Raw genomic sequence first — 142,143 nt, 5'->3', positions numbered from 1 at the left:
CTGATCCAGAAGATTAAGATTCATGGAATCCTCAGTTACTAGGTAGATTGGATTCAGAATTGGCTTGCCCATAGAAGACAGAGGGTAGTGGTGGGAGGGTGTTATTCTGACTGGAGGTCTGTGACCAGTGGTGTTCCGCAAGGATCGGTATTGGGACCTCTGTTTGAGATCTTTATGAATGACTTGAATGAAAATGTAGATAGGCTGATTAGTAAGTTTGCAATCAACACAAAAAGTGGTGGAGTTGTGGATAGTGAAGAAGGTTGTCAAAGGATACAGCAAGATATAGATCAGTTGCAGAAATGGCAGATGGCATTTAATCTGGGCAAGCGTGAGGTGTACTTTGGGAGGTCAGACCTAAGGGGAATGTACACAGTAAATGGCAGGACTCTTAAGAGCATTGATATACAGAGGGATCTTGGGAACCAAGACCATAGCTCCCTGAAAGGTGCAACATAAGTGGATAAGGTGGTAAAGAAGGCATATGGCATGCTTGCCTTCATTGGTCGGGACACTGAGTATAAGACTCAGGAAGTCATGTTGCAGCTATATAAACTGGTTAGGCCACACTTGGAGTATTGTGTTCAGTTCTGGTTGTCCCGTTACAGGAAGGATGTGGAAGCTTTGGAGAGGGAGCAGAGGAGATTCACCAGGATGCTGCCTGGATCAGAGAGTATTGTGTAATTATGTGTTATTATGTAGTTATAACAAAGAACTCCAGTTCCCAGTAGGTAATGCAAGGGGTCACATGGGGGAACAAGAAGTGGTTGTCAAAAGAGAGGGAAAGCAAGCCAGCCTGTTGTTGGTTAATAAAGAACGTTCAGATGTGAAACCCATGCGAAGTTCGTATCCTGATGAAAAACAAACATAACATGGTGTCAGAAGTTGGAGTGAGGTCTGAACAGGGAGTGTAGATGAATACTGTGTGCAATTGAGAAAGACACTCAGTGAGTACAAAAGAAAAGCTGTAATAAGACAGAGAAAAAGCTGGCCGACGTGGCGAGGGAGCACATTGTTCCTGAAGTTCAGCAGTCACCAGATTTGCCAAGAGAGATTCAGGTGAGAGGCCGAGAGTTCTCATTATGGATAAGCTAAGTCCTCCCAAGCCTATACAGTTTACAGGCAATCTAACCAATAATTGGAAATGCTTCAAACAGCGATTCAACATATCTTTAGATGCTTGTGGAGCAGGAAGGAACAATGAAAAATTGAAAGCCTCTATTTTTCTGCACGTGATTGGTGAAGATGCTTTGGACATCTATAATAGCTTTCAAATTGATAAGACAGCTTTTGAGTTGGGCACTTTGATGAAAAAAATTGAGGAGTATTTTATCCCAAGTAAAAACATCACATTTGAGAGAGATAAATTTTTTTCCTGTGACCAGAAACAAGGTGTTGGCTTTGACCAATACTTAGCTAAGCTTCACACACTAAGTAAGTCTTGTGAATTTGGAGATTTGAGAAACTCACTAGTTAAAGACAGAATAGTTTGTGGAATTCCAGATAATGGACTCAGAGAAAGACTGTTGCGTGAAAAAGATGTGATCCTGGAAAAGGCGGTGAATATGTGTAGGTCAGCAGAAACCACACGAGCACAAGCTGAGGAGCTGCACAGGGCAGACACAACAGTACATGCTGTGAAAACAGAGGAACAGCACACAAGGCATTTCCAGAATTAGCAAAGCAAAGAGGAAGGCTCAAACAGCAAATGCAGCAGATGTAGAGGTAGACACATTCCAAAGATGTGTTCTGCTTATGGGAAGTCCTGCAATAGCAGTGGGAAGAAGAATCACTTTGCAAGGTGCTGCAAATCTGGGGCTAACAAGAGAAAGGTGCACACAATTGATGAGGAAATGGAGGAATTTTTTGCGGATTCTGTACAAACTGTGGCTGCTGGTAAAACAGAATGGATTGTTCCAGTAACTGTGAATGAGACAATAATTCCATTTAAACTTGACACCGGAGCTCAGGTGAATCTGTTATCAATGGATGATTATAAGACTCTCACAGTAAAGAGTAAGATTTACCCTGTAAAGTTAAAAGTGACAGGCTAGACTGGAGAGAAAGTTCCAGTAAAAGGGTGCTGTATGGTGACCTTTAAGCACAAGGGGCAGCACTTAAAATTACAGCTACTGATTGTAGAAAAGAGAATACAGCCAATATTAGGCCTGAGTGCATGTGAAAAGCTCAACCTAGTGCAAAGAGTTTTCATAGTAGCTTCACATACCAAAGATGACCACACAACACTCATGGAAGAGTATGCAGATATCTTTGAGGGGCTCGGATGCTTACCTGGTGTACACAAAATTCACATAGATGAGGCAGTGGCTCCTGTTGTCCATGCATGCAGGAAAGTTCCGTTTCAACTTAGAGATAAAATTAAACAAGAACTAGCACGCATGGAATGGATGAATGTCGTTCAGAAAATTGAAGAACCAACATTTTGGGTGAGTTCTCTGGTCATTGTGCAAAAGAAAAATGGAACATTGCGGATATGTCTAGACCCAAGAGATCTCAATAAAGCCATCAAGAGAGAGCATTTTAAATTGCCAACACAGGAGGAGATGATGTCCCGGTTTTCAGGTGCCAAATGGTTTAGCAAGCTCGACGCATCATCTGGGTTTTGGCAGATGAAGCTTGATTAGGCAAGTTCGAGACTGTGTACTTTTAACACACCAGAGGGAAGATATTGCTATCTTCGGCTGCCACATGGGATCCTGTCCGCACCAGGAGTCTACCATAAAACCATCCACATGATTTTTGAGGGCATACCTGGTGTTGAGACCGTGATGGATGACATCATCATCTGGGGGTCCACCAAGGAGGAACATGATACTCGACTGAGACAAGTGCTTGATGTGACAAGGAATGTCAATTTGAAATTAAATGAAGAGAAATGTGAGTTTGGCGTTAAGACACTGATCTTCATAGGAGACATCATATCTGAAGAGGGAGTGAAGCCTGACCCAAGAAAGACATCAGCCATTGAAAACATGGAGAGGCCCCAAAACAAAGAGGAGGTGAGACGTTTCTTAGGGATGGTGACTTATCTGGCTAAGTTCATCCCTCAACTGTCAACAGAGTCAGCACCACTTAGGTCACTCCTTGAGCAACAAAATGAATGGATTTGGTCTCATGAGCAAGAAGACTGGTTCCAGACATTGAAAAAATTCCTAACTGAAGAGCCCGTGCTGAAGTTTTATGATCCGAAAAGGTGTATCAGGATATCAGCTGATGCGTCCCTGCACGGCCTTGGATCAGTACTACTGCAGCAGCATGATTGCACATGGCAACCTATGGCCTATGCATCAAAGGCTTTAACAAGTGCGGAAGACAACTATGCACAGATAGAGAAAGAGCTTCTCGCCAGTACATATGCATGTGAAAGGTTCCATCAGTACATCTATGGGCAAGCTATTGAAGTGGAGACAGACCATAAACCATTGGTCTCAATTATGTCCAAACCACTGAATGACTGTCCCATGAGGACACAGCGCATGTTGATAAGGCTGCAGAAATATGATGTGAAGATGATCTACACACCGGGAAAATATATGTTTGCTGCTGATGCGCTGTCTCGAGCAGTCGACAAGACAGAAAAGAGTGACCAACAGGTTAATGCAGATATACAGGCCTATGTTGACATGATTGTCACCTCTCTTTCAGTATCTCCGGATAGAACAGAGAAGATCAGGAAAGCAGCGGAGGCAGATGAAACAATGAAAGTACTCAATGATACAATACAGAAAGGATGGCCAGCAGCAAAGGATGACTGTCCAATGTGTATTCAGTATTATTGGGCATGCAGGGCTGAACTGTCAGTAGTGAAAGATATGGTCTTCAAAGGGAACAGGTTTGTGATTCCAGTGTCACTATGCAAGGAGATGCTCCAGAAGATACACAAAGGGCATCTTGGGCAGGAAAAATGTAAACGTTGAGCACATGAAGTGATGTACTGGCCAAGAATGAACCAAGACTTCATTCAGACCATTGCTTCATCAGCCACTGTATGTAAGGAGTTTGTACGTTCTCCTCGTGTCTGTGTGGGTTTCCTCCGGGTGCTCCGGTTTCCTCCCACATTCTAAAGACGTACAGGTTAGGAAGTTGTGGGCATGCTATGTTGGCGCCGGAAGCATGGCGACACTTGTGGGCTGCCCCCCAAAATCACTATGCAAAAGATGTATTTCACTGTGTATTTCAATGTACATGTGACTAATAAAGATCTTATCTTATCTTAAATATGCCTTACCTACAGACCAAAGCAGCAAGCAGAACCACTTACACCACACCTTGTACCAGACAGGCCATATTTCAAAGTTGGAGTGGATTTATTTGACTGTAATGGGAAGAGCCATATTGTTGTAACAGACTACTTTTCCAATTATCCAGAGGTTGCGACCCTGCAATCAATGTCCAGCAAAGCAGTTATCACGTTCCTGAAAGCTGTGTTTGTGAGGCATGGAGTTCCATGTGAAGTAGTATCAGACAATGGTCCACAATTTTTGAGCTGTGAATTTGAATCCTTTGCCAATGTTTGGGGGTTTTGACTATAACCTCAAGACCACATCACCCAAAATCTAATGGCCTAGCAGAGATTCCAGTTAAGGTGGTGAAGGGCCTCATGAAAAAAGCGCAAGATGGACGAGAGGATTTCCACAGAAGTCTAATGATTTACAGAAGTGCACCACTGCAGAACGGCCTTTCACCAGCCCAAATGCTGATGGGTCGACACATATGCACTAACCCTCCAATACATGAAAACCTGTTGACACCTGAAGGAGCACACGAGGTCAAACAGGCTAAAGAGGAAGGGGAAAAAAAACAGAAACAGAATCACGACAAGACAGCGAAAAGCCTACCAGTCCTGAAGCCTGGGGATCAAGTGCGAATCCGAGATCATGATTCTGGCACATGGTCCATGCAAGGAGTTGTGCAAGAGGAAGTAAATCCACATTCATACCAGATCCAGACGGAGCAAGGGACACCTCTGAGGAGGAACCGCGTGGATCTACGCAACCTATGGCTGTGACCCATCCCCTGTCAGTACACCAAAGGTGCCAGCATATGGAGAAAATGAACATGTGGACCAGAGTTCCCAGGAAAACACCAATAGTAATGCAGCAAATGAAAGCAACACACCTGCAAAAACAAGTACCAGACCAAAAAGGACCATTAAACCACCTCAGAGACTGATTGAAAGCTGCTGAGTGGACAAGGGTTCTTGGCAGCTTTATAAGGACAAAGTATTGTGTTTGTTTTTCTATAAAGGGGGAAGATGTGTTATTATGTGTTATTGTTATAATAAAGAACTACAGTTCCCAGTAGGCAATGCAAAGGGTCACATGGAAGAACAGGAAGTGCCTGTAAAAAGAGAAGGAAAGCAAGCCAGCCTGTTGTTGGTTAAAAAATGTTCAGATGTTAAACCCATGCAAAGTTTGTCTCTTGATGAAGAACAAACATATCAAGTATTAGCTAGAAGGAGAGGTTGGAGCATCAGAGGCTGAGGATATAGAATATATAGAAAATAGCGGCTGTACACTTTTTTTATTCATAGTCTGCTCTGTGTTTAAGATGGCCGCTGGGTCTCCTTCTTCTCCAGCCTGAGCGCCGGAAACTCTTAGTGCAGGAAACATATAGCTCATTAAACAAATAGTTAGCCCATTCCTAGGGAGACACTTTTGATTTATTGTAGCTCATTAAACAGATGGTTAGCCCATTCCTAGGAAGACACTGTTGATCTATTGTGTAGCTAATAGTTGTTATGGCTAGTGCGACTAATGATCTTGTAGCAGTTCTGTAGCTAATAGTTTTCATAAATGATAAGCCTGGTGCCAGCGAGTCTTGGGACTCATAAGTAATAGGGGCACATTGTGATGTTTTATAACTGTTAGTCTTGTAGCTAATAAACCTAGTACCAGTACTCCCAGTGCCCATGAATAATTGGGGCACTCTGTGATTGAGTCAGGAAATGACTGTGGCGAAAGACAAATGGTTGTGAGTCAGGAAACAACTGTGAAAGGAGGCAAATGGTTGAAGGATGAAACTGTGAAGATAAGAGAGAACATGATGGATTGTGATAATGTAATTGAGCTATGAAAAAGGTATAAAAAAAGGCCCGCGAGCTTTGCTCGGAGGCAGTCAGAGAGAGCAGTGATCAGAGGGTGATTGGTAACTGGCTGTCTGACTGTCACAGCTTTTGTTTGCAAATAAAAGTTTAACTTCTTGGAGGATCTTCTGTGTCTCCTGGTTATTCTCAAATCTCGGTAAACCACAACAAATCTGGCGCTGCGAGCAGGGTCGGAAAGAGACCCATAAGAAAAGAACGACAAATCAAGGACACTTCACAGTCCCTTGGGGACCCCCACGAGACCAGCAGAGTAAAGGGTGATGACCCAGAAAAAATATGTGTTTTTGCTGTTAATTCGGACCAAAACTCTATTGGGTGTGGGAGGTCTCCGGACGCAGAAGTATTAAACGATTGTCAAAGTGTCTCTCTGATCCAAAGAATCTCGCATAAATTGTGATTAAAGAAGACTCAGGGGATTGATCAAGAAAACTGCGCATTGGGGGGAGTAGAAATAGGACGATAGAAATTGATTAAAGTAAAAATTCCACGTGGTGTTGTTAAGTCCCTGTGGATACCACCTTGCAGGAGACGAGGGTCTGAATGGGCAGGGCGGAAAAAGTCCCTGTGGATACCGCCTCGCAGGAGACGAGGGTCTGAGCGGGCAGGGCAGAAAAAGTTCCTGTGGATACCGCCTCGCAGGAGACAAGGGTCTGAACGGGCAGGGCAGAAAAAGTCCTCGTGGATACCGCCTTAGGAAATGTAAGGGTCTGAACGGACGAGGTTTAAAGGAAAGTTCTGGGGATACCGCCCTAGGAAGGGGTCTGCACGGGCAGAACAAAAGAGGTAAGAATATTTTGATAAATTGAATAAGATTAAATAATACAAAAGCCAGCAAATTGGGCAGTAAAATTATAGAGTTAGGTGTAGAAGTAGTATAAGAAACAATAGCGCTAACAAGTGAGTTGTGAGATTCTGAGAAATACCCTGTAAAACAACATGACGGGAAAAGGAACTGCAGTTGAAATATTAAGCAAAAAGTTTCCAGTATCTAAAAGTGATATCACAAAAATTTCAGAAAAATGGGAAAAGAGAACCGAGAATCTATTAACAAAATGGCCAAAAGAGGGAACTCTTGACATAAGTCTGTGTGAGGAAATGAAGGGGTTAATCAAAAACTACAAACCAAAAGACAAATCTGAAAAAAGAAACCAGAAGAGGGAGCAGGAGACAGAGATACTAAAACTCTTTAGGACGAAAGGAAAAAGTGTAAGGAAAACATATCAGGCACCAGTAGTAACTAGACAGGGTGCCAAAGAGTTAGAAAAACAACTCCCTATAGAAGAAGAGGAGGAGGATTCGACTCTATATCCAGATTTAAGAGGAGCAGAAAAACCCCCTCCCTATCCAGATGAAGGGGACCTGAAACAATGCCCGGTAGTGAGAGGACTGCTGGAGATAGAAGGGGGAAGAAAAAAATCTAAGGAGAGAACAAAAAGAGAAGCGAGGGAGAAAAGCAACCCTGGAAAGGCTAACATGGCAGAAAATACAAATAGAAACAGAATCAGAGAGCGGCGAAGAATCAGAGGATGAAATAGAAAGCCAGGGATTGGGAAGAGACAGAGTAGGATCACACCCCCTACTGGTAAAAGGAGGAGGACAGCCACAGTACATAACCTTGGGGGTCCCAGGACCTGGAAGGGTTAAAAAATGCACTACCCAGCATACATGAAGGAGCGGGAAAATGGATTAGAGCCTTTGAGGACGAGACCACAGGATGTTTATTGGCAATGGGTGACTTGAAGGCACTACTGGTGAAGGTAGTGGGAACCTCAAAACTTGAAGGCACTACTGGTGAAGGTAGTGGGATTTCAGCTGGCTTAACGAATGTGGTGGATGACCCAAAGGTTGATGGAAGTGGTTTTGACCGAGTGAGGCAGAGCGTATGGAGGGCCCTCAGAGACTGCTATCCACCTAAAGTGGATCCCAAAGCTTTAAAAGGGGATCCACTGGGAGAGACTGAAAACCCAGCAGTGTACCTAGAAAACCAGTTGAAAAAGTGGAGACTGGAAACAGAGCAAGAGGTGGAAGGCAATCAGTTGATGACCATGATGTTTTAGGCTGCTATTGTGGATGCAATGCCCCCCCAAGTCAAGTCCAGACTTGAGGAGGTGGTAGGGCTGACATCAATGTCCCACCAAGAATTTAGGGACCACGTAGTCCACGCAGTCGAGAAATACCGAAAAGACAGACAAAAGCTGATTGAGCAGCAGGAGGAAGTGCAAAGAAAGCTGCCACAGATGCAGCTTGAGGACCTCAAAAAGAAAGAAAAAGAAAAAGGCAAAAAGATGTTGCCAGCAACAACTGATCTGATTGTGCCTACCGAAATGAACGAAGCGCCAGCTTTTGGAGGAACCTGTTATACTGCCAGACAAGGGCCAGAAAGCCCCATGCCAGTAATAAATGTCTTTGGGGGAACATTTCCGCAAATGCCATATCAGGGACAAAATAAATTTAGGCAACAGCCCAGACAGGAATGGAACTTCCAAGGAAAGGGGCAGAGAGATAATGGGCACAAAGGGTCAGTGAAAAAGCAGGTAGAAAGGGGGACAGGAGGATTGTGTTGGGGATGTAATCAGCCAGGGCACATCAGGAGAGACTGCCCGTACAAACCCTGGCCTGCCACGTTTCAGCAGGAATTGATAAATAGGGAGTAACAGTTTAATCAAGGATCAGCCCTAGCAGGTCCAACCGGACCTGTGAACCCCTATGGAAGGTACTAGGTGTGCCCAGAGAACCCAGGTGGGAAGGGACAGTACCCAATGATAACACGGGAGGTGGAAGAAGAACCCATTGTTCAAATCATTCTAGAAGGGCAAATAAAACCAATGATGATAGATACTGGAGCCACGTACACTTGTGTACAGCCAAAATACGCCTCCCACCTTCCCATGTCAGGAAAATTTGTTAAAACTGTAAGGTTCTCGGGAAAAGCACAGTTAACACGATTTACAGCTCCAGTGAGTTTAAAAATGGGAAATAATGAAATAGTCCTACCGGTTCTTGTGTTCAAAGGAACCCCGATCAATTTGCTACGCAGAGACACAATGTTAAAACTGGGATTGAAATTAGAATGCACCCCGAAGGGGATAAGCGTGGAAAAAGTAAGCAATCAGCTAGTGGTGCAGGCAACTGAAAGAGCGAATGTATATTGGATAGGGGACATAGAAGATAAAGTCTGGAAAACTTGGAGAAAATGGAAAGAGGGCACTCTGGCAATATTACCTAAGGCCAAGCCGCCTAAGACTGAGTTACATTGTACAGTGATTTTTGATGAGACTCAGTGTAAAGAAATAGAGAGACAATGGCACAATGAAGTAAATACTCAGCAGCACTTAAAAGGTGAGGCAATAATAATAGGGAAACAGGGAGCTGCCTTGCAAATAAAACAAAATGCATTTCTGGAGAAATGGTACAGGGTGCCAGGAGCTGCACCCCATGTAACATTGTCAGTAAATGAGGGATACCAGTCCAAAGATTTGGGGCCCATGATGAAGCAAGCAGGAACAATTATTGATTGGCAGATAGTGACACCAAGGGTTTGGAAGTCTGGGGATGATAATTATGTCAGAGTACTAGTAGGTATAGAGATGGTAGGAAACCCTAAGGAGGTCGAAGTAACCCCTCAATGACATATGACATTGCTAGTAGAAGAAGAGGGCCAGAAGAAAGATAAAAGGCTGGAGGCACTGCCAGCCATTTTATGGTCACAACATGATACAGATGTAGGAACAGCAAAATCAGCAAGCCCAGTAGAAATAAAACTAAAGCAGGGAGTGATTCCACCTAAAAGGCCACAATATCCCTTGAAACCAGAAGCAGAAGAAGGAATAGCGCTAACAATACAGGAATTGCTTGAGATAGGAGTGCTTGAGAGCACGAGTAGCCCCTGTAATACTCCACTGTTACCTGTCTTGAAAGCAGATAAGTCCAAATGGAGACTGGTACATGATCTGCGAGCAGTGAATGAGGTAGTGGAAGATTGGCCAGCTGTAGTCCCAAACCCGCATATGCTGTTGACTAATGTTCCACCGGAGGCAGTTTGTTTTTCGGTGATTGATTTGTGTTCGGCTTTTTTCAGCATTCCTTTGGCGAAGCAATACCGGTATTTGTTTGCTTTCACTTACAGAGGTAACCAGTATACTTACACTAGGATGCCGCAGGGATTTAAGCATTCACCACATATTTTTAACCAGATATTGAAGGCAGACCTAGAGGGTATAACATTGGAAAGTACACTGATACAGTATGTAGATGATTTGTTGGTTTGCTCCGAAAGCGGGGAACAGTGCGAGCGGGACATTCTGGCCTTGTTAGAAAGATTGGCATGTGGAGGTCATAAAGTATCCAGAAAGAAGTTGCAGTTTTGTAAATGGTAGGTAGAATATTTGGGTAGATTAATATCTAAGGGGGCAAAGTCGATAGCGCCGGATCAAACTGTGGCAATAACTAAAGCTCCTAAACCTCAGACAGTAGGACAGATAATGACATTTTTGGGAATGGCAGGATACAGTTCAGACTGGATTGGAGAATATGCTGAAATTGTGATGCCATTGAGGAAAATGATGAGGGAAGCTGAACATACAGACTTGAAGGGTGTTCTGCAGTGGAATGAGGAGGCAGAAATAGCCTTTAACACTCTTAAGCAGGAATTGCAGTCAGCCCCAGCGCTAGCCTTGCCTGATTATGAAAAGGTCTTTCACCTTTATGTGTCGAACAGACAGGAAGGTTATGTTGCAGCAGTACTGACACAGGAGACGGGAATAGGGAGAACAAAACAGCCAATAGCATATTATAGTGTGAGACTGGATGAGGTGGCACAGGGATATCTGCCTTGTTATCAGGGACTGGCAGCATTGCACTATGCTTATGAGAAAGCATCATCTGTGACCACGGGTTATCCTGTAATACTGTATACACATCATAAGGTAGCAGAATTATTGGAAGAGGGAAAGTTTGTACTGACACCAGCCAGGATAGTTGCGTTTCAGATGTTATTGACATTTCCAGACATAACTATACAAAGGTGTACCACAAGTAACATAGCCGATTATGTTCCATTGGGTTATGAAGGAGAGCCCCATGAGTGTGTGAGGGGAACGGTGATACCTGCCAAATTAAGAGCGGACTTACAGTCAGAACCGTTGGATGATATAGATAAAAAGATTTTGTTTGTAGATGGCTCCTGTTATAGGGACCAGAATGGGAATCATGCAGGGTTTTTGGTGGTGCAACAGGATCAGTCTCAATTTAAAACAATTAGGTTGGAAGCTTGTCCGCAACCCTGTTCAGCCCAGTTAGCAGAGGTTAAGGCTCTGACAGCAGCATGTGAGATGATGGAGGGTGAGGAAGTTGATATTTATACGGATTCAGCATATGCTCATGGAGTATGTCATTTGTTTGGAGCAGTATGGAAACAAAGAGGTTTCAAGCAAAGCAATGGAGACCCTATACAGCATTGTCAGCAAATTTTAGATTTAATAACAGCGATGATGAAACCTAGAGTGTTGGCTATTATAAAGTGCCAGGCACATAAAAAGGGAAATGACATGGTGACAAAGGGAAATCAGGCCGCGGATGAAGCAGCCAGGAAGGCCTCTGGATGTCGTTTGAGTCTGAGTCCAGAACCCGTAATGGAGGACATAATTGAAATGCAAGGTAAGGCAACTCTAGAAGAACAAACAATGTGGAGACAAAGAGGAGCCAAGCAGAACCAGGAAGGCTTATGGAGCACAGATGACGGTTTGTTGGTAGTACCCACTGCTTTGTTGACTACCCTCATTTCAGAGGCACATGGGTTAGACCATTGTGCAAGGGGAAAGTGATGAGAAAGATAAAAAAGGATGGTTTCTGGTCACCCTACTTACAGGCTTCAGTAGATCACATAATGTCGCAATGTGAGGTGTGTGCACAAAGCAACGTTAAGAAAGGAATTACGACTCCTATAGGTCATATACCCGTACCCAAAGGACCATTTAAACTTTTAGTGATTGACTATGTGGATATGATAAGGGCAGTAAGAGGAAAGAGATATATGCTGGTGATGACTGATAGATTTAGTAGATGGGTAGAGGCAGTGCCCTCTAAGGACTTAGGAGCAGGAACTGTAGTAAAATTTTTGACAAATGAAGTAATTCCAAGATTTGGAATACCCTCAGAGATCAGTTCTGACAATGGGTCAGCCTTTATCCAAAAAGTGATTAAATTGGTATTGCAAGCTCTAAGGATAAAACAGAGATTTGGATGTGTATATCACCCCGAGTCACAGGGTATGGTAGAAAGAATTAATGGGACTTTGAAAACTAAACTGAATAAGATCTGTGCAAACACTAAGCTCAATTGGGTTGATGCCCTGCCTTTAGCGCTGATGAGCTATCGCATGCAGACTAATCGTATAACATGCCTGACACCACATGAGATGCTCACAGGCAGACTCATGCCAGTGCCCAAATGGAGAGGCCCATATAAAGGACCTAGTTTGGAACAGTTAGAACTGGAACTAAAACAGTACATGCAACAACTTACTATGATACACAAGTCTATCTATACACAGGAAAAACAAAAGGAGACAAAGACAGATCTGGAGGAAGAACCTGTTAAACCCAGAGACCAGGTTTATGTGCGGGTATTCCGAAGAAAGTGGAACGAGCCAAGAAGGGAAGGGCCCTTTACAGTAACCAAAGCATCACCCACCACAGTTCAAGTGGAAGGACGATCCACCTGGTATCATCTCAACCACTGCACCAAGGCTGGTCCACAGCTACAGCCTGGTGTTGAACCCGCGTCCCTTCTAGTGCGTGCCACAGTGAAACAGTTTCCGATGCTTCTGGCAAAGGTTGAGTCGAACCCCCCGGAGAAGGAAGTTGTAACAACATACTTCTATGATCTGACTTAGGGAGATGTGCCGAATGATGATGATGACACTGCGGACGACAATTATGTTTATGTTGGGAATAGTCTGTGAGGGCCTCAGGGTCTTTTTCCCCATCTCCGTTTCGGAGGGATGGGTTTTTGTCCCTCTGGCTCAGGAAATAGAGAGTGAATTCATGGGGCTTGTGCATGAAAAGTACATTTTACCCGTCTTTGGGATGATTGCCTTTAGTCTTTGGGTGTCATGCCCTTGAATTCCCTCTCTATGTGAGACTGTTAGGTCTCAAAGGGGGAATGTAGATATATAGAAAATAGCGGTTGTACTCTTTTTTTTATTCATAGTCTGCTTTGTGTTTAAGATGGCCGCTGGGTCTCCTTCTTCTCCAGCCCAAGCGCCGGAACCTCTTAGTGCAGGAAACATATAGCTCATTAAACAAATAGTAAGCCCATCCCTAGGAAGACACTTTTGATTTACTGTAGTTCATTAAACAGATGGTTAGCCCATTCCTAGGAAGACACTTGATCTATTGTGTAGCTAATGGTTGTTATGGCTAGTGTGACTAATGATTTTGTAGCAGTTCTGCAGCTGATAGCTTTCATAAATGATAAGCCTGGTGCCAGCGAGTCTTAGGACTCATAAGTAATAGGGGCACATTGTGATGTTTTATAACTGTTAGTCTTGTAGCTAATAAACCTAGTACCAGTACTCCAAGTGCCCATGAATAATTGGGGCACTCTGTGATTGAGTCAGGAAATGACTGTGGCGAAAGACAAATGGTTGTGAGTCAGGAAACAACTGTGAAAGGAGGCAAATGGTTGAAGGATGAAACTGTGAAGATAAGAGAGAACATGATGGATTGTGATAATGTAATTGAGCTATGAAAAAGGAATAAAGAAAGGCCCGTGAGCTTTGCTCGGAGGCAGTCAGAGAGAGCAGTGATCAGAGGGTGATTGGTAACTGGCTGTCTGACTGTCACAGCTTTTGTTTGCAAATAGAAGTTTAACTTCTTGGAGGATCTTCTGTGTCTCCTGGTTATTCTCAAATCTCGGTAAACCACAACAAATCGAGACCTGAAAGATGTTTATAAAATTATGAGAGGCATAGATAGAGCAGATAGAGTCTCTTTCCCACAGCAGAAGTGTCAAATACTGGACAGTATAGCTTTAAGGTGAGAGGGGGAAAGTTTAAGGAAGATGTGAATTTTAGATACAGTTTACCAACTAGTTCTGGATCCTATGGGCCCTCACCTTTTGGACTAATCTCCCATGTGAGACCTTGTCAAAGGCTTTAGATTCACAGCACGGAAACAGGCCCTTAGGCCCAACTCGACCATGCTGACGAAGGTGCCTTCCTGAGTTAGTCCCATTTGCCTGCATTTGGCCTATATCCCTCTAAACCTTTCCTATCCAAGAACCTGTCCAAACATCTTTTAAACATTGTAATTGTACTCACCTCTACCACTTCCTCTGGCAGCTTGTACCATATACCCACCGCCACCTTTGTGAAAAACTTGCCTCTCAGGTCCCCTTTAAATTTTTCCCCTCTCACTTTTTTTATGCCCCTCATGATTTTATAAACCCCTACAAGGTCACCCCTCAGCCTCCTTCGCTCCAGGAAAAACAGTCACAGCCTATCCAGTCTCTCCTTATAACTCAAGCCCTCCAATTCTGGGAACATCATTGTGAATCTTTTCTGCACCCTCGCTAGCTTCATCCTATCCTTCCAATTGTATGGTGATTAGAATTGTACCCAATATTCCAGGTACAGTCTCACCAATGTTCTATACAGCTGTAACATGTCATCCCAACTCTTGTACTGAATGCCCTGTCTAATGAAGGAAAATGTGGCATACACCTTCTTCACCACCTTGTCTATCTGCATGGCCACTTTCAGGGAACTGTTAACTTGTACCCCTAGGTCTCTCTGTTCTACAACACTTCTCAGAGCCCTGTACATTTGCTGTGTAAATCCTGACCTGGTTTAACTTCCCAAATACATCACTTTGTACTTGTCTGACTTAAATTCGATCTGCCATTCCTTTGCTTAATTTTCCAGTCGATCTAGGTTCTGTTGTAACCTTAGATAACCAACTTCACTTTCCACCATACCACCAGTTTTGGTATCATCTGCAAACTTACTAATCACGCCACTTACATTCTCATCTAAGTCGTTAATTATGTCCCAACTCAATGCCATATGACTTCATCACCACTTTGACTACCTGTCTTCTATGGTAGACCTAGATTACAATCTTGTCCAGCAACTCTGCCTTTCCACTTTATTTTACTGTTTTCCTCATTTTAGTCTCTGCCTCTTGATCATTGCCAGATGCCTCAAATCAATCATATTTGAATAGTCTGTTTTCTCTGTGGCCCAGCATGTCAGGCAGAATCTGTAGAGAGAGAAAAACTGAACTAATATCACAAATGGATAACATTTCAGCAGAACTGACCAGTTCTGACACAGACAGAAAGAGCAAGTTATCTGAAATTGTTGAATTTGATATTGAAACCCAAAACTCCAACTAATCCAGATGGAAGATGAGTTGCCATTCCTCAAGCTTACACTGGGTGTTGTTGGAGCTGTGCAAGAGGGCACAGATTGCTCGGTCAGAGTAGGAGTGAGCAGCTGGAATCTTGGGGTTGCCCCTCTGGATTGGATGGAGAAGCTCTGCAATGAGATCACCCTACCTGTGTTTAGTTTCTCCAGTGTGGAAGAAACCACATCATGAACACTGAATGCAAAACACTAGATTGGAAAAAGTGCAAGTGAATCATTTGGTAGGATTGTTTGGGTTTCTGATTCCACCATGATCCCCATCTTCCCCACCAGCATTCTAAAAGACCATTCAGATCCCTGGTCCACTTTTCCATCTCCACCAACTATCCCCTTCTCACTTTCCATTCATCTGCAGGAGATGCAACACCACTTCCCACCATCCAGCAATAGTGTAAGAACAGCAAGACCTCTCCCTCAGCAAACAATGTAAAATTTCCAGAGTGAGACATTATTGCAAAAAGAAACTCTTGAAGTCTGTTGTTGCTGAATTTCTAGGGCCATGGATTAAGAGATCCTTGTCTGTATTGTGTCTATTTGACTCAAATTCCCTTTTTACTTACTCAAATGCAAATTTTAGTTGTCAGGTCAGACCTATTTTTCCAATTTTGTCTTTTCTCTTTTGACCCTCTTGGTCTGCTCTCCATTGTTTCTTGTTAAACGACCACAATTTGTTTTAATTTGCCACTCTCTGCAATCTTTCCCCCCTCCTTATCATTAACCTCTGTACTTCCTCTCTTCTACTACTGTCAGTGCTTTGAATCTCCTTTAATGAACCCACAGTTACTTTTCTTGACATTTTCTACAAGGCTCATCAAGTCACATTGTTGACTCTTCATAAGGCCATACCATCCAGTTTTCTCATCAAGCTTCCTGTTGAGAGAATAATCTACAGACCAACTTTACTGAGCTCACTTCATGTCTCTGCCAGAACTAGAGCGGCAACCGTACCTTCCGTATTGAACTTCTATCAACTTGTAACCAAGCACATTGTCATCCATAATCTTGTTATGGACAACTATATTAACATTTTGTTTTTGGCTGAAACTAAACTCATAAGGTGCACATTAGCAAACCATCCCGATTAGCAAACATTTGTACTTGTCTTCTTTGTCTAAATCACTTTGTTGATTATGTGGTTGTCATTACTGAGTCATACTAATTATATTCCTCAGGCACCTTCTCCTCTAATTAGCATCTCTTTCTTTCTTTCTTTCTTTTTCAATATTTTTATTAATTTTCAAATTAATACAGATTAATACATATAACATCGGTAATTATACATGTAATACAAAGAGATCGGGAGGACAATCATGACATATATAGTCATAAAGAATAAAAAATATATTCTAGGCCCCACGGTTTCTTGGTAAACGAATATATTACAAAAAAAACTCAAAAAGAGAAAGAAAAAGATTTACTATGTAAAAAAACCACAAATTGAAAGAAAATTATAAGTAATAAAATGAAACAAACTAAAAAAAAATTTCAAAAAAAATACTGGACTGATATTTCTTGATGAACAAAGAACATTATCATGTCGTCAACTCCGCTCCTCTAAGTTCAAATAATTAGCATCTTAAATTGCTACAACCTTCAATCACTCTTTGTGGTTAGCTCCAAGCCACATATTAATTTTCCCCTGAGGTAACCTATCTCATTTCTTTCATCAGCCTTTGTACTGAGTGACTTCTCACCTTGATTTGAAAATCCATCTCAGTTCCTTTTCCTTTTTCTTTGAATCCCTTTCTTCTGGTAACCTATAAAAACTCTCCTGCCTAAATTTAGACATCTCCCACTTCTTGACACTTTCACATGGCCTTCCTTTGTGGTCTCAGTCTTCAATAAAGCCATTTCCACAATTCCATGTCCTTGATTCCCACGTACTTGGCTTTGCACAGTAAGCCATACAGCTTTTGGTTTGATTAGCCATTCCCTAATGCCTATCTTTTACATCCTTACCTCCAAAAAGGTTATCATTCAGTACTGTACTGAAGTGTGAGTCTGGATTTTGTGCTGAAGTTTCTAGCGTAAGATTTGAACCATAATCTACTAAAACAGAAGAACGAATGCTTCCAAGTGAGCCCTAGTTGGCACTGTGATGGGTGGAGTGCAATGCCAATAGACTATCATTAGGAGTTTCTAGACATTGCCTAACAATGTTTCAGTGAAGCAGAGTAGTTGCTAAGAATGTCATATCAATAATATCATAATTTATATGAGGGTGTTATATGCTTTCCATGAAGATAGCAATTAATTATCCCATGCATCTGGGCATGTATGCCTGTGGGCAAGGAAGGAATCCATCTATTTCTTGGAGATGGATGATGCCAACCTAATGCTGGCCATGAGATTTTTTTAAATATTTCAATCACTTTGAAGCAGAATCTTCATGACCACATTTGAAATCTGGGAAATGAAGAACCAATGTTCTATGTTCTATAAACTGCCTTTATACCACATTATCCAGGAACCTTTTTGCAGTTTACTGTGTAGTTTCCCCAGATAGGTAATTGCAGCATTTACTAGAACGTAGCAGCATTGCATCTCACCTTTGCAAGAAGGCTGAAGTTGTCTGGAGTCATGTTGGATAGTTGATCATCTACCAGCATATTTTTTTTACCCTAGTTGGAAACAGAATTATCTAGAAGCTACAAGGAACAGCTTCAAAGCACAACAATGGCTTTTAACTTGACAGCCTTCTTGTTTTAACAAAAGCATTAAGGGACTGTATGGACCATCCACATTCACACACCTCCAAAATGGCACTCACACCAGCCTATGGAATCTCTGAGCTGATACACTGCTGGAGTGGCCAACCTCTCTTGTGAATTGCAATGAATTTGTTTCCCCAGGGCCCATTTGAATGCATATATTTATGGGAACTCCAGATTTTTGCCAGTACTGGTCACTTTGGGAGATATGAAGCCACTTTATTGGTAAGGCAGACTTTAGTTTTTGAGGGTACTATGCCATTAGTCACCTGCTGGCATCCTATTCTAAACTCCTTTTTGTTTACCCTCATCGTCCCTGTTCCTTATCATCACCTTCAGCCTCTGGAAGCAGCATGGCTTTCTTCAGTGTGACGTGGCATTTTATTAGCATAGTTGAGAGACATTTGTGTGTGTTGCAGATCTTCACCTGATTTGTCCAGGCACCTAAACAAATTCCTGTGGTCTGCTCAATGACATTTTATGTACCACTGGGGTCCTCATAACTTTTAACATTACTGTCATCTGTGGAAATCTTCACGTAACCATAGCAATGACTATATGGAATAGCCCTCATCACTGGTCATCCATTCTGATCACTAGCTCCAATTCACAAAGGCTGGTGGTGAACCACTGCATGTTTCTGGTATTAGCACACAGGATAAAATGATTGGAATGGTAAACTAGTTTCACATTAATAGGATGAAATACTTCTCTGTTTGTAAAATTCAGTAGGTTCTCTTTTGATGCTTGGTGTGAGCCTGATTTCCTTCAGTTGTAACTCTTTCTCTCTCTCTCTGTTTGTCATTTGCAAATATATGAATTGTGCAGTATTCCTAAATAAACATTGACGTTTTGAGTTTCCACCCGAGCTCTGTTTGATCTTTCTCCACAGGCCTTATAGGGACAAAGAAAACAGCAACAGGAGTAAGCCATTTGGCCCCGAAGCCTGCCCCACCATTCAATATGATCATGGCTGATCTGCCCCATTCCTCACCTCCTCTTCTATGCCAGTTCCCCATCGCCTTCAATTCCCTGATCTTATAAAAATTTGTCTACTTTCCCTTTAAATAACCCCAGCGATCTCGCCTTCACAATCCTCTGGGGTAGCGAATTCCAGAGACCCACCAATCTCTATGAGAAGAGGGACAGGCAGAAGAGTGCGATTTTCAACTCTACAATTAGACCAAACTGGCACCTTCCTCAGCAACTGACGTCAAAATACAACACACAGCAATGCCACTGGAAAGTGAAATCCAACTTGGTATGAACTTTTGTTGCAGAAATATAGCTTTAAAGATCTATTCAATATGGCATAGTTAAGATTGAAGTGGAGCAAATCCAATGTTGTGGAATTTTTGTTATAAACTGCCAGGAAGCTGGCACTGTCCTGCTTTTACCTGATATTTGCGGCCCATTACTTGTTCAGCACTTCAAAATAGATTTCCATTGTTACCATGTCATCACAAAACTAGAGTTTCTATTTAAGTTCAGGGTACCAGTACCATGAAAATTAAAATAATTTTCTATCCACATATTTCCAAGAGAAATATTTAATGATTTCACATTAATTCAAATTAGCCGTCTACGATTATACTGCAATGTTGCCTGAGAAATATCTTGCATAAATTCTTTCAGCCTCCAGGTGGCAGTGCTTGCAACCTAAAATGCTTAATGGGAATGTTTTCAAATAAAATTTAACAGTGGAGAGAAACTCTTTGCTGAAGACCAAAGTTTTACATGAGGAGAGAGATTTGGAAAGATGGAGGGATTGAAGGAGGGGATCACAGAGCTTCAGGCTTCGACAGCTAAAGGCACAGCCTCAAGCAGCCTCAATGAACAGGTTAGAATTGGGGTTGTGCTCTGATCTTGGAGGAACCAAGATTTGAAGAACGTTAAAGTCATTGGAAGAGGCAAGATTCATGGATAGATTCACAAATAAGGATGAAAATTTTAAAACTGAGGCCTAGCTTTTAGAGGAACCACATTAGGCCAGAAAATGCAGGTATGTAGGTGACTGGAACAGTTCAATTTCTGTTCATCTGGCACTGAATGTTGAACAAACAAATGAGAAGCATCAAGGGTCACGTGAGGTGGTGAGGTCTTAGCCGCTTCTACCAACACATGAATAGAAGCTGACAACGCTGAGGATGTGAAATGGGTGGGGCCAAGGTCAGAACTTTGGGGGACTTCAGAGATAATTATGCACAAAGGAAAGCCATTGCAGGAGCTTCTTTGAATATGGCTGGAGAGATATCCTTGGAAATAGGTAAAATTAATCCTATCAGATTGTTAATGTAAAGATTGTTATGAAGTACAAACAAAACCAATGAAATACTTAAATATTTGTTGTGGACAACACTGATATTAAATACATGATGTGTTTGCAACACTTCTCAGACTTGGCAACACTTGCCAGTGTGTTGGGTTTATATTTCCAATTGGGTTCCACCCAATCTCCCACCTTGGCTTTGTTGAAAATCCATGAGAAATGGTCCAAGTCATAGTTTGTAGTGCTGTCTCAAGGTTTCTGCTGGAATTATGGTGTGAGAGTGGATGAAATCTGCTGAAATGATTACTCCAATGTCAGTTGTGCGTTTTGAATGTGAAACTTCACAATGGGCCAATGTCAAAGTTATTATCAGTGTAATGATTCCTATTATGTCACTTTCCAAGAGGTACTGTTTCTATGCAGTACTTTGATTTTAATGATTTAGTTCTCACCACATCAAACCAAACCAAACCAAACCAAACCAAACATCTTAAAAAATATTGAAGGGATTCTTAATCTGAAAAGTAAGAGAAAGAGGTCTATTTATGGTTGCAGTCTTCCTGTATTGCCCAAGTTTTAAAATATAGCCTACAAACAACCTGGGATGAAATGTTTTATGTAGCATATCCCCTGCAGTGACAAAGTTATGTTCCCCGACATTAATGGGGGTATTGGCTTGGGGCAGTATCCAGTTATACTGCTAAAAGTTACTCTCAGTTATCCATTCTAAAGCTTAATTAGGTTACTCAGGGTGACTTGCAGACACTGATGCTCAAGATGTACCATTTCAGATGTTAGGTTGAGTGAACGTTTTCATAGACTGTGTCCTTGATTTTTTTACAGGGGTGACAGAAAGAATGTGGACCCAGTAAAGTTTGGAATGCATTGCCCTTATGAATGTAATGCTGGGACTTCACATGAATAAATATTTCCAAAGTTCAATCTGACACACAGCCAAGTTTTATACCAGGCCACTTGTGGGAATAGGAATCTGGAAATGGGAGTCTCCATTTGGGAATTTGTTAGAACTAGCCTTCAAGGTGACTGCATAGAGGGAATTCCCCTTTGGAAATGCCAGAATAGAAGGCTGGTATTCCTTCTGAATAAGCAGATGCCAGGGCTGGGGATTTCCTTAAGATTGTGGGCATGATAGGCCTAAGGCTCAAAGGCTCATTAAGGATATGAAATGTTAACTGTTTTACCCTGCACGTATGCTGCCTGACCTGTTGAGTAGGCTTTATTTTTGACTCATTTAATGAATGTGGGGCTAGCATTCCTCCTCATTTTTTTTCTGGATATATGTCTCTTCCTGTATTTTTACTGCCTTTTTATAGCAGAAATCATGTAACTGGCCCTGCCTACCCTTCAAATTGTGGTGTGATGTTGACATCATCAGACCATAACTTCAAATATTATGTAGGCCCCTTCTTGCCTTTCATGTGATCATGATCCAATGCCTGCATTACCACCATAAATATTAACATCTGAGAAAGTGCCTTGAAGTGGAATCCCATTTTTTTATTTCCTGGCCTTGCCCAACTCTTTCCCATGTTTTGGTTGGAATGGAGAAAGGTGATGAAGGTTATAAATGGTTCTAAAATCATAGGAAATCCAAGATCTTTTTAAATTCAAATATACAACACAACCTAAGCAAATACTTTGGGCTATTATAAAACCTCAGTCCATTGTCTCTGCTCATTTTAGCCATTGTAGTGGCATAGTCTTGGTATTCCTGGGTGTCAGAGGTGACTAGTTAACTTGGGTTGGTGCTCCATATTGTCTCTGCTGAAAGAGTACATGCATAGATGTTTTCAACACTGAGCCAGGTTAAGGTGTGACTTGCTCTGTGGCATGGGTGAAAGTAAGTTAAACTTCTTACTGGTAGGGTCATATTGCTAACATTGTCAATTTAACCCATGTGTACAGATTTTATTGGCTACCTTCTTACTATAGTGCTGGCCCACACTGGGTTACTTCACCGCTACCCTGTGAGCAACTAAGCTGCTGATGCTCAAGTGAAACTTGAATAGTGGACATTTGGCAAAGTATTAGATGTGCTGAATACTATTAGAATTCTCCTGCAGCAAGGATTCAAGGCCTTTATAAAACGAAACAGTTCAACCATGAAAAGAGACAGTTTGTTTGATGTTATTGCCAACATTCCTCTGATCTTAGAAACTGTGTAACTTTGTCCACTGCTCTCAGAACTCCAAACAATTAAGTATTTAAGTATTTTGAGTAAAGGCCTGCAGAAGGCCGAGGAAACTGGTGATTTTAGCCTCACGTGAATATGGAAAAAACAAGTCTTGTCCAAGATTTTTAGTTTAGAAACATGCATTGTTTTTGTTTGATTTCCCCTCCAGTGAAGAACCATGGCACTATTATAATGGTGATAAAAAAAAACACAAGTTGTGGGTGAATATAGAAACTGTAAAGTAAAACGATAGGAAAATTCAAATGGATGGAAGATAAAAGGTACATTCAAATAGAAGGAATTTTAAAAAAGATATTTAAGCAAATAGTAAGGTGAAGTGGTAGAAAGAAAAAAAATCAGGAACAGACACTGAAGGCAGTGTGGAACATTAATAGTGCATTGCTGTAAGATCAAAAATGCACATGGTGTCACAGAGATGAAAACATAATGATGAACATTTCAAATGATGCATATTTTGAGTTCCAACAAAGAAGATTGTTGTGTTGACAATGAACACAAAGTCTTCTGTTCTAGAAATGCTTTCTATTTGTCCAGAGTTGTGAACCACTCAAGTTAACCATTTGTCTTGACATTGTACACTGCCACTTTAAAATATGTTTTATTGCACTGAGGACCCTACTTTTCCCACACCTTCTGGTTAATTTACATTAAACACTGCAGTGAGATTATTAATTAATTCAAGTAATTTGTGAGATCAGATAAGTACTCATGATAACAGACTATTATTACTGGGTATTTAACAAGAGACAAATTTAGATTTCCATGTGAGTAAGGTGGCAACATCAGAATCAGTTACTCCTCTGTCTATTTGGAAGATCAAGACTTTGGGGGGGCGGGGGGGGGGGGTGATTCTCTTTTAAAAAGTTGTAACATGAACTAGAGTCATGAAACAAGTTACTTCAGAACATTTTCATGCTTTATTTCACAATTATTAAAACATCTCACTTGTCACATATACAAAATAGGAACATTTTTAGTTGTCATTGTTTTGAGTTTAGGATTGTCGCCTCCTTTTTCCATTCAGTTGGAGTGAAAGTGCATGGCTAAAAGCATGAACACCTGAAGTAATGAGATGGAAATGGCAAGGAAGGTATCCACATGTTTAATTTGGGAATAGACAAGAGGATTCCATGGTAATATTCAATGGAATTTACTAAGAAATAAAAACCACTTTACAACTTAATACAGCACTGGAAGTGTGGTCTCACATAGTGACAGACTCAGTGATGGCACGGGACATTCAGTTAGCACCACAGTCAGTACTTCAAGTACGGTATCTGCACAAATCAATACCACTTAGCACCTTTACAAAATAATGTGAACCCCAAGTACCACAGTTAATTTTGAGAAAGTAATTATGTGTTTAATACTTTAAAATAAGTATATGAGGTAGTTTAAACCGTGGGAAGCTATGGTTTTAAACTTCCTCTTTGAAAAATATTCAAAGACTACAAATAACACTCTTTTTCACTTTCTTTTATTTACTTTCCATTGTTTTGATTTAACCTTTAGGGCAGGGTTTCACCTGCAATAATCTCTTCAAATTTCCAAGTTGTTGGGAACTGCATTAAAATTGCATGGAGAAAACAATTTTCCGTTTTTTGGATTTCCTACTTCTCTTTAAGCCCAGAACTTAAGCAAGTGGATGAGCAGAAGACATGGAATGAGTCAGCAATGTAAAAAATAAAAGAAAAAATGCAGAGAGTATTCTAATTTAGCTCAAGTTCATTTATTTGAAACAGACTGGGCCAATGTCCAAACCAAATTCCTGTTCTGGGCCACCAATATCCATAGGTGCAATGTCCATAATTGGCAAGCGAGATGTTTTCTGTGTTCTGTATTCAATGACTGTCTTACTCCATTCACCGGTATGTCTCTGTTAAAAGCAAGACAAAATAACGTTATTTTGAGGGACTGCATACATTTGGTAAAAATCTTAACATGAAATCTAAACATGATTGGGGAAAAAAAGATTTTTATTCTAAAGAGGACACAAACAAATCATTTTTAAGATTCATTCAAGACCCTGTATTTGTTCGTCAGCCAGATGCTGCTTCCTGGCCAAGTAAGTGACCAAGGGCATGTAGACAAGGTCTGGGCGCTAACATTGGATTTACAGTCTCCTTGCTCACTGCTTATCCAATTTTAATCCGGTGTTAATAACTTTAGATATTCACTCAAAGCAAGTTTTTTTTCCCCCCAGAGAGAATACCACTTAAGAACAAGTTGGTTTAAATGATATGGTTGCCAATTCAATATTTGTCAGGAAATAGAAGATTTGCTACTTAAAATCTCTTCCAGAAATTACTGAGGATTACTTGCATGTTACAGATCTAGGAAATATTTGAACATGTCTGTGGAACTTTTTCTTTCATGTCTGACTCTTGGAGGTAGCAATACCTAGTTACAAGTTTTATTAATATGTTTTAATTTTTTTATTTTAAGGACATATTCTTCCATTTGTTTTAAGGACATATTCCTCCATAGGACGCAACCACCAAAAATACAGAATATAGCATGTCCCTTCTCATTTAACTTTACCAGTGAAGCACTGAGAACAGTTACTGTGCTTATAAGATAAATGGCTAGAAGCAATGAGATAGTGGGAAAGGGGAAGCAAAATTTATTGCATGGCTTTTAATGGAAGTAAACAATTTAATTTAAGAATGAAAATTAGGAACATAAGAAAGAGATAGATAGAATATATAATGTTGAATATGGTAGAGATTAATAAAGAAATTATTGTGGCATTTTGGGCTAAAGTTCAAAAGTTTAAAACATTGAAAAGGAAAAAAATAAATGAAAAATAAAACACAAAAGGTACACTATGGCAGAATCAGAAAAGCAGTATATTTTGAGAATATTTTACAAGGATTAAGGTAGGAGTACTGAAGAAATACCAACAGTAAACAAAGTATTTAAAATTTGTTCCAGTGGCCTTTGAAGCTTCACTATTTTGCCTACAGCTTAAAAAATGTGCTAGGAGATAATCCATTTGATAACTGCTGGGCTGTCACATAATGCACAATTATTACATTTGGGCATGGTTAGCTTTAAAAGAAATACTATAACTTACCGTGCATCCATCTTCCAGAACGCTGTAAGTGAATCTGCTGTTACCTTCAGCTCGGAGTTCAACATCATTGGAACCGAGAAGGATAACTGACTTTTTCAGGCTTCCAGTCTCCTCATCCATGTATGCTACACTGTTCTTACAATGGTAGGTGATATTCTGGGAGGCTTCATTGGAGAGAAGGTACAGGAAGGTCAGCTGGGTCCCCATGACAAATGGAGTGATGTGTTCATCATTGTAAGCGAACTGCAATAAAGAGACTCAAGTTAAGATACTTGTCTTGAACATCTTAAGTAAACTTTATTCTGCATTGACTTTATGGCAAAATTGCAAAATAATCTGCAACATGCTATATCTGTGTTAGAGTTACCTGCACACCATCTTTAATAGTTTCTCCAAACCAGATGTGTTTCTGTTCTTGGTTATTCTTGTTCTTCCACCAGTTCCTACGTTCAATGATGTCTGGGTTGGCATGTACACAAGTCTCTCTAGATGCAAAGTCGCAGTAAACTCTGATGGCATCCATGATACATCCTTGGTTGGGATCGATCCAGTAGTAACCTAAGGCAATAAATTTATAGCTTTAAGTCAAACATTCTCATTGCTGCAGCCACTCAAGATTCAAGATTTGCATTATTGCCAGTTCTCTGAGTATTTACATACACAAAAAAACGAAATACTGTTTCTCACCAGCTCATATCAGTGCAACAAAAAGAACAGTGATAAATATCTAAAATAGTCTATAAAAACATCTCTAAAACAAAACTAAAAACATATCAACACCACATATTCTTATCTGTTAAAGTGAGCTTATGTATTAATAAGTGCTTATTCAGCTCGAGATGAAGTTCAACGTATCAGGTAACTAACTATCAAACTGTTTTCTGTATGGATGTGAGTATGTACGTGTCGTGGGAGGGAGAGCTGTCAGTGGAAGTGGAAGGGGACACAGTCCATTTATGATCCTGGACTGATGAGATAAGAGCAATCTCTACACAAACAAAAAATGAACATAAATCAGTTAAAAAAATCAGAGTTATAGCTTGAACATTAAATTTGGTTAGGTAATCCAAACATATCATTTAATAAAATTGCAATTTATGCAATTTATCCTTGTTCATACAAAGTGTGAAATTTCTCTTTGCATTAACTAGGAATAATGCATAAATCCTTGACCTAGAAGCTGGATCACACAGCATCCATTTCTTGAGTGCCACATGATCAACCTTCAACCTTACCCAGAATAGATCATGCTGCAGGTGAGGTGAGTTTCCCTCGGAGTGATTTTAGAAGCTGTCTTCCACTCCTCTGTAATCTCCAAGGGAGCCAAAGGGTGTGTTGCTACTGCATAGGGAGTGTGGCTTTAGGGCCACACACCCCTCTCTGAATGCTGCAGTGTTGGGAGCTGCACAGGGAATGGTGCAGATCCTGACAGTGCTTGTTTCTAGATGTAAACCAACCTAACACCAATTCATATTGGACTTTGCCTAATTTTCTCATTTTTGTGGGCTTTAGCACCAAACATAGACCTGTACTGGTGCACCAAAAATGGGTGTGATTCAGTTCCTGCACAGTTATTTCCAATTCCCTAATGAAGCTAGCAGTGGTGTATAAATAATTGTTATCTATTCTTATTTCCTTATTTCGAATTGTAGGTGTTGGCAGTCCCTTGACCCCTTGCTTCACTGACTAACTTTCATAAGTGATCTACATAATGATTGCTATCAGAGCTAGAGAACAGCAGAGCAATCAATAATTGCCCCTCATGAGAGGTCTCTAACTGTTCACCAGGGATCACCAAACCGAGTCAGGAACTGCAATATTGACCAATATTGACTGCAATATTCCTTCTTCCGGGGATCCACTCAGAGAGATTGGCAATTGAGTTTATGACCTTCATGCCTGGCATATGCCATCCTACATGGTATCTCCAGTGACTTTTATCCTTGAGAGAAACTGGTAACGACAATCATTTACTGCATGGATATACCTGACATCCATTCAGGATGGCTGAGGCTCAGGTCACGGCATGAGCGAGCAGGGTTTTTCTTTGAGCCTTCAGGGCTGCGGATGTTCTCAATTTGCCTGGTCAAAACTTTCAGTTTGGCATCAACTTCAAGATCCTTCTCTCTTGCAGCAGGTTGATCAGCTCTGTAATATTCATGATCGTAGCTCACTTCGTAGTGACCACCAGCAGCACCTGGGAATCCAGGAAGGCCAGGAGGACCTGGAGGACCCTGAGAAAGGGCAAGGTTCAGAGATTATTTGTCTATTTTCAGCTACTTCCTATTATGTGTCAACCAATTGCATACTGTTCCTCCTCAGAGGTTTTACATAATTTTCACCGTATAGGGAAATGTTGCTTCATGGACCATGTGGTCATTCTTCAAGTGCGAGCCTGGATAACAGTTTGATATTGACTATTATAAAGGCATCCCCTCAGTATGCCATAGGTGATGCAGGAGTTGGTGTAGGTTCATTGCCTCAGGAGCATTGGGCTAATGCAGCACTATGGTGGTGTCAGCTGTGGCTTAGTGGGTAGTGATCTCATCCCCTGGAAAAGTGCGCATCCCATTCCAGAGACTTGAGCACAATCATCTCCTGTGTAGTACTGAGGGATTGTTGCACTGTTGTGGGCGCTGATGTTTGGATCCATCTCTACTCTCAGTTGGGCATAAAAGATCCCATGATATTATTTTGAATAAGAGCAAGAGAATTAACCTGGTGTTCCATCAACAGTTATCGCTCAAACAATATCACTGAAGTTGGATCACATGGCAACTATTGCATTGATATCTGTAGAAGCTCACTGGATGCAAACAGGCTGGCCCCTCTACATTACAGCAGTGACTACATGTTATAAGTAATTCTTTAGCTGTAAATCAATTTGGTACATCATGAATTTGTGAAAGGCTACATTAGAATGCAAATATTCTCCTGTGTAGTAGAATAAGTTGTCCAGGTTCTAAACGTCAACTTACTTGGGGACCGGTATCACCAGCACGACCACGATGACCAACAGGACCCATTGGACCAACGTGTCCAGGGGCGCCGTCTTTGCCGGGAGGACCGGAAGGACCAGCTGGACCCTGGAAGCAATGAGTGAGCAGATTATTTTCTGCTGGTGTACTTATTTGAACAACTGATCAGCGAATTAAGAAAGAATGGTTCTTTACTTACCCTTGGGCCAGAAGGTCCAGTAGGGCCATGACCACCAGGTTCACCAGAAATACCCTATTAAGACAAGGAAATTAATGAGGAACTCTTTTTATCAAGAACAATGGAAGAAAGAGTGGAGGGGGGTGGGTGGAGAAAGGATTGAAGATAATTATGGATTACTTACAGCAACACCAGGAGACCTTGCAGGCCACCAGGTCCTCTTAATCCTTTCAGGCCTCTAGAACCGGCGTAACCAGTTTCATCCCTTTTCTCCACGTGGACCTTGTGGACCCTACAAAGTAAACAATACACATTTTTAATTGATAATATCATGTGACAAAGGGACTAATGAAATTACAACGAAAAACTAATTTGCCAGCAAAACTGATAGGCCTGCAACCTTTGGTCTGGAAGCCTTCTGAATGCCACTGGAGAAGAGCAGGAAGAAAGGGTTGGAGGTACAGGCCAGTGTGCCCTCAATTGAAAGGACATTTCCCTCTTGGCACTTCTTCCCTGGACGTTCTCTATCTTAGAACCTTGGTCTAAGGGAGATCCAGGGAGTGAGAAGCCAGTTGGCAGGGTGTTTTGGCTGTAGTTATAGGTGGAACTAGAAAGAATTGAGGGGAGAGAGCTGGAAATGCTTTTACTCACACCAAAGCTATGTTAGACCTATGCCTTAATCTAGATACAAACCCTGTTCTGTACCTTTGGGAAGGCCCAGAGATCCCCAAGCACTATAATGGGTTCCGTCTCCCTTCCTGATGAAGTGACTGCTCCCCGGGCATATGAAGAGAGATGCTGAAGCGTAAGTCAGCCTAAAAATGGGTAAATATGAATGTTATTTGGGCTTCTTAAAGATATACTCACAGCAAGACCTCTGGGACCCATTAGGCCAACAGCACCAACTGCACCACCAGGGCCCTGAGGTAAAGGGAAACAAAGAATTACTTTCCTGTGCATGTTGTAAAATGAAAGATTTAAAAATTAATTTACAAACAACTCCTTGATTTAAGAACTAAAACTGCAAACGTACAGCCTCACCGCGGTTGCCAGCCTTGCCGATTGGACCTACATGACCGTGAGCACCAGGTGGACCAACTGAACCAGGAGGGCCAGCCCTGCCAGCTTCACCACGCTCACCCTGAATATTGGAAAAAGAAAAAACGATCCAGTTAAAACGTTGAGGAAACAATGCGATATTAGGTCAAAGCTTTCTGAGAGCAGCCATTAGGACTGCACTTACCTTGGGCCCAGGCAATCCAGCACGGCCAGGAGCACCATCGCTACCAGGATTTCCCTGAAAAGCAAAACATGAAGAAAGAAAAAAAAGATGATATGATGTGCAGGGTATTGTCTACCGTTTGGGATACAAGGTATGGAACGCCAGCATTGGCAATCATGAGTTAGTCATATACTTACATCACGGCCAGATTCACCAGGCTGACCAACTAGACCAGCAGGACCAACAGCACCAGCTGCACCACGAGTACCAGCAGCACCTGCAGGACCAGTAGGGCCAGGCAAACCCTAGAAATAAATAACAAAGAAAGAAGGTTAAATCTCAAAGGAATGTCAGGGTAAGGAATTTTCTCACAGCAAGCTAACCATATCAAAAATATAAGAAACATTCCAGCACCAATCCTAGAAGAAGGGTTCTACAGGAATTCTGCCGAGGTTATGGCATACCTTCAATGAGTAACTGGAAAGCCCAGTGAAATGCCACATGCAGCTGTAAACAAATGTTCATGGCATTTCTCTGTGTTCTCTGCCAGTATGTAAGCGGAGTTATGGTGGGTCACCAGCAGGTCTTCTCTGAAATTTCAGTGCCATTATTTCTGGAAGGGGTGTTTTATTTTTTTTCTCATTCATGGGATGTGCACATCGCTAGCAACACGGGCATTTGTTGTCCATCTCTAACTGCACCTAAACATTGGCTGGGTTGGCATTACATATAGGCCTAGAATGTTTAAGGATAACAGATTTCCTTCCCTGAAGGACATTAATGAACCAGATGAGTTTTTAATGATCTTCTGGTAGTTTATTGCTCAGTGTTACTAAAATTAGCCTCTTAATTCAGATTAATTTTACTAGTTGAATTTATATTCCCAGCTGGCTTTCTGGGATCAAAACATTTGTCTCTGGATCAACAGTCTAAGGCTCTGGAATTTAGGCCAATAACTTAACCAGTATAACCACCATTCTCCTTATGGTATATAAATAGCTGAAAAATATCATTATCTCCTGTTAAATATACTCTTGCACTAAAATCTCCTTTATTTACTAAATTATGGAATATAATTACAACTTCAAATATTACCAGATATGGGAAGTCCCTAACAATCAGCTACTGACCTTATTCCATTCACTAATAAGATCATGGCTCAGGTCTATATTCCTAGGTAATCCATATATCCCCTGAGACTCTAGGTGTCTAACAACCTATCAGTCTCAGCCTTCAATAACACTCAACAAGTGAGTATCCACCACCCCTGCGCTGGGAATTCCAATGAGTTACAATCTCAGAGGAAAGAAAGATATCCTCAGCTCAGTTCTAAATGCTTGGCTAAATCATGAGATAATGTTCCAAGTTTTAGACTCTCTAACTACAGGAAGGAACCCTGCATTTTTCCCTTTAATCCCACTAAGAATACTATGTTTCAACAAGATCTCTTTTAGACCTTTGGATGTGAATGAGCATTGATCTTTACACTCATTTCTCATCATAGGGTTCCTCATCCTGGAATCAATCTAATGATTCTGTGGTGCAGCGACTGATTGATACAGAGACTAAATTTGCACACAGTAGTTCAGATACGTTATCACCAACACTTTGTAGAGTTGCAACAAGATTTCCTTCCTCTTCTAATTTAATCCCTCCATAATAAAGACCTGCATGCTATTTGCCTTCCTAATTGTTCTCCTATGTCTGAATGTTAATTAGGTCCTCACCATCTAAAAAAAATTTTGCTGTTCCTCCTACCAAAACGAATAATTCCTTATTTCCCCACATGCCCACTTACATAACCTATTCCCTGCAGTCTCTGCTTTCTCCTCATTGTTCACTTTCTCATTTGGCTTTGTATTACCAGCAAATTTAGATACATGAAGCTTGGTCCTTTCCTCTGAATTGTAAATAGCTGAAAGCTCAGCACTGATTCCTGTGCTACCCCGTGAGTGACAGTTTATCAACCAAAAAGTGATTCATTGAGGGTCCATGTAATCTCGTTCTGCTTACTGTGTTTTAGCCAGGGTTAGTTACCCTTTCTCTGGCCTTGGATTACATAATAATCTCTTTCCTGTCACCTTATTAAGTGCATATTAAAAATCAATTGGTTCCTCTCAGCCACTGGACAGCAGTTCCCTATTTTTTTAACATCCTTCCTTTCCTGAGCTACCTTCTACTCCACAGGGACCGTACTGAATCTATGGAATGTAAGAAGATCACTACTAACCACTGCCTTTTTTAGAATGCTAGGTTATGGGTCACTCCACATTGTGTTCCACGTTACATCTATAATACTTGTCTTTACAGTGATGATTCGGAATTTCTGATACTCATTGCCCACTGGTTCCCCCACTATTTCTGATGTATGCTTTATGACTTCTACTGTGAAAATAAATGCAAAATTATGAGTTTAGTAACTCATTCACTTCATTTTCCTCTGGAAATTTGGCCCTGACTTTGGCTCTAAGAACCTTTGTTTACTTTCATTCCATTTCTTTCTACATAACTGTCCAAATTCTAACATTTTTAAATTTTATGTTTATTTAATAAGTTACTCACATATTCCATTTCTTCCTTTTATCAATTTTAGTTTCTATACTTTTCCAATCCTTAGGCTTTTTTTTAAGTAACATTATAAACTCCTTATCTTAACCTAATACAAATGTAATTTCTTGTTCTTTATTTCAAAATAATTTGTATCGTCTTGAGCATTGTCATAATTCTTCTCCAAACATTTCCTCTCTAACACAATCTACAGGCATTTAAACCCCAAATTTTAGCTCCTAATTGTAGTTTCTTCATTTTATTTAATCTCGTATGCTTTTCAACTTTCACCCAGCTTTCTGAATAACATAAAGGATTAATCAACATTCATATTGAACATAATGTCATCTCATGCAATATTTTTGAATGTTTAGTTTAAGCTTATATTTTATATGATATTTATTCAAACTGATCCATGGAAGATATGAACATATTATGGTTACTAAGTGTATTTGTTAACTGGTTGATAAAAAGTATTATACTTACAGTTGGACCTGAGATACCTGGGAGACCTGCCTCACCTCTTGTTCCTGGAAGACCAAGTAAACCTACTGGGCCAAGTAAACCTTGAGGACCAGGGGAGCCTGGAAGTCCCTGTAAGGAAAGATCAACATGAGTGGATAAATTAAATGTTATGTTCCTAATAAAAATCATTTTGAAACAATTTTAAACTTACTTACAGCAGCTCCTGGTTCACCAGCTGGACCCTTTTCTCCAGGGTAACCAAATGGACCCAGCATGACCAGTTGGACCAGAGCGGCCTTGTGGACCACTGTCACCTCTTGCACCTTGTGGGCCCTGTATTACCAGCTGGACCGGAAGGACCTTGTGGACCTTGAGAACCCTACAAAAGCACAAATGAATTATTGCATTAATTTACTCTTGATTACAACTTTTGATGCTTGCTGATATATATTCTATGATTTCCTCACTGACAGAAAATTTATAAGAAACGTACATTTTACCATGTTTCAAAACAATATTTTCTAAATTAAGATTGAGCAATATCTATTCTAGAAAACACACAAATGCCTGCTCTGCTATTGTACAAACTTTGGTGGGATGCATTCATATTGATGTCTCCAAGAGCATAATAATTTTAAAAGATAAATATCAGAGGTTTTTACTTTGTCGGGTCTACTTTTTGATTGCCCAGCAAATAAAAAATCTATTCAGGGACAACAACATGAAATACTAACTTTAGATGCTAGAAGATCCTGCCATTGGTGGGAGAAGGAGTGTTTTAAGTTTATGGTATTTTGTTAGAAGTAAAAAAAGGATCATGGAAAGGTTAACTCTACCTTCTTCCCAGATGTTTTTTGACTGGCCTATAACCTTGTTCTTAGTATTTTCTGCTTTATTTCAGATTTCCAACATCTGTAGCATTTTTGCTTTTTGTTAAAAAATTGGATATGGCATCCTGCTGTGCATCCAGTTCCTCACTTTTCTTTTTCCCTCCTTCACTTTGTAGTGACAGTTTCCTACCTGACTGCAATTAAGCTAACAGTTTAACCTAAGACTGACACGTCCCTTGAGAACTGCTTTGGTAAAGAACATGTTAAGTACATATATTATGTGCAAATGTGTGTTTCCTTCATGTGTTTAATAATTTCTGGGTTGTGGTTTGGGGAACTGTGGATCTGCTTGTACTTTGCTGCATGACCCCTGGAGTTAATCGAGTTTTATAATAAACATCATAATCATAATCTTGGGTGGCATGGTAGTGTAGCGGTTAGCGCGACGCTATTACAGCATCAGCGATCGGGGTTCGATTCCCGTCGCTGTCTGTAAGGAGTTTTAGTACGTTCTCCCGTGTCTGCGTGGGTTTCCTCCGGGTGCTCCGGTTTCCTCCCACATTCCAAAGACGTACAGGTAGGTTAATTGGGGGCTTAAAATGGGTGGCGTGGACTCGTTGGGCCGAAAGGGCCTGTTACCACACCGTAAATAAAATTTTTTAAAAACCTGCATTACATTAATTTTCACCTAATTGTTTGGGAATTGAGATAATGGTGAATTGAGTAAACACAAAGCTGAAGTTTTTTGCTAAGGGCAGTTGAGAATTACAGATCAACCAGAATAAGGAGATGAAGTGAAATAATCTATCCAATTATATTTTTGAAATACCATCACATTCAGCCTTTGGTAATCATTCTTTTAAGAAAGAATAACCACTAATACTGAAATTGGTTTGGATTTGCTAATCATAGCACTGAAACTCTAAAGTTATCTCTGCTAAATGTAAAACTACATTCCCTACATACAGGTAAGGCAGATATTATTTCTAGCATTGACACTAAGCACTTGAATACTGCATACCAGATATATTGTACTGGTAAAGTTAATGATTGAGCATAAATATTACTTACAGCTGGGCCAGCAGCACCTACTAAGCCAGCAGGACCTGGGAAGCCGGTCATACCCTAGAAATAGTAAAGCAGTTTTTGAAACTAGCTATTTGTAAGCAAACCCACATTATTCAAGTTTAACACAAGTAGGAGAAGAATTAGGTTATATAGCCCACAGAACCTGCTCTGCCATTCACTAAGGTTGTAGTTGTACACCACCTTCATGACCCATCTCTAACTTTATATTCCCTTTGTGTACAGGAACCTTAAGTATACCCATCAACTGAACATCCATAACCCTCCAAATTGGAATTTCTTTGAACTACGTCGGTCCTAAATGTTTAGATTAAGACCTAAGTCTAAAAGTTTCAGCCATGATAGCATCCACTCCAACAAACCCTTTAAGAAATTAATATTCTTCATTGAAGTAACCCACATTCTTCTAAATTGCATGGAATATAAGCCTTTTAAACTCAATTAAATATTTACAGTGCAATTATTATTCAACTTACTGGTGCACCATTTGAACCCATAGCTCCTTGTAGACCAGGTTCTCCAGCAGCACCCTAAAGAGAGAAATGCAAATAATCATAAACATGGAAAGGGCTATTGTGATCACTGTTCATGGTATATTTCTGTAACCAGGGACATTCCAGGCCAGCCCTGTTCACATATTCAGTCTGAACCAATTTGCCGTGCTTGGATCTAAGACAGTAATGTCAGATGTTTTCCTCTGCCCACCAACAATTTTATTCCTTTCTCATTGGAACAACAGCACCAATGGGGCGTAGCAACATGTAGCCCAAGGGTATAGAAGTCGATGCAATGCACAATTGAATGCAATACATGAACCATAAAGGATTTTACTGAATAAATTTGCAGCTGGCAAGACATTAGTGTTACGGATTAGGTTACTATTTGGTGAATGTCCCTTTAAGACATAGTACAGTAGAGCATGTGAGAGTGTGTGTGGCGTCATTACGACAACAGCAGAAGATAACGACGTGCTGATGTTTTGGTTTTAGAGCAGTCAGAAAAAAGAGAGAGAGGGAGAGAGAGAGACACTGCCTGCTGGTCTCTACTTCGATGGATGAAAAGCAATAACTGTGTCTGTCACTACAATCCACATACGGATTTGTGGAGTAATCCGGTGGAGTCCACTTTGTCGTTAAGCTGTAGAGGGAAACAGGTACTTCTGTGGACGGCCACGTCTCGAATGCCTTTCGGGATGGCAGATACTTTGGAACAAAGCAGTGGAGATCAGTGACTGAGGTGTCATATGGGTTCCATCGTGGAACATTTGGATTTTGTAATTTCTCTATTCTCTCTCTACATCTTCTCTTCAGTCAATGATGATTTTGCAAAAGCCTTTGCTCCCGTTTCACCTTATGGCTTGCTGAACTGAACTTTGAGAACTATTCCTGGACTTGGAGTTTGGGAATTATCCACACACACACTTCGAATTTAGTTTTTGGGGTTAATGTTTAATATCTAACATTTTTACCTTTTTTCTTTCTTATTATAAGTAGTTATTAATAAAATAGTTTCTAACACTTATACATGAGTCGGTGTGTTTTTTTTGTTGCTGGTACGTAACATGAGCAGTTCAGAAATTTACGAGAAAATGGTCATTTCCCAGGCAACTTGCAACATATTTATATTTTAAGTCAGTCCACTGTATCATTGATGTTTGAAAGGGAAGAACACTGTGCATCTCTCTTGTACGAGTATTGCTCGTGACACTGTTTCAATAACTACAGACAGAGATGACACAGGTTGTTGTGCCATGAGAAAGGACTGCCATTTACAAGTGACGAAATGTGGGGAGGGCCATAACTTAGCTTACTCTGGAACTCAGGATAGTCTGACAAGGAGTAAGGAGTTATGGAACTACTATGGGAGCTACTGGCTGGAAAACTTGCAGTGCATCTGTATGAGAGTGTATTCTTTCTGCTAGGTGTTATCCATCTGTTCATTAATTTCTTGTAGCAGGGTGATTGATGGTCCCAATCAAATCATTCAGGAGACTGCTGCAGTGAGGTGTCAGGTGTAAATTTTATAGCCTAAGTGGGTGCTTAGGATTTTACACAGGAGTTGGACAGGAAATGTAGCTAATATTCCATGGGTTCCTCTGATGTGTGCTCAGTACAGTTTAATGCACCAAATAAAAGCATGTCCTAACCAATGCTAAAACAGTGTTCATTTAACCTTTCTTCAATGCCAAGAGAGTTAGTCTCAAGATCACACCACAAAATCTTCATATATAAACATAGAACAGTACAGCACAGGACAGGCCTTTCAGCCTATGATGTTGTGCCAAACTACTTAAACCAATGACTCCTAATTAATCTAATCAGTCTTCCCCGCAACATAGACCCATATCCTTCCCTTCTCTGCATATTCATGAGCCTATCTGAGAGTCTCTTAGACACTCCTATGCTATCTGCCTTTATCACCACCCCGGCGGTGCATTCCAGGCCCCCACCACTTCTCTGTGTAAAAAGACCTGCCTCACATATCTCCTTTGTACTTTGCCCCCCTCACCTTAAAGGCATGGCCTCTAGTACTAGACAGTTCAATCGTAGGGAAAAGATACTTGCTGTCTATTCTATCTATGCCTTGCATATATGCCTAACCATGAGACCAGGTAAGTTATGTGGATAGCATTTAGGCATGCATAAAAAAGTAAGTATTTGGTAGGATATCACTTATATCATTTGCTGAACATAATATAATGTCACGTGAATAAATTTTGCCTTCAGTACCTCAACAATTTATTTCAATATAAACTAATCCAAGGGAACTCAGACTCAGCTAGTAATTCAATCTCAGTATCGTGGCTATCACAATAGTGACAAAAATAGTTAAGTGGATTGGAAAGTTTTATCATTTCATCACATCATTAGTAATTGCAACAGAAGTTGCTATTGACAGAAAACTGGGTATGGAACCATCATGCCACATGCCCATTTTTTAAGACAAATGTTTATCATTTGAAATAATGATCTGCACATGAAGAGATATTCCATAACCATCAATTAATAAGGGTAGGATTGCCCTTTAGTCAAGTGGCTTTAGATTTGGAGACTTACTGCAGGACCAGCAGAGCCAGGAAGACCCACAGCACCAGCAGAACCGACTTCTCCTTTGGCACCAGGAATACCTTTCTCTCCTTTGGCTCCAGGGTGTCCATCTGCACCCTACATGGCATAAACAATAAAAATGTAGGAGCCTGTTTTTAAATGAAGTGAAAATATTTAAATAAGTTGGAGGAGAATTTTCAGACGTACAGGAGGACCAACAAATCCAGTGGGACCAGCACGGCCAACTTCTCCACGTTCACCCTAGGCAAAGGAAGATCAAACCAAACAATGTTACTATTATTGCCATCTCAAGGAGCAGCCTGAATAAAATCTCACTAGTAGAGCTAATTACAATAGATTTACATTTTTTTTGCCTCTTCAGCATTTGGCTGAAAACCTTTGGCTGGGAACTTGTGTGCTACATGATCTACCGCTGATGAAAAAGAAAATGTGAACAAAAATCAAGGGCACAGTGAAATTTATATACTGCGTTCCCTCTTGCATCAAGCAAGTGGCGACTAAAGCACCTTGGATGTGTGTGGTAGTGTCCCCGGCATGCAATGCACGTTCAGGTACCATCTCTGGGATTTTAATTCACGTTGAAGATACCTCTTGCATGAACAGGGCTTCCAACACTATGCCAGGCCTGTTCTGCACCTGAAAGTGGACCTTGCTGTGCAACCTCCAGTTGGGGCTCAGAATCTGACTCAGGTGGGTCTCTTTTAAGTTACCAGCTCTCTTTTTGGATCCCACCTACTTTGCCAATTGTACTGACCCCCAAAATCCCCAGCTTATGACTCACATGACTCGATCTCCACTTATTAAGGTCTACTGACCACAAATCACCTAACCCTTCCCACCAACACACCCCAAAGGCTAATGATCATCTGATGGCCTCCCAGCTGCACCAATTACTCAACCAGAGCCTGCTTGTTGATCACTCAAACATCCAAACAGAACGTCCCCCCACCCATTCACTGACAGTCTTCCCAACTGATGACCGCAGGCATCTCCCCAGCTACCAACAATGATTACCAGTAGCCAGCCATCGTCTCAAGTCCTCCTTCTGACTGAGGACCTCACCCCACTCTGGGCTTCTCTCCCTATGCTTTCTGGCATTAGTCAAGGCACCACACCTGCCTGACTGCTGTTGTGTGCTCTGCTCCAGCACAGTATACAAAGGAAAGGACAAAGCCCAGGTAAGGTCTTCTGGGCCCGTCACACAGTAGTCGTTTAATTTGCCCCTGCACTCCCGAGGCACAGCATTAACACAAGAACTCATGTCTAAGTTTAACGTTGCACCACTTGTTCTGTTCTTTACTTACAGCAGCACCCAGCGGACCAGATGGGCCGCTGGACAGAGGCACCTGCTTCACCCTGAAGAACAAAAAATGTAAGTCAGCTGCTGACTGTAATAAAAAAATAATAGAATGCAAACTATCACCAGAGGGAACTTCGACTACGATTCAAAAGAACAGTGATATTTATGTCAGCAATTACAGAAAGACAATCAGTTTAATGATCTTAGAACTTATGACATGGAAGAGTGCCATTCAGCTCATTGTGTTCATGCTGCCCTATAAAATAACTCTTTAGGTTACTCCTTCTTTCCAGCTCTTGGTTCATAAGGACACAAGAACACAAGAAATGCTGCACTATTCCACAAAGTCGTAGCTGATTTGGTCTTGGTCTCCATATTCCTTCTGGTTCCACATAATCCTTGATCTACTGAAGCCTAAAATTATGTCTCATTTAATTTAATAATTCAGATCTCTGGAGTAGAAAATTTCAAAGATTCACAACCCTTGTGCGTTTGTTTCCATGACACTTTCAAGCAGTAATTTCCAGACCCTCTATACTCTGGGTGAAAGATACTTGCCCCAAATACTGCCTAATTATCTTACTAAGTAAATTAAATCTATGTTTTTGACCCTTCTGCTCACCCTGTATTGGAATTTCACAATTGCTCACCTGTCTAGGAAACTCATAATTTTTTATCTCTCAGTTATACCTCTCAGCCTAGGCAATTTCTACTCATAACTGACATTCTCTAGCCCTGGCTGCTTACTTATTACAGCACAGAAGGAGGCCATTGAGCCCACTGGGTCCATGCTGGCTCCCAGCAGAGCAATCCCATCAGTCCCATTCCCTTTCCAATTTCCCCTGCAGCATATTCTCTCTCATATCAACGTCCCTTTGGTTCTCTTGCCAAGGTAAGGGTTATTTTTACAACTGTCAATTAACCTGTCAGCTAATCTTTGGGATGTGGGAGGAAACCACAGCACCCTGTGGAAACCCATGTCATCACAGGTCAATTTTGAACCCAGGTCCCTGGAGCTAAGGCAGTAGCACCATGCTGCATCACCACCCTACCCTCGCTGTGCCACTACACCATGTATGTAATCTTCTGTGTCCACTCTAATATGTTGACCAAAAATATACAGTCTACCCTGATTGTGGCATAATTATTGCTTTATATGGTTCTAGTATGGCCTCCCTATTTTTGTATTCTATGCCTTGACATATTAAGGCAAGTATCATTTTAGCCACCTTAATCACCTTGTCCACCTGCTTTGCTACTTGCAGGAATCTATGAACAAGCACTCCAGGATCTCTCTGTTCTCCATGTATTTTATTTTTCATTTATGGTGCACTGCATATGCTTTCCTGGATATTTGAAGTTAATCTCACAAAATCAAGTGCAGTTTGCCAAATTAAATTTAGGCTTGTCAGGGGATGATTGACTACAATCCGGATTTGCAAACTTATATGAGAACTTGAGGAGAAAAACTGTTGCAGTAAAAATTGTAAGAAATGAGTGACTGTTATCAGAAACTTACCCTGTCACCAGGGGGTCCAGCAGGACCAGGAGCACCAGCAGAACCAGGAGCACCCTATAAAATAGGAGAAATATCAAGCCATGGATTCATTGGTATATATTTTCAGATGGAGTGATATTAAAAGCAAAAAGGCAAATTTATGGCAAAGAATTGTCAATTGACACATACCCGTGGACCATCCATGCCTGGATTTCCTTGGGGACCAGGTGGACCAACGTCACCCTATAAAGAAATGCATGATGAGTTAAACTGAATATAGGATAATATAGAAATAAGAAATGACAACACATATTATTGCATCTTAATATCTCTGAATTCTTTAAAACATTACTTTCAAGAATGCGAATAGTTTTGTACGTTTTTGGAGAATATAAATTGGCCATGTGCTACACTTGTTCTGGTTTACACTTCCATCTTATAATACCTTTTAAACTCTTAAAGAAAATCAAAACTAAATGATTGAACTGTGTTTTGACATAGAAATTCATCTCTGGTTGGTAATGCTACAGAGAAGCAGCAGCGCTTTTGTGTTTTGTCTTTGAAACTTGCCTCCTTTGAAGCTAATGGAATCCAATTTCAGAAGGGGAATACAAAGTGCTGCCTCCACTATACAAACAGTTTGGTATTATTGGCCAGGATGAATTTTTTTTGCCCACAGAATGAGGTGTAGTCATGAAGTAATCAATAAGAAGCACAGAATGAAAGTTTCAAGAGATTTCATTCAGATTGGTAGATAACATGCAGTGTAGTATAGTGATGATTTAGCCAGGAAGAAGTACAGGAGATGAAGAAAATTATAAAGTTTTAGAAGAAAAAAATTCAAATATGAGAAAAGAATTACCTTTTCACCCTTAATGCCAGGGCTTCCAGAGGCACCTCTCTCACCTGGCATACCCTGAGCACCTTGAGGACCTTGACTACCAGCAGGACCAGTAGCACCAGCTTCACCCTAATCAGGAACAAGGAACAATTGAACAACATTTCTGAGAGCTTGTTAATATTTTGTACTCTAATCACTGCAATCCATTTACAATCTTCTTACAAAGAAATTTGAATTGCAAAGTAGGACCAAGTTTCCCTATTTAAAAAGGTGTGTGTGTTCTGGGCAATTGAAAATTTAATCAAGTTAGTATGATCAAGTCGGACAAACATTTTTGCTGTTTGCACCTGGGATATTGAAACATGGGCCAGAATCTTGCAGAGAGCAATGACCCACCTACATTTGCTGCTATATGATCAAATGTACACATACTTTTGTGGATCTTTTGGTGTGAATTTGCCAGAAGAAGCTGGCTCCAACCTCAGCGGTGAGGTCACGCCTTCTGCACAGAAATCAAATCACTGGGGGTGAGGTTGGAGGGGAGGACCAATAACAAAACTACTAAATAAAATATTGACTGGCAGCTAAGCTATGCCCTGAGTTTATCTGACTGTCAAAGCTATCAAAAGCTAGGAATGTTTCTGGCATTAAGAAATATTCAAAAACACTAACTGTTGAAAATTAATCAAACTATTAAAAAATTAGAATAATTATATTAATATTAAATAAACAAATTAAAATTAAAAGTTAAAACCATTTAAAATATTTAAGTATTAAACAGTAGGGTGTCACATGGTGCAGCTGGTAGAGCTGCTGCCTCACAGCTCCAGTGACCTGGCTTCGGTCATGATCTCCGGTGCTGCATGTGTGGAGTTTACATGGTCTCCCTGTAACTGCATGTGTTTCCCTGGGTGCTCATGTGTATTGATAGGTTAAAGGCCACTGTAAACTGCCCCTAGTTTGTAGGCTAGTGGTAGGATTTGGAGGGAGTTGATGGGGATGCAGGGAGAATAAAATGGGATTTGTGTAAATTGGTGCCTGATGTTTGGCTCAGTGGGCCAAAAGGGCCTGTATCCATGCTGTATGACCCTCCATGACTACAAAATGAAAAATTATTTACTATTTAAAAAAAGTAAAAATGATAAATTAGAAAAAAAATTAGAAATATTCAAATTAACCTGAGCAATTAAAAAGACCTAAAGTACAAATGTTTTGCTTATTCCCCTGAAGACATCCTACTCCATTGATATAATGGAGAGAGTTCCCTGCACCAGGTTTAATTGCTACAACTTTGCACTTCACCACTTGACTCTGTTGTAGACTCACAAGTGAAAAGCAGAGAGAGGTTTGGGAATTCTGCATTTGTGCTAACACGTGTGGATATCTTGAACCCGCCACTACTGCTCCACAAAATCTGGCTGATGAAGGCCAGAAAAATGGAAGGATGTGAATATTCTCCCCCTTTGTATCCATGATAGGATGTGTGTAAATCATTTTAAAGAAATTCAATAAAAAACATGGGAAGCAACATTTTGTTTGAGAAAATATTAGTATTAACTAGCAGGTATTTTCCATAAGCAAAACGTTTGTATTTGAACTTTCCTCGGCAATGAAGGGTGTTAAGTTATATACTCACTGGAAAGCATTTGACTTCATACTGACTGAGCACATATGTTGGGAATGCAGTTTGAATTCAGTGAGAGGGGTGGGTTGACCCCTAAACAAAGGCGAGAGAGCTGTCATAGTCTTCATTTGGGGCTGGTTTGTTGTTTAATGCATGATTTAGACCAGTTAGACATGATTTATGCAAGTTTAGAGTTTGCAAGAGACTGGGAAAAAAATTTGCAATGAATGTAAATTTATTGCATACATTACTTTTCTTCCAAGATTTTCCATATATTTTAAGTACACATTTCCTTGATCAAATTAATATATCTGATAAAATATTAATGTACCTAATTTTACTCAACTAAATTGACAATTGCCTTAAATATTGAGGCCTTCCAAAACACAATAATCTCTGAGTGGCCACATGTATAACATGCAGCTAAATGACTCTCTTATGATATGCAAATGTGTATGTACTCAAGTGACTTTTGCAACCATCTGTAAACCGTCACTTCAAATATATTTAATGTGGTCTTTAGACTTAAGGAAGATACACCTCAAATTATGATGACCTAATAATGATCATATTAAGGATTTATTTAAACTAAATATTGTATTGTAAGTAAAACAAACTGCAATAGAACCTTCGTCAGAGTGAACAGAGGAAACAAACTAACAATTTGTGAAAGTATTCTGGTATAATTTAGCAATTTAAATCACTAATTAGCTGTTCAATGGATTTGCCGAGCATCAAATGCACAGTTGTGACATCTGTATTTTGACTTCATAACACAAAGCAAGAAACCACTTGTGTTTTCCAAAATCTTTCAGAAGGTAGGCAACAATGGAGTTGTTTACTTTCAACATACCTTTCCACCATCAGCACCAGGGGCACCTTGGGGACCACGAGGCCCACTAAGACCTTGAGGACCAACAGCACCTCGTTCACCTGGGCCACCTCGCTCACCCTAAATGGGGAAATATGAAGTATGTGCTTTAATCATGATCTTATAATATTAAGCAAACTCAAAAATCAAAAGCACAGAAGAGACTTAAACTTACCCTTGCACCAGAAGTGCCTTGACTGCCAGTATCACCTCGGATGCCCTGTGATGAAATGAGAAGGGGATAGGTGTGGTGTTTTAGAATCACAGTACATGGTAAAATACAACTTCAAATTCAAAAATAAACAAATTTGTCAACTACAATATTTTTTCCTTCTGTTTCTTCTTGGGTTACTTCAAACTATTTAAATTTATGAGACTTGGTTCAAAAAGGAAACCATACCCCTAAAAGTATACGGTGAAGAATAATAAGATGGGCCTGCCAGTGTTTGGTGTGAACGCCGCAAACATAAATGGCAGATTTTAACTTTGAGTGTTGGAATTGCAATCCAGCAGAGTGTATAGACTGCAGATTATTCAACCTATCTGATTTTCAATCTGTTGAGATCAAAGCACTGAAAATTAGACAGGTTCTAATCTATCCCATTAAATCATCACACAGATAGTGAAGATGAAAATCTAAACAAAATGTCTTTAACAGAGTTTAATTTGCATGAATTTAAGTAGCGTTATAGTACTTTAAATGTGTCGTAAAAGATTAACAGAAAAGATTAATTGATTAATTATTTGCTAATTTAGCTAAATTATCAGATATAATGGAATAAATTTTGTTTTCAATATTTTTGTATGTGTACATAATGTTAATGAGATCAAACCACAGATTTATGAGCTGTTTCTGCTGACCTTCGGTCTATTGGAATTTTGTACACTATTTGCAGCATATGGAAGCCTTTTTTAATATCCACACTTAAGGGTCCTACAGCATATTTAGGGCTAAGCTGCTCTGAATCCTACAGCAGGTGGTGAATATGCCATGCAATCACTCCCAGGTGAACTTCCTTTAAAGTGGTCAGACCACGAAGCTTTTCTGGTACTGCTGGATGCTGCTTAAAAATTACTCTGGCTATATTTGTCTAACTATGATTGTGGGATCCAAGTAAACAAACCTGTAGGCAGTTTACCAATAATATTTTAAAGAAGGCTGCCTGTGAATTTCTAGTACATTGCATAGTATTTATCAAAGTTCATTAGCTGGATGATTTTGTACCCCCTCTTTTGAATCATTTGGCATCAACTATATAGATAATACAAGTTATTTCTTATATGTTATGTTTTATAGATTAGTCAGTTAGTTGTTTCCTTACCTTGTCACCTGGTTTACCAGGTTCTCCAACTGCACCAGAAGGACCAGGGAGACCCTACAGCCAAAGAGAAAATAAAAACTGGACATTAATGTTAATGTTAAAAAATCATTTGCAGTTTACAGATACTGCCCCTTTCAGTAGTCTACATTCATAAATTATTTTTAACTGACTTTTCATTTAAGAATTAAAAAATGGAAAATTGGCTCATGTCAGATCTTTCAAAGTAGCTACCCTAAATGTTGAAGGCAATAAATTGTAGAAAATACAGCTAAAGATGATAATACATGTTATATAACTTGATCCAGCTCTCTAATATGTTGTCATGGAATAAATATCTAAATGAAGAGGAAATTGAGCATGTGGATGGTAATGTTTGTACAATTATATCATTGAGCATGCAACTCAGAAATCTTTCATCTTTGTCACCAATCAGTCATTAACCCTTCAGCAATATTTAACATTGAGCAAATATTTAATAGCAAATGTTTCTCGATGTCATCTCAAGAACAAATTACTTCAATAAAAGAATGCTATTTATCAGGAATATCTCTGTTTTATTTAATGGGGTAAACACCTGTTGCATTCCGGCGAAATGAAAATGTAGTTAATGAATTTAGGAACAGCTTCTTCCCCTCCACCATCAGATTTCTGAATGATCCATGAACCCATGAACATTATCTCATTATTCCTTATTTTTGCACTATTTTTGTAATTTATAGATTTTTATGTCTTTGCACTGTACTGCTGCCGCAAAACAACAAATTTTATGTCATATGTCAGTGATAATAAATCTGATTCTAATTCTGATTCTGAAATCCAGATAGGTAGGAGAGATTTCAGTTGGCTTGCTATAGCCTGCAACCAGTTGAGTAGATTTAGACTCAGTACTGGTTAATTTACATATTTGGAACTTTCAGTTTCATAACATACAAAACTATACTATAATTGACATTATTAACCTAATGCCTTCTACAAAGCAAAACAAAAAACTGGAAAAATGTTTAAAATATCGTTGCTGTAATTGCTACAGCAAAATCAAGCCATATTCTATTGGTAACACACATAAGCATCCATTGTCTGCTAATTGTGCAAAGATGTAAACACATTCATTTTAAATTTATATTCATTAAAACATTTACAACATATATATGTTTTATGACAAGATCACTTTACTCATTCTATGAAAGTGTTATTTATAACAAAATTCTACCTTTACTCTTGTTAGTAAAAAGAAATTCAATTTCAGAAACAAACCTGGAATCCAGCACTGCCACTAGGACCCTGTTCACCTTTTGAACCAACGGGACCCTAAAGGGTAACAAGATTGAAATTGTTTGCATGACCAATTGTTAACTTCATCTATATTGTTCAATTTGTATACACCATTTGGTAATCAAAGAAAATAAATGAATTGATTCAGTAATAATGTTGTAATTCAAAAAATCAATGGCATTAACGTTGATGTTCGTTACATTTCAATGTCTATTAACTTCAAAATACATAAACTAAACCTAACATGTATTTTAAAACTGTATCTTTCATTCTACATGATTTTAATGTTTACATTCGTACCTAAAACGAGGACTACGTTTTTTCAGTTTTTCTAATGATTTACTTACCACAGCACCAATAGCACCTTGGGCTCCAGCCTCACCATCTTTGCCAGGTGCACCCTGAAGCACAAAATGACCAGAGGAAAATTTTGTCAGTGCTATTATTATAACAATGAACATTCTTTATTGTAACTCCTTATTGATTGTCAAGTCTGTACGTTTATGACTGCTGTTTAAATGTCAGAATGAATAGGTAAAATGAATTTTGTCACTGCTTATCTTGGAGATCCTTGTGATTCCATACTCTATGACTGATTTTACTTGAAATACAATTGATCAAGGTTCTTCTCTGGAGATGGAGGGATAGGCATTCCTGTAAATGTACTTGCAGTCTTTTTTGTTCTTTTAAGAGCTTCAGCAACTTTGTTTTATAAGAACAACAGATAATAACTATGATTGCCCTTTCTCCTACACTTTGGAGGCAATTTTCAATGGTCATTGCTTCTTCACCTAAAAAGCAGGGTATCTCGAAGGATTGTCCAAAATTGACTTGCGTGATTCAGTATTCTCCACCATCTCTTCTAAGTGAGTGAGAGTTTATTTAAACTTGTAAATTAGGGATACAGGAGGTTGATTGCAACGTTGAATGAACTATGGTATATGCCCCATGCGTACTGGTCCCAGCTATGCCAAGAATTAAGCAGCTTAATCCACCAGAACAGAGCCACCAGTAATAGATACATTTTTAGTTCTGAGGATTTTATGACCTTAGGAGGTAAGACACTTCTTTCCGGTCATTGTGTACGAAAGAGAGTGATTTCCTGTCATCTGAAACTAGCATCCCATGACCATTTTACTCACATAGCTTTCAGTAAAACTCAAATGAGGTACAACCTGAAAATAATGGGGGCTTGGTAACTGAGGTAGGCAAGTGCTGCAACCTCACCAATAATCTCAATGTCTGAAACTGAAATTACACCCCATCGCTCCAAGTAATTATTCAAATTTCTGGGAAAATATGAAAGCTGCCCGATTTATGCCATGAAATAACTGCCTATAATCTTAATTCACTTGACTGAAATTCCTCCCTCTGCCACTTTGATGGTTCAATTTTATTTCTGTTGAAGTTAATATGTTTCTACATTTGCTTTTCCAGCAAATGTGGTTAAATTCTTTTCAAGTGGAAACATTAATTTTGGAGAAATTTGTGAAATTGTCAAAGTAGATCAGACTACAAAGAAGGTCAGAAGTCACTTGTATTGATCTTAGTCATTGATCACTCAACTTCCATACAATAACCTTGTGCTATTTTAAAGTGTAAACCAGCCCATCTATTTTAAATTGTGTGCCTTTTTGTGGACTGAGAAACATTAGAGAAAAGAGATTTATTTATCCACTAATATCAAGACAGTAGCTTTTATCCTTATATGGTACAACCCTTACCATAAGTAAACAGAGACACTGATGTTTTTGAGTGTATTGTGCATTAGCTTTATAGACTACATGAACTAAACAACACAGTTGAGACACTGCGAAATGCATTTATGACATTAAACCTACCCTTAGACCAGCAGGACCAACAGCTCCTCTATCACCAGGTTTACCAGATGCTCCCTGGGAAATAAGGCAAATAATTTTCATTAATCTTTGGCTTTTTAAAAAGCAAACTTATAGCCATTATTCAGACTAACTAATTATTTAACATAACTAACAAGATTTGTTTCTCTTAACTCCGAGGCCATTGATGATTGCAGAGCAGGTGAAGATCAAAAAGTGGTCTCACATACAACAGTTCTGTAATTGAGCTGTAGTAACTGGGATAGGGATTTACCATGCCAGAGTGAGGCTCATAGGCCACACTGGATGATGGTCAACACAAAGTCAAAGTTTAGTTTACACACACACACACACACACACACACACACACACACACACACACACACACACACACACACACACACACACACACACACACACACACAACATTGTTAAAAATGTAAATGTCAGTGCCAGTATTTGGACCTGTGACCTGATTTTTGGATCTGCAAGCAGCTATGTAGTCCACTGCTTAATTCCAATAAAAGCAGCTGACATATCAAATGGATGAATGCTAAAAAATAATATCAATTTATACAGATGCACAAGAATAGAAATAACGACCAGATAAAGCTGTCTTTAGTGCATCAAAGTTACAACCAAAATACATATAGATATTGGCAGAAAGGTAAAACATTCTGTTTATACTCAGGGAGTGTTACAATGATGTTAATAAAAATTCTTTAAAAAGGACATCTAAATAATTTTGATTTGGAAAAGCTTTAATAGTAGATCAATTGTAAAGACCACTCAGAAAACATTATGATAACACATTTGGCATTTAGTACATATTTGCTGATAAATACGTAATTATATTACTTACAGCGGTACCTTTTGGACCAGGGAAGCCCATCATACCAGCCTGACCTCTTGGGCCAACTGGACCAGGGGGACCAGTGCGACCTTCTTCTCCAACTGGGCCCTAAAATATATGATCTTAGACAATGAAACAATGCTCTTCACAAGTTTCTTTGGATTTTTCTTGCAGATGGTTTAATTAATTATTCATGTTTGTGGTTTTACTTCCATGCATGTTATTGCTAAATGCAAAGATATTTGAATATAAACTCTGCATTTGTTATTCATTTGAAATTACATAGTAGTTGGTATTGTAGCATAAGGCAAAATGCATAAATCTAAAACATTAGTAGGCTTTAGTATCCGAAGAGTCAAATTATATGTTGTATTAAAACATGATTCAGACAACAAAATATGAAAATCAATTGAAGAAGCTATCCATATTGATTATCCATTGATACTACCTTCAATAATATATAAATTTCAGCAGGATTTGTATTTTAATCTATTAATCTATATATTGGTCCAAAACTGTGTGATTTAGTTCAGGATTCTGTGATGATAATAACACTAATTATGACCAAACAGAAATACATACATGCATTGTGACTGAATCAAAAGAACAGCTGCAGTTGAAATGAAATGGCTAATAGCAATCATTATTATGGCTCTAAATTCCTCGTGTTCACTGCATAATTAGGTTCCAATATAACATTCAAAATGTTGCCCATGTGGATGTTTCTAATAGCAAAAATGGTAATACATTCTCAAAAAGTTTATCCTTAAGCCTTGTCTTTTGTTTATCAAAAGTTATTTCTGAAATTTGATTTACTTGTGTATTGCCAGTCTTAGATATTTTCTTGCTGTGTTGTAATGAAACAATTTTTAAGTGATCATCTGCAATTCCACAATATCATATTAATTGTTGGATATGTATGCATATGATTTGCATGTGGGTTCTTAATATTTTCCAAAATTATTGATACAAAACTGTTATCTCTTTGATTTATTGTTAATTATGAATTACAATTTTTGTGCTGAACACATCATTAATGATTAAATTGTTTCAGGTTACAGGGGCTTAGGGTATAGCTTTTGTTAAGTAATAATGAGTATACAATGTTATTGCATCATAAATAAGTAATTGTTAGTAGAACTAAATGGCACAGAATTTGCAGTTACTGTGCCAAAACTAAATTGCCACATTATTCAAATGGCATTTTAATAAAATAATGTTACTTTAAAGGTTAGCAAAACCTAATAATTAATGCCTAATAATTAATGCCGAATAATTTTAAATGTTTGGGAATAATTCTAATGTAATATTCCCATGCAATTTGCCATGCTTTATTCAAACCTATTAGATTGAATAAGCTGTCAAGAATGGGGAGCAGAAAACCTAAAACCAACTTACAGCAGGACCTGATTTGCCTGGAGCACCTATATTGCCAGTACTACCTACGAGACCCTGAAAAATAACATATTACTGTAAGGTGAGAAAACTTACTGGAACACCTTGATTTCCCATAACACCAGTTCTACCAGGTTGTCCCATATGACCCTATAAATAGTGAAGAAAGCAAAGATGTTTTACATCTTATTCTATCATATACATAATTAAGATATATCATTTTAGATTTTCAATGAATATATCTGTTCATATTTAAACTGTATATAAAAATCCTTCAAGAGTTAAATTTAATTTGTAACGAAGACAACTCATCGGCAAAAGCAGAAGTGGGTTGCTCCAAAGACTATTCAAGAAATAAAAACGTAAAACACAATTGAATACCTGCTCCAAGATAAGAAACAACAGAAGCAAAATCAGTGACTATTCATTTTTAAAAACATAATTGTGCAAAAATAAATCACAATACAAGTTAAAATATCTAAATTATATAGTGGATTTTAAAAGAGATTTTTCTATTCTTTGCTGTATAATTCTGGAAGCTTCTACAAAGATGCAATCAACAATTTATTAATTTAATAAACTACAATAATATATCAGAGAAAGATTTTCTTAGTTATAAGCATTACATAAAGATTTATAGTATATAAATAAAAGGGAAATATTACTCCACAAACTTCTAGTTCTATTGATTTCTACTGGGCCTATTATTACTGTAGTTGCTTTAGGATTGCTCACCCGTGGACCAGGCATACCACTTTCACCAGGACGTCCCATGTCACCAGGAGGCCCTTTGGCACCAGCAGAACCAGTTTCACCACGTCTGCCAGGTGCACCCTAGAAATGACATAGAAGGCAGGGTAGAATTATTCTGAATGTCTCTGGTAGGTTTACCGATCTAATTATTTAATAAGAAGTATCACTGTTTGTAGAAAATACATGTTGCTCATTTTTACTTGATTTGTTAATATTAATAAAGCAAAATTTACCATGCCGCCAGCTGATCCATCACGACCTGGGATACCACGGTTACCAGGGGAACCCTGCAAATAAAATGAAAAACAAGATTGAAGATTTACTTAACCATGGCTCTCATTGACTTTTGCAAGTGTTAACTTATTGGGAAGTTGCCAATAAACAACAATAATCCAGAATTATTATTTTCTCATTTACTTTAATTTTATTGGTTTACATGTGTAAAATCATTACAAATTGCATAGCCTGGTGTTGGGTAGACTAAAACAAAATTACAGCCCATTCTGTGTGCATATGATTGGCATACACAAAACCCATTAGAGTTTCATAAACAAATCTCCTGAAGAGTTAAAAAATTAATATGATCAATAGTATTAAAATGCAAATGCATTTGTGAGAATTCTGAAACTCCTAACAATGTTTGATTCAATAGGTGAGAAATATTTTGCTAAGACTTCATAATTGCAAACAGAAGATATAAGCACAACTAAATCATTACATCACTGTAAATATTATTATTAAATAATCATTAGCTATTGATTAGTTTATAAAACTGAAGATCTGACATATTATACACTTTTTAAAGTTTAAAGACAACTTTACCCTTTCGCCAGAAATTCCTGGCAGTCCCTGCAGACCAACTTCACCACGAGGACCCTGCTTGCCTTGTTCACCAGATGTACCAGGGGCACCTGCAGGTCCAGCATCACCCTGATTTTGCAACAGAAAAGTGCAGGCATGAGTGACAGTTGAATAGAGAATCTCATGGCAATCAAAATTACAGAAGAAAATGGCTAACTAAATTATAACGAACACATCAGACAATAAATACTTACCGGTTCGCCTTTGGGACCGGACTCACCCTTGATGCCTTGAACACCGGGGTCACCCTAAAGAGAGTAAAAGGGTTATTACAAATACAATTATTTCATCCCATTGGATGAAATAGTTAAGGTAATGACTACAAGATTGCATAAGTTACTTACAGGGAATCCTCGAAGACCTGCAGGACCTATTGCACCTGCAGGGCCAGTCAGACCACGTCCTCCTGGAAAGCCAGGAGCACCTGCGATACCTGGAGCACCCTGTGTGTGTAAAAAAATACAAGATTAATTTTTGATACTTGAGAAAATAAATGAAGAGTCACTATAGATGTGTGCTGGATATACCTACAATTGCACCCTTTGATCCAGTGAGACCATTGGCACCTGCGTTACCCTATAATTTAAAAAAAGAATGAATCTAGCAAGAGGAATACTTTCATTTGAATAAAATCAAATCTCAAAATGCAAGAATTGCTATCACAAGTACTTACAGGAAGACCCATTGGGCCAACAGGACCCACAGCACCAGGCTCACCTCGAGACCCTTGAGCACCAGTTGGACCACGAGCACCCACTGGTCCAATTTCACCCTATGTTATGAAGAAATAAAAGGATGTTAGATTGTGAATTCAGTGCAAGTTGTAATCACAGGTATATTGTATTTATTAACCTGCGACAAGCTGGTTGACACGGAACCTGGCTTGTCGGCCATAAACGAATATGATCCTCTCTATCTAAGACACGATTACTGAACATTAACCACCGATTTTGCTTACCAATGGGCATTATTATTTCCCGCTGTGTTTAATTTCTTTTATTATAACTCTAAAACAACTGATATGATAAACACAGTGGATCTTATCTAATAAAAATATGAATTGGTAAATAACATTTATTTCATCAGGACCAAGAAAATGGTATATAACTTAATGTTTTGCAGCTGGAATAAATTAAGTTGTTAATATTAGAATTTTTAGCCATCAAACTGCAAGTTTCAAAACATCAGAATAACACTTAATCTAATCCATAATCTGAAACAAATACCAAGAGTGTCCCTTTGATTTTATTTTGCAATATGAATTATTTGAAACCTAATTATCAGGTCAATAGAATAAAGATAAAATTATGTTGCTCAAATTCAATTATTTAATTTATTTAATGTTAAAAAAATCATCTTTTTTCTCTTTGCATGGACAATCATATATCAGTCAACCAATTTATGCACTTCTTTGACTAATTGTGGTTCTGAGTACTGTAGTAGCATGAAATTAAATCCATAACTTCGACAGTGGTGACCAGCTGAGAAACACACCACTTTTATGGAGAACTTACGTTGATCATTTACATCCTGAACTAAGCTATAGTTACAATAATTTCTAAGTCAGTTTCACCATGACCATGATAATTAATTTCATTTTGAATAACCCATACTTCAAGTAATAATCACGTTGTAGCGGTTGCTACCGCGGAATAAAACAAGACTCTACTCGGAGGATTGCCAAACAGAACTGATTTTCCCGCCTTGCGCGGGTCCTTTAAGGGAGAATGTTCCCGCCCAAAAAAACCGGCAATGACGTAAGTCCTACGTCATCAGGACTTTCCCGCGCACGGGTTCTCCCCATCGCTCGGAAAGACGAGGCCCGCCGCCATCTTGGGCCTCGTCGCTCCGACGCTGCGCGACCCGACTGCCGAGCCGGTTCGCCCGACTAGACGGTGAGTCGCCACAACGTTATATTTCCTTGTTTCCATGTTTTCTTAAGAATGTTAGAGAAGTGTTAGACTTGCACCATTAATATTTAATTACCTGTATATTGAATCATACACCAACTAGAGGATAACCATGAACAATAATTTTACTAGATGTTATCTTACACACAGTTAACTTATCATTTATGTTATTAACGCGGAGTGCCTGAGTATATATACTGATGCACTGATGATGCAAAAGCAGTCATGTAACCTCACAACCATCCAAAAAGGAAGCACAAATAGAAAACTGGGTGCAGCTGGGAAATCCAGTTGATAAATAGAGACCAAGTTACAGCGACTGACTATTACATCCTTAGATCTCTTGAGGTGTGTGTCACATTGGTCCCTATGTGGCTAGTATAAAATTAAACTCAAACGATTGTTCTTATTTGCACTGGCTTTTCTAGAAAGTGACCGTAAGATAAAAGGTTCAGAATTATTTTACTTAAGAAATCTGCAACTTAGCATTGTACAACATTTACCTTAATACAATATTGAATGCAACAACATTGACATTTGTGTAACAAAAAGTTAAATGTTTGGTTTGTATAAAATCATGTTCAAGTAATAAAATAAGTTATTGCAACTTATTAAGAATCGTCTGCATTACAACAATGCTCTGTGAATCCAAATCAACATTTGGCTTAAAGAATGTTTAAAAGATATGTTAATTTATGATGGGGATTAATCGATTGACAGATAACTTATTTTAAACATAATCATGATTTCTAATGTTCAGATATAATGAGTTAAAATATCCCCCATTAATTAAAAGATGTGGTATTACATTTCACTTTTAAATAATATCACTCAGCATTCACAATTTGTGACAATATAAAATGTTGACTTACCTTGAGACCAGGACTGCCTGGGAAGCCTGGAGGACCAGCTGCACCAATGGGTCCCTATAAAGCAACAAAAAAATGCACATTTACCTTCTGATCTTTTCAAAAATGCAATTTGCTAAAAGACTTGTTATTTCTCAAATATCTTCCTGAGCAACATTTACATGAATGTTGCTAAAGACTATTACAATTAAGAAAATAGTTAAATCCATTCAATGTCAGTAATTCAGATTAGCTATAAGCAGTTGGAGAGATAGCATTCCAGAATCAATATCCCTCCAATCCCATATTATATCACAGGTAGTTTAGCGGATTACCATGAATAATCACTTCAATGTAAGTTATTTATAAGATAATGTCATTCCACATCATACTTTCATGTTAATAATGTGGAACATCTGACTAACAATAATATACAAATGTATATGGCTGTAAATGGTTACAAATGTAAACGTATATGCACTGATGATTTGAAAAGGGGAAGATATTTGTCTTTGGTTGCCTACTCTAAATCTGTGTGAGGATAGCAGAAAGTTACATCCATCTCCCCACCTCTGATTCTATAGAAGGCAAAAGAATGTATGAGAGGTGAGTACAAATGACAGTGAGGTTAGCACAAACACTCAGCTTAACACTTTTTCTCCCAAATGCCACACCTCTGACTGAATGTCAGGTGTTTCCTGTTATTCTTGTGGGTACAGAGAAGTGTATGAACCACAATCTCATTCCAATTGAGGAAGCCCCACTCACAACAGTTTGTGTTGAAAATATGGCTGGAACAATTATAGCCCAAACTTCCCAACCCAAACTCCCAAAAAGTATGGCTCTCCACTGAAGCCACTGAATTGCAGAATACTTTCATAATTCTCCAGTTCTAGGGTAGGGACATGTTCGGCACAGCTTTGTGGGCCGAAGGGCCTGAATTGTGCTGTAATTGTTCTATGTTCTAATTAAAGATATGCGCATCATGTTAAATACATGATAATCTAAGGATCGGTTTAAGATGCAGCTAGCAGAGCTGCTGCCTCACAGCACCAGAGACCCAGGTTCAATCCGGATCTCGGGTGCTCTCTGTGTGGAGTTTGCACATTCTCCATGAAGCCACATGGGTTTCCTCTGGGTGCTCCAGTTTCCTCCCATATCCCAAAAACATGTGGGTTGCTGGGCTAATTGGCCACTGTAAATGGCCCCTAGTGTGTGAGTGAGTAGTAGACTATTGGGGGGGGGGGGGGCGGGGAGCTGCTGGGAAGGTGGGGAGAATAAAAAAATGTATGGGGTTAACATTGGATTAGTGTGAATGGGTGGTTGATGGTCTAAGTGGACTCAGTGGAGTGAAAGGCTTCTTTTCATGCTCTCTCTTTCTATGACTCTGTGCAAGTAGCATACTTACAGGAGGGCCTGTAGGTCCTGGCATTCCATCACTGCCTCGGGCACCCTTCAATAAATCAAAAAACCTTTGTTAATAAACATACCAAAACCTGAAGATGCACATTGCTACATGACAGATCATTATGAGATATGAAAGTAATAATAAAAAAACACTGATATGGATTTTTCCACAAAAATGACAGCATGGAATATTATAACATTACAGAAGCAAATCACTTTTATACATTACTGACACCGCTAAAATCAAACTAAAGATCTAATTTAAAAGCCTCATCTTAATTTTGTACAAAAATGAAACTTTGGCAAGGGGCCTCATTTAATGGGAAGGAAGATTTGCAATTAATAATTGGAAAAATCGGAGGACAGATAGATTTGCCCACCAGACCCAAAAGACCCAATCAATAAGGTTCTCCACCAAGACTACTAATTAAAAAAATACACTGAAGATGAACTCTTGATTTCTCAGTCTATCTCGTTATGGCTCTTGCACTTTATTTGTCTACCCGCTTTGCACTTTCTCTGTAAGTGTGACTCTATATTCTGCTTTCTGTTTTTTTTTTCCTTTTGTACTACCTTGATGTACTTATGTATGGAATGATCTGACAGGTTGGCCTGCGTTTCACTGTATCTTGGTTAATGTTACAATAATAAACCAATGACTGATTAACAAATTGAAAGAGTGTCAGAAACTGGAAACTCACAACTGCACCAGAAGCTCCACCGCGGCCTCTCTCACCTGTAGCACCACGAAGACCCTATTTGCAAAAGAGAAAACATGAGTTTATTCTCACTAAGGCAGTTCATTTTCCACAGAGAACTGCCAACAACATTCTGGTTGAAATGTGAAAGGCAGGGAGCAGCAAAAGGTCAAGTGTCAGCACTTCTGAACCCCCATTCAGCTCCGGAAGCACTTCACATCCAGCTCCTCGGTTTTACGCCAGTCATGGCCAGCATGTACAGTGCAAGCTTAGTCAAGCCATGATTGGAAAGGTAAGCATACACAGGTAAGTGGCTTGTTCATCCTTTGTTTTAAATTATCTTTTTATTGATTTCTTGGAATTTGAGATATTGCAAGAGAATACTTTTTTTTAAACTTCAAATAAAATCTACAAAACTAAGCTGTCATAATGGATTATTCAAGGCATAAATAAAACCATTCTTCCATTTGGAACAGATGCTACATACCACCAGTCCAGGGCTACCATTTGATCCTGGGTTGCCAGTTTCACCCTGGAAAAAAAAGAAAGCAATGTGAAATTTAATATTTGCCTTTCATAGTATTTATAACAGTATAAAATCGTTAACAATTCCACCTAGCCTGATAACAAAGATCCTGTTGCTTAATGTGTGCAAAACTAATACTCGCAAGCACTTTCAATTCTAATAGAAGCAGAACTGTCAGTTAATTTTAGATGAGCAACAGAAAGAAAGAAAAATTACTGCTCAGGACTAAACTTGCATGGATTATTTGTGGTGAACACAATAATCTTGAGATGTGTGGTTAAAATACTTGTACTGATGCTTATTTAATCAGGAGCATTGCAAACCAGTGACTCAGAATTACAATTTTTAAAAAATCTTATGTCACACAGCCCCATAATTTAATTGCTTTTCTAAATTTGTACTAAATTTCTAAATATGAAGATGTGCAAACATGCGCTGGCCCACTTCAAGGAGCATTATGGAGTGGCTATGATATTTTTTTCAAATTATCAAGTGTTTCAAGTGATTAACTCATGCACTGGAGACAACGTTGGAACAATAAGCACCATGTACAAGAAATGACCAAAACAAACCTCAAAATGAAAGCTAAAAACTAGAGTTTAATGCTATCTAATGAATAACCTTGAGTATAATTAAGTAATATAAGGCAGAAATATCTTTAAGCAAATGCTTTAAGTGGGTTGATAATACCATAAGTATGCAGGTATAATACAGGCTGTCAAATTTTCTACAATAACCATTAGCTAAAATAACGTTTGCCAAACTTTTTTGTGTGAGGAACAATTAAAAGTACAATAATAATTAATTTTGGTGTTTGATTGTAAGATTATGGACTGACACCATACAGTCTTGTAGAAACATTATAGACTGCTTAGGTTCTAGGGACTATTGCAATTTAAAAATAATTGTTCTAGATAATCATTAAAAACTTTTCTTTCAATTCATCCATACTGAATGGTGATTAGAGGAAGAGACTGGAAACGTGACAGAAGGTAAACCTCAGCCATCCTTTGGAGTGGGAAGACGTTAGGAAAGTGCTGGTGGCATAGAAGATGGGGAAGAGAAAGAGATTTATTTTACCAAACAGAGGTAGAAGTAAATTTATAGAGATTTTTGGGAAGTTGTTTTGAGAAACAATTCAAACTCTCATGAGTAGAGATCAGTACAAGAATAATGTCAAATCCTTATTATCAGCCATCATCTTTGATGAAGCTCTGTTGTCTGTAGACTTTTCAATGGAGTCATGATATTTATCCTATACAAGACCATAAGACATAGGAGCAGAATTATGCCAATCGGCCCATCAAGTCTGCTCTGCCATTCGATCATGGCTGATTTCTTTTTCCCTCTCAACCCCATTCTCATCCCCGTAACCTTTGATACCCTTACTAATCAAGAACCTATCAACCTCCACTTTAAATATACCCGATGACTTGGCTTCCACAGCCATCTGTGGCAATGAATTCCACAGATTCACCACCCTCTGGCTAAAGAAATTCCTCCTCATCTCTGTTCTAAAGGGATGTCTGAGTCCCTTGACTGAGATGCTTACAATAGAAAACATACATTTTCTGTTCTTGTGAGATACACCTGTGTCTATAGACATTGAGTTATTTAGCAGAAATAATTAAATAATAATATGTGAAACACTTCATTCATGCCCAGAAACAACATCTGGCATGTCTGCTTGAGGGTTTTTTTTTAGTTGTTTTATGGTGAACTTGGATATCTCTCTAAGATATGTTGAGGCAAGTTTTGAGAAGGTCTTGCACTTGACTGTCAAGTGCAGCTTCAAATTCCCAAGGCAACTTTCCTTTCCTTGAGGATATGATGAAGCAGTCAACAGATAATTTGTATAAGTTGTGTTGTATTCTGTCAGGGAAACAATTATTAGGCCTAAAATTATAAATCTGCTTCTAATTTCAGTGCTGGGCCATGTATAACTATAAAAACTAAGATTTCTATTGAAAAAAAGAAATCTTAGTTTCGACTTACTGTATTTTATTGTCATGCAACATAGCTACAGCCTTACCTTTACACCAGCAGAACCTGGCTCTCCCTTGGCACCATCCAGACCATTGTAACCCTGTAAGCAAATGGAAAATGTTATAAAATGAATGCTAGTTACACAGAATGGTACTAATTATTTACTGATTTAAAAAGTATCAAAAATATAATATTCAACTCACACGGTGTCCTTTCTTGCCAGAAAGACCAGGAGTTCCTGGGAAGCCACGAGCACCCTGTAAAGAGGAAAGAGGTAATATAATCAAATCATCAAAATGAAAAGACATTGTTGTGCCTTTCTAGTAAAGAAAAGTAAACAATTGCACTTGACTGATGCACTAGTGCCTTCAAATCCAATAGCGATAAACCTCATGCAGCAACATCACTTGCCTGGGGTCCAACAATACCACGTTCACCAGGTTTTCCGGATTTGCCATTTGAACCCTGTAAAGAAAGGTGATATCTTAGGACTAATGCAATGTCAATGAAAGAAGCACCATACAGTGACAGTTGTATTGGAATAAGAAATGCTAGAACCATTCTCAGGCAGATGAAATTCAGAATAGCTTCATAGTCATCTCTGAAATCATCTGCAGGGACATTGAGAAGAACTAAGATCATTCTCCCCTCATTGAGAAGGTTAACTTGTGTTCATTGGTCCAACACCTACCTAGCTTCTCCGATGGTTCAAAAGAAAACTAATAATATGTTCTTCATGCATTCCTGACTTCCTTGCCTAGACTGGGCAGCACAGAGGTCAGGAAGGGGTTGGAGGTTAGACATCAGTTCATATGACCTTATAATCCAACACGGTATTCAATAATGACTACAGGGTGGACTCAGTTGTGCTGAGGGGTCTATTACACGCTTTAAGCCAGCTGTGTAACCCCATTCATTCATTTAACTGGAGTCATTGAACTGGATGGCAAGTGCAAGTGATTTGATTTTTTTAATTGAAATTAATGTTAATGTTTTAATGATTTTATATCACTTAGATGGAATTTAAGATAAATGTATTTCCTTAGTTTAAATAATTGTTAATTTTTTAAAATGATTTAAATATAATTCCTTGGTTATGAATGTTTTTGATTATCCAACATTTAGAAGCAGTCGGAAAGGTCTTTGACAGTGCATCAGGTATTCTGGGGCAAAGTCTCAGGTCTATCACCAGAGGCCTAGTCACTGCTTATGGACTTCTCTGCTTTAAGGGATAGCCCCAGTACCAAGGCCTGGAGCTTGATTTGACTCCCGGGGCTGCAAAGGCTTGTGGTGCCATGGGGGTCATGTAGGCAGGGGACAAGGAGTGGCTGGGTTAAGCATGTTGCAACTCAATGTCTCCTCATGAGCATTATGCTGATTACATGAAGGTATTGAAGGGAAAGTGAGAAAGTGACTAGCTATTCATTTTGTCAAGGTAACACGAAAGAATTCTTTTCAGTAATAGGGACAAATATGGCAAAAATAAAACTTTATTCTGTATTTTTTTAATATTCAAGATCATGCATTACTGGAACCTTTGGCTCAGTTCATAGGAGGTGCTGGATATTTAACAATCTACTAAATGTAAGTTCTAACACCGTATGACTGGATATCCTAATTCTTAATGGTGTGCATTTTAGATTGGTATTCTATTCTGGTAATGTTATATTGTTTTTTAGTGTGCAGTTGCATATACATGTTATTATTTGTTTAACTGCATAGGAATCAAATGAATTATGTACACATCTTAGCATATGCAACCAATGATGAATTTAAATGTAATTAACTATATTTTTAAAACACCAGACCTTCAAAGTATAGTAGAAAATTGATTCACAAAGGATAGGATTGTTACCGGCACTGAAGTGAAGGATCAGATATGATCTTGTTGAACAGCAGAGCAGGGAAGAGGAAATGAATGGCCTACACCTGCTTTTGTTCTTTATGTAGCAACACAAGAAGCATTGGAGGAACACAGCAGGTCAGGCAGCATCCATGGAGAGAAACAGTCGATGTTTTGGGTTGAGACTGTCCATTTCCATCCATTGATGCTGCCTGGCCAGCTGAGTTCTTCTAGTATCTTTTGTGTTGCTCCAGATTCCAGCATCTGTAGTCTCTTGTGTCTCCTCTGATGTTTATGTTCTTACTTTAGTGCTCAGAAATGTGTGGTGCATATTAAGAAATAAAATGCTTGCCAAAAGGGGCTTCAATCGCATATGTGCAATATTATCTTTGTGTTGGCAAAGTTGTTACTGCATCTCATCGTTACTTTGACCCCCTAAACTCCAGCAAAACTGTTGCTACTTAAGTGATTACATTTAAGTACACTTAATTACACTTAAGAACCCAAAACTCCAAGGCAACAAAAGCTAGGTAATTCTTTGAAATATGGAATTTATTTTCACAAAAAATCATGTATGTCGTAACACACAGTGAAATGCGTCTTTTTGCATTATTGAGAACGTACTGGGGGGAAGCCAGCAAGTGTTGCCACTCTTCTGGAGCCAACATAGCATGCCCACAGCTCCTAACCTGTATGTCTTTGGAATGTGGGAGGAAACCAGAACACGCGGAAGAAACCCACACAGACACACGGGGAGAATGTACAAACTCCTCACAGACAGCGGCAGGAATTGAACCCAGGTCACTGGCGCTGTACTAGAGTTACGCTAACTGTTACACTACCATGCCGCCCCTCTACACTGCATAGACAATATTTGGAAATATTTTCTCCGTTCACAGTAGCCATCTCAGTTTTGAACCAGAGATTCTGATACATTTCCAGCAAAGGAAGGCTGCAGGACATTCCAAGTTCACAGTTAAAAGTAAACATGAAGAGAATGTCTTAGGAAGGAAAGTTGAGCAAGTTGAACCTTATTGGAATTTAGACAAATAAGAGGTGATGTAATTGAAACATATAAAATCTGAGAGGACTTAACTGGGTTGACGCTAAGACATTGTTTCTCCTTTAGGAGGAAACTAGAACAAGGGTTTGTGGTTTCAGAACCAGGAGCCAACCATTTAAAATAGATGAGGAGGAACTGCTTCTCTGAGAGAGTCATGAATCCTTAGAATTTTCTACCCAAGAGAGCTATGGAGGTTGAGTTCCTGACCATATTCAAGACAAATTGTTGGTTTACAGGGGTATCAAATGTTATGACGAATGGAAAGGAAAGTGGGATCTAAGCAAAGATCAGATCAGTCATGACTATTAAAAATTTTAGCAGAATTCCTAGTCCAAAACTGAGATGGATGCCTATTAAGGGTCAACAGATTGTATTGTCTTCTCCTGCTCCTTTTCCTTATCTCTTAGGTTCTCTTGTCTTTATGATATTAGCCAAGTAGTTGCAGTTGAGAAGTGATCACTATTTAAGAATGCTGTTATGATTCGCATTTTACGCATTTATAACGTATACTTACATCTTCACCAGGCTTGCCAGGTAAACCTTGAGGACCACGAGGGCCAGCTGGACCCTAGACAATAAAAGGACAGGAGGAAAATCAAAATTAATAGTAAGTAAAAGATCCATTATTTAATTTAGACTAAAGGAAAATTTGGCTTTGAAGTGTACTTACCGAAGAACCAGCTTCACCTGAAATGCCTGGCAGACCTGGAGGGCCAGGAGAACCCTGAAAGGGAGCACAGGTATTTGGTTACAATTATTCAAGAGGGAAGTATTCAAAATTAACTTTAAACACGAAAATGTCAAATGGAGGTAGTACAATGTGTTGCATAGTTTCAATTATAAATAGATAGAGATTAAAATACCAAGAGAACATAACACTTACAGGAGCACCAGGGGCTCCTTGTGGTCCTTTCATTCCCATTGGTCCCTGAAAAAGATACATTATGCTTACATTAGTACACAACATATAATCATGATTAAAACAAAAGCCCATATTTAGTGAAATAAACACAGCAGAGAAGGAAACAATTCTGACTGAGCTAGAGTGACTGATGAAGTAATGAACTTGTAAGAAGTGTTAACTTGTTATCAAGTAGCCCCTATTCAAAACTTCAACCCTCAAAAACTAAATCACTCATGAATCTGACTTTAAATTGGGAAATAAAACTGAATTGACAGCACCTTAACCAGTAATGTTTCATTCAATGTAATCAATGTTTATATGTTGCATTTTCTCTCAATTTAAGATAAATGTAAAGATTGTAATTATTTCAGGGACTTTAAAGGAAAACAATAGCTGGGTACAACCAGACATGCAGCACCTCTAACAACGTAACACTCCAGCAGTACTGCATTAAGTGTGACGTTAGGTGTTTTGTGGAAGTACGGGAGTGGAGCTCAAATCTTCTGAAGGGGTAGCTACCAGACAAGCCAAGATTTCCATAACAAATGTATATCGGAAAATGCCAAAAAATTAACAATAAAGTAAAATAATGAAGATATTTTCATTTGTTTTAAAGTTAGAGTGACCAAAATTTGTTCCATTGTTGTGATGAGATTTGTCTACTAAAATAGAACCAAATCTTCTGATAGTAACTAGAGGACAGGTTACTCATGAGACTTTCATTATTACTCATACTTTTAGCTGCATTTAAACTATAAATCATGGAAAGGTCTTAATTTAAACTATGTGTTCTACTAAACTAACTATACTGAAGAAAACTAAAGTACTCCAAGTATCTTTTATTGGGCATCTTTTATTGGGTATTATCGCTTACCTTTTATTTGGAAAGGGACTTATGGAATTATGGTGAAGGTTATCAATATTTGGAGAGAGTGAGCAAGAGGATGCAATTTGGATTCTTCTTGTATTTGCTTGCCCAAATACCACTGAATTAGTATCCAGTCGGGCTGATGTTTCAGAATTCTGGTTTACTTGGTGGTGTTAATCTTGGAGTTTACTGTAACCTATTTCACTGGACCAGTTACACTGAGTGGGAGTTAAAATGTATGGAGAACTAATCAGTGGAAGTGCATCTAAGGAGAATGCAGTGACAAGAAAGTGATGCAAAGTGAAAGATATTTTCTATATGCCTTGAACCTATATAGTTGGGGAATACTGTATGTGCTTCCAGTATACTTGTTCTTCAGGATGCTATTTTAAAGTGACTTGGTAATGTAGAACATCTGGTACAGAAGCAATAACGTTTCCACAGAACATATGGGCTAATTATCACTTCTATAATAACAAGGTAGGATAACAGTTTGAAAGCTTTAAAATCATATCCTCTGGTATATTCTGTCAGTTCACAGATATAAGTTGCATTCTAAACCTTTCTTATGATAATCAATCCTCTGAGTTTTTTTCTGTAAACAGTTACATTTTTAAAGAGAAAGCTTTAAAATAATATTTATTTCAGGACACTAAAATGAACAGGTGTAGATATTGAGTTACATGAAGGTTTGTTCTGTAAACCCACGATCCCACAGAATAGCAACACTTGTAGGAACTTCTGAGTTGAATAATCATAGCAATAAGCTTGTGGTTCTTTCTAGGTCTCATGTTCTATAGAATTGTGTTTCTGTGCTGGGAGAATTATATCTTGAAAGTTAGCCTAAAGTTTTGTGGGATGATTACAGAAGAGGTTGTAAATACATACGATGATTCCTGGTGTTTGTTCATCCCGTTTGTACTGGGCAGCGAAGCTCTGAAAAGAACAGAAGTACGTTACTGCTTGAAAGGACTCAACATTATCAGTTTATTTGAAGTCCTGGGAATATTTGCCATCTTAAAAGTACAATGGCTACATTATTTGAAGAGTGCTTCAAACACATGCACATCTGGACATACACATTTAGAATTGACCACTGAAATCTAAACACAAAACATTTTTACATACAAAGTAAAGCTAACATTCCCACTAACCAGAATCTTGAAGGTCTAGAGTGGGGGATAGGGTATTAGTTGGAACGGAGAAATCAAACTACATTCTTAAACTCTTCTTGTTTTCATTAGGGTCAACTTCTAAATATTCACTAGCTGTCAAACAAAATTAAAAAAAGTAGTTGGCTTAACATTTTTCCTTAGGTTAAAACAGGTGGAGCCATAAAATCATTTGCTAGCTTAGTAAGGGAGAAACAATATCCAATAGGATGGAAGTTGCTTTGTGACCAATTCCCATCTCTGCCCTGAATATGTGGAAATATACGTACGTGCTTTTCATAGAGTTATAAAGATGTACAGCACAGAGGCAAGCCCTTTGGCCCATTGCATCCATGCTGACCTTTTTACCCATCTAAAGTAATCCAATTTGGCTGCATTAGGACCTTGTCTGTCTGTGTCCCTTAAATGCAGCAATTGTATCCGATTCCACCACCTCCTCCAGTATTGAGTTCCAGATATCAACCACTCTCTGTGTAAAAAGGTTATCCCTCAGATCCCCTTAAAACCCCACCCTTTCACATTAAACCTGTGCCCTCATGATTTTGATATCCCTAACATAGCAAATATTTTTCAATTATCTACCCTATCAATGTCTCTCATAATCTTATATACTCTGTCAGATACTCCTCAGCCTCCTTCACTCCAGGTAAAACAGGTCCACCCTACCCAATCACTCCCCATACCTAAAGTCCTCTAATCCAGGAAAACATCCTAGTGAATCCCCTCTGCACCCTTTCCAGTGTAATCATATCCTCCTATAGTGTGCTGATCAGAACTGCACACAATATTCCAAGTGTGGCCTAACCAGTGTTTTATAATGTTGCAACATAAAGTCTCAGTTCTTGTATTCCATGCCTTTTCTATTTCAGGTGACGATAAGGTGTAGTTTGGCTGGGATTGGCCCACTTTGCACTTTCCAGCACTCACTGGCTAAGGGAGAAATTTGTCCTCAGTCACTTGCACTAAATGCACAATATTGGAGTACCAAACATTTTACTCCACTTCCAAAATCTGTTTCCATTCAGTTCAGTGAAATGGAATTTTGAAAGTGCAGTATAATACACTGATGCCACAATATTGCACACTTAGAAGAGCAGTTTAGGTGAATCCTTAACCTGTTACCCTCATAACTTAGAAGAATTGGTCCTTGGATAAGTCTTGGACAACAGTAAATACACTCCATTGTATTTTGCTTTTGATAACTCTTGATTTATACCATTTAATTAATTGAATGTGCAGAGAAAACAGAAAGGAAGTGAAGAATTTAGCTCTCTTTGTTGATCCCTTTTGGTTATAGGGAAACAATGGGAGTTGGTAGAAATTGTTTAACATTACTTGGTTCCGTATATATGTTTGGCTTAATGAATTGCCCATTAATGGACTGTAATTCAAAATTATTGCCATTCTGAATATAATCAGTAGTAACTTACCATGCCAGGTGGTCCAGCAGGTCCAGGAAGGCCTGGCTTGCCTGGGGTTCCATCTTTACCGTCTGGTCCTCGTGGACCCTATGATAGAAAGAATGTAGATTGTGACTATGCGCTGGAAGGCTTAAGAAGTATCATATGAATGTTCAGGTTAAATAAGTTCATTAAAATGGCATACAACACAATATAACTGGCAATGTTGAATGAATGCCAAACATAAATCAAATGAAGGAGTGTCAAATAATGTTCCGGAGAAGAACCATTTACTCCAAAACAAATTTAATTCAGTTTAATTACAAAAAAAAATCTCTTTGAAGAAAACAAAACCAATCGAAGCATAAATACCCTGTCTCCTGATGGGCCTCGGTTGCCAGAGGGTCCTTGTGGTCCCTAGAGACAAAAATGTTTGCATCAGGTTAGGTAGGTAAAGTTGTAGCATAATTCAAACTGTTCTGGTATGTTATTCTTCCATGTAGTTACAGCTTTGATATATTATAGTTCTGCTGTTCTTATGTCCACTAAAATCTTATTACCAGCATGCTTATGGAGAAAGATGTAAAGTAGAGCCTGCATTTATATGACATTTTTTCCTAGATATCCTAAAACTCTTTACAGTGGTGTGTGTACTTTTGAAGGCTCAGTAGTTAGCACTCCCACCTCTGAGTCAGAAGGGTTCTGGCTTCAACACACAAATCTCAATTGGCACTGCCAAAAGATCAGGCAGGATGTTAATTCAAGAACCTGTCTTAGGTGGCTGCATAAGATCTCATCCCACTTTTTCAAAGAATCATTGGGAAAATTATCCTTGTCCTGACCTGGTCAATAACTGTCTGTCACTCAACATTATTAAAAACAGATTATCAAGTCATTATTACTTTGCTGTTTATGAGAGTTTGCTTTCCACTATTTGGTTATTGTATTCCCTGAATTAGAATAGTGATTCAACCAAAAGTATTTCATTGGTTTTAAAGTACATTTGTACATCCTGAAAAGGACATGAAAGGCACTACATAAATGCTTTTCATATGAGGAAATAAGCAGTTATTTTGTCCAGAGCAAGGTCTTATAAACAGCAACGATAAAATGATTCTGTATCTTAGTTTTGGTGCTATTAGCTGAGGGCAGGACAAGTGAGGAACTCCCCTGAACATGTTTGAATAATAAAATGGAATCTTTTGCATTTATCTGAGTGTAGGTGAGCTCAGCTTTAATATACTTCAAAATGAAGCTCTTCTGACAGTTCAGCACCTCCCCCAGTACTGCACTGAAAGGTCAGCGTAGATCATACCATCAAGTCAGTGGAGTGGGGTTTGAGCCTATCGCTGAATCAGAGGTAAGAGTGCTATTGCAGAGTCTCAACTGGCATGAGCAGAAGCATTTTGCAAAGGATATCCTCAGAGAGAAAGAAATTTACATAAATGATTATAAAATCAGAGGTAGATAACTATCTTACAATGAAATAGATGCACACTGAAATGGTGGAAGTTGAAAGTCATTCAGAGACATTTTTGCAGTATTGCTTCTTTCACTTTAAGCAGAAATACACTAAGTAGATAAATTGTTTTTAATGTCCCATTTCAATTTTGTTCATTGTCACTACCCAACGTTGTGTGGAAATAATGTGGCTAGTGGCAATATTAAAAAAAAACCCTCTCCAAATAATTAGGATAAGTAAGCAAACAAATTGGGTAAGTGTGATGATATAGTTCATTACTTCCTTGCTTCACAATGGCCCAGCAAATACTTGATTGGGGCTGCTCAATACTGGAGTCTGTTCCTGCACCAGAACACAAGGTAAAAGCAATGGGGTAAGATTGAGCATATGTCTGCTTTGTTTAAATTCTGATTCAGAAAAGGCAGAAACCTATTGTTAAACATGGACTTCTGTTTTGCAGAAGCAGGAAAACAAAATGATCTCATCCAGTGGGTCTCCAGTCTCTGGAAGACAACCACCCACAAGGCTGTGCAGTGGGCAATCCTGCAATCCAGCCCAGAGAAGATGTGCTAGAGAGAAGGGAGCTGCATCAAAGGTGAAGAAACAAAAACAGGCAAATGAAAACATACAAAATTTATGCTTTACATTGATGTGATTTTTGAGGGAATTCCAGTGCTATTGACCCTATGGGCAAGCTCTTAAATGGGGTAGCAGGTGGGAAGTGGAGTTGGAATGGCTTTAGCTGGATATCACTTTCATTCTAAAAGGAAGACTGACTATTTTTGTTATTTAGTCTTTTTTTTTAACTTTTTTCTGCTTCTTTGTTTCCATCAAACTGGCAAAACACACCATAGATGGCAGAGTGTAAGAACCTGTGGCATATTATTTATCTGTCTTTAATGGATTTATCTAACTCATGGCTGTTATTGATTAGATTAACTATGGTGACAATAGACAAGCATCAATCATGCACCTTGGATCAGTATATGTTTTCCCATAAAGGATGAGTTTTAAAAAAACATTTAAAGAAATCTAAAGGAGCACAATATTCCTTAGCAGACAAAAGTACACAGTACATAGGATATAAAAAAGTATAGATGCTATAGTGAACGTCCAACAAATTGACAACAGAAACCATAGAAAAGCACGTCTTATGAAAATGTATTGCAACTGACATGTGGAATTACATTACAATGACTGAGGGAATGGAGCCAGTTTAATTGGACTGTATATGGTGTATGGGGTGAGACTATTCATGTTTGCCTTTCAACAGTTTATAGAAATTTCCTTTATAGAGAGTTCTTGTGCACACTATACTAATAATGTCATTGTATAATTATACATACCATTAATTCATCTTGGTAATCCTGCAATAAGAAAAAAATAAATACATTTAATTACCTTACCTTGACAAAGTAAAAATATAATTGAATTTCTGAGAATTCTGAGAATTCAACACTTACATCACTTCCATTGTCTGAAGAAAAAGAAAAGAAGACATTAATTAGGAATTTGCCACACAAAAAAAACTGTACAGTTAATACACACAACACTGTAGATTTAAAAAAAAACATCTTGAACTGTTGTGAACTTTTCCTAGCTTATTTAGTAGTATTTATACAATGGAATTCGCTTTGTGATTATGGAAAAATAAGGAACTATGTTCACTAGTTCTTATAAACCATTATGCTATTCTATACTTGATTTAAGATTTTGTGAGAAATATGTCCATGATCCTTTTCAAATATATAAAAATGTGATCAGTAAATAATAAAATCATTCCTACTCTGACATTGGTCAGGAAATTTCAGAATTTAACCAGGGTTTAATAATGAATAATTGCACTGTGATTTGGACAAAGGCTAAACTAAATGCTTGGCAATTGGTTCCAATTTTGAAATCCTAAGTATATTTTCAAAAAAAATATTTTTGGTGAACTTATAGAAGAATAAAACATTTCCTCTTTTCTGACACTTACATTAAGTTGTCAGAGATCAAGTTTGTCATAGGTAGAGAAAGACTTTATTCAATATGGCTGAATTCCATGCTCATATCTTTCTCATGATTAGTTGTGCTTGTGACATCAATAAACTGGATTGCTGTTTGTTGATAAAATGTGATGATTGTGTTATCTGCATCCTAACACCCAAGTCGAAAATATTTAAATTTAGTTCACATAGAGTCCTTACTGACAACAGAGCCAAAGGAATAGCAAAGACAATATCCAGAACGTTATTTGTGAAAGAAGTTGAAAGGGAATGAACCTTGCTAATTCTCTTGACTGTATTATGAACTCATTTCATTAAAGCTGAATGCAGCGGCCTAAAGTACCTCTGAACTAGATAGTGGAAAAACTGATATCCTATTAGTTTCTGTTATAACGAGGATTTGGATCAACCATGAATTGGGATAAACTGTGTAAGTTAGAGGAGAAGTTCATTTTTGGCTGAAGCTTATGTCCATTGTCATGAGTATATCGATCAAACAGCAAATACATTTTCAACTTAATTTTCAGAACGTTTTGGGAAATCAATTAAACATTTCTGTCTTTCTGCTCTTATTATTTGATACAAGTGAATAGCATGGTGTACATCTGTCTTGATCATGAACTATGTGAGTCCAAGTACGTTAATTTTTAAGTACAGTGTAAATCTCACTTTCAGACTACTGACCAGCCCCTTTCCTGAGTCCATTTTTTAAAAGCAAGGCTGACAATTTTCTTTAGAATTTATTTCAAAAGATGTAATTATAGGAAACATTTTACATTGGCCAATGTACTTTAATTCTTTAATGCTTATTGTAAGAATATAAAGAACATTTAAATGGCTATCTCATCTTTAAAATTATTGTTTAATTAGATTAGCTCATATTTAGTAGTATTTAAACTAAATGCAAACAATTAAATGTGTATAGGTAAAAAATCATTTTTAAAAGAACTTTATTTATGCAGCACAGTAACAGGCCCTTCCAGCCCAACAAGCCCACGCTGTCCAATTACACCCATGTTAACCTACTAACCCGTACGTCTTTGGAATGTGGAAGGAAACCGGAGCACCCGGAGGAAACCCATGCAGTTATGGGGAGAATGTACAAACTCCTTACAGACAGCGACAGAAATTGAACTGCGATCACTGGCAATGTAATAGCATTACTCTAACCGCTACACTACCGTGCAAATGAGCACTTTATCATGCTTCAGATTAGAGTCAGCTTAAATGTTGACATTAGTTATCTAATGAGTTGAAAGAAAATAAAAAAGTTATTGCTTGGAGGATGAGCCAAGCCTGGAGGTGTTGGGTCAAGTTGGCACCCGGGTGGCAGTTCCGCCCCCTGACTCTGGCAGTGACCTTGCTGACTCAACAATGTTATTGCCAGGGGATCTGCTGTCACACAAACACAGCCAACCAGACACACCTCCTTGCCTTTAATTTCCTGCACTTTGATTCACCCTACACCATTCCTAGATCTGCCCTGCAACAGGATGATGATGGCAAGAGGTCACAAACCACATGTGTGTGTGTGTGTGTATATAAAAATATATATATGTATACACATACACAAACAATTTCAATGGACTGAGACCAAGTTATTCCTAAAAGGTTTAACAGTATAAGCACACTTGCTGCTTAACAGGATATATCTGCTTGGTTTGTGGTGGGAGTGACTTTTAACTGGTCAACCACATACTTGCAACTATGCCAAATAATATTTTAAAAAAGTTTCTGTGCCAAGTTCATTGAAATAGATGCTTCATGAAAGATATACTCTTACATGAATACAAGTTGAGCTTACTCTGGAAATTTGGGTTTGCACCTGAAGATAGGCTTCTCCCTGAGACAGGTGAATGGCACTTCAAGATGCACGAAACAACATGAACACATTGCACACCAGAAGGTTATGACTGTAGTAACCTTAAAGATTGGACTTAACAATTAGATTAACTCTTCAAAAAGAGGCAGAAGTAGAAATAAATTTCTTGGAATGTTCAAATGTGGCACAAAATACATAAAAATTGGGGTAGTATCCTCTTCTGGTTAAAAAAGAATAAAGTGATTCCTGTGAAAACGTCAAAAAATAACATTAATTTGTAATGTTGCATCTACGCAGCTAATTTGGCCAATTCACAATTACTTTCATTTTGAAGTGAAGATTCATTTCTCCCACCGCTTTCACAAATCCATTCCAACCAGGGTCAACTAGGCAACTACTTCGAATTACCAGCAGGAGGCTCCAAAGTTCATGTGTTGACTTTCAGATCTTTGCATTGCCAGGGTAGGTACAAAGGTGTAAGTATATGCACACATATATTCAAAGGCAAGTTAATTCAATTGTACTATAGATTGTATATTAACATATTATATGTCGAATATATTAAACAAATTGAAACAACGTTGTTATAAACGGGAAAAAAATCACCACACACATTCTGCATCTAAACACTTGAGGGAAATGATGAAGTGAATCTGTACTGAGGTTCTGCAGATGTTCCCTCATTCTTACTACCGATCTCCCACGTTGTCACTAATTCTTCTGCGCAGAGACCACGCCTTCTTAAGGTTTCACAAAAGTACTTCTCGAAACTAACTATTCAGAAGTCAGCCTTCAAACTGGACACTCAAGGTCGCCCTGCATTAACTAGCTCCACGGGCCAATGTAGCCACATCATATGGGTGGAACCAGGGAAATAAAAATCCAGGCGCGCGAAACACTGCTTGCTCACTTTGGACTGTCAGCAGAAGTTGCTGAAACCCCTTAACTTCGACTGCACTTGCAGTCTGCCTCGACAGGGAGGCAAAACGGCGGATTACAGTGAATACAGTACCGCGTGGTGGCGGTGTCCGCAAAATACTCGTTCCCTCCTCTCTGCCCAACTCAACGTTGTCACGGAAAACATTACTGACATCTGTTGCTATTAAGTAACCCCCCCCCCCCCCCCACCTCCCTTCCATCCAGCCCAAAACAGATCCTTTACAATGTCTTACTTTTTTCTATCTGAAGTTAACTCCACAACCTTATGACACCTGGGCTCAATGAAGCAGAAAAGCTGCAAATGCTGCCCGCAAAACCCATTCGCTGTATTTCGTTAGTTTCAAATTTTGTCTCACCCGCTTCTGAGTACTTCGTTACGAATTACGTTTTAAGCAAATATCTACGAACTTTTTTTTAAAGAAAAGAAAAAGTATGTACGAAGTAAGCGATGTGCAGATGCGTTTAACAAATACGTTGCCATTGTAATGGTTATTTGTTTAAGATAGATTGTTCGTTGCAAATTACAGGATTTATAACGGGATTTATACTTTTATTATTCTTGTTTCACTGCGATACGTTTTGATTAGTTTGAACTTCGGGTTTCTGAAAGAATCTGGCATGCTTTATCTTACTGGGCTGCAGCCTCCAAGCAAACATATACATTACATTGTCAGATTTAAAAGGGGCACTTACATTCGTCTCCATATTGGCCTCTTGCTACGAACGTCGTTACTGCAAGCAGCAACAAAATCCGTGTATCCACAAAGCTGAGCATGTCTAAATGATAGACATGCAGACTCCTTGTGAAAAATAGCCCAGACTTTTACCCAGCAAGCATAAAACAGAGGCGACGATAACTCCAGACTTTACAGAACCCTCCTGCCGAATCTCCAGCGTGATCTACCCTTCTTATAGTACAGGAGGATCCCTGTCTGCGTGTCAGGACATCCCCTTAACCAATAGAAACCCAATGGCCTAGCACTTTCAACCTCAACAGATCCATTGGAGGAGCATGTTCCAATGTGCACAGCCTGCCAGGAGATTACTGGCACAGCATCATTGGAATGACGATTCCAGAAACCCTTAATTGAATCCAGCCCTCTGCTTTGTCATTTCGGGCTTCACTTCGCTAGGGGGCTGTGGTGGGGTATTTAATACTTGTCCCACTTTCTAAAGAGGGAGACCATGTCAACAAACTGCCGGCAGTATTCGAGCAAGACCAGAAAACAGGGGCAACTCCGTGTGTGAACCCGAGGAACAGAACAGTTCAATTGTCTGCGCTGGGTAGCATATTAGCTTTGTTCATCGGCGACTCGATAACTTGCATCGGAAAGTATGGGTGTTTGTGGCAACCGCTTGCCAGTCATTAAATTCCAATGGATTTGGTAGAAACTTCGACTTATTAGTGGGGAGAAAAAACAACGACTTCAGACTATGCCAAACTGAGACTCACGCCCTTATCCCAAGAGTTCCAGCGGCTCCTTGATCTCAATCTGAGAGGCATTCAGTTTTAAAAGAGTCTTAAACACTTTAACCTTTTAATTCTTAAATTTTAATACTTGCATATCTTGTATGCAAACTGCCCAAAGCCAAAATTACAAATCAGCACACGGTAGAGAAACGGATCCTGTACAGGAGGGTTGACATAAAGATTTGTATGGGTGCATTGTAAAGGGAGATGCTCCTTCTCTCTCCCCCGCTGTCAGCAAATCGGCAACAGTTGAACTGCAACCCTGAAGTAGAGTAGCCATCAAATTAAGTGTATCTTAAATCAAAAGGAACTAAAGTATACACATCATAAGACATACACACGCAGTTAATTTTGAATTTCTTTTTTAATTTACACCAATATCAGTTTTTATGGTTTGATACAACTTGACTGTAAGATTACACAGGACTATAACCTACAAAGCACTGAACCAATAAAACCCTTTCATCAGATACAATAGGATGAGAAACATTTCGTCCTTCTATTCAAAATGTCAACTACATTAATTAATCCAAAATTCTGCCGATTTTCTCTGAAAACAGATTCATCCAGTGAAGTTGAACGCAAATAGTCTCCTGAAAAGCTTACATATTTCTCTTTAAATATAATGTTGCTGTTAAAATAGCCCGAATGTCCTTTTCATTGAAAAGCGAACACCCCTCGGAGTTGCCCTCGTTCTGATGGTGTGGCAAGTGTTATCTTTTAAATTGCTTTCGTAAAAGGTAACCCTTTCATTCTCGTCAGACAGACTGCATCCAAACTGTACTCGTGGCTTGACGGAAGTGCATTTAATTGTCAGTTTTTTTAAAGAAACGGATCGAATTGTGACTGCAGATCCAAATTCAAGTTACACCACATGAACCCAATTATATTGTGTGCTGGGGGAGGGGTGTGCCGTGTTCTAGAGGGTTTGGCTGCATCTTCCAAAGAGAAAGTGTCCAAAATATTTTAAGACAGAATGCAGCCTGCCTACTGTGCAGTGATTTTATTAGCAATGCAAATTTGTTTGAAGTATGTATTATTCTGAGAAAACCTCTAATTCTGTCCTGCAACCTGTCTGAATTGGCACTATATATAGATTATGGTGTTAACTGTAATCGTGTCTGAGATTTCCCAGATGATAAGGCGCGGCCCCCTATCAGGACCCGAGGGTTACAGAAGATGCCACATACTCAAATTCCTTTCTGTCTATTGAGGATATGAAATCAGATACATCATCAGTAATATCGCACGTTAATGTACTGATAACCTTTTGTTCATCTGTGACATTGCATGTCTCAGTTGAAAATCGCCCTGAAGTGAAATTTCTAGTTAAAACTGCGGCAGTATTTAACATGAGGCGCTCTGCAGTTCTCAGAGGCAGGTATGCAGCCTGGCTTTGGTCTGGAGATGCGCAGTTTTATCAGCGAATTCTTCACACGGGACTCGAGCCTAGAGGGAACAAAGACCAGAGGTCTCTTATTTCACTTAAAAAATGAGAAACCGGCAAGAAAAATCATGTCCAGACAAATAGAGCAACAGACGGCCTCGCCACCCCCTCCTTGTTGCAGCCTTGGCTTCTTATCATCCTGAAAATAAATGTGAAGATGTTAGATTGAGATTGAGTTATGGAGACATTTTGACTTTCACTGATGGCAAGACATCGATTTCAGCATTAATTAACAGCGAGATACTGAAATCTGTAATTATTTTTCAACTGGATGGAGAGATTTCGATCCCGGACACAATGGGAACAGCGGTTAAGTTTGTTCAGTCGCTGTTCGAGTCAGCATTTCATTCTTTTTATACAGCTGGATATGATTTCAAAATGACTACGATCCACAGGGAAAGATCATCCACCTCTTCTATCTTCCTGCTCTTCCAAAAAAATAAAAAAAGGAATTTTTAAGGGGGTAACTTTTATTTGTTAAGAAATAATTCATTTCTCGAGAATAAACAGCTCTCGAAGTTGATGGTTGCATTACGTACAATCTTTTGAAATTTATAATAGACCTTGGTTGGAAAAGTCAGATCAGTAACAATTATATCTTAATATAAGCTAATACAAGCAAAGAGAATGTCACTATATTAAAAACTGTAAATTTTATGCTAGCATTTAAATTTTAGTTCATCCATTAATCTGATGTATTTTAACAGGAAGCGAAGACCCAAGCAAAATTGCACTTGAAACAAAACAATTTGAAACAACAATCCTATTCAATTTGACATAACCATGCATTGCCTGTTGATAAGTATGCTGGTAATGTCGAAAATCAACAACATTACAGTGTTATTTGAGGCCACAATTAAATTATTAGGTTTTCCTCCATTACAATGTGACTTGTCAAATAAAAGAGCAAAAAGAGATTCTGGGAGGAAATCTTTTACAAGTCCTTCCTCTGCCATCATGGTACAGTTGTCAACTCTCCAGTAAGGTAACAATTCCAACAAAGGTCTCAACTTGAATCTCAGGAATGCGTCGTAGTGAGGGAAGAAGTTTAACAATCTCAAGAAAGCACCTTCCACATCATTGTGACACTCTTTCATTCCTTGGCTTCACAGTGTCAGAAGAATCAGTGATGGAAATATGGATGTGACATTAAGGAATGAAGAATCTTCAGAAATCAGTTCTTGGCTTGACCCATTGAAGTCCAGTCTTGTAGCATTGACCTATACAGGACTCTTAAAAAAAATCACACTTACCCAAATGCATCTTGGTGAACCTGAAGCAGATGGCAGGGATGATAGTAAACTCAACCACTTTTGAGAAAGATTCAACATTATAATTGCTTTTTGTTTGGAACAGATAGGTGGCATGGACGGGTTCAATCCTGACCTCAGGTGCTGTCTATGTGGAGTTTGCACAATCTCCTTTCAACGCCTGGGTTTCCTCTGGGTGCTCTGGTTTCCTCCCACATTGCAGTGTCATGTGGGTAAAGTGGCCAATGTGAATTGCCTTGGTGTGGAGGTGGGTGGTAGAATGTGAGAGGAGCTGATGAGAATGTTGGGAAGAATAAAATAGGATAGTGTAGGATGCTTGATGGCTAGTGCAGATTCATGGTCCAAAGGAACTCTGTATGAATCTGTGACCCTAAGGTGGTGGTACCATAGACACCTGAATGTATCCTTCCTGAAAAAGAAGTTCCCAGACATTGATTCTGGAGTGACATACCCCAGGGATTGGTAAAAGGCAAATCTTCTTATATATGATAGGTTGATCTTGAATATACAGGACACATTTTCAAAACTTACAGCTGAGACAAAACTTGGAAGTGTGGTAAATATTGAGGAAGAGAGTGATTGAGACAGAGGGCATAGACAGGCTGGTGGAATTTGTAGACATGTGGCATATGAAATGCGACAAAGGGTGAGATGGCAGATTTTGGTAGAAGAATGAGGCAGTACAAAAGGGCAGAGTTCTAATGTAGGTGCAGGAGCCTTCAGATCTGAGGTAAACTTCCACTGAAAGAAGGGATTTGAGCTGTAGGTTAAAGTGATTGACAAATTAACAAAGGTGACATAAAGGAAATCTTGCTAATGCAACAAATTGTTAAGGTCTGGATTTCACTAGCTGAAAGGATGGTGGAAGCATATTTAATTGTGGCTTTCAAAAGGGAATCGGATACATGAAGTAAAGCATTTTGTAGAAATTAGAGGGTAAGAGGAAAGGAATGTGACTTAACTGAATTGTCCTTGTGATGTATTTCACTTTGGTAGAACAACTTTTTAAAAAGCAGATAGTTTTTAAATAGGGAAGTGTTGGCATCTGGAGAGATCTGGTTATCCTTGTAGACAAATCACTGGAAGTTGAGATGTAGTTACAGAAAATAATAAGGAAGGCAAAACAATATGTTGGATATTATTGTAAGGGGATTTGAGGATATGAGTAAAGACATTATATTGCAATTATAGAGTACATACCTAGAACATTGATTACAAATCTGTTCTCCCTATCCAAGGAAGGATGTTTTTGCAATAATGGGAGTGCAACAAGGGTTCACCAGATTTATTCCTGTGTCGGGGGATTGCCTGATGACAAGAGATTAAGCAGATTGGACCTGTGCTCACTAAAGCTTAGGGAAATTAGATGTGGTCTCATTGAAACATATAAAATTCTTACATGACTTGAAAAACAAAGAAAAAGCTACAGATACAGGAAATATGAAAAAAAAAGCTGGAACACTCAGCAAGTCAGGTGACGTCTATGGAAAGAGAAACTTCAGGTCCATTACCCTCTGTCATTCTGGTCTTCAATAAGAAGTGTTAACCCTATTTCCCTTTCCACAGATGCTGCCTGACTTGGTGTTTCCAGCATTTTCAGTTTTTAATTCTAATGTGACTTGACAGAATTAATGCAGAAACAAATCTTCACCTGGATGATGTGTCTAGAACCAAGGGGTCACAGTCTCAAAGTAAGGGGTTGGCCATTCGGAATTGAGATGAGAAAAAGTTTCTTCTCTCAGAGGGTAGTGAGTTTTTGGAATTCTCTACCCTAGAGGGCTAATGAGGCCCAGTCACTGAGTATATTCATCATAGATTTTTGAATATTAAGGGAATCAAGCCTGAGGTGGATCTTGCGTCAGAGTTACTATTGCCCTGTGCAGTATTCGGACACCAATTCTAGCCAGGTGATATCTAAAGATCCTATAATTCCACTTACTGTCAATGACATCGGGGCAATATGGTAAACACCCCCTGGCATGAGGAATGGAAGTTCACACCATTACCTAACAATGTTCCTGCCACAAATTTAAAATTCTGCCCAAATGGCTTCATACTCCCAAATGATCTTGAGACTGATGAATAGTTTCAAGTCGGGTCAAGGCCTGTGCATAGGCAATCTCCAACTTTGGGCTCGTAAATGAATTGCATATTCCAATGACTTCTCATTGAGTATATTTAGCATTTGACTACAAGAACAAGGGCAGTTGATGCAGGGTGTCCACACAAAATATTCAAGTATCCCTTTGCCTCCACAGACGCTGCATGACCCGCAGACTTCCTCCAGCATTTTTTCGGTTTATTTTCAACATTGGAATTTCAGAACTCCTAAGAGTTGCTGTGGCTGAAGGTTGAATTTTAATTGAGCCTAACCTAGTTGCATTCAGAGATGGGAGCTTGGTTGCCTTCACTATGGGAGATGGGAGGAGGAGAGGGCCTGTAGAAGAGGGTGGCATGGCTCAAGAGAGAGGAAGAAGAAGGGAAGAGCTCTGAGCAGGAGGGTCTGTCACAATAGGCTTTCTGCGAATACTACCCCTACAATGCCAGTGGTGGAGCAATGATTCAGGAGACTTTCCCAATCCAAGGAGGTGCTTGCAGATATGTGGCACTTGCTATTGTCAAATTTGCAGCTGTCCAGCAGGACCAAAACCAACCAGCCAGTGCAGTGAAAGAAATTGTATTATACTTCTGCTCTGTTCATACTGGTGCTGCAAACATGAATAACAACTTGTAGCATGCTGCTAGCTTAGGGAGGTTACAGAGGGCCTCTGTTTGAGGAGACTTGAGTGATGTCCTTCTCCTTGGGAAAAGAGCAAATGAGGAAAATTTCCAGGACAGTGCTGTAAGGATTCATTCACTGCATCCTCACTGCAGTGAAAGATCTACACAAAAACCACGAGGAGCTTAGGAACCAAAAGGAATAACAGTTCTTCAAAAAACAGCTCATCATTGCCAAAGGCCAGAAGATAAAAATGGTCAACTCCCAATAATTATGCAACAGAGCAGGAACTGGTGCAGTAGAACCACATTCTCATGATATACATACCAGGTCTTTTCCTACATGAACTCCCACCATCGGAGATCAGCGGAGATCTCGGGAGCAGTGTCTTGGGACTGGAAAGGAAGTGGGGGTGGTGGTGTGGGGTGTGGGGTGTAGGAATTTGATAGATGGGAAGGTTCTGTGGCTGGGAGAGTTGAGCAGGGAAGGAGATGGTTGGATGGTGAGGTGGCAGGTAAAGTGGCAGGGGCTTGAGTTGTTGAGCTGGGGTGTGCTTGGGGATATGGGCTGGTGATGATTTGGAGGACTGAAAGTTGAGAGGAGAGGACATTAAGGAGATGACTGGGGAGGCTAGAGAACATCAACAGGGAGGTGGCTGGGGGTAATTACTAACTTTGGAAACCTAAAGAAAGTACTTATCCAGAGGATATCCAAAGGTCAGGTAGAGCTGGGCCCTTTAATTAAAGATGAAGCAGGCCACAATCTTCTAGTTAAAACCATTTTCATCTTTCAAGGTCTGCAGCATTTGTGGACTTCATAAGCTGGAGAGAGTTTAAACAAAGTGACATTAAAGTGAGCACTTCATACTATTTAATGTTACAGTGCATGCCCAATGGCTTTCTGCATCACACACATGATGTAACAGATTCACATGTCTACAAGTGGTCACTCAGGGCAGTGAGTACGCAACCTGGATTTTTGAAAGATCCAATGCATCACACTGTGATGGAAAGTAATAGAATTTCGATATCTTTTGCTACCTCATTGCCTCTTAATCAAGAACCACAAAACAACAGTGACACTGCAATTGCTTTTGAAATGATGTATCTGTAAATTGTGTATATTTATGAACAATATTTTCTGTATATTCACCATACCAATTCTGCCTTGGGGGTAATGAATGTAACTTGTTAACTCTTCCAGTGATAGTCAATTTTTAATTGATACATTAAAAATACAAGTTTAACTGTAGGCAGGAACCAATAGTACACAACTTTGGTGCATAAGTATTTTATGCAATTGTATGAAATTTCATAATTCATTATTTTACATGAATTGCCAGCTCCTTTAGCATGAATAGGTTAGGCCTCCTGTTAACATAATAGAGTGTATAATCCAAATATGTTAAATGTTTGTATAATAATGTTTGCATAGTAATGGGAAGTCTTTGAGAGAGGAAGCACAAATAGCAAAGTAGTGGTGTTGGAAGTACAACTTGGATAGACCTGACCCGTCATTCAGAATGGAAGACCATTGCCTTTCAACATTGATTATGTGTGGGGAGCTGAGGCAGGGTGGTAGAAAAAAGGAGTTGGAGACATAAGTGACTGCAGATGCCAGAATCTGGAGCAGCGTACAAAATGCTGAAGGAACTCAGCAGGTCAGGCAGCATCCATGGAGAGAAATGGACAGTTGATTTTTTTGGGTCGAGACCTATTACCTGGACTGAAAGATAGAGGGAGGTAGCTACTATAAACAGGTGGAGGGAAGGGCAGAGCAAGAGCTGGCAGGTGATAGGTGGATCCAGGTGAGGGGGTGTGTTTGGCAGATAGGGAAGGTGTCAGAAGGTGGGAATGGTGTCAGTAGCTAGGAGGTAATAGATGGAAGTGACAAAGGGCTGAAGGTGATGGAATCTGATAGGAGGGGAAGGTAGAGCATGGAGGGAGGTGGGAAGAGAACCAGTGGGAGGAATATGTGTGTGATGGGCAGATGTAGAGGGAAGAAGAGGGGAAAGAAATATGGTGATGAGGGCCAGGTGGATCAGGAGCAGAGAGAAAAGAGAACAGGGACAGAGGGGGAGCAGTAGCCAGAAGTTGGAGAATTCAGTGTTGCAGACTACTCAGGTGGAATATGAGGTGCTGTTCCTCTAACCTGCATCTAGCCTCAACTTGGCAGTGGAGGTGGTTGAGGACAGACATGTCGGTGTGGGATTGGAAAAGAGAATTAAAGTGGCTGAACTAAATTGTAATATTTTCAGATTTATGCCTTTTAAAGTATTTGTACTTCATATCTCATGCATTACTACATTATTATTAAAGCATTATTGGATTGCATGAGTTATTAGGTAAATCAATATTTTGAACTGGAAAAAATAGGGTGCAAATCTTTATATTTAGGGCTTTGCAAGTTAACTTAAGTTGCATTTTAAATGGACCTAGCTTTACTTTGAGCCATACCTGGGTAAAAGATTTTTTGGCCAAAGTTAATAAAATACTGGCCAATTTATTTTACCTCATCCACCATGATGTCCACCACATCCTCCCAGAGAAGTCCCAGGAGGCAACAACATAGCTCCTGTAGAATATCTTCCGTGTTAAAGACATACCTGTCCATTGAGTTTGATTGTGTGAGGTTGTATTTATTGTGGTATAATTCTAGCACACAATAGCATTAAAGGAGAAAGTAAACGTTACTTCTTGGAGGAGATTGGTTCTTCTAGTGGTTAACATATAGCGTATGTTATACACTAATTATATAATATAATAGCATTTATAATTCACATAAGATATTTATTTTCTGTGCAAAATGCAAAATATTAGTGTAAATGGGATTTGTGTAGGATTAGTATAAATAGGTGTTTGATGGAGAGCACAGACTTGCTGGGCTGAGAGGTCTGTTTCCAGGTCGGATGGTTGTATGATTCTATTTGTATGAGCACTGATTCTTTCAATGGTACTCAACAGATACCTGGGAAAAACACCACTCTAAAAATGAGAAGTAGGGAGATGAACATAATGAAGTTGTTGCAATAAACCAGAAAATATTTTTAATCATTGTGCTAGTTCATGACGATGCTGCAAGATTTTGCAAATATTTTCCTCTTCGACATTGTTTCATGTCAATTACATCATAGTCAAGCATTGAACAGCTTTATTCATCCAGAAAGACCTTGAAATGATCTGATAACAATCACTTTGAGGTATTGCTACAGATATTCAGAACCAGTCCATATCAGTTCACTTCTAATCGCCACAGTGTTTGGTCCACCTGCTTCACATCTTTATGTGGCAATTAGTGACAGTACAGTATCCAAAATACTTTCTTCATGCCACAGTTAACAGGCTTTCATGATAAGGAGTAAAATTAATTTACCATTACTTCTGTACTTTTCCTGTTAAGAACTCAAGAAAATAATTGATTCGGTTCTTTCTGAAAGAATATTTACAAATGAAGTTTTTGGGGACCCATTAAAATCTAACATTCTGAGGAAGGCAAAGCTTCCAAAGTCGCAAATGTGTGAGAAATTTGTCCTTCATCCTGAATAAAAGAATGACGCAAACTCCAGAATAGCCCCTCGGGGAAAAGCACATCTCTCATCCTCTTCACCAGTTCCACCAAGGTCACCAGTGCAGTACCAGATAGCATGGAGTCTGCCATTTCCTGGGTCATGTGCATTTCAGCAAGTTACATTCATATTCCAAATGACTGCAAAGGCCTGCTGCAGCCACAGAGCTCTTTTCAATTGAGAGGCAGGTTCTGGCTTTAAGCGGTGTAGAGTAGATTTATAAGCCTAGCCTCAGTCATGAACAAACTTTTCTAACCACCACTTCCTGAGAAACCACAAGAGAAGCAAGACCTGCCCTTTAAATTCTTTGTTTGCCATCATTCAGGGCACCCTTTACAGGAGAAGTAGCAAGTCCCTTTGTGCTCCTTATTCTCTAAATAATTATAAAACATCTTTGGATCTGGTTTGATTTTACTTGCCATTATCTTTCATACACTCTCATTGCTTTCCCAATTTTCCTTTCACTTTCACGCCTCCAATTCCTTTACTTCTCTAAGTTTTCTGCAGCATTGAGCTCCCTATCTCTTGTTAGTTTTCTTCCTTCTTACATTATCCTGCTCACTATACATTTAGTCAAACAAGGACCCTTATTTTGGCAATCCTACTCCAGATGAATATATTTCCCTTTATACCTCCATGAGTGCTTCCCATTGCTCTGACAGTGACTTACCTTCTAGTAGTTCCTTCCAGTTCACATGTGATAAATCACTTCTCAGCTTAGTAAAAATTACCTTACCCAAATGTAGAAACTTTACTCCTAGTTTTCATTGTCTTTTTTCATCAGCTTGCTAAATCCAACTGAATTATGATCACAAACACAAACTGCTCCTCCCAACAGAAACTCTTTCTACTTTGTCAGCTTCATTCCCTAAAACTAAACCCAGAATATCCTTCATCTTCCCCTCCTAAGCCTTGTCACAAACTTCCTAAAAAATATCCTCTGACGGCAATTTAAAGATTCTGAGACCTTTTTCCCTCCTAAACTATGCATTTCTTCATTAATATTGGGGTAATTGCAATCATTCACTGGTTCTGTCTTTGTTATTTGCATTTGTCAGAACATAGAACAGTACAAGACAGGAAGAGGCCCTTTGGCCCACGATATCTGTGCTGGACACAACACCAAATTAAACTAAATTTCTTGTGCCTGCACATGATCTATATTCCTCCATTCCCTCCATATTCATGCGTATATCTAAAAGCCTGTTCCAGGCACCGACCACACTCTGTGTAAAATATTTTCCCCGCATATCTCCTTTAAGCATTCCCCCTCTCACCTTAAATGCATGTTCTCTAGTATTTGACATTTCTACCTTGGGAAAAAGATTCTGACTGTCTCCCCTATCTATGACTCTCATGGGTCTCCCCTCAGCCTCTGACACTCTAGAGAAAACCCAAGTTTGTCCAACCTCTCCTTATAGCTCATACCCTCTAATCCAGGCAGCATCATGGTAAACCTCTTCAGTACCCTTTCTAAAACCTTCACATCCTTCCTGTAATGAGGCGACCAGAATTGCACACAATACTACAAGTGCGGCTTAACCAAATTTTTATTTAGCTGCATCATGATTTCCTTACTGTTATACTCAATGCCCTGACCAATAAAGGCAAGCATGCCATATGCCTTCTTTACCACCCTATCGACTTGCGTGACCACTTTCAGGGAGCTATGGACTTAGGTCCCAATATCCTTCTGTACATCAATGCTGTTAAGGGTCCTGCCATTAACCGTATACTTTCCCTTTACATTTGACCTCCAAAAGTGCAACACCTCTCACTTGCTTGGATTAAACTCTATCTGCCATTTCTGCGCCCATATCTGTGACTGATCGACATTTCTCTGCTGCATCCTTTGATAGCCCTCTGCACTGTCCACAACTGCACCAATCTTTGTGTTGTCTGCAAACTTATTAACCCACCCATCTTCATTTTAATCCAAGTATATATATGATGGATTAAAATGTAGATGGGAGGGTTAATAAGTTTGTGATATATAATATATACAGTATATCACTAACAACAAAAGCCCCAGCACCAATCCTTGCAGAATACCACTAGTCATGGACCTCTAGCCAGAATCACACCTTCCACCACTACTTCTGAATCCAAACTATCAAGTCACGATCAATCCCATGCATCTTTATCCTCTGGATCAGCCTACCATGAGGGACTTTGTCAAATGCCTCACTAAAGTCCATTTGCTTCAAAAATTTGCTCCTGTATTTCCTTGGGACTATTTGGAAGTCTAGAGTACACAAACAGCAGTGTGTTTGCCCTTTTATGTTCTAAAACGGAACTCATGTGGCCTCAGTCGAGACACGAGAGACTGCACATGCTGGAATCTGGAGCCACAAACAAGGTGCTGGAGGAACTCAGTGGATCATGCAGCATCTGTGGGAGGAAAGGAAATGTTGACATTTTGGGTTGAAAACCTACATCGGGAGGATCATTTGAGGATTTTTCTAACTATCATCCATTCTTACAGCTGTAATTGTTTCTTTAACCAATATTGCACCTCTCTCCTTTTTAACTCCCCTCCCTATCTTACCTGAAAACCCTGCAACCAGGATTATAAACTGCTGTCCCTACCCCTCTTTAAATCACATTTTAATAATCACGGAGACATCATGTATTCATGTATCCATTCATGACTTCAGCTCATCTGCCTGGTTCACTGAACTAAGCACCTTGCACAACCACACTCCTTTGCTCTCTGATCCTCGTTTGCTTTAGCTTCCAAACTCCAGTTACCAGTTTCCCGCCTTCCACTTCTAAATCTGCTTTTCTCCCATTCGAAGATATGCTTTTCATCCTACTGCCAAGCTAGCTTAAACCCACTCTTACAGCATTGCAACCTCACTAACATACTGGTGCAAAAAATGAGGTAACGTGCCTTAATGACTACCACCCAATGGCTCTGACATCCACCATCATGAAGCGCATCGAGAGGCTGGTTACGGCATGCATTAACTCCAGCCTTCCAGACAACCTCAGCCCACTTCAATTTGCCCTCCGCTATAACAGGTCCATGGTGGACGCCGTCTCTCTGGTCCTACCCTCATCTCTAGAACATCTGGATAACAAAGACACCTACATCAGTCTCCTGTTTATTGACTATTGCTCCACTTTTAGCATCATAATTCCAAACAAATTAATCTCCAAACTCCTAGACCTAGGACTCAGCACCTCCCTTTGCAAATGGATCCTTGACTTCCTGACCAACAGACCACAATCAGTGAGGATTGACAGCAATACCTCTGCCATGATTATCCTCAACATTGGTGCTCCACAAGGTTGTATCATTAGCTCCTCATTTTACCCCCTATATATTCATGACCTAGTGGCCAGATTCTCCTCTAACTCCATCTACAAGTTTGCAGATGATACCACTGTAGTGGGCTGTATCTCAGATAATGATGTGTCAGAGTACAGGGAGGAGATAGGGAGATTAGTGACAAGGTGTGATGACAACAACCTTTCCCTCAATGTCAGCAAAACAAAAGAGCTAGTCACTAACTTCAGGAAGCAGAGCGGAGTACACACCCCTGTCCGTATCAAAGATACTGAGGTGGAGATGGTTGAGACCCTCAAGTTCCTAGGTGTAACTGTCACCAATAACTCGTCCTGGTCCAACCACGTAGACACTATGGCCAAGATAGCGCACTAGCGCCTCTACTTCCTCAGAAGGCTGAGGAAATTTGGCATGTCCCCATTGACACCAATTTTGATAGATGCACCATGGAAAGCATCCCATCCGGATGCACCACGGCTTGGTATGGCAACTGCTCTGCCCAAGACCGCAAGAAACTGCAGAAAATTGTAGACACTGCCCAATCTATCACAAAAACCAACCTTCCCTCCATGGACTATTGTCTACATTTCTCGTTGTCTTGGGAAAGCAGCCAACATAATCAAAGGCTCCTCCCACCCTGGACAATCTCTTTTCTCCCCGCTTCCATCGGGTAGAAGACACAAATGCTTGAAAGCACTCACCACAAGGCTCAAGGGCAGCTTCTATCCACTGTTATAAGAATCTTGAATGGACGTCTTGTATGATAAAGCTGAACTCTTTATCTCTCAATCTACCTTGTTGTGGCCCTTGCACCTTATTGTCTACCTACACTGTACTTTCTCTGTAACTGTAACACTATATTCTGCATTTTGTTATTGTTCTTCTCTTTGTACTACCTCAGTGTACTTACGTAATCCAGCCTTTGCAAATCTCATCTTTCCCAGAACTGGTCCCAATGGGCCAGAAGCCCATCTTTCTGCCCCATCTCTCCAGCCACACATTTATTAGCACTGTACTATTTCTATATTCACTGGCACATGGGAGTGGGACTAAACCAGTGATTACCACCTTTGAGGTCTATCTTCCATATCTCTTTAAAATTTCATCCCCTCTTCCACCTACGTTGTTGATATCAATATGGCCCATGACCTCTGGCTGCTCATCCTCCCCCTCTGCAATGTTTTTATAGCAACCCAGTGAATCTTTGACTCTGCACCTGTAAGGCAGCACACCAACCTGGAATCACATCTCCATCCATTATTGTTGAGGATGTGGATGCATGTTGTTGGACCCACCTCCTCCCAACCTTCATTATTCATGACTGGATGCAGTAAGATTGCGAGCTTTGATCAGATCCGTTGTTTGTGAGATCACTGTCTTTCTCTATTGCATACTGTTTTTGTTGCTAGGCATGCAAGTAGTCCTGTATCGCAGCTTCGTGAGGCTGTCACCTCATCATTTTTATGTAAGCCTGTTACTACCCCCGGCAAGCCTTTCTGCTCACAGTAGTACAGTGCCAGCGACCCAGGTTCAATTCCCACTGCTGACTGTTAGGAGTTTGTATGTTCTCCATGTGTATCTGCATGGGGTTCCCCTGGGTGTTCTGGTTTCCTCCCACATTCCAAAGACGTACAGGTTAGGAGCTGAGGGCATGCTATGTTGGCGCCAGAAGAGTGGTGACACTTGCGGGCTGCCCAGAGCACATTCTTAGTAATGTAAAAAGATGCATTTCACTGTGTGTTTCGATGTACATGTGACCAATAAATAAATATCTTATCTTACTGATCACCTGGCTTGATGGTAATGGCAGAGTGAAGGATATACTAGAGATTTGTCTGTCTGGCAGCCATCCAATACCTCCCTGCCTGCACAGTCCTAAGCTGTAGGGTGATCACCTTTAGCAATAAGTTACCTCAAAATCCTCAGCTTCAACTTAAGTGACATTAGCCATTGCTGGAGCTTCAAAGTTAACATTTCCTGTGAAGGCTGTGCAGGATATCCATTCCACAGCGCAGAGGTGCCCTTCCATGCCTTTACTTAATTGATGAACTCACTCAACAGACATAAACAAAAATATTCTTATTAATTTATTTACCATTTTACTTACTCTGGCTGGTCTTACTAATTTTCCAGCTCTTTACAAACCAAACATTCTAATTAGAAAGAGAGAGACAAAAAGAGCAATATTCAGCAACTAATTACATAACTAATTTTCTGTGACTTTACTGCATTTTGTTCTTCTTGTATGCCAGTGTTCCATGTTCTGTTCCTCAGTCACTCGATGTTAAGTGATAGTATCTGAGTCACTTGATCTTTCCACTCTTGGGTCTCTCTCCACTGATTATGCTCTCACCTGTCCTAGAATGGTTCCTCTCAAGATGGGTAACAATATTCTTTCCTGAACTGGGGCTAATGTTCTCAGGACTGGTCGGGGTATTTTTATTAATAAGCCACTATCCTTTACAGAAGTTATATTGACAATTTTGGCAGAGGCAGTGATATTGGCATTTGTACAATCATCAGGAATGGTCCTGATGTCTAACTCAGGACATGCACCAATATTCCCCTCAGATGTATTCTACTATTTTTTTGCAATTAAGGTTCATATCAGAAGCAGCAAATATAGTTGTCAAAGAACTGGTGTTCATCTCAGGATCTGAATTGGTGTCAGTCTTCTGGGATCCGATTGATGCCCTGGCCTTCTTGTTTACATTGAAACTAGTTTTCTTCCCATATTTGTTCATCTTAGTTATTGTGAAATAGTAATGCTTATTTTCGTCAGTCAAGCATTTGACATATGGGCAAACTCCTTACCGAAGTATCTTTCTTTGGAGTTCTACTCAGGATTGTTTCCTACATTCTTTGCACATCTAATACTGCTATGACAGTACTTGTATTCTCAGAATTGGTACTGCTTTTTTTCTCAGGACTTTGGAGATCTTTAGCAATAATTTTCCCAGGACTCATGCTGATCTTCTTCTTAGGAGTGGGGGCCTCCAGACTTTATATTTTGAACTGAGAAGGAAAAGGTAGGGAAAGTAATGTTAGAGTAGTGAGATGAGCAATTAAATAAATTGGGAAATACAGCTTGGATGGAGTGGGATATGAATCCCATCTTGAAGCAGGGATAGAATAAGAACAGTTTCCTTGTCTGTCTACTCAAAGGGCATATGGTTCTGCATTTAAAATAAAATTATTTCACAGAATGTGGGAATTGCTGAACACTTATTCCTCATGCTTAATTGCCCTGAACAGAAAGGCATGCTGGGTCATTTCAGAGACAACCACACTATGGACCTGGAACCCATGTCAAGGCCCAATTAGGTAAGGCTGGCAGATTTCCTCCCCTGAAAAGCATGAGTGAATCAGATAAGTCTTTATGACAATCATGACTAAGATAAACTTTTTGTAACAACTTGTAAATATTAAATTAAATTAAATTAAATTCCACAGCTACCACAATAGGATTTCAACTCAGGCTGCTGGCTCGATATTTCTAACATGGTAACTTACCCACCGTGCCACCAGCATGCTCATAAAGAGGAATTAATTTGTCCCCAGAGCTGAGGCTGACAAACTTCCTATAGTTTTGTTGCTTTTCTTATTAAAGTTGCCTTATATATGGTATAACAAAAATCTGAGTTATTTCATGTACAATAATTCACCTCTACCTAATTGCTGCAATTTAAATAAAGCAAAAATGGTGGAAATACCCTGCAGGTCAGGCAGCATCTCTGGAGAACTTATTATCGGAACATCTCCTGCTTAAGTACAATTTTGTGTGAAACAATCATAGGCTCTGAAGGGGGAACAGACCTTGAGAAATGAGCACTATTGAAGGTATTTACAACAATGAGTGAGTAATTTAGTTGGAAAGTTTTTTTTTAATAACGTGTGTTGAGAAGCTCTTGAATTCTGCTATTTAAAATACTGAAAAAATTGGGACCAAAATAGGCAGACTATGTCTCTGAACAGAACTGCGATGCACAGTGGAGAATGAAAGCTGCTAGATGTTGCTGGGTATGTCTTAATTTTTGTGATGTACATCTTCTGTCTACTTTTGAATAAATTTCAAAATGCATGCATTAGTGGATAAAATCTAATTTCATGCACTCTACCTAAAGTAAGCTATTTTACGTACCTGAAAGTGCCCACAGAGAACTGATTGGTGCCTTGTTCTTGCAAACACAAAGTTATAATGTGTGACCCAGCAGGATAGTGTTGTGAACTACAGAACTGGCACCTTACTTCTGCCACTTTTTGACAATATTTATTCAAGTCATTCATACCATGAAAAAATCTGTCAGTGTTGGAATCTTGCCTGAATCAATATCATAATGTGTCATTTCCCTGAGCCAAAATCATCAAAAGCCTCAGAGTCATAACTTGAGGCTATAAAAGTTGCCAATCCAAATAACTAAATGATTTGAATGAGAGCCAGCTTCTTTAATACTTTATTCTGGAGGTCTCATGCATCGTGCTACTTTATTCCATATGAATTCACATAGCAACTGTTTATTGCTCAGGAGACTATTACAAAATCAATTTGAATATTTTGTCTTGTGGCTTATACAGCTACTTTATTAGTTGATGTTCTGGTGTTATTCAGAAACCAAAGCTGCTGCATTTGGTAATGACACAATGCTTCTAGACCTTAAAATGAAAGTATTAAATAGCTGGAGGCAAACTTTGTTATCAGAAGAACAGTGTCACAGGATTATCATCAACATCCAGAACCAGTTGTGACCCTAATTCTGACATGGGCGCTAGGTGTTCTTTCCTTGTCTTCTGATGTCAGCATTGGTGTATGGTTGGGAAAAAAGACCAACCCACTTTCCCATTTGAATTCATCATAACTGAAAGTGCATGCACTTAGTCATTTTAACTTACTCCACCTCCATGCCTTCTGCCTCAGACTTGTCAATCTAGGACTATAGTTTGTAAAATAGGAAAAGACCATGTAATCTTATGAAGACTTTCCTTTTAAATTCATCTAGTAGTTACCACATATGAACCTTTCATTACATTGGACAACCTTCCTCTAAAACAATTGAATTTGTTTGCAGTATTCTCATAAATAATCTTTTCTGTTAAAAGTTGACCCACAATGTTATGTGAAAAAAGATTGTTCAATTTTCTTTCTTAACCAAGTTTTGTACTTTCCATGTCCTAGCATTCAAATCATTTGATTAAATGAATAATTTGCTGGATAAATTTAATCAACCTTCTCCATAAATTAAGTCACTCTTTTCCAAACAAAGCCCAACCTTCTATACTTCCTCATAACTTTATAGCTGGGATGATTTGTGTTGCTCCTCAGTGAATATCATCCTTCTTACAATTACAGTTGCATTCGGTGGCCCAGATGGAGTCCATATAAAATGCATTTGTATAGCCTTCTAGCATATAAAATGTTTCATGGTATTTCATAAACGTAAGAAAGGACACTAAGTAGTTTATTAGAGGTGATGAAGGTTTTGGCTGAAAATATAGATTTTTTTTTGAGAGTATCAAAAGATTAGGAAGGTGGATTGTAAAGGTCAAGTGATTTGGCAGAGAATTCCAGAAAGTAGGACTGAAAGCTCTACACCAAAGCTGAATTGTAGGGAGTGTAAAAGATGTTGGAATCAGGAGGGCAGTTTCAGGCAAGCTTGAAGGCTTTCCCTATGCCAACAAAGTGAAAAAACAGAAGTTTCAGTTTGATGTGTGCAGGTCAGAGAGTGAGTGGTAAGGAGCATGATCATAAAAGAACAATATCTTACTACAAGGGAGAGTGCAGAGGAAGGATTTTGAACACAGACATAACTTAGAAAGAAAGGAAGATATGGATAAGTATCTGCAATGACAGCCTTAGGGTGCTTGCCTGCAAAGTAAAGACAAGTTATTACATTGTATTAGCAGCAGTTTTATTTCCGAGTACTTTCAATTTTCTTTTCACTTTCTCCTCTGGCAACATTTTTTTATTATTTGTTTCAGCTAAAGCCTTCTGCTCACAATCCAACAGTTTTAACAAGGACGGCACAGTGATGCAGCTAGTCGAGCTGTTGCTGCACACCTCCAGTAACCGTAGTTCAATCCTGAGCTCTGGTGCTGTCTGTGGGGAATTTGCATGTTCCATCTGCGACCACTTGGGTTTCCTCCAGGTGCTGTGGTTTCCCACCACATCCTAAAGAAAGGTGGGTTGGTATTTAATTGGTCACTAAAAGTTGCCCAAGTGTCTAGATGAGAGATAGAATTTGGTGGGGAATTGATGGAAATGGGGAGAGAATAACATGTGTGTTAGGGTGGGAATAGTTTAAATGTGGGTGCTTGATAGCCAGTACAGATTCAGTGGGCTGCAGGCTTTGTTTCTGTGCTTTATCTCTCTGACTCTAATCCTGTTTTCCCCTCTATAGTCTTAAGTTACACACTTTCCACACCCCAACTACATTAGGTTAAGTCCTACGCAGTGCTTTATTCACTCTCTCTGTAAAGACATTGAAACTACTTCAAAAACAATACAAAAAGGCCTATTTCAGGAGGATGGGCTCCATCTGATTCAATTTTCCAATCCAGTGACCTTCCCATCAATCCATCTTTAAGCCCCTCCTTTTTCTCATCTACCTGCGCCTCTTAATGTTGATATCATCAGACAGAGTGCCGACTTGCACATGACTCATTCCCTCCCCTGCCTCAGCTCTTAGGTAGCTTGTTCATTATCCGCTCTTAGTTATGCTGCCACTTCATCCAGCTGACATTTAGGACAATTGTGGTAGTCAGTACTTAGGCCCATTGCTGACAATGGCGGGTCTCTTGTGGCTAACTCAACCTGTTCGCAACTTTGACATCTTTGACTTAGGTTTTCAAACCCCCTTGCTCTTCTTTATAAAGACTGGCTACCCCTGTCATTGAGCTCCCCTTCCCATCTCACTTCCCCTGTCGGTGAAACCATTATCCACGTTTTGCCACATCCTCCCATTGCCAGACTTCCATCCTCCACCTTGCTCAAACTCCAGCTAATTTAAAGCTCTACTACAGATTCTGTATCCTGCACTGCCTGGCTCTCACCCCTCTATTGGCATTAACATTTGGTATTCGCAGCAACTCAAATTTAAGATCATTGTCCTTGTGCCTGGTCACTCAGTGGTATAGAGATTCATAGATATATACAGCAGGGAAACGGGCCTTTCGGCCCAACCCATCAATGCTGACTAAAATGCCTATCTATGCTAATCCCGATTGCCTGCATTTGGCCCATATCCCCCTAAATCCTTCTTATCCGTAAACCTGTCCAGATGTTTTTTTAAGCGTTGTAATCGTAACTACATCTACCACTTTCTCTGGCAGCTCGTTCCATATACCCGCCACCTTCTGTGTGAAAAACCTGCCCCTCAGATCCCCTTTAAATCTTTTCCCTCTCACCTTAAACCTATGCCCGTTAGTGTTCGACTCCCCTACTCTGGGAGAAAGACTGTTTCTACCTATGCTGTCTATACCCCTCATAATTTTATAAACCTCTATAAGGTCACCCCTCAGTTTCCTTTGCTTTGTGGAAAACGGTTTCAGCCTTATCCAGTCTCTCTTTATAACTCAAGACCTCCAGTCCCAGGAACATCCTTGTGAATCCTTTCTGCACCTTCACTAGCTTAACAACATCCTTTTTGTGTAGCATGGAAACCGGACACTGCAAGTGTAGTCTAACCAAAATTCTGTACAACCGTAACATGATGCTCCAACTACTGTACTCAATGCCACAGCTGAAAGAGGTGAGCATTTCATAAGCCTTCTCCACCACCCTGTCTACCTCTGTTGCCACGTTCAGGGAATTATTTATTTGTACCTGAAGGTCTTTCTGTTCAACAACACTCCCTAAGGCCCTGCCATTCACTGTATATGTCCTAGGCTGGTTTAACTTCCCAAAATGCATCATTTTTCACTTGTCTGAGTTAAATTCTATCTGCCATTCCTTTGCCTGGTCTCCCAGTTGATCTCAATCCTGTTGTAAGGGACTATGCTAAAAAATGGCAATAAGTTATTGATGAATTGCAGAGCTGGCTCAAAGGGTCAGATGGCATACTCCAGGTCTTATTTCTTAAGTGAAGAAAATTAACCTTTACCAAGGAACATGGAGTTATATTTTTACCATATGATTGATCCTCGGTTAAATAAGTGCTTCAGAAAGAAATGGATGAATATCTGGTATCAGACAGAATTGAAAGCTGTAAGAATGGTAATTTAATACTTCAGGAGGCATGGTAGTTCCTATGTTGCTGAGGCCAGGAGAGGGGGAAGGAATGCTATAATAATATCTGTGGAGCCAGCAGCGCAAGATTAAGTAGTGGAGAAGCGAGGCTGGATGAACATTGTGGAATTTTGCTAGAATACAGAAGTGTTCATTCAAATCCTGCCCTCAGGATAGTATATGTGTGAGGTAGAGTCCATGAACAGCAACACGGTCTGTGGAAGGAGTAGGCTTGATACTGATTTTTGTTACTTTGATTCCTTCTTGTAATTCCAATATGTTTTTACAGAATTCATTATACAATAGCTGGGTGTCTTTGGACAACTCTTAACACTCGACTCAAACCCGAGTGACACTGAGAAAGAAACAGAAATAGATGGAAGATTTTTTTTCTGTGTGCTTCACATAGATCACTTGGGCATACAAAAGGCTCTGTAGGGTATCATTTCATTATTATGGAAGCTGATTTGCTTTCAAAATTGTATCTGGGCCACAGTTGCAGGTTTGTGGTTCTTGTTGCATTGGACGTCATCTTGGTGGACAACACACAAAGTTGTGGAGGAACTCAGTGGGTCTGGCAGCGTCTGTGGAGGGAAATGGACAGTCGATGTTTTGGGTCGAGACCCTTCATCTGGACAGAAAGATAGAGGGAGACAGCCAGTATAAAAAGGGGGGGGGAAGGGGTGGAATAAGAGCTGGCAGGTGATCGGTGGATCCAGGTGAGGGGAGTGATAGGCAGATGGGGGAAGGGGGAGAAGAAATTGCATAAGAAGCTGGGAGATGATAGGTGGAAGTGACAAAGGGCTGAAGATGATGGAATATGATAGGAGAGGAAGGTGGAGCGTGGAATAAAGGGAGGGAGGTGGGGACCTCCATCTGCCTATCTACCTATCACCCCCACCCCCTCTCCTGATCCAACTGTCGCCTAATTCCAGATTCTAGCATCTGCTGTCTCTTGTCTCTGTCATCATCTTGGTGAGGGTATTCGTGCATAGGAAGCTAACGCCCACTAGATGCATGCAGAGTAGGCAGATTTGGATGATGATCAATGTCCAACACTGCTGTTTTGGAGCTCACTGTTGCAGCTAGTGTTCTCTTTAAATCTCACATGGAAATGCCATAACGTAGCAATGTGTGCATGCTAAGCACAGAAGCTATTTACTATAGATAGAGCTAAGCAGTAATACCAACCAACAAATCCAGTCAGAGTCTGCAGTCCCGCCACATGCATTCTGGAATGAGGGTAGTCAATTGAACAACGGATGGGACAAGATCTCATGAAGACCCTCATCATCAGTGAGGCAGTGCTCAGCTGGTGGCAGACGGCTGAAGCATTTGCAAGAAGTACTGAGTGGATAATTCCCCTCAATTTCATCCTGAGGCCCCCACCAATACAAAAGTAAGTTTCCTGCCAATTACGATTCACTCTATTTGATATGGAGAATTGACTGAGCACGGAAGTGATAGGCCCCAGCCTTCACCAGCTGTAGTGCTAAGACTTGTGCTGCGCAACTAGCTGTGCCACCAGCCAACTGCACCCACTCTATATTGTGGAAAGTTGCTCTTGTCTGTCACACCCATAACAAGCAGGCAGATCCAATCCAGCCAATCGTTGCCTCATCAGTCCACACTCAACCATCAGCAAAGTACTGGAAGTGCCACCGGGACAACCAGCAAGTCACTGGTACTGGGTGTAAGGTTCACCAGGACCACATCAGACCATTTTAGGAGGTGCATGTGGCCTTTGGGCGAGCTTTAGATGGTGTTTGCCACATGATATTGGTTTCTCCTCTTTATGACCAGATGACAAGTTCACCATTAGTAATGGTTGGGTGCTTCAACCATGTGAATGAACAGGCCCCAGGAACTTTGCCTCTGCCTGCATCAGGTTGAGTGGCTGTGAGTTAATCATGCGTCATCATCCTATGCCCACCTTGGTGATGCTCCAACTTGATCCTTTGTGTTCTTTAGAAGTAGCTTTTAGAATCTGCTATAGCTAGACTGTAATCTTTCATGTGGTTCTTAATTTAATTGGCATAAAAATTCCAATGTAAGATCTTTATAGCAGATGCACAGAAGTATTTCTTTACTTTGAAGTGTGCCAGTTCTTGGGACCCACAGCACTGGAAAGGTGGCAGCGACCCATTCCACCTACTCTGACCCCTTTGGGCTACTCTGGACTTCCTGCATTTGTCTCACAGAGGGCCAAGTCCCCTGACTCTGACAGAAGCACATATGGGCTGTTGCTCTACAACTGAGTTGTATGTGATATCATGACACCAGCTTTAATTCACTCACACAGTGGTGTAGCGGTTAGCGTAACGCGATTACAGCGCCAGTGCCCCGTGTTCAATCCAGCTGCTGTCCGTAAGGAGTTTGTATGTTCTCCCTGTGTCTGCGTGGAGTTCTTTCGGGTACTTTGGTTTCCTCCCATGTTCCAAAGACATACGGGTTAGGAAGTTGTGGGCATGCCATGTTGGCGCCGGAAGCGTGGCGACACTTGCGGGCTGCCCCCAGAACACTCTATGCAAAAGATGCATTTCACTGTGTGTTTCGATGTACATGTGACTGATAAAGATGTCTTATCTTATCAATTGCCAGCTGTCGAGAGGACTAGATTTACAAAAAAAAGATCAAAAAACAGATTGGCAGTGAGAATATTGTGAAGTAAACTTCCTTCTTTTTCAAGTCAGGGACAGCCCCTTTGCATCTGGAGGACTTCCTGGCCGTTGATCTTGGACGTGAGCATGCGTGAAAAACCCCAGGAGCCCCAGGCCATTACTGCTGCTGCAGGTCTTTCAGGTAGGATATCACCACATCCCCTCCAACCCAATGCCCCCCTCTCCCCTGCCATCCCACCACCATCCTCCAGCCCAGCTTGAGGCATTGAACCCAGGCAGGGAGCATCTAGCCTATTTAAAAACATGGACCCTGACATATAGGCAGCTTCATTTCATGTCAGGTGGAGCAACTTTGAGTGTGAACTGCTTGATCTGTGAGTGGGCAGGGTGGGTGAAAGAAAATGACACAATATTATGATATGTAGTCCACCCAAAGAAATCTACATATTTGTTATACTGAGAGATCAGCATTTTGCAAGAATATCATGTACATGATAGCCCAATCTAATGGCTTCCATTACTGGTGTTTAACAAAGAAGGATTCATAGCTGCCCAGTGCATCAAGAATTCAAATGGATATTTATGTCTGAAATGGAATTTAAGTTGTGTGCGAAAAGCTAAATGAAGCAAAATATAAAGAGATACAAAGATTCCGGGGTGCTAACTCTGAAAGCTCGTGTAAACATGTGGAGGGATTGCAATGCAGACAGCATGCAGACCACAATATCTGTACATTTGCATGTTCATCGTGTGCATCTAGTGCTAACCATGCTCAAGCTGTTCATTTGGTTCAGCTGTCTGTGGGGAGCATTATTGTGAGTGGCTAGCACAAGTTAAAGTTCATCTGCACCACTTGAAGCCAATGTTCTATATGTAGTGGGGCTGAAGGCCCTCCACACATACACTCTGAAGAAAGTGGACTAGAGAGCTGTGGAGTCAAAGCCAAGTGATAGTTCCTAAGGTTGTAATCCTAGCTGTGCCAGTGCCCCTGTTCTTGCCAATTAAATGGGTATCTTGGACAGCTCTTTGACATCCAGAGCCGCTTGAGACTGCTTTAGTGCAGTCTTCTCCACTAAAAGTCAGTGGTTTTCAAACTCTGCAGTTCCTTGGGCATGAGGTGAGGGCAGAGGGAGGTGTGTGTTTAATAGGGGAAATTAGCACTGCATGGGATGACATGCACATTTCTGGTGTACAAGGACACTCAGGTCCTGACATACATTAACATTTCCCAACCTGTCACCATCTAAATAACACACCGCCCTTCTGTTTTTCCTACAAACGTGGATAACTTCATATTCATCCGCGTCATACTATACATGTCATGCCTCTGCTCACTTACTAAACTTGTCTAAATCACCTTGAAGTTTCTTTGCATCCTCTTCACAAGTCACAACCCTATCCAGTTTCACACCAGCTGCAAACTTAGAAAAATGAAACTTGATTCCTTCATCCAAAGCATGTATATACAATATATCATATATATTTGTGAATAGCTGGAGCCCAAACAGTAACCAAACACTAACCAGTACACCACTAGCCTGCTACCCTGCAAAATACCCATTTATTCCTACTCTCTGTTTTCTAATTATCAACAAATTTCCAATCCATGCCAGTATGATATTACTAATTCCTTGTACTTCAACTTTCTACCCTAACTTCTTAAGTGGGACCTTATCAAAGTCCTTCTGAAAATCCAAATGCGCCACATCTACTGGTTCTCCCTTATTTATTCTACCAATTACATCCTCTAAAAATACTTCTGCTAACACAAAAGCTCATCATGTTATGACTAATGGGGTTGTTATATCAGTGCACACTGAAGCAAAGTCACTTCACATGCCTCCATGAAAACTGTGCATCTTGATTTGCTGCAAATTAAGCTGAAGGACAGTTTGGTGAGAATGTTGAAAGCAGCTCCAAGAGGATAGATTAAAGTCTGCTGAAATTTAAGTGGCCCTAACATCCTCAATTAGTGCGGAACTGAGGAAACATCAGCTTTCTGATAATGTTAAACTTGAAATGACATTGAGCAGCATCCACTTTTCCTGATTAATCTATCAAAAGGTAACTGGGAATGTAACTCAGGCCCACAACATTCTCCACAGGTGAGAAAAGCTTTGGAGATACTAAAGAGTTAAATTCAGAAATAAAGCTATTTTTCTCCAGATCTGAGACCTCATAGCAGCTAGCATAAGAGAAGCCTTGTTTAATGAACTCCATATGGAGAGTATTTTCATTCTCTCCTCCCTATAGCAGAGTTATGGAGTTATGCAGTTTCCAAAGCAGAATAAATGAATTTTGAAACTGTTGAGAAAGAAACAGAAAAGACAACAAACATTTAAGTTTGTTTTTACTCTCTAAATTTGGAAGCTATTGATAAATTACAAGTTTTCAAACATTACTTAAATAGCTTAGTATATGTTAGTTAAAAAATTCAAAGAACTTATTTGCAATGATTTATTTTGGACTAATCTACTGAGCTGGTGAGTATTGTCTTTTAATCATTAGAAGTAGCTTTGTTTAAAAGAAAGATTCATACGAAAGGCAAGAATTGTGTCTTGAAAATGTAACTTGAAACCATTTTCAAGTGCCACGATGGAAATTTCAGGGAAACAGGATGGAAGAATGGAAACGTTGAAAGTTCAGATAAGGATGCAGTCATAGAAACACAGAATTATACCACAGCCCACTGAAGTCGAGCCAGCTCATTGGACGAACAATCTGATTGGTCCCACTTCATGAAATTTCTGCTCCTGTAATTCCCAAATGATTAAAGCTAAAATAAATGTTGATTAAAAGTAAAACCTTTCCTCAGAATGCTGAAATTATCAGAGTCAAGCACAAATGGGAATTACATTATTGATTACTGAGATTTCAGTTAAATATGAAATATTGAGTACCCTGAAGCAGTAATATTGCAGCATGTAGTCATTAAAACCAAAATAGAGGTGGAATTGAGGTCCAGACATCTGACGTTGTTCATCTGACATTGTTCATCCGACATTATACAGACCTCACACTTTGAAGCTCCGCTTCAAAAGTTTGTACAATTAGAATTCAATGACCTAGAAATTAGATGTCAATGCAACTATTTTACAGGTATCAGCACTTAGAATGTATACATTCATTTTGCACTGGCAGTACCTGGCATATTGGTAAAGACCCATCCATAACCATCTTGCCCTCAGGCTCATAGAAGGCTAAACTGAGGCCTGTTTGTGGCCTCAGTTCTGAAACTGGTTTGTGTGTGACAGTTGCAGGCACTATGGTAGTCAGTTATTTCAAATGCTTGGCAGACAAATCAGATCAATTTAAAATGTTTCATATAAATCATTGCAAAGCAGTTGTGTTTCTCCCCACTTCATTCTACTTCCATGGAGCAATTCTTTCCACTTCCCAGGAATGTTTACCTGCACTTGAAGCCACAGCTGGTGCCCGTAGCTCTGCAAGTAAGAAATGAGGCTAGAAGATGAAAATCATTCTCCATTTCAAGTGACAATTGAGGGAATGGTAACTTGATTCACTGGAGTTTCTTTTGCAATTGAACTGGGTGTTTTAACCTTAAAGCAAAAATTATCATCACCTTAGTTAGAAACTCATTAACCGGCTGTTCAATCCTTTTATTTTAATCAGCTTCACAACTTTTTAAAATAGCAAGCAAATAAATTTACTGCAAACTTTCTGATAAGATGCAACATCGTTTGAGGGTTGATTTGAGTCACACAATATTGGTAATGAACATATTAATGCACTTGAGCTGAAAACTCACAGCCATCATCATTGCTATGGAGGTGGATTTCTTGCTGTGTTAAGCCCGAACACTTGCTGTTAAACTTCTCAGCTGCTGCTGGTTGGCTAGCCAATATTTTAACTGAAGGCAAATTTACGTACAGTAGAACTTCATTATAATCTATTATTAGTGCCAGCAAATTTATGGATTGTGGTGAGGGTGCCAATACTTACTTAAACAAGCTCTAGTGCATTCAAAATTTCACCTTGCCTTATTTTCCAATATTAAATGTGCAGTCACCCTAACTTGGGCAAAAGAAATACTCCCACTTTTCATCCAATAAAGAAATGTCTCATCCAATTAAAAAATGATAGACAAATGTTTTTATGGCAATTGACCAGTGATGCAATTAGACCAATACTTTCTGTATGGACTTGTTCCTTTCTTTGCAAGGGGGGGTGGAAGTAATTGGGAAGGAGGTTCTCCTGACCCTGGTGCACACTTGACCCATTATCCCAGAGTTTGGGCTCATGAATTGCATTGGACGGGATGTCAATGAAGATTTTTTGTCACTCAGTGGGAGTCTGTCACTACTGAAGAGGAAATTGAAAATGATACAACCGAGCATCACCAGCCAGGAACAAGAGTATTTAATAGAGGACAGGTTGAATTATTCATTATTTCAGCTGCTTTCTCAGGAACCATCATCATCTCACAGGGATTGGCTTGATGCCAGTGACAAAGAACAGTGGAATTGATCAGGGTTCAATGAGTCTACCTTTGGAGGGGGGAGGGTGTGATGCTGGTTCTTTTTACTTTGTACATTAACAACTTGGATGATGGAGTAAATGGTTTTGTGGCTAAGTTTGCAGACAACACCAAGATAGGTGGAGGAGTAGGGAGTATTGAGGAGACAGGAAGGTTGCAGAGAGACCTAGATAGTTTAGGAGAATGGGCAAGGAAATGGCAGATGAGATTCAATGTTGAGAAATGTGCCGTTGTACACTTTGGAAAAAGAAATAAATGGGTAGATTATTATCTAGAAGGGGAGAAAATTCAAAGTACAGAAGTACAAAGGGACTTGAGGGTTCTCGTGCAGGATACCCTAAGGTTAACCACCAGGTCGGATCGGCAGTAAGGAAAGCGAATGCTATGTTGGCATTCATTTCGAGAGGTATAGTGTATAAAAGTAGGGAAGTGTTGATGAGGCTCTATGGGGCACTAGTGAGGCCTCATTTGGAATACTGTGCACCGTTTTGGGCCCCATATCTTAGGAAGGATGTGCTGATGTTGGAAAGGGTTCAGAGGAGATTTACGAGGATGATTCCCGGAATGAAAGGGCTTACATATGATGAGTGTTTGTCGGCTCTTGGACTGTACTCACTGGAGTACAGAAGGATGAGAGGGGACCTCATAGGAACATTTAGAATGTTGAAAGGACTGGACAGAGCAGATGTGGCTAAGCTGTTTCCCTTGGTGGGTGATTCCAGGACCAGAGGGCACAATCTTAGAATTAGAGGGTACAGGTTTAAAACAGAGATGAGGAGAAATTTCTTTAGCTAGAGGGTAGTGAAATTATGGAATTCTTTGCCACATACAGCAGTGGAGGCCCAATCATTGGAGGCATTTAAGGAGGAGATAGATAGGTATCTAATTAATCAAGGTATCAAGGGATATGGGGATAAGGCTAGAAATTGAGGATAGAAAGGAATAGTTTTTTTTTCCATTTCTCATTTCTTTTTTCTTTTTCCCTTTCTTTTCTCTTTTTCTTTTTTTCTTTTCCTTAACTCATGGAGCAAACTCGATGGGCCAAATGGCCTACTTCTGCTCCCTTGTTTTGTGATTATGACAGTGGGCATTGATGGTCATTGAGGGGAAGTGAGTCCTGACCTAGCAGAAATGACAGCAGTGCATGGTGAGGATGGTACATAGCTGGCTGTCCATTCTTTATCATGAATCTGCACATGTTGGCAAATTCACTGCTGATTGTCTGAATCATGAGCTGCAGGTTTCGTGGACCATTTTTTTTATTAATAGTCACCCAGCTGTTTGTCATATTTGGAAAGTCATCATCGTGTTAAAGAATAGTAAATTTAAACAAATGGAAAATCTACTGTAGGCTTTTGTCAAAGAACCAAATGAGGTGAATGGCAAGCCCATCTGAGAGGTCTGGCCTTCCAAGTTAGATAAGATAAGATATCTTTATTAGTCACATGTACATTGAAACACACAGTGAGATATTGTAGATCTTTTTGCGTAGCATTCTGGGGACAGCCCACAAGTGTCGCCATGCTTCCGGCACCAACATAGCAAGCCCACAACTTCCTAACCCGTACGTCTTTGGAATGTGGGAGGAAACGAGAGCACCCGGTGGAAACCCATGCAGCTACGGGGAGAACGTACAAACTCCTTACAGACAGTGGCCGGATTTGAACCCGGGTCGCTGGTGTTGTAAAGCATTACATTAACCGCTACACTACCGTGCCTGCCCATCACTACCGTGCCTGCCCATTTCATTAGCAACAGAGTTTCATTAGCAAAGTTTCATTAGCAACAGAGGCTCACAAGGTAATCAAGTGTTCTTGCTTTGGTCAGTGTGTGAAAACTCTCCTGCTCTGTTCCTCTCTCTCATACAAATCCTTTTCACAACTTGCTCGTGGATCTTGAGTATGAACTGAGGAAAGAGTTAGCTGGCCTCTGAGCTTTAAGCAGCAATATTTGGGTTTGTGTCTCATAAATCTTAAGGTTAACTTGCATAGAAAAAACATGAGGAAAAATTAATTGCCAATTTCTCCTTCTCAGGACAGTCCTTATGGGCTGTGTGGCATCCAAGAACACAAGGGATAGAAGCAAGAGTAGGCCATTCTGCCCCTCATGCCAGTCCTGTCATTCAATAAGGTCATAGTTGATTCATGACCACAGTGCCACTCTCCTGCATGAATCCCATATCCCTTGATTACCTTGATAGCCAACAATAGATCAGTCTCTTGAATATACTAAATGACAGAGCTTCCACAGCTTTCTTGGGGATAGAATTGCAAAGGTTCACTGCCCTCTGAATGAAGACATTTTTCTCATCTCTCTCCTGAAAGGCCAACCCCTTTGTTAGAGACTGTAACCCGCTTCCTGCCAGAGAAACATCATCTGGACACCTATCCAATCAAGTCCTGTAAGAATTTTGTATGTTTGAATGAGATCACTCCTCTTCCTTCTAGACTCAGTCTGACTCTAGTCTGCCTAATCTCTCCTCATTCAACAAATCTGCCATCCCAGGAATTAATCAGCTGCACCTTTCTTGCACTCTCTCAACCAGAAGTATATACTTCCTTAAATAGGGTGGCTAGAATTGTACACAATATTCTTGATGCAGTTTCACCAAGGCTCCATCTAATTGGATTAAGAGATCCCTACTCTTGCACTCAAATCTTCTTGCAATAAAGGCCAACATAACATTTGCATTCCTAGCTGCTGTAGTATCTGCAGTTTACCTTCAGTCCTTCAAATCGAAACACATTCAGGCTCCTCTGAATATTGCTATCAATTTTTCTCAATTAAAAAAAACTCCACATGACTGTCTTTTCTACCAAAATAGATGATACACATTTTACGCACTATATTTCACCGTACAAATCCTTGTCCTTTCATGTAACCTGTCTAAATTCTTCTCACCTACCAAGAACCACCAACTTTTATATCTTCCACAAACTTGGATATATTGCACTTCATGCCTTCCTCCAGATCATTGATATAGATTGTGAATACCTGGGCCCCAGATTGTAGTCTGCTTAATCTTTCTTCATTTAGCGAACCTGTCATCTGAAGAATCAATCAGGTGAACCCTGTTGCATCTCACTAGTCATAGCCTCCGGACCAAAAAAGACCTGTTTATTCCTGTCATCTGCTCCCTGTCTGTTAATCAATCCTCAATCCATATTGCATGTTTTAATTTGGTTTAAATTGTCTTGCCTGGCACTTAGCAAAGGCCTTCTGCAAGTCCAAACACACCGTGTCAACTGGTTTAGTGTTATCTGTCTGTGAATCTAACCTCAAAAAACTATAACAGATTTGTCAAAGGTGATTTCCCTTTCATGAATCCAAACTGACTCTGCTCAAAATAAAAATACAAAATGTTGGAAACACTCAACAGGTCAGGCAGCATCTGTGGAAAGACAAGTTTCAGGTCAAAGACCTTTCATTTGGACTGGGAAAGAATAAAAAAGAGTTTGTTTTAAGTGCAGAGAAGGCTAGGGGAAGAATAAGTAAGACAAAGGGAATATCTGTAATAAGGTGAGGGCAGGGTTAGATAGGACTGTTGTGGAGATAAGTGGTGGGTGATGAGTTGGAGTAGAAATACAGAGAATGATTTGTGAAATGCAAGGCTGATGGACATTCCTAGCAGGTCAGGCTGTGCAAATGGAGAGAGAAAAATTGAGCTAATATCACGGATACATGACTGACAATAATGGTCAATAATGGAAATGGCCAGTCCTGGTACAGACTGAGCAAGCTAGTTACCAGAAAATGCAGAATTCGTTATTGAGTATGGAAAGCTGCAACGCGCCCAGGCAGAGGATGAGATATTGTTCCTCAAGCTTGTGTTGGGCCTTGTTACAACAGCTAAGGAGACCACAGACAGTTAAATCTGAGTGGGAGTGGGTGGAGAATTTTCCCCCAACCCATACTCCCAGTCCTCATCTCACGTACTTCCCCATTACCTCACATGACTTCCCTCACACTGTCTTGACTGGAACAATACCTAGGAGTTCAGCATGAATTCAACCACAGAAATTAAAATCTTTGGATGGCCAACAATTGGTCAATCATTATAAAAGAAATGCTTGCTCCATTGAGCAGAACCGTGTTGGCGCATCAAGTGCATCATGGACTCCTGAGACCTTTCGTGGACTGTGAACCTCTTTTCTCATTGATTGGCATATAACTTTTGTTCATCATACTGGACAATATTGATGATCTGAGTCAGAATTTATTGTCCAATTTGGAAAGTTATTAAATAGTGATGTTTAAATCTCTAATGTTTATTACATTCAAATAGTACAAACCAAGGAATGAGAAATGTCAGTTCAAAAGGAGGAACAGCATCTTATCCTCTGCCACCAGACTTCTGAATGGTCCAACTCATTCATGTCAACTGTATTGCCCAGTGAGCTAGTCCCATTAGCTTGTGTTTGGCCCATAGACCTCTAAACCTCTCCTATCAATTTACTTAACTTGATGGCCTTTGAATGTTGCTAATGTGCCCACCTCAACCACTATTTCTAGCAGCTCATAGGGCTGATTTTGCTTTTCCTTTTGTTGTCAGTTACACAAAAAGAAGACATTGTCTAGGATGACACTGGGCTTGCCCTCCAATTGAAGGAAATAAGTCCTGTGCTCATATCCACCCCACCCCCTCCCCAACTCCCAACATCCTCCCATTGCATGCCTGGATTTATACCACTTGGTCCTTCCTTGTGATCACTATAAATGTTGCAAGGCCCTCGGAGGATGTTTTATTATTTGTCTTGACCACAGCCATTTGCAATAGCAAATTTCAAATGGTAACATTCCTAGGGACCTAGGGAGTGTTGATTGGAATGTGGAGAGAATAAAAACAAGATTTGTGCAGATGGGAAGTTGATGGTTGGCAAGAACTTGGTGGGCCGATAGGCGTGTTTCTGTGATGTATGACTCTATGACTCTGATTAAAGTTGTTTAATTGTTTATTAATTTTGTTATCACTGTATTTTTGCTATTCCAGCTCTAATCATCACAAAGTTCTTACTATGTTATCCTTCCATTATTCACTGAAGAAGAAAGTGAAATCTCAGGGCAGTGACCAGAAATGGAAATGGAATATATCTGTAGCCTGAGGGTATAAATATCATTGGTCTCTTCCAGCCTTTTGCATAAACATTTTTCAGCAGTAACTTCACTAAATTATACTTGGGTATTGCTCTCCTATGCCTGATGTGAGGTATGTCAAAAGCAATTTACTACAAATGCTGGAAATCTGAAATAAAAACAGAAGATGCTGGAAATATTCAAGTGTTCAGGTAGCACCTATGGAGGGAGAAACAGAGTTAATGTTTCATGTTAATGACCGATCATCAGAACCCCACATTTGCTGCAAAGTATGTCAAGTTACCCTATCACTGATAGATGTACTTTCTTCCTGCTGGAAATGGGGATTAAATGGGTCTCATAGAATGGGAGATCCTAAATAGATTCCAAAGTTATATAGTAACTTCCATCCTGTTTACTCCTATGACTTTTTAGCTACATCACATTAATGTGTCCTAGATTCTAATTATGCAATTGTACTAAAATTACAATTGTGACAATCGTCTTGACAAGTGCTCACATGATAATGTGAGGTAGTGATCAGGGAGGAGGATGGTAACTTAAGTGGAACATAGACAAACTGGAAAAGATGGCAGGCACATGAGAGATGAAACTGAATGGAGTAAGATGTGAAGTAATACATTATTGAGAGCAAGAATGTGATGGGGCAGTGGAAGAAATTGTCTATTGATACTTTCTGTAAACATGAGCACAAGTACGGCTAGTAGCTGTGTTCACATACACACTTGTTGCTGTAGCTCCAAGGCTGTGCCATGTTGTCGTTGCACATTGCTTGTGGTACTATAAGATAAGATATCTTTATTAGTCATGTACATCGAAACACACAGTGAAATGCATCTTTTGCGTGGCATGTTCTGCGGGCAGCCTGCAAGCGTCACCATGCTTCTGGTGCCAACACAGCATGCCACCAACTTCCTAACCCGTATGTCTTTGGAATGTGGAAGGAAACCAGAGCTGCAGGGAGGAGTTATGGACAAATTGAAAATGAAATCATCCTACACATTGACTACTGTTTGGATGTTATGGACTGTAGGGGTAGTTTGCGATTTTTTTGTGTGCATACATTAATGGTGTGACTGCCATCTTTGGCAAGTTGTAGTGTGTGTATCAATCGCACTTGCTGGAATATGCAGAATTGCCATGCCAATCTATGCGTAACCCTGGCTTAACAACAGAATTTCTAAATTGGACCTCAGCAATCTGGCTAACATTGTGTGTTAAATATGGACAGGGAACCTGACATTTATTGGCAGGAAGAAACTCACCCTCATTTTTCCCATTCCCCAACCCACCATGTGTTATTTAAAGGGGAAGTTAATTAACTGTGGGTTGGTTGGTGATTGATTGGAAGCAGAATTCATGATAGAGATTTGCTGGTGCTTAAATCTGGGTAAGGTTGCAGCTGAAGAAGTACCATTGGAGTGCTGTGGCTGAAGGTACAACTACACTTCAGTTGAACCATATTTCTCCCACACACAGAATAGGCATTCTTCTGGGTCTGAGATGTGAAAGGGAGGAGGGTAGGTGGGTCAACAGAGCAGAGCTGCTGTATGGAGGTGACAGGAGAGTGAGGGAGACAGAAGGCCCTGTCTAGGAAGCATCTTTATGGAAGTTCCATCTGACCAAGGAGCAAAGTACAAGAGAATTCCACTTCTCAGCGGAGGAGCTCAGGTTGATCTGCCATCCTGCAGCCACTAAGCACAACCAAGGCCCCATTGCTAGTGGGTCACTGTCACGGTTAATTTTATGCCTCTGTCTCCTTCCAGTTTGGTGCAGGGGTCATCAATAACATTTCTCAACTTGCCATAAGACCATAAGATGTAGGAGCAGAATTAGGCCATTCGGCCTATCGATCTACTCTGCCATTCGATCATGGCTGATTTCTTTTCCCCTCTCAACCACATTCTCCTGCCTTCTCCCCGTAACATTTGATGCCCTTACTAATCAAGAACCTATCAACCTCCACTTTAAATACACCCAATGACTTGGCCTCCACAACCGTCCGTAGCAATGACTTCCACAGATTCACCATCCTCTGGCTAAAGAAATTCCTCCTCAGCACTTGCATCACATTGCTGCATTAGGGAGGCCACAGATGTTCTGAGGAAGATCCTTCTCCATGGGCAGAGAGCAAAAGGCAAAGTGCAGAGAATCTTGAGTATCGGCTGCTTCCCAGTGGTGCCAGAGCCATCAGCTGCCTTTGTGTTGCCTCGAGGGCACCTCACCAAAATGCTGAGATATTCAGGATTCACAATGGATTTCACTCCCTGAAAATATGGCTGGATTCTGACCAATCCAAAAGGACATGATGGTCAATACACCAAACTTTGGCAATTATTGTTCCATTCACTTTGAGATGGTAAATGTTGCTCTTTGTTTTTGAGTGACCATACCTGAACAAAAGATGGTTGCCTGGAGGTGAAGAATGCCTGTTGGACATTTGGTTCCCCACACCAGTCCAGAGCTAGTGGAGCAGAGGAATGTGCTCTGATAATGCTCTACTCCTTGACAGCACCATCTAAACCTTGGAGCTAACTATCTGGAAAAGTAAGATTAACAGGTGCAAAAAAAACACCACCATCTCAAATTGCCCTTCCCTGACACGCTCTATCCTCAGGCAATAGCTTCACCACATAGACAGACTGCAGCAGTTTAAGAAGGAACAGCATCATTATCTTCTTAAGGGCAGATAGGGATGGGAAGTAAATGCTGGCCTTGTGATCCCCACATCCCTAAAATGAATAAAATAATATGATGAGATCCATACAACTGCTTGGAATTTAATTAGGTGAATAATAGAGTATTAAAGCTGTGCTTTTGCTGGCTAGACCACACTGCGAGTTCCTTGCAGTGTTCTGTGGAGCAGATAAAAAAATTGTCATTGCTTATTGCATTCTTAATAATCTGCAGTACGTCAGTTTAGGAGATGGAGTGTAGGAGGAGATGAGGGGTTCGAGTGGGAGGGGGAGCAGGGAGAGAAAGATAGAGGGCAGTCAGGGAGTGTCTATTAACATTTCAGTTTTAATAGTCAGAATCTTAACTGAAGCATAAATCAATGCATGCAGCAAGACCTGGACAGTATTTAGACATGAATCACCCCCTCTCTAAGCGAGAATATGCAAGGTGCTGTGAATGCCAGATTAAGTGATACAATGCCTTTTTCCTTCTATCCACTTGCTTAACCCTGAATCCATGGTCACGTTCTTGGCTACCCAAAAGAGAGGAGACTCAAGAGTAACCCATAGAATCTGTGGTGACTTCACCAATAGTGATCAGCTCGCTCTTTCTCCTGTAGTCTGCTTGGTTAGTGGCAATTCTGTGCAGCCTTCTCCTGCAAAATGGGAGTGTGTTGGTCAGTGTGTGCAAAGTGGATGGAATGTGTGTGCCAGGTCTGAACACCTGGCAATAGGGAAGCTGTGGATTGTGGATGTACAGCTTGGACTCTTTTCCATACATTTGGGGTCATTAAACTCCTTGAAGCATGACATCCATGAACATGGGCTTCACCCCTGGCATTAAACTTGACTGCTATTTTTTCCCCAATATATACTTTATTCATAATATATACAGTAAATACAATTTGTATGCTGCCTCCTCTACATCAATGTATTCTCTTACAAGGCATCAGTGCCATTCATGTTTCCTCCTTAAACAATGCACCCATGAAGTTTTTGAGGGGCTGTTTCACAGGGCTCAGTGCCCAGTGGCAACAGAACCCTTGTGGATTTTTCCCACAGAGCCTTTGCATTGGCTGCACCGAGCTTCAGTGCATCCCTTAGCATGTGCTCCTGCACCTTGGAATGTGCCAATCAGTAACATTTGCTTACAGACAACTCCTTACACTGGAAGACCAACAGATTCTGGGCAGATCAAAGTGCGTCTTTCACCAAGTTGATGATCTTCCGGCAGTACTTGTTATTTGCCTTCTTATAGGACCTTAGGAGCAGCGTATAGAGTCCAATGTTGTGCAGCTGCTTAGGGCGAAATTTGACAAGGACCTCTGAAGCCCTTTCCAGACCTTCTTGGCAAACACGCAGTCTTCGAGGAGGTAGACAATCATCTCATCTGCAGCACCGCCATCTCGAGGACAGTATGTGCTGGAAATGAGACCCTAACTGTGCATGAAGGATCTGACAGGAAGGGTTCCTTTCACTACCAGCCAAGCAAGGTCGTGGTGCTCGTTTGCGAGTTCTGGTGATGACACATTCTGCTAAAATGATGTTGACAGTCTGCACAGGGAACCATCCTACAGGGTCTGCCATTTCCTTCTCCCACAGGACCTCCAGGATATGCTATGCTGACATCTGCCTGATGGACATTTGGTCAAAGATGATTTTCTGCAGAAACTTCAAAATGACTGCTGCTTGAGTGTGGGTCTGGAGATCTTGCAGGGCCCCTCTTTGCCTCTCTACACCGTGGGTGTCCAGAGTCACCTCTGTAAGTTTGGGGTGCCTGCTCTCCTAAATGGTCTGCAATGGATACAGCAGACTTCTTCAACACATGGAATAAACTCCATCGGTTGTAGGAAATGAGCATTTCCTCCTCAAGCATGATTTCAATCAGCATTATTTACCTTCAGCTGGTGTGAGTTACACATCAGATTGAACCCCATGGATGTGCACTAAGGCAATAAGTAATGTGATTAGCCCTACCTGGTTGCAGAAGCCATGTTAATGAGGTGGGAGCACAAATTTTGTGAGTGTCGTGCACGAGGTCAAACAAACTATGCATGTTTTCTCGTGTGATCCATTTTAATGCCAAGGTGCTAGTTAATTGAAAATGTTCTAGGCTGCTTTTAAAGAATTGTGATACTTTTGCACCACTGAAATGTATGCCCCGTGTTTAACGGTGCCAGATTCTGTGGTCCAGGTGGTCGTGCATTGAGAATCCGTTATGGATCAGAGAGCAGAGTGGGAATAAAAGGATTCTTCTCAGGCTGGAAGGCAGTGCCTAGTAGGATTCCACAGGGATCAGTGCTCTGGCCCCATCCATTCACAATCTATATCAATGGTTTGGCTGAGCAGCTCACGTAATTTCAGTAAGGCCTTTGACAAGGTCCAATATGGGAGATTGGCCCAAAAGGTTAGAGCCCATGGGATACAAGGCAAGTTGGCAAAACTGGTTTGATATCAGAGGCAGAGGGTGATAGTGTAACGTTGTTGTTGTTGTGATTGGAAGTCTGTGACCAGTGTGTACCACAGAGACCGGTGCTGGGACCCTCATGGTTATATACATTAATAATTAGGGGGAATGGTTATTAAGTTTGCATGAAAATTAGTGGTGCTGTTGACAGTGAACAGAATAGACAGGCTTTAGAGCAAAAATTGATGAGTTAGTAAGAAAGGCAGAGCAATGGCAGATAAAATTTAATTCTAGTAAGTGAGATGATGTATTACACAATGAATGATAGGGCCATAGGGAGTATTGAGGAATAGAGGGTGTCCAAGTCCAAGGAGCTTTCCCCTAATGTGGCAGCAGAGGCAGATCAGGTGGTGGAGAAAGTTTATAGGATACTTGTCCTCATGAACTAGGACAAGGAAAATAAAAGCAGGGTTATAAAACATAGGCCACAGCTGGAGTTCTGAGTGCAGTTGTGGTCACCACACCATAGGAAGGATGTGACTCTGTTGGAGAAGGTAAAAGGAGATTCACCAGGATGTTGCCTGGGATGAAACATTTCAGTTATGAAGAGAGACTGGATGGGTTTGGTTTGTTTTCCCAGGAGTGAGGGGGGCTGAGAGAGTACCTGATAGAGGTATATGATATTATGAGGAGCATAGATTGGGGAGAAACTTTTCCGCATAGCAGAGGTATCTGATATCAGAGGGCATAGGTTTAAGGTAAGGGGTAGGAAGTTTAGACGGGACTTGAAGAATTTTTTTTCAGCCAGAGGGTGTTTAGAGGTTGGAACACACTGCATGAGCTCTCACAACAGCTAAGAAGTATCTAGATGAGCACTTGAATCACCAATTCATAGAAGGCTATGGGTCAAGACTGTAAGGTGAGATTAATATAGGTAGGCGCCTTCTGGTTGGCATGGACATGGTGGGCCAAAGGGCCTGTTTCAGTCTTATATGACTCTATGACTCCAAATTTCAAATTTCCAAATTTGCTGATAATATAACACTAAATGGGATTATGAGTAGAAAATCCTTACAGGATTGACAGGCTTGATGTAGAGAGGATGTTACCCCTGGTTGAGGAATGTAGAACCAGACATCAAAGTCCCAGAATAAGGGACAGATCATTTCAGACTGAGAGAAGGAGGAATTTCTCCACACAGAGGGTGATGGGTTTTTTGGAATTCTCTATGCAGGAAGGGCATGAAGGTTTAGTTATTGAATTCATCCAGAAAAGGATTTGATGGACTTATGGACATTAAGATAATCAAGGGGTATGGAATAGTGCAGGAAAATGAGGTTGACATATAGGATCAGCCAGGAAGACCCAAATGACCAATTCCTGCTCCTATTTCTCAATTTCTTATACTTTTACATTCTTATGCTAATTGGTATGCATAACCTACTCCTGCCCAAGCTTCCAGAGTGTGAGGATCGAGAGATTTTAAGTCCCAGCCTTTATTCACATGCTAGAATAGCAAGATAGGATGGCGGTGGTGGTGGAGGGGGGTGGGTGAGGGAGGGGGCAGAGACATCACATGGGAAAAAATCCACCAGCAAGGGAAGGCAGGGGAGTAGTGTGGAAAGGTGTACAAAGTTACCCACTTTGGTTCAATAAAACAGGACAGCAGGGCATGTTTTAAATAGTGAGGAGTTGGTTAGTCTTGATACTGAAAGGCACCTAAGTGTCCTTGTACCAGTCATTGAAAGCCAACATGAGTTCAAATGATTAGGAAAGCAAATGGTGTTTGGCCAATTATTATGAGAGGGTTTGAGCACAGGAATATAGATGCTTTACAACAATTATATAGGACCTCTATGAGACCACAATTGGAGTATCATGTCCAATTTTAATCTCCTTGCCTGTAAAAATAGGAATGGGGATTATAGAGGATGGTGAACTGAAGACCAGTGTTTTACTCTGGATATGCTGAATAGGTCATCCATGCTTTTAATTTCTTTTTTAGAAAGACAAAGGAAAGCCACTCTATTGCTCAGTACTAGTGGACATAGCATCATAATGTTTATCATGTACGTTCTAACTTCTGTCACTTAAAAATATAGCCTGGAAGGAGGTGTTGCTGTTTTACTGTTGTCTTTGTTTTTGAGGGTTTTTCAGAGATCTGATGGATTTTTCCAGTATTGTTAGTAACCGCTAACTGACACTATAAGTTACAGGCAACTTTTAAAAACATTCAAAAGCATTCATAATACATTATTATGAATGGTGATTACTTGCCTATTCCTTGTGGAATAAGGAACACCAATATACTCAATTATTACCTTAAATTCACCTCTCCCACTGTATATTAGAAAGGCTGAAATCAAAATGGTAGGTAGTTGCTTGATGATGACCAGCACTTGAGCTGATTCTGCAGTGAAGAAATCTCATAGTTAGGGAGCAGATCACTTCAGATCTGGTCATGCACCAACCTATGGAACAAACAATCATAATGCAAGGCACTAAAAATAGCAACAGTGAGAAAATGTAACATTGTCCTGAAAGTGGACTTATTGCACGACTGTCTTTGTGTACACCATCGAGACAAATCAAAGGTACGTTACTATGTTGCTGAATGAGTGGGTCGGAGCTCAGCTGTGATGAATAACAGCTTCCCACAAAGGAGTTTGTGAAAACACAGGAGTTGGGGGAGGGAGGACTAATGCCGAACGAGAACTTGAAACCGCTCTCCCTTGCTTTCTCTCGGAAGAGGTTGAGCCACACCCAGGCAGACATTGCCATTAGAAACATCTCCATCTTCATCATATATGTTTAAGAAGTAGGACTTCTTGCCAAAATATTGATTGAACTTGTATTTTATTCTTTTTTGATGCAGCTTTTTAATACATTTCTTACTTAATTTTTGCCAAAGTGAACCAGTGTATGTGCTGGAAGTTTATGATGTCTGTGACTCCATTTCGATGGAATTTCCTGTTTTGTCCTGAAATAATACTGGGCCAATTTGTGTTATTCTGCTGTTTTGATCTATAGCATATGTGTGCAAAATCAGCCTAAAATAGTGAATACAGTTTAGCGCAATGCCTGAATATATCTCATTGCTTATTTTATTGTAAGAGTAGATCTAATCATTAACAAAAGTTCTGAGCCATAAGTTACTGATATTTTGTGAGCCTACATTTAAGAACTGGAAAAGACTAGCTGATCCTCTGAATCTGTCTAATAGATTTAAAAAACAGTAGCATGGAGTTAGGTTAGGACCATTTAAATATCCTACCACTTAGTTGTGTCTGTAAGTTAGAAATCTGGGGTCTTTTGTATGATGTGCAAAAAGTTATTGACATATTTTAGAGAAAGTTATTATTGCAGAATATTACTAGTTGAATAGAAACCACAAATTTATGTCATGAAATTATAAATTTTCTAAACTAAACCTTCTTGCATCATAGCTAGTAAAAATGCCAGCCTTCCACAAGTTAGATGAATGTTAGAATCAGAGGGGTTTAATTGGCCAGGCTCTGAAAACAGACAGGGGATCATGACGTGCAATTAACCCATGCCTGTTCACTACAGTGTAGCCAGCACACCAATTTCATGCTGCCTGCTCGCTTGTATGATTTCTGCGACCTGTTAGCATTAATTGTTGGCTGGATACAAAAGCAAGGTGCCAACATCATAAGTAACCTGCACCACTCGAAGAGAACAGCAGTGCAGTCATTCTGTGACTGGACTCATAATTCAGATACCCTGTATTAATGAGGCATGTGTTCCAATCTTTTCATGGCAGATGGGAAATTGCTTCATTAGCAGAGGTTTATGAGTTTTTTGTTTTGCAGTTTTATTCCTTTGAATCTGAGTTGAGACTACCTAAATCCATTTCACACATGGCCCTTACAGACATCTTAATGGAACAGGAGGACACATATAAGATGGTGTTCAAATTCCCCATGTCTGAAGATCAAAACTTGCCTCCAGCACTGTATCAGCAAAACCCTTTGTGCACATATTGGAGTTATAGCTATTTCAGAGTTGACAGTTTGAGTGAAAACCCTTTATTAAAACAATCAGCTCCCACAATTTAACAGTGGGTTGTCATGACATCCATGAATGTCAAAATAGATTTGTTACAAAAAAATCCCTTCAATGGTGCCGTTGGCATCCACAGCAAAGTCAACCGCGCACAAAAATAGAAGGAAAAGGATGAGAGAAAGATGGATAGATAAGGTGAGTGCAAGAGAAAAGAAGGAAAGGAAAGAAGGAAAGGAAGACTGGTGAGGGAAAGGAGTCAAAGATATCAGTGGCAAACTAATATTGTACCAAAGACTGTTATTGTTCCTTTTCTCAGGGACTTGAGCCAAAGGCACAGTTTCACTGCTGGCTCAAGGATTTGTTCCAAGCATTTAGTTCTCACCAGCCTCCCACCATCAGTTTGACTATTGGCAAAAAGAGATGACAAAATATTCAGTTATTCAAGTGTGGATGGTGCCGTAGTAGGCTAGCAAAATTTGGTTTAGCTTCAGGAGATTAATACTTTTACAGTATAATCAGTGGCTAATCTTCCCAACATGAAACATGAAAATGTTTAAAAAGTAAGATTAGGCCTAACTGTTACTCATGCCTGCTTTGACATTCAATGAGATATTGACTGATCCTTGACATCAACCCCACTTCTCTGCCTGATCCTCAAGAGTCCAAACTCTAATAGTCATAGTTCTGAAAAATTTAACAGCTGAGAATCCACAGCCCTCTGGGGTACAGAGTAACAAAGAGTCACACTGCTTTAGGTGAAGAATTTTCTCCACATCTCCATCCTAAGTGGCCCACACCTTATCCTGGAACCATTGCCACCTTGAGTCTAAAGTCATGGGGAAAACAACCACTGCTACGCATTGAATTTTAGATGTTTCAATGAGCTCACACCTCTTTTTTTAAACCCCATTGAATATAGGTCCTTGCTACTCAATCATTTTCCAAATGACAATCCTCTATCCTGGGAATTAATTGAATGAACCTTTGGTGCACTGCCTCTAGGACAAGTATATCCTTGAAGAATCAGACTTCAGATACTGGAATCTGGAGCAACAAGCTGGAAGAACTCAGCGGGTCGAGCAGCATCTTTGGGAACAAAGAAACTGTTGACGTTTCGGGTCAAAACCCTGCATCAGGACTGAGAGTGGAGAGGCAAGATAGCAGGTATAAAGAGGAGCAGGGGAGTGGCGAGAAAGGATTCCGAGGCGATTGGTGGACTGAGGAGGGGTGTAAGATGATTGGCAGGTAGTGCCAGGTAGGGGAGGGGAGCAGGGGTGGAGTTGGAAGACTGTGGCAGGTGGACAATAGATGGAGGCAGACAAAGCGAGAGAGAGGAAAAAGAAAATAAAACAGATGGAGCAAGGTGGGGGGGGGAGGGGAGGGTGAAGATGGGAGACAGCTGCTGGAGGGAGATAAGCAGGAACACAAAGCGCTACCAGAGCTGCAATCTGATAAGTAAAGGAGGTGAGAATGGGAACCATTACAGGAACCATTACAGGAACCATTAACCCTTTCTCCCTCCTGGCTCCATTCACTCACTTCACACACAGGCTCCCCCCCCACCCCCCCACCGCCACGCCCCACTGCCACCCCCCCGCCCCCCCCCAATCTGGTTCCAACTGTCGTTCACCTTTCCCCTAATGGTAGAGGTAGTAAAAAAGAAAACAGAATGCAGAATATAGTGTTACAGTCACAGAGAAAGTGCAGTGCAGGTAGACAAGTAAAGTGCACAGTCTCGTAAAGCTGCAATATATATGCTAAACAGCAAAAAACTGACAGAGATAAAAACAGGAAATACTTGAAAAACTCAGTCAGATGAAGATTTGGATCTGAAACATTAACTGTTACTCTTTCCATAGATGCTGTCTGACCTGCTGAATTCCCCCCTCTTTTTTTTATATTTCAGTTTTACAGCATCTGCAGTTTTCTTGATTTTCATGTAATATTCGGAGCAAAGTGATTTCACAAACAATGAATTGAAGCTCTATAGTCCCAACATAATCATGAATGGTGTGGACAATTAAACAATGAACAGGAGGAGGAGGCTCCAACACCATCCCCATCCTCCACAATGGCAGGGCCCAGTACGTGAATGCTAAAGAAAAAGTTAAAACATTCACAACCATGTTCCGCCAGAATGCTAAATAGGTGATCCATCTTGGCTTCCTCCTGAGATCCGTACCATCACAGAAGCCAGTCTCCATCTATTTCAGAGAAATAAAGGACTGCAGATGCTGGAATCCAGATGAAAAACACGATGACGCTGGAGGAACTCAGCAGGCCAGGCAGCATCCGTGGTGAAAAGCAGGCGGTCAGCGTTTCAGGTTAGGACCACCGGGAGAGCAGATCCACCGGGGGATGGGTCAAAGGTAAGGAGAGAAAGGAAAAAAAAAGGTAGAAAAAAAAGATAGGCTAGGAAAGGGAAGAAAAGTATGGTGGTGGGTGGGGAGTGTGGGGAAAGGAGGTGGGGAGTCAGTGTTTTGGGTCAGGACCCTTCTTCCCCACAACCTCACCCCCTTCCCCACAACACCCCCCCCCCACCATACTTTTCTTCCCTTTCCTAGCTTATCTCCTTTATCTACCTTTTTTTTGCTCTCCCTCCTCGCTTTTGACCCATCCCCCGGTGGATCGGCTCTCCGATCCTCCCCCGCACCAGCCTATCACGATCTCTTACCTGCATCTACCTATCGCCACCTTGTGCCCATCCCGCCTCCTCTCTTTTGTCCACCTATCACTGCTCTGCTTTTCCCTCCTATATATTGGGCTTCCCCTTTTCCTACCTTTAGTCCTGAAGAAGGGTCCTGACCCGAAATGTTGACCGCCTGCTTCTCTCCACGGATGCTGCCTGGCCTGCTGAGTTCCTCCAGCATCATCGTGTTTTTCCTCCAGCTATTTCAATTCACTCTATGTGACATCAAGAAATGGGTAAGAGCTAAAAGCGCTGAAGACAACAAAATCTATGGGATGAAACAACAAAATCTATGGGACCAGTCAATGTCCCAACAGTATTACTGAAGACCTATATTCCAGAATTAGCTGTGTCTTGAGCCAAATCATTTCAGACATCCACACAACAATATGGGATGATTGTGAATAGGTAGTATGTTCTGTTCACAAAAAGCAGGGTAAATTAGATCTCACTAACCATTGATCGAACAGTCTATTCCAAATCATCAGCAAAGTGATGGAATTTGTTGTTGGTAGTGCTTTCAGGTGGCAATTACTCATTAATAACCCACTCACTAAGACTCAGTTTGAATTTCATGAGGACCACTCAGCTCCAGACTTCATCACAGCCTTTGGTCCAAACATGGACCAAAGAGCTGAATTCCAGAGGTGAGATAAGAATAACTGTCCTTGACATCAAGGTAGTATTAACCCGGGTGTCCTGGTAATATTGAAGTCAATGGGCATACAGCAAATGGAAAACACGTCAGTAGTAGGAGGCAAACTTTGCTTAAAGGAAGATGATTGTGGTTGCCAGAGATGTATCATCTCAGCACATGACATTACTGCAGGAGTCCTTCAGGGCAATGCCCTTGGTGCGGCTGCTTCATCCATGACCTTCCTTCCATCATAAGGTCAGAAGTGGGGATGTTCACTGAAGATCACGCAATGTTCAATTCCATTGAAAACTCCTCAAACAATGATGCAGCCCATGACTGCATGTAGCAAAACCTAGAAAATATTCAGGCATGGGCTGATAAGTGGCAGATAATATTTCTGCCAGAGAAGAGGCAGACATTGACTATCTCCAGCAAGAGAGGACCTAGCCAAGTCCTTCTTACACTCAATGGCATTACCATCGCAGGTTGTCTCCCACTATCAGCCCTGTACTACCTCAATGCACTCTGTACTACCTCAATTCACTGTGTAATGAATTGATCTGTATGAACGGTATGCAAGACACGTTTTAAACTGTAGCTCGGTACGAGTGACAATAATAAACCAATACTAATACTGTTGACCAGAAACTTAATTGGAGTAGCCACATAAATACTGTGGCTATAAGAGCAAGCTGTGGCTTTGGCAAGTTTTTCATCTCTGACACCCCAACGTCTTCGAACTTATCTGCAAGGCACTGGTAAGGAGCATGATGGAATACTCTCTGCTTACCTGGTTGTTTGCAGCTCTAACAACTCTCAAGAAGCTAGACACCACACAGGACAAAGCATTCTACTTAATTTACATCAAGTTGATTTACACCAAGCTGGTCATTGACTTCAGGAAAGGGGGCGGTGCACATGCACCTGTCTACATCAATGGTATTGAAGTTGAGAGGGTTGAGAGCTTCAAGTTCCTTGAAGCTCTCAACCCTCTCAATAGCCTGTCCTGGTTCAACCATTTAGATGCCATGGCTAAGAAAGCTCATCAGCACCTCACCAGAAAGAATTTGGCATGTTCCCTTTGGACATTCACAACTTTTATCAATGTACCATAGAAAGCATCCTATCTAGATGCATCACATCTTGGTATGCCAACTGCTCTGCCCAGGACAGCAAGAAACTGCAGAGAGTTGTGGACACAGCATCACGGAAACCAGCCTCTCCTCCATGGACTCTTGTCTATATCTCTCACTGCCTTGGTGAAGCAGCCAGCATGATCAAAGGCCCCACCCATCCGGGTCATTCTCACTTCTCTCCCCTCCCATCAGGCAGAAGATACAGGAGCCTGAGGGCACATACCACCAGGCTCAAGGACTGCTTCTATCCCACAGCGATGAGACTGTTGAATGGTTCCCTTATACAATGAGATGGACTCTTGACCTCACAATCTATCTTGTTTGACCTTGCACCTTATTGTCTACCTGCAATGCACTTCCCTGTAGCTGTGACACTTTATTGTGTATTTTGTTATTGTTTTTACCCTGTACTATCTCAATGCACTGTGTAATGAATTGATCTGTACAAACGGTATGCAAGACAAGTTTTTTCACTGTACCTCAGTACAAGTGACAATAAAAACCAATACCTCTACCAATACCAATACATCCTATAAATTACTCTAGTCATCCTTTCAACCAATGGCACAAAGTGACTGCAGTGCCACCAAAATACACTGGAGTTGGTTGTTGGGTTACATCCACATCCACAACCTCTGCCACCAAAAGATCAAGGGGAGCAGGTGCGTGGGAACACTTCTAAGTTTGCACACCATCCCGACTTGGAAATGAATGTCATCACTGGGTCTAAATCCTGGAACTCCCTACCCAACAGCACTCTGGGAGTGCCATCACCAGGATGGCAGTGATTCAAGAAGACAGCTCACTATCACTTTACTTTCTCAAGGACAATTAGGAATGGGCAATAAATGCTGTCCTTGCCAGCAAAACCCATCTTGAAAATGAATTTTAAAAAGAATTATCTGGATTGTAACACCATAGCCCAGCAAATTCTTCTTTCTATGGTTATCTTTAAGCCAAGAAACTAACCCTGGGTCAGTTAGGTGTGTAGAGAGGCATGGTAGGTACAACATACTTAAAAATGTGATACCAGCGAAGCAGCCAGCATAATCAAAGACCCCACCCACCTGCGTCATTCTCCCTTTTCTCCTCTTCTATCAGGTAGAAGATACAGGAGCCTGAGGGCACATACTACCAGACTTAAAGACAGCTTCTACCCCACTGTGATAAGACTATTGAACGGTTCCCTTATACGATGAATGGACACTGACCTCACAATCTACCCTGTTGTGACCTTGCACCTTATTGCACTGCACCTTCTCTGCAGCTATAACATTTTACTCTGTACTGTTATTGTTTTTACCTGTACTACTTCAATGCACTCTATACTAACTCAATGTAACTGCACTGTGTAATGAACTGACCTGTATGATCGGTATGCAAGACTAATTTTTCACTGTATGTCAGTACAAGTGACAATAATAAACCAATACCAATACCAACCTACAAAGCTGCAAGACACAGTCCATGTACACTGCCTGACAAAAACAGTATGCAATTGGCAGACCTAATCTAACCCATAACCAACAGGTCAGGTCAAAGTTCTGCTGTCCTGATAAATCCAGTCATAAATGGTGGTGGAAAACTTGTTAGCTAAAAGGAGAACACCCCAGCATTCTTCTTCTCAATGAAACTGGATCCCAGCACTTGAGTACCAAAGGCAAGGTTGAAGCATTTGCAATCTGAAGCTTCTGCACCCTCTCCAAAGCCTTTATATCCTTCCTGTAATGCACTGACCAGAACTGCACACAATACTCTAAATGTGGCCTAACCAAAATTTTATACAGCTGTAACATGACTTCCCTACTTATATAAATATGCTGTATGCCATCTTTATCACCCCATCTAGTTCTGTTGCTATTTCCAGGGAGCTATGGAGTTTCACCCCAAGATCCCTCTATACATCAATGCCCCTCAGGGTCCTGTCATTTACTGTACTCCTTCCTCTTATAGTTGACTTACAAAAGTGCAACATCTTACACTTGTCCTGATTAAACTCCATCTGCCATTTCCTTGTCTGTATTTCTGACTGATCAATATCCTATTCTGATTGATCTACATTCAGCATCTGCAGATTTTTTTGTGTCTCTGACCTATATCCTGATTCACTTTGACAACCTTCTTCACTATACACAACTCTGCCAATTTTTGTATGGCCTGCAAACTTACTAATCAGCTCACCTACGTTTTCATCCAAATCAGAGGTCACGGCACTGATTCTTGTGGAACACCACTGGTGACAGACTTCCTGTCAGGATAACACCCCTCCACCACAAACCTCTTTGTCTTCAAGGGCCAAGCCAATTTTGAATCCAATCTATAAAGTCTACATGGATCCCATGTGCCTTTATCTTCTGGATCAGCCTAAGATGAGGGACCTTTCCAAAAGCTTTACTAATGATGTATGCAACATCCACAAACCCTACTGTCATTAGTTACCTTCATCACCTCTCAAAATACTCAATCAAGTTTGTAAGACATGACCTTGCCCTGCACAAAGCTATGCTGACTATCCCTAATAATTCCATGCTTTTCCAGATGTGAATTGACCCTCTCCCTGAGAATCTTCTTCAATAATTTCCCTACCACTGACCTATAATTTCCTGGTTTGTCTCTATTGTCCTTCTTAAACAGAGGAGGAACATTGGCTATTCTCCAGTCCTCTGGGACCTCAACTGTGGCTAAAGAGGATACAAAGATCTCAGTCAAAGCCCCAGCAATCTCCTCTCTTGCCTCTCTCAATAACCTGGGATAAATCCCATCCACCTTAATGTTCTTCAAGAGATCCAATACCACCTCCTTCTTGATATCAATATGCTCTAGAATAACAAAATACCCCTCCCTGATCTCGCTATCCTCCATGTCCTTCTCCTTGGTGAATACCAATGCAAAGTACTCATTTGGTACCTTGCCCACTTCCTCTAGTTCCAGGCATAAATTCCTTCCTTTGTCCTCAAGTGGTCCTACCCTCTCCCCTGTTATGCTCTTGTTTTTAAAATATGTATAAAATGCCTTGGGATTCTCTTCAATCCTACTTGCCATGGACATTTCAGGCCCCTTTTAGCTCTCCTGATTCCCTGTTTAAGTTATTTCTCGATTCCCTGATATTCCTCAAGATTTCTGCCTGATTTCAACGTTCTAAATCTAATATGCTTCCTTTTCCTTTCTGACTAATTTCAAAACCTCTCTCATCATCCAAGGTTCCCGAACCTTCCCATCACTGTCTTTCTTCCTCACAGGAACACGTTGGTCCTGAATTCTGACCAGTTGGCCGGTAGTTGTGATTGTTGGAGGCCTACCATCTCACCCTCAGGAAATCACTGCTGGAGTTCCTCAGTATTGCCCCAGACCCAACCATCTTCATCTGCTTCAGAAGTGCCTGTCCATGATAATTTCAAAAGTTGGGACATTTGCTGATATTTGCACAATATTCCATTTCATTTGCAAATCTTCAGATAATTCAGCAGCCCATGCCTGTAGATCATTAGATCTGGACAACCTTCAGACTTGGGCTGACATGTGGAAAGCAACAATTAGAGATGGTTATTATGCTAAGCAATAAGCATGTCCAGTCAGAGGAAGTCTAGTCACCCACCCATCATGTTCAACAGCATTACCATCGCTGAGTCCCCTCCATCAAATCTTGCAAGGCCACTATTGACCAGAAACTTAACTGGGCCAGCCACATAACTAATGTGATTATTAGATAAGGTCAGAAGGCAGGATATCCTGTAGCAAAAGACAACCCCATAATCTTTCCAGTATCCACAAGGCACAAATCAGGAAGGTGATGGAAAATCCTCTGCTTGCCTGTATAAGCAGAATTGCAACAGCACTTGAAGAAACTCAAAATCCATCTGAGACAAACATGTTGACTGATCATCTGTCCATCACCCAAATAGTCACAGTCTCCCCAGTGATGAATAGTGTCTATCCCTTTAAAAAGCACTGCAGCAACTTGCCAAGGCTTCTAATGTAGCACCTCTCAAAATCACCACCTCAACTACCGAGAAGGACAAAGGCAGCAGGATTATGGGGACACCATCACACAACACTCAGACTTGCAAATATATCGCTGACTCTTCATTTCTGAAGGGTCTAAATCTCCCTACTCCCTACCCACAACACTAACAGTACCTTCACCAGAAAATAATAGAAACAATTTGCACTAACTATCCTATTGACTGGTTTATGATGATAATCACCAAGGAAACAAGGATTCATGCCAAATCCTGTCAAATTGTTAATCACCCTATGAATCTGTCCTCAGTTTCATGCTACTCTCCAAACTAAGATGTAATGTAAATGAATATGGTTTTGAAAGCTGAAATACTTTTCAGAGCTTTTCTTAATCTTATTTCTTAGATGTTGCATTGTTGTACACATTACTGTAGCTGAAAACCAGGTAAATACTCGTTCTGGAGTTTGACTGTACAGAGGATTAAGGTTTGGAAAACCTTAATTTCCTTTGGTTTGGAAAAATACTTGTGGCACCTCCAGATTTTCCTTGCAGTTTGTTATGAAATTAAACTTCCATTCTCTGTGGGATTGCTAAAATCACTCCAGAGCTGCATTTACCCTTAACCTGGAGCCCCAATACTTTACAGCCTTGCCTGCACAGTGTTCTCTCAGCCCTCTTCCGTTTATGCCATATTTCTGCAGTTTCTGCCAACTTTCCGAAGAAGATATGGCAGTGGATTGCATGAATCCACACTGGAATTTTATCACGCTGTGCAAAGCCAGAATCTGGACCCAGCCCATGTGCAGGGGAGGAGCTGGACTGAGAGAAACTGAGTTAAGGGAGAAAATTTATCTGCTTTTCTTCAATGGCAGATCGGGCTTTGACTTTGGATTTACACTACATCTCCTTAGCACCAGTAAAAGTGGAATCATGCACGTTTAAGTGCAGGACTTAATTTAGGCAATCAAGCTCTGGAAGAAGTATTTGCAATTTCTAGTTGGAAGACCTGAATCTCACCTGAAAAAATAAAGACATGTTTAAAATTTTCGAGAAGATCCTTTAGTCACAATTTTTACCTTGCAAATGGATTTGCCAAATGTATAGCTTCCTATTATTATGGTGAGCTGATTTTAACTCTTTTAGCTTTAATTGTTATCTGTAAGTTAGTTTGCAACAGAAAAGAGGATACAGCAATGTACTGCAACTATTGAAGCAGGCTTGCTCTCTTGAAACTGTGACTTTTAGGGTTAAGTGAATGCACACTGGTTCCTAATACGTGGCACAATACATCATGATATCACATTCCTCATAGTCTGAGCCACATTGGTCTAGTTTTCCACCAGTTACTTAACCATCTGCTGGCTGACATCCCAGTCTCTAAGAGCTCTTAGCCAGTTCAAAAAATAATGAAGATCTTCTGAAGAAAAATCTGGAAGCATTCCAAACTACTGATGCAGGGTCGATCAATGCATATTCTACACACCTGCCTACCAGCCTGTATACAGGCACTATCTACTTAAAAACCACTCAAAAGAATCTTAGGGTGTTGTCAAGATAGCGTCTTGGAGACAATGGCTAATTAGAGTGACTACAGTTACCAGACCTAAGCTTCATTGCTACACTGGTGTTGCTCTTTGCAAGTAATAATGAGCTTCTCAAATACTGATTGTGCTAATGATGAATTGATTATAAAGAGAAAATTAAATCTGGTTGATCATCTGGGAAGTTTTTCAAACTGGTTCAAGTTACACTGGGCGGGTAACAAAAACAAAGCGATATGAAAGTACTGCAACTAACTTATCTTCATTGGAGGAAACAACCCACTGTATTAAGCTGCTAAATCATATTAATTCATAGGTGGGGCCGTTCCACATTTTGCAATAATATGTATTGTAACTGTCCTCTTACTTTCTTACCAAATTGATCACATTATCTGTTAACTCAGTAGCATTTTATTGTAAATTACTAGTTAAAATTGAACTACAGAAGGACTGAAAAATTGCTGCCTCTCTCTCACTGTTCACAAATGACGCGTTAACAAACTTTGATATTGCCAACTTAATATGGTGCAAAAATAAAAAAAGAAGTTCTGATCCACAGAACTCAGTTTACTTTCTTCAACCAAACAGTTAATCGTTTTTTTCTTTCCCTCTGGATTACATTGGTGGATTTCCTTGCAAATTTTTTTTTTTAATTACGGATTGAAGCAGCAGATAAACAGTCTAGAGTTGGGGAAGGTATGGAAAGAGTTAACTAGACAATTAAGACTGAACTATTGAACTCTCCTGAGAGGCGCAACGTGGCTGTATGTGTGCAGCTGAGTGAAGTTTTCAGTGAGACAATCACAGTTACTTCCATACAGCCTCTGTTAAATTGCTGACTTTGGAGAAATCCAAACAGATAGAGGGAGATCGACTTCCAAACAAAGATAGCGCTAAATATTCTCCATATTCCATAAGCTAAGCCATAACTAGATGGATACATATTGAAAACTGATTTTCCTTGCAGAATAATTTAAAGACCAATGAGTGCATACATTCTGATGTGAAGTTGTTACGGGGTAATCTTGGGAAAGGTATTTCTGAGGTTGACAAGGCTTGATCCTTTCACCTATGTGATAGGGGAGTCCAGGGGAATGAAATGAAAGACTTCAAGGTAATCAGGTTAGAAGTGAATTTACCAGGGAACAACTTCATATAAGCAATGCGAATATGTAATGCATTTGTCTGAGGATTATAGGTGCAAGGAAAGTGAGAAGAGCTGCATTTAAATAGCACCTTTAATGATCTCAGGCCATCCCAACTAATTTACAATGAATGAAGTACTTTTGATGCATAGTCCCTGTTGTTACACACAATAAACAGTGACATAAAAGATCAGATGATCTATTTTATCTCTGTCACTACTTGAGGGATATACATTGACCTATGAAGTAGTTAGGTTCTCTGTTGACTATGGTGTGAATGTTGAACAAACTCAGTTAGGCCAAAGGAGCTCCAAAAAAACCTGACTGTTCATTGCAATGGTTCCTCCAGATTGACTCTGCAAAACATTGCAATCTGGAGAGCAGTCAACCACCTGACTCTTGTACTTGAAGATCTAGCAGCTTTAAAGCTTCAATTACAATATCACCCGTTTCCAGTTAATATGAAAGCAAATATGCTTACATATATGCTTATTGACATATGACTGGCAAGAATCTGGAACATACAGCCTTGGAGGATGGTGGAAGCAGGCGCTCCCACAACATTTACGAAGCATCTGGATGAGCACTTGGATTTGTAGGCGACATACCAATTGCTGATACGTGGGATTAGTACAGATAGGACTTGATGGTCTGCATGGACATGGTGGGCTGAAGGGCCTGTTTCTGTGCAGTATGACTCTACGACTCCATGACTTTGACAGATGGACAGGTTCAGCTGTAACTCAGACCTTTTCACTCTCTGGGACCTTCTCAGTGTTACCAGTGTCACTGATATCTCTCTAGTCTCCATTCTGGATGATGGCTGACCACGTACTTCAGGAATTGCTGTGAGTTCTTGTGCTCTATGTTGTGACTACATCTGCAGCTTTCTTCTGTTCTGATGTGACATCGTCTTTTAGAAATATCTTGTATCTTATGTTTTAATAGCAAATGATCCCCATTCTGCATTCTGTTTTTTCTTACTACATCAATATACTTATATGTGGCATGATCTGCCTGGAGGGCACGTAAACAAAAGTTTTTCACTGCATCTCGGTATATGTGACAATAATAATAATAATAATAATAACAATAATAAACCAATTGAACTTCCCTGAACCTTCTGTTAACTTCTATTTATATCTTTGATGAATTCTCCCAGATATGATATCTGTGTCTGGCCTGGAAGCTTGTGTACTTAGGTCTTGTCACCAAGTCAAAATTATCTCTTGGCAGGAATGTCTTCTTTGTTCTCTCCTCTGCTTCAGTCTGCTGTATAGGTTTACCTTCACCAGGCTTAATCTTGTTCTGAGCTGACAGCTCATCAGTGGTGGAGTAAGGTGTTGTCCTATCTGTCAAGGACCTGTCTCACTTGTTTTCCATCACCCGCTTCTTTAAAGCCTTAGCTACTGTCTGAATGGGCAGTTCTGATTCTCCGTTTAAAGGAAGGGAGATGTGTCAAAGTGAGATTGTATCTTATTCCATTTCTTTGTATAAATTCCCCAAATTAGCTGTACTGAACTATGGTTCATTGTCTGATACTGGTTATTCTGGTGATCCATGGGTCACAAACATCAACTATGATTTGTCGATGGTCCTTTTGGTCATGGTCCAGGATCCCCTGGTCACACTTACAACTATTTGGAGTGGCTGTGAACTGATATGAGGAAGCTGTTTGATGCTATCTGGCAATTGTGAATATGGACACTTTAAAACAGTCTACCATCATTTTTAAAATACATAATCACAACCATCTGATGACCAAACATCAAACTCTTCCATGCAGACACAAGAGACAACAGGTGCTGGAATCTGGAGCAAAGCACAAGCTGCAGGAGGAACTCAGTAGGTCAGACAGCATCTGTAGAGGGAAGTGGACAGTTGGACGTTTCAGGTCGAGAGCCTTCATCTGGATATTTCCCTCCAGAGATGCTGCCTGACTCATTGAGTTCCTCCAGCAGTTTGTTTTTTGCATCAAACTCTTCCGTGTCTGAACTGGTGTCCTCAGTGATTGGACTCCACAACCCTGACTAGTCAAACACGTAGTAAACATGTCTTCAATACCATGGTCTACCCAGGTATAGCAATTTACACACCATGGTCTTTATATCCACCATGCTAAGATGCTGGGTTGAAGTTCACTTAAGATTTATCCTTGAACTGCTTCGGGAATAACCACCCAGTGTATTCACTACACCATTGATTTGTTGACAATTCGTTATCGTCTGTGGCAGAAAGAATGGATGCCCTCAGCAACTCTGTCATCAGATTCCTTCTGCCCAGAGATTTTTTTTCATATACTTGTCTTAAAAAGGCATCTTTTTGAGTGACTTTTGCAATTTCTTCAGCTGCAACTGAGAAATTGTCACCAATAGTTAGTAATGTAAAATTTTATTTTCAAAATCCCTTGTGGCTTCTTTGTATAGGAACCTTAAGGTGGCATCTGTGGTGGCATTATGTTTTGAAGTGTAATACTCAATTTAGCACTGAAAATAGCACAGCTTCTCGCAGCTACCATTAGGCAGAAGGTACAGAAGCCTGAAGTCCCACTCCACCAGGTTCAAGAACAGCTGCTTCCCTTCAACCATTCTGTTCTTGAACCAACCTGCACAGCCCTAATCACTACCTCAGTATCGCAACACTATGGCCACTTCGATCACTTTGCACTGCAATGGAATTTTAAAAAAATTGTTCTAATTGTATTTTTCTTGTAAAAATTGTGTATAATTCATGTTAATTTATGTTTTTCTTGAAAATGCTGCTTATCTGATGCTATGTGCTTGTGATGCTGTGCATACATGTACTTGTGCATATGACAATAAACTCGACTTTGATTTTGACTCCATCTTTGTAGTCTTGAAGCTGCCATTGTAGGGATGGGTGACTTTGGTCCCAATATGGCTAGAGGATCTGTAGTCTGTTACAAGTGTGAAATGTCATCCCAGCAGGAGTTGATGAAATTGAGTAATCCCAAAAACAATAGCTAATGCCTCCTTTTCTATCTGTGCATTAGTGCTCTCGCTTTTTGTCAGCTGGTTCAATATCCACAACATGAGTGATTACAGCTCCAACACCATCATTAGAGGCATGACAGGAAAGTCATAGTGCCCTTCTGTTGTGGAATTACTGCCAAGGGATGTTGTACACTTAACAATCACCTCAGCTGCTCTTTATGCCTTTGCCAGGAATTGCTTTCTGACAATAACTGGTGGAGAGGTGTTAATGTTGTAGGAAGGTCTGGTAAGAACCGATAATTTTGGGGCTTAGTATTTGTGCCATCTTCTCTCTGACTGGCTGTGGTCCATTCTTATCTTTAGGCACAGATATATATTTTTATTCTTGCAGGAAAGCTCTGTTTCAATCTGATATTGCATCTATGGAGATTCTTCAAGACCTTTTCAATCTCCCTCAAGTGCTCTTGCTCAGTTGCTGTTGCAGTCAGTGTATCCCCTTGATTACAGAGACAATGAAGAATGCCCTTTAGCATCAAGTCCATGGCAGCCTGAAAGATGTTTCCCTGCAAGGTAAATTTGTGTGTACCACAAGCCTTCAAGACTAGAGGGCATAACTGTAAGATGACAGGGGGAGCATTTAAAGGAGATATACGAGGCAAGTTGTTTTTACATATAGAGTGGTAGGTGCCTGGAACGTACTGCCAGTGGAAGTGGTGGAAGCAGGCACAATAGCAATGTTTAAGAGGTATTTAGACAGGCACATGAACAGATGGGGAATGGAGAGATAAAGATCTTGTGCAGGCAGATGGAATTAGTTTGGATTGGCATCATGGTTGGCTCAGACTCTGTAGGCTGAAGGGCCTGTTCTTGTGCAGTACTGTTCCATGTTTATGGGAGTTTACTATCAATTTGCTTTGTTTCGATTGGCCCACAGCTGGGCATACACATGAGGCAACTCAAGCTTGCTCAGAAACTTTGCCCTTGCTAGCTCTGCATACAGACCCTGGGCTATAGGCAGGGATACTATCTATCATCCTCTGCTTTATTCAGGGTGACCTTATGGTCAAACTTTTGAACTATGATTATGGGTATTGCCTAGTCATCCTGCTGCAGATTCACAAGTACTCCATGATGTTTTGATATGGAATGATAGAATTATACAGCATTGAAATAGGCCCTTTATCCCACTGTGTCCAAGCCAACCATTGCACTTTTCTATACTAATCCCATTTACTCATATTTCGTCCATAGCCTTCTGTGCATTGGCGATTCTAGTGAATGCCCCAATGTTGTGAGAATATCTGCCTCCATCACTTCCTCATACAGTGCATTCCAGATGCCAACCACTCTCTATGTGAAAAAAAATCCCCTCAGAGCCCCTCTAAACCTCCTGCCTTTCACCTTATACCCATGCCCTCTTGTTTTAGACACCCTCACTGAGGGAAAAAAGACTCTTACTATTTAACTTATTTTTCTGATTTCTCTGGTTCTTCCTCTACATGAGTGATAAAAGCATAGAACTCTGATCCATTTCAGTAATCTATTGGTTTCTCATCTGGCCAATGATCACAACCGACTGATGTCCAAGGTGAAGAGAGATGTTCAAACCTACAATTTCTAAAAGGACATGAAGAACATGAAAAATCACCACCATCAAATTTGCCTCAAAGTCACATACCACTCTGACTTAGAAATATCCTGAATAAAAAACCTGTAACTCGCTATTAATAGTGCTGTTGGAATACCTTTACCACACAGACTGCCACAGTGCAGGAAAATGACTCACCGTCACCTTCTCGAGGAAACTTAGAAGTTAGGATTGCCTGTGCCAGCAACACCCACATCCCATTCTAAATCAGGTACAGAAAGAAAAATAAGGAGCTTGGAAGACACACTGCATTAAGAGAGAGAAAAATAAGACTAAGTAATTTAAGTAATAAAGTGGCAATTAAACTTAAAATTTAACAAAATAGTTCCTTAACAAATTCACAGCATGATAAAGTAAAACTCTACATTTATAATTATTTACTTCCTGGGCAACAGAGGTTTATTAGCCATCATTAACAATTATTATGTTGTTAAAAGGGTACTTAACGTGTGAATCATTGGACTTAACTCTCTGTGGCAAGATTAATGAGCAATTTATGTGCAAATACAGTAACCTTATAAAACTCACAGCAAGAATAAGGGCAGAATGTTGTTTTCACAAAGCTAACAGCAATGTCAACAATCAGCCAGTGACTTGTGGCAATTCACAATGTTCTGGGTATCTCCACTTTGTCACCTTATTGGGTATTTTGTGCACTAAATTGACTTCATAATGAGCTGCTGGCTTAGTGTTGCCTTCCTGAGAGCACAGCAATCAATGGATACTGGTTACTTGCAATTTTGAACCCATTCTGGAGACTATTGAATATTCTGCTTGCCCCATTGCTCAGTAAGGTCCTGGATGTCCCGCTTTCTCGGTCTACCATTATCAACTGCTTTCATCAGGGATTATAGCAGTATTAGTAACTTTAAAATGGAGACAGCAGCCTCACTGCTCTGGTAATACTTGTACCATGGGCAACATCAATTTGAAATAAGCCTATTGTGGAGTGCTTGAAAATAGGCTAACTTTAAATGGAAATCAAGGCTCTGTGACTTATGTAGGAGCCCGAAGAGCATTTTGATATCTGGGCTTGTTGGTTGCACAGCCAGTACAAATTAAGTTCCCAGTTGTTATGATGGTGGTCTCAGTGGGAGCAGCACAAAAAAAAACCTAGGTTGTTGTCAGCAATGGACTAATCACTTAAAAGAACCTCGGCACCTTCCAAAGCTTAGTTTGCTGAGCACCACATCTGCCTGATTTTGGGTCTTCAATCCAGCAGGCTGTGGCTAAACATTACCTTGGTTGCTAACAGCTGGCCTGTTTGATGTAAATAAATCTGAGGTCTCAAAATTGCTGGGGACACCTCACCACTGGGCACTTGCCTAAGTGCCAAAATAGATTCACTATGTGTAGGAGACATCTTATGAGAAACATAAAAATGTACTTCACGTTGTTGTATGAATCTAAATGAAAACAAAAGCAAAATAACTCTAATTGCCCAAGTGAAGAAACTGGTGTTGTAAAAGAATTATGTTTCTCTGTGGACTTTCTGTGAATTAATGACTTGTAAAAGCATGATCTTTCACTTTCATGACCAGAAAAGGACTGCTAACAAATTGGAAAGTTGTGTATCATTTAGAACAGTTTTAGCTTGAGAAAATGAATCAAATAACATAGTTCTTTAACTTAATTTACCTTCCAGCTTCATTTTTCGGAATGTAAGCAATTGTAAACATTCACAAGGGCCTGAAACCATCAATTTTCTAGTTGCATTCTAACTATGAACTAAAATTTCATGCATCTGAACTTTTGTGTGCTGGGAAGAAACACTGTTTTATGACTTGAGGTAAATAAATTCCACCACAGCTATACTTCAAAGCACTGAATGTTAGACTGACTGCTTACGGTAAAAATGATTAATTCTACTTCCACTGCTTATGGTAGCACAGTTCCAAGTTTCAAGAAAAGGTAAACCGGAAACCTACTGGTCATCAAACATTTTGAGTCACGAGAGGCAGAAGGCATTTTTTCAGTGGTAATAATGAGTGGTAGGATTTCCAGGCCTAGCTGTGCACAAAAAGACAGCAGAGTTACCAAACTTCAGTTTAACACCAAATCCTCCAATTATTCCTAACCTGACTTTGTGCCCCTCAAATCCAGTTGTTCTTTCCCATTGCAGTCTGTATCCCACAAATAAGCCTTGCGTTTGATCTACAGTTGCACTAAGTGTTTGGGCCATTTCTTGAGTCAGCTGTCTGTGGAGTGTTCTTTTTGTGTTTGACCCTGACCATCTTTCCTCTTCTTGGGCATAGATGACCTAATTTTTTTTTTCATACAACAGAATGTCAAAGCTTCCAACATTTTGTGCAGAAGTTGACTCAATAAAAGATTCAAGTCAAGGTATGATATGTAATATATAAGAGAATATATATAATATATAAGAGAATCAAAGGAGAATGGGGTAGTGCAAGAAAGTGGTGCCAAGGTAAAAGATCAGCAGTGATCTTACTAAGTGATAGAGCAAGAACCAGGGGATTGACTCATCCCTTCATCTTCAATCTGTTTCTCTTCCCACAGATATGCCTGCCCTGCTGAATATTTCCAGCATTTCCTGTTTTTACTGTAGGTCATCAGTAAAGTTTTGGAAGGTGTATATCAATCATTGCTGGACCTAAATCCTTCAAATGCTACCCAATAATATTTTGGGAGTACCTCCATCAGAAGGAATGCAGAGGTCCAGGAAGGTAGCTCATCATCATTTTCTTAAAGACAGTTAAAGATGGCCAATAAATGCTGACTTTGTCAGCAATGCCCATATCCAGCAAAATTGATTTAAAGAACCCTCAAGCTGCTCTAGGTTTGGAATGTTTGGTCTGTGGCACAATTTTCTCCTTTGCACCTCAAATATAAATGTCTGCTATGGCACAACAAAAGACACACATCCTTTCCTAAGCTTGCATAAGTGAGCAACATACCAAATGACATGAAGGGCCTTCCTTCACCAATGCTATGTAAAGGTTTCTGAACTACCTGCAAGTTCTGATAGTCCGTGCAACTTTGAGGGTCTTGCTACTTTCTTACCGTTCTTCCTAAACTTTCAACAGTTGACCATGTGTCACCTGGCAGATGTTGTAATTGTTTCTTTGCTACTTTATTAGCTCACACTGAGACAGGTTTGTTCCAGACATGATTGCCTGTCAGGTGAGATACTGAGGAGCAGAACTACAAGGGAGAGGAGGAAGATGGAAGGCTGTAAGTAGGTAAATAATGTGTGATGTTATTAACCTCAACAGCAACCCCCCATTCATCAACAGTACACTTTCTTACCTTTAGTCCATCACTGATCATTGTGTGCTTGTCTTCCTCATAACAAAAACATTAAAACATTCTGGAAAAACACATATCAATGCAGAATTATCTATTGAATTGAATAGTTGACCTTTATTTGAGGAGAATGCAGATCAACCAGGGCAAATATAAGCAGCTCTGGGCTTGGATTGCCCAGCTGCAGACAGCATAATGGGCGACACGGTGGTGCAGTTAGTAGAGCTACTACCTGACAGCTCCAGCAGCTTAGGTTTGATGCTGGCCTCTAGTGCTGTCTCTGTGGCACGTTTGTGGAATGAATATTTCTTGCCACATATCATTCTTGCCTAAATACTGTCTAGGTCTGGTTTCATGAAACTGAGGAACTGAGGAATGACTTAGGAACAGCTTCTTCCCCTCCACCATCAGATTTCTGAATGGTCTGTGAACCCATGAACACTACTTCATTATTCCTTTTTTTGCACTATTTATTTATTTTGTTATTTATAGTAAGTTTTATGTCTTGCACTGTACTGCTGCCGCAAAACAGAAAATTTCAGGACGTACGTCAGTGATAATAAACCTGATTCTGATTTTGATAAGAACACAACACAAAAAGTAGAAGTAGGAGTAGGCCATTTGCCTGCTCTGCCATCCTTGGCTGTCTTTTTTACCTCAGCGGCACCTTCGTTCACTAGCCCCACACCCCTTGATTCCCTTAATATCTGAAAATCTATCCATTTCTGTCCTTGATATATGCAGCAACAGATACTCCACAGCTCCTGGGACAATGAATTCCTAAGATTCATTACCCTTTAGGTGAAGAAATTTCTTCTCATCTCAGTGCTGAATGCTGATCCTTTCCTTATTTTGAGACTGTGTCCCATGATTCTATATGCCTGAGCAAAATAAACATCAGGTCTGCATCAAACCTGTCACAGTCTTTAAGAATTCTGTACTTTTAACAAAATCCAATCTGCTTAGACTCTCCTCCTATACCAGACTCACCATCTCAGGAGTAAATCTGATGAACCTTTACTCTCTCTGTCGTAAGTATATAATTTCTCAGGTAGGAAAATGAGATACCCAATATTCCAGATGCAATTTCCCCAGAGCCCTATATAATTGGAGCAAGATGTCTCTACTCCTGAACCCAAATTCTCTACAATGAAGGCAAACATACCATTTGCTTTATAATTGCTTGCTGAACCTGCACCTTAACTTAAAGTAATTCATATGCATCCTGGTCACTTGGAACTATAATACCTTTCAATATTTCACCAATTAAAAAATATTCTGCCTTTCTATTTATCACAGTGGATTATTTCATGTTCTTCCACATTATCTGCCTTGTCTTTGCCCATTCACTGTTGAAAACTAGCTCTATCTCATTACAGCCTCTTTGCTGAGTATTTTGAAATCAAACTGAACATTGTGAAATTATAGTCATAAAGTCATACAGCACAGGAACAGCCCACCAAGTCCATGCTGACCATCAAGTCCCCATCTATACTCATCTCACTTACCAGCACTTGTTCTGTAGCCTTCAATTCTTTAAAATGCTCATTTGGATACTTCTTTAACGTTGTGAAAGTACTTGCCTCTACCACTCACTCTAACCCTCTTATCCCATTCCCTAAAGCTACACCCTTTAGATTTAGATGCCTCTTCTATGAGTAAAAGTTTCCTACTGTCTCCCAGTATATGCCCCCCATAATTTTTTATACCTTTATAAGAACAAGAACAGAAGAAATAGGAGCAGGAGGAGGCCATCTGGCCAGTCGAGCCTGCTCCACCATTCAATAAGATCATTTTCCCCATAACCCTTAATTCCCCGACTATGCAAAAATCTATCTAACTGTGTCTTAAATATATTTAATGGGGTAGCCTCTACTGCCTCCCTGGGTAGAGAATTCCACAGATTCACTACTCTCTGGGAAAAGCAGTTTCTCCTCATCTCCATCCTAAATCTATTCCCCTGAATCTTGAGGCTATGTTTCCTAGTTCTAGTCTCACCTACCAGTGGAAACAAACTTCCTGCCTCTATCGTATCTATCCCTTTCATAATTTTATATGTTTCATTAAGATCCCCTCTCATTCTTCTGAATTCCAGTGAGTATAGTTGCAGGCGACTCAATCTCCCCTCATCTCTGGAATCAACCTGGTGAACCTCCTCTGCACCGCCTCCAAAGCCAGTATATCTTTCCTCAAGTAAGGAGACTAGAACTGCATGCAATACTCCAGGTGCGGCCTCACCAGTACCCTGTACAGTTGCAGCATAACCTCCCTGCTCTTAAATTCAATCCCTCTAGTAATGAAAGTCAACATTCCATTTGCCTTCTTGATAACCTGTTGCACCTGCAAACCGAACTTTTATGATTCATGCACCAGTACTCCCAAGTCCCTCTACACAACAGCATGCTGCAATCTTTCACCATTTAAATAATAATCTGCTCTTCTATTTTTCCTTCCAAAGTGGATGACCTTGCATACTCCATCTGCCAGACCCTTGCTCCCTCATTTAACCAATCTATATCTCTCTCGAGACTCTCTGCATCTATTGCACAATTTGCTTTTCCACTCAGTTTAGTGTCATCAGCAAACTTAGATATGCTACACTCAGTACCCTCTTCCAAATCATTAATGTATATCGTGAATAGTTGCAGGCCCAGCACCAGCCCCTGCGGCACCCTGTTTGCCACTGATTGCCAACCAGAGAAACACCCATTTATCCCAACTCTCTGCCTTCTATTGGTTAACCAATCCTCCATCCATGCTAATACATTACCCTCAATTCCATGTATCTTTATCTTATGGATAAGTCTTTCATGAGGCACCTTATCAAATGCCTTCTGGAAATCCAAGTATACAACATCCACCTGTCCCCTTCTATCCACCTCACTTATTATATCCTCAAAGCACTCCAGTAAGTTTGTCAGATGGGACCTGCTCTTCCTGAATCCATGCTGTGTCTGCCTGATGGAACCACTTCTATCCAGATGTCTTGCTATTTCTTCCTTAATGATAGCTTCAAACATTTTCCTGACTACAGACGTTAATGTAAATGGCCTATAGTTACCCACCTTTTACTTACGTCCCTTTTTAAACAGTGGCATGATATTCGGTATCTTCCAATCCACTAGGACCTGCCCAGAATCCAGAGAATTTTTGTAAATTATCACAAACATGTCTATTATAACTTCCACCATTTCTTTCTGAACCGTAGGATGCATCTCATCAGGACCAGGGGACTTGCCTACTTTAGGCCCACTAGTTTGCTCATCACCACCTCTTTAGTGACAGTGATTGTATCGAGGTTCTCGCCTCTCATCACATCCACAACATCTCTCTTTGGCATGTTAGATGTGTCCTCCACAGTGAAGACTGACACAAAATAGTCATTCTAGGCCTCGACAAGATCATTAATTTTACCTGTCTCATTGCACAGGACCAGATCGAAGATAGCACTTTCCCTTGTAGACTCACTAACATGCTGTTCAAGAAAGCTATCACTGATGCATTCTATGAAGTTCTCCTCAAGACTGCCTTGACCAACTTGATTCGCCTGATCTATGTGGAAGTTAAAGTCCCCCATGACAACTGCCATTCCATTCCCACATGCATCAGATATTTCTTGGTTTATTGCCTGTGCCACTGTAATGTTACTATTTGGTGGCCTATAGACAACTCCCACCAGTGATTTTTTCCCTTTACTATTCCTAATCTCTACCCGGATAGACTCAACATTCTGCTCCCTATTGTATTGTCTCTCGCTATCTCCCTGATCTCATTCTGAATTAAGAGTGCTACCCCACCTCCGTTACCTTCCTGCCAATCCTTCCGTATTACCTGATACCCTTGGATATTTAGTTCCCACTCATGTTCTCCACCCTGCAACGACAGTTCTGTAATAGCCACTAAATCATACCCCTATGTACTGGTTGTGCCACAAGTTCACTGACCTTGTTTCGAATACTACGGGCATTCTGATGAAGTGCCCTTACACTCAATTGTCCTTGTCCTACATTTGTTTATCCAGAATCCATAAGCCTCCTCCACTCCCAAGAAAATAAAACCTGTCTATCCAGTCTCTCTCCACAAGAGTTCCATCATAAGCAACATCTTGTTGAATCTATTCTGAAACCTCTCCAGTGCAATTGTATCCTTCTTGTGGTGTGGTGAAGAGAATTGTACACCGTGCTCCAGCACTGACCTAACGTTTTATAACGTTGTACTACAACCTCTGTATCCTTATATTCTGTGCCCCACTAATGAAAGCAAGAATCCTGTTTGCCTTCTTCCTCACCTTATCCCACCTTTAGAGATCTTTAGACTGATGTTCCCTACTGCCCTGCCATTGTATATGTCCTATCCTCATTTGTCCTCCCAAAGTGCATCACCTTGGATTTATCAGGATTAACTTCCATCTGCCATTGCTCTGCCCATTTCACCAATAGAGCAATGTTGGTTTAGGTTGGTTTATTATTATTTTCACATGAAAAGGTTTTGTTTTGCATGCTATCCAGACAGATCATTCCATACATAATTACATCAATGTAGTAAAAAGAAAAATAGAGTGCAGAATATCCTGTAGCCTTCAACTATCTGCTTCATATCAACAAAGCAACCAATTTTCATGTCACCTGCAAATTTACTAATCATACCTCCTACATTTAGAACCAAATCTTCAATGCTTATAATGTTTATAATGAAGGGTCCCAGCACCGATCCCTGTGGTACACCACTAGTCACTGGCTTTCAATCACCAAAGCAATTGTCCACTATCACCTTCTGCCTCTTATTACCAAGCCAATTTTCGATCCAGTTCACCAACTTTCCCTGGATCCCATGGGCTCTAATCTTTTGGACCAGTCTCCCATATGGGACCTTGTCAAGAGCCTTACTAATGTTCATGTAGACTGCATCAATCCCACTGACCCCATCAATAAATTTTGTTATGTCTTTAAAAAAATACCTCAGCAAATATCCTTGCTACTGACATTAAGATGGAAGGCAGGTCATTGAGAAACACTGAGGATGGTTTGACAGAGGACAATACCCTGAGGAAGTCCTGTCTCACTGTCATATGGCTGGGATGATTGATCTCCAGCAACCACTAGCAGTTTCTTTACGCAAGGTAAAATTTATAACATAGCAACCTCTGTTTCTCTAATCTCTGCTCCCGCCCAGTAAGTAAGAGGATTCCTGCTTAAGGACAGAAGTTAACCTCTTGCTCACAAATTCTCTCCATCCATGATTCATGGCTGAACTGCACTTTACTCAGATCTATAGGTCAACAGGAGCCTTCCTGGAGTCAATAACTCCCACAAGCCATGATTCTGACCCTGGATGGGTTTGGTGTCTTCCTGAACTGCTATCTGGAGTGTCCAATATAATAATAATTTGCTGTAAGCTGCATAATGTTCCACTGTAAGAAACTGCCATTGGATGAGAACACTTCCATTCATGATGAACTGAATTGCCTGTAAGTTTCATAATTAATTTACCTTTATTTACTAATTAACATTCCAGAATATTGCATTAATTTTAGCCTAGTTTCAGCCTGCTGGCTTCCTGTAGGAACTGAATTATTCATTTTAACATTATAGGGATATTATAAAATAAAACATTCTGATAAAGCAACACCAGGAACGAATCCAAATCATTACTTTGGTCCACTAAATTTCATTTCCTTTCAGCCATTCAAACTTTCTATTTGGTTCCATGAAATCTGTTCACCATTCTTCTGTGAGAGGAACTGATATTCCTGACCTTACCATTATCTGTCATTTCTCCTTTAGTTGTGGTCATTTCTCATGAGGGCTTCCATTTATTCCTGTTTCCAGTCCTGATGGAGTTTTACTTTATTAATTTTAATCTGTCTTTTGTCCACTGAGCCAGGGCATAGAATACAAGAGCAGGAGGTTATGCTAGAGACTATAAAACATTGGTGAGGCCACAGCTGGTGTGCTGTGTACAGTTCACACTATAAGAAGGATGTGATTGGAGAGGATGTAGTGGCTATTCACCAGGATGTTGCCTGAGATGAAGTGTTCCAGTTATGAAGAGACACTGGATGGGCTGGTTTTGTATTCCTTGGAGTGGAAGAGGCTGAGAGAGAATCTGATAAAGGTGCAGAAAACTCTAAGAGCATGGACAGAGTAGATGGTAGAAAGCATTTTTCCCAGTGCAAGGGTGTCAAAAACTAGAGGGCCTAGGTTTAAGGTAATGGTAGGAAGTTTAGAGGAGATCTGAAGAGTTTTTTTCACCCAGGAGGGCGGTTGGAATCTGGAACGCACTGTCTGAAAAGGTGTTGGAGGCAGGGAGTATCTAGATGAGCACTTGAATTGTGAAGGTATAGTAGGTTGTGGACCTAGTGCTGGAAAATGGGGTTAGTATAGATGGTACTTGAT

The 142,143-nt window shown here is 40.1% G+C and overlaps 1 protein-coding gene across 1 annotated transcript; it reads right to left on the bottom strand.

Moving 5' to 3' along the window:
- Positions 1 to 23,647: 23,647 nt before the first annotated feature.
- col1a2 (collagen, type I, alpha 2) lies at positions 23,648 to 74,238 on the bottom strand. The gene is given in 56 exon segments (XM_052016928.1): positions 23,648 to 24,625; positions 25,826 to 26,068; positions 26,193 to 26,383; positions 27,813 to 28,059; positions 28,804 to 28,911; positions 29,003 to 29,056; positions 29,174 to 29,242; positions 29,244 to 29,273; positions 29,849 to 29,902; positions 30,015 to 30,122; positions 30,225 to 30,278; positions 30,401 to 30,508; positions 33,237 to 33,344; positions 33,431 to 33,484; positions 33,486 to 33,548; positions 33,550 to 33,594; positions 35,117 to 35,170; positions 35,608 to 35,661; positions 38,188 to 38,295; positions 38,386 to 38,439; positions 38,553 to 38,611; positions 39,504 to 39,555; positions 41,019 to 41,072; positions 41,187 to 41,240; positions 41,860 to 41,967; positions 44,316 to 44,414; positions 44,509 to 44,553; positions 45,656 to 45,709; positions 46,910 to 46,963; positions 47,275 to 47,328; positions 48,769 to 48,822; positions 49,628 to 49,726; positions 51,017 to 51,070; positions 51,749 to 51,847; positions 52,000 to 52,053; positions 52,589 to 52,696; positions 52,822 to 52,875; positions 52,972 to 53,070; positions 53,159 to 53,203; positions 53,301 to 53,399; positions 55,410 to 55,463; positions 56,794 to 56,838; positions 57,494 to 57,547; positions 57,978 to 58,022; positions 60,049 to 60,102; positions 60,206 to 60,259; positions 60,414 to 60,467; positions 63,423 to 63,476; positions 63,579 to 63,632; positions 63,792 to 63,836; positions 65,569 to 65,616; positions 67,283 to 67,360; positions 67,625 to 67,669; positions 70,061 to 70,081; positions 70,178 to 70,191; positions 74,157 to 74,238. Coding segments are annotated over 56 exon segments (4,152 nt in total). The 3' UTR covers positions 23,648 to 24,478.
- Between the last annotated feature and the right edge of the window lie 67,905 nt (positions 74,239 to 142,143).

Source organism: Pristis pectinata, chromosome 5 (assembly GCF_009764475.1).
Source record: "Pristis pectinata isolate sPriPec2 chromosome 5, sPriPec2.1.pri, whole genome shotgun sequence".
Taxonomy (NCBI): domain Eukaryota; kingdom Metazoa; phylum Chordata; class Chondrichthyes; order Rhinopristiformes; family Pristidae; genus Pristis; species Pristis pectinata.
This window is presented reverse-complemented; position numbering and strand designations above follow the sequence as displayed.